General features: G+C 36.5%; 4 protein-coding genes across 6 annotated transcripts; all 4 read right to left on the bottom strand.

Annotated features, from left to right (window-relative positions):
- Window positions 1-26,843: 26,843 nt before the first annotated feature.
- LOC142336199 (large ribosomal subunit protein uL16-like) lies at window positions 26,844-127,744 on the bottom strand. Its single transcript, XM_075384854.1, has 5 exons — window positions 127,735-127,744; window positions 38,291-38,490; window positions 37,637-37,801; window positions 27,373-27,504; window positions 26,844-27,154 (listed from the first exon to the last, which is right to left on the bottom strand). The coding sequence occupies exons 2-5, from the start codon at window positions 38,472-38,474 to the stop codon at window positions 26,976-26,978; spliced, it is 660 nt and encodes a 219-aa protein (XP_075240969.1). The 5' UTR covers window positions 38,475-38,490; window positions 127,735-127,744; the 3' UTR covers window positions 26,844-26,975.
- Window positions 53,238-76,162, bottom strand: LOC142336197 (uncharacterized). The gene is made up of 3 exons (XM_075384850.1): window positions 74,501-76,162; window positions 68,641-69,839; window positions 53,238-53,871 (listed from the first exon to the last, which is right to left on the bottom strand). Exons 1-3 carry the CDS (start codon window positions 76,129-76,131, stop codon window positions 53,375-53,377), a joined length of 3,327 nt encoding a protein of 1,108 aa, XP_075240965.1. The 5' UTR covers window positions 76,132-76,162; the 3' UTR covers window positions 53,238-53,374.
- On the bottom strand, window positions 109,717-116,482 carry LOC142337062 (NADH dehydrogenase [ubiquinone] 1 alpha subcomplex subunit 9, mitochondrial-like). Its single transcript, XM_075386124.1, has 3 exons — window positions 115,834-116,482; window positions 115,311-115,595; window positions 109,717-110,055 (listed from the first exon to the last, which is right to left on the bottom strand). The coding sequence occupies exons 1-3, from the start codon at window positions 116,453-116,455 to the stop codon at window positions 109,778-109,780; spliced, it is 1,185 nt and encodes a 394-aa protein (XP_075242239.1). The 5' UTR covers window positions 116,456-116,482; the 3' UTR covers window positions 109,717-109,777.
- Window positions 121,879-137,328, bottom strand: LOC142336198 (uncharacterized). Of its 3 annotated transcripts, none has more exons than XM_075384853.1 (5): window positions 136,643-137,328; window positions 135,424-136,439; window positions 134,597-135,351; window positions 124,629-124,806; window positions 121,879-122,619 (listed from the first exon to the last, which is right to left on the bottom strand). In XM_075384853.1, exons 1-5 carry the CDS (start codon window positions 137,149-137,151, stop codon window positions 122,198-122,200), a joined length of 2,880 nt encoding a protein of 959 aa, XP_075240968.1. In that variant the 5' UTR covers window positions 137,152-137,328; the 3' UTR covers window positions 121,879-122,197. The 3 variants fall into 3 exon arrangements, with proteins under 3 accessions (XP_075240968.1, XP_075240967.1, XP_075240966.1); XM_075384852.1 differs by having other exon boundaries at window positions 134,597-136,439; window positions 136,643-137,153; window positions 137,230-137,299; XM_075384851.1 differs by having other exon boundaries at window positions 134,597-136,439; window positions 136,643-137,327.
- Between the last annotated feature and the right edge of the window lie 6,851 nt (window positions 137,329-144,179).

Here is a 144,179-nt window from a genome sequence, read left to right as displayed (position 1 = left end):
GATAAGGGAGAGAAGTGTACTTTCTAGCATGTAACGATTGCTTCTCGAAATTCCGCTCTTTGAAACTAGTTACAAATGCAAACGGCCCAGACATAGAAAAGTTCCTAATCAAATACATCGCCCAACGCGGGGTACCTCGAAACATTAGACTAGATCGAGCCCGCTGCTTAAAGGGCAAAAAAGTACAACATCTATGTGCAAGACACAATATTAATCTAATATACGTACCGGCCAAAGATCATCGCCCAATCGGCCTAGTAGAATGACTTATACAAACCGGCAAACGACGACTATGATGCCATAAACTTGACCCTAACCAGAGGCCATTCAATATTAAAAACGCATTATGAAGTATATCACTCGAACAAAAAACATGTAGGAAGAAATATTCTAAACTGTCACCAATCGAAATCTAATATGGTAGAAAACCAAACACTGCTATAACAAACATAACAACACAACCTAATAAGAGTAATCTTTAGACGACAACATCATAGGCGACGAGGGGCTGATAACAGACTAAAAAGGGTACGACGAGGACCAGGACAGCAATGCGGAGGTACGAGAAGCCAAAAAGAAGAAGGTTGAAGACGCCAAGAGCGATAACAGCGAGATAACACGAATAATCAAGCTCCCATCCTCAACCATTGAAAAGCCTCTCACCCGACATAGCCCACGTCTCCAACTCGCCCGTCGAACACTAGCCACCCAAAGAAATAAAAAGCAGCTACAAGGCATATATGAAGCCATACTAGAAGGAGCCGCCCTAGTAAAAACAACTGATTCCACCCTCACCATCGAAGTGCCGGGACAGCAGGATACAGTCTTGAACAAATCGGACGTAGCCAAATTCGGGACAACGGACCAAAGAAAATTCCCCTCATTAATTTCACCGCACGTAAGACTGTCTACAACTCCCACAAGAAATTCATTCAAAGCATGGAAACACACGCAAGAGAACAAAAGCAAAAGATGCTGGACAAAGAAACATCAGAAAGAGGGAAGCTCAGGCTACAAAGGCAGACAGACACATTAAGTCAAACCTATCAAATGTCAATCGGATTAAACATCAACATCGTCAGCACCGATAAAGAAGACATACCAACCCTCACTGCGAAACTGATCTCCCAAGAAAAAGAGGGACTCAACTGTCTCCTCACAGGACTCCGACCAAGAAGATAATGACAACCACGAGACGGATGATAGCCAAGACATAGACAACACCGGAGACGCAGGCCCGACTCAAACAACACCGGACCAAAACATCAACATCGTCAGCACCGACAAACCCATGCAAGAGCCCAGCACAAACAAGGCCAAAAATTGTAAAAGCTTCAGGCCGAAGAAGGAAACAAGACGCTACAGGGACACCACCAACCTCGACTTCCTCGATTCATCCGACGATTAAGAGCCACCCCATAAAAGACACGCAGCAAGCGTCGCATCATATTCCCCGCCGAAAGCATCAATGATTGACACTCCAGCCTCACCTGCACGCAGCACCATACCCGTCGCCTCGACCAGCCCCAGTGCACTACTACCAACATCGCAGAACGAAACTCACATCTTCTATTCCGTTAACAACGAGGCAGGACAAGACGACGAAGACAACGAGCGGTACCTCCAGCCTCACGAGCTCTAATCCCTCAACATAATTACGTCAAAAAAACTAGATTCAAGAACTTTGTATGTCTGAGTCATAAATTCACAGCAATGAGAATCTTTTTGTTCATTTATCATGTTAAACTGTTTAACTAAACACTCCATTACTCATCATAAATGTTAACATGTTTATATTAGTTAACAAAATCCTTTCTTTTAGTCATATTGATTTTTTCTCTCTAAGAGGGGAAATGTGGTACCCGTATCACACTCTACCATTATCTGTGCAGTGAATTAACACTAACTCTAACGCAGTACATATTTATCACCTAATTGTCTTCCTACTCAATCGTCCGACGATTGACTCATTCATTCAGTGACAGGTAGTTGTGACCTTGATCACTACTAATAGGTTAAATGCGAATTGGCTAATCGCAGTTCTGCCTAAGTGTTTAAATTGAATGGTTGTCACTGAATAGCTTTCTATCTTAACACATCTTCAACGATATCTAGATTACATCCAGATACAATACAACAGAATGACAAAAAGGTTATAAAAAATGGCGAAAAAAGTCAAATTTTATCAATTTTATAAAAGCAAGAGAAGGCCAATAATGCCCTTAATTGATAAAACTCAAATTTTACTAATTATGAAAAACAAGAGAATGGCAATACGGCCCGACCATAGCAGCTATTAAAAAGTTTTTCGAATATAACAGTACAAAAAAATCTACAAGAAAAACAATATGCTTACTAATACAACCACCCTTCCCGGAACATACTCATCGGGATCAATAAAAAAAGTTGATTGGTAATAAAGAAGCCAAACTTGCTTTAGAAAATTGAATGTTGGGTCGTTGAAATCTGCGTTTCAAGAGCTTTCATGTGTTTCCAATTTTTTGTTTCTATAGGAGGTGTATAGCGTTTTCCGATTTCGTCTGGAGAAAGGCGACCTCGCATAAATTTTCCCCCATTTCTAAAGAAATGTTGCAAAAATTGTAAAACAAAATTTTGTTTACATGTTTGTCGCACTACTTGGCAGTGACAGGATTTTGTGATCACAATTAGTCATAATAGAGATCTTCTAGTGGAATTAAATGCGCAATATGTGAAAAAGATGCTATCAAAGCTACTTTATTGCCGTTATTTGTTTTATTTCCAAATAGAAACTATTGTAATCTCGGGACTGCAATGAATTTTCGCATTTCATGAAAAGTGGTACTGCAATTCTTAAAACAGTTCTCGTTTTTGAAAAGAAAACGCAAAAAGTTCATGCATTGGTAAAAAATATTTTGGGTAATTAAGTCAGTTTGGGTAAACAAAACTAAGAATATTCTTGAACAAACCCTCGGTAACTTACTGTCAGGAGTTGCATCACGTGCGATCCCTCTTTCCATTAGCAACCCGTATAATTTGTGCTTCTTGTCACGCGCAAATGACATTAATCTAGTTAGTTATTTCTCATATGAAAATGATACCTTTTTTGTTAAAATCAGCGAAGCAGACTGGTAAATAACCGTGCTTGTACTAAAAACTTTGCGCAAAAATGCAGGCATATGTCATAAAGTTTGAAAACATAATTCAATGCACATCGGCTGATGCACGTCGGTTGATGAGCACAAAACTAGTTTAAATTTTAAGATCAAAAACTTTTCAAAAATATATAATATCAACGAAAAAAATTCCGGTGATTTTTCCGGTAATCTAAAAAAACAACAGCAAGTTTGATTAATTTTTTCAAACTTATTGTTTTTAAACTTAGGCAAGCTAAAGATCAAGAGATACCAAAGACTTTTTCGTAAAAACTTAAAACCAAGAATGAACCAATACAGAATAAGATAGAAAAAGAAGGTAGAAGCGCAATGGTAAAAATAACCATCAACGAACTCATTGAAAATTATTAAGACTTATGTCCTCAAACATGAAACTTTATTTAAAAAAAACAAAAAAACGTCTAGCTAAACTTTCGTTGATCACTAACAACCAAGAAGTGACAAAAATTCAAAATAAACCGAAAAGTTTGATTTTTGTACCCGAAAGCTAAGAATAACAAAATTGGCAAGATAACTAACCATCTTCTAGTCCTAAAACCAAATTGACTAAAGAAATGGCATTATTTGTCGGATAAATTTTCACAGATTTTTGTGAAATAATTCCTTGCTTTCTTAACCTTCTCAGCAACTTCAGTGCACATTTTGTCTGAGTTCTTTGAAAAATTAACAGCATAGAAGTAACTGGATTTTTAAACAGTTTTTGTAATTGTTCACGACAAATAGTTATCTGAGCGTATGTAGCACATAGTTAGAATCAGCAGCAGAAGTTTGTTTCTGTCAGCAAAAATTTACTGCAAGTTTTACATCGCAACTAAATTTTTTGCAACTGTCTTCATCATAATAATTTTATTTTATTTTAACCATAATTTTATTAAGTGTTCACTTCGCTCAAAGTGGTTTGTTGACAGAAATCAAAACAAGAGGGGAATTTAAAATTTTCCCTAAAAAGCGGGAAGAATCAAATCTGAAATGACAATGAGAAAATCACCTCAGAAGCCATTTGCCAAAAAACCAAATGAGCATGTCCTTAACAAAAGATAAAATGCAAAGGTGTTTCCTTCACTCCACCCTTACGAATCCATTTGGTTCTGGTGAAAGCAAGTAAAGCACATCCTGGAATGGATGATGCTACAAAAGCATTAATGGGATTGATAGAATGGGCACCTGGTAAACAACGAGACGCCAGATAAGTTGTAGTGGAAAACAAAGAATGTCAGTTCTAATGGGGCAAAAAAACTAGATATAATAAGCCTTAAAGCTTAAAACAGTTCCTTCTTCAAATCAACAAATAAAATTAGTGACAAGGGACGAATAAAGTGTTTTCATCCGGGGAAATGATCTTTAGAAATATTCCAAGAATACAACAGACAACTCTTTGTAATATTAACAGTACCAGAGAACTTTTAACCTGAAAACGGTCCAGAAATTATAAGTGGTGTACTCATATTTATATTAAAAAATGGAAGTATCGGTCTACCAAAAAGGGGGAAACAGACTGGCTGAAAAGTCAATTGGAACAGTGAAGAGGCCACGTCAAACCTGAAGTACCAACCATGCAACTTCATTCGGGCTATTACTCTGCAGAAAACAAGCACATCGCAATGCAAACACAAAGGACAAAAATCAAAGAACGTTAATTAAATACATCCATTTTAAATACATTAATAAATAAATACATCCATAATTAAATACGTCCATTTTACCAGGATGAAAATACTTCTCTACGAAATACGAATCATTAGATAGGTTATGTTACTTTTTCTTAACTCTGTTACGTGGATTGTTTCAACTAGTGGCAAACGACTTGCTCGATGAGCAGCCAGGGTGACAGAATTGCTGCAAAACTTTGAAATGATGGTGATATGAGGCTTTCTGAATTGCACGTGAATCCATTTGAGTCGTGGAACTTGAAGCACTTGAGGTTTTTAAATTGTTCGCCTAATATCTTTTTAAGCCTTATAATTTAAGCCCATGCTTACTTTTTACTTGATATCCCCTCTCCCATAAGATCATGTCGACCTCTTTTATGATTTTAAATGAACATCGTTGTAATCGCTTTTTCAGTACAATTTTTAAGAACAACGCAAATAATTTTAGAAAATGAATACATTGATCATACTATAGTTATAGTTGCTTGCCAGTTAAAGAAACTGTGATCATACACAAAAATATGAACAATAATGTCCAGTAACTTAATCTACTCTAAACCAAAGTTTGCTATGAAGTTCTGTATAGCAAATTCCATCAAAACTGTGATTTTAGTCGCAGTGCTTATGCTACCGATGCGGAACTTTTTGGAAAATGTATCTCGAAAATCTCGAAGGAAATTGGGAAAAAATGAAGCAAATCTGGCTCAACCATGTCTAAATTGTTACGATGCTGGCTTTAGAAGCAGTGGTTTTTTTGTTAAAGCTCAAATATGTTATTTGAGTGTATAAATGGTAATTATTAACACCACCACTTTTCTAATAAGGGCTTGATTAGATGTGCTTTAAAACTTTAATACCAGAAATGTGCTCTAAAACGACTGCCAAACACTCTGCAGGCTGTTTAAGCCTTTTAAGCGGTCAAAGAAGTTTAATGGAACGCTTACTTTAACTTGAATCAATATTTTTGAATAGACTGAGTGGGTGGCTTTCTTTCATTTTTCCCTCATTGCTAAATAATTCTAAATCAGTCCAAAACAAAAAATCTGCCAATTTGCCCTTCACAACCTTTACTCCCTTCGCGTTGTTCAAGTTTGTGCTTGTTTACTTGTGTTTGTTTGCTTGTTTATTTTCCGCTCCCTTCTCATCTGGGCTTCCAGTTCAATATTCAATTGTCTAATGCAAATTCCGCAACCTCATTAGCCTTTGAATTTTTCTTGAGTGAAACGAAAACATTGATTGTTTAAAAATTTTGCTCATTTTGGAATAAATAACTACAAAAATGCAGCAAATATCGTCAATATACACAACAATTATACAACAGTGTGCATACACGCTAGTGAGGCAACGAAATTTACAAACGCGTACTTTTTATGTACAGCCCATTTTGCTGGTTAAAAACAGGAGTAAGTTTCTACTAACTGGGAAAAGTGTAAATAATCAGGGAATACTTTGTCAAACAAAAATCATGGAGGCCTTGCAGTTTGATTTTGGTTTGATGATGTCTTCACAGAATGAAGAGAAAACTAGATATTTTAATTAAACACTCAGCTAAATTGGGGAAATTCAGTATTAACAAGCGAATTGAAAATTTTAGCTAGATCATTATCATCAATTTGAGAAAATCAAATGCCTTTTATCTGGTTTGATTTTGCGGTGAAGATGCGAAACGTTCCACCTCAGGCAAACTGACAATTAACGAGAAAAGTAAACAAATATCGCCAGTTTTGGAGTTAAAAATAAACAATTGAGCACTAAATTGAGTTTTAAGCAATCGTCAAATAGTATCTGTGTTCACGGAGAGAGTTCCCTTGGATGCCAACCAAATTAGTAGTTATAACGATCTGGTTAATTAACAATCCCTCCCAGGGCTGCAAGTTAATTTGATCAGGACATCAATGCTCCTTTAAATTCATAACCAGGCCCTTCCCTGACATGAACTACGATACCTTAGGACTCAGAACTGCATCTTCAATCCTGCCTATTTTCTGGTTAATACTCCCGCAAAGTATAATGTTGGCGCCAGATTCCGGACAATAGTCTATTCTTTCAAATGTCAACAAAAGCTGCAAAAATACTGTTTTTTGCGAATGAAAAAGGTCGACAATGAAATTTGGCTACAGCAACCACCATCCTGCTTATATTTTGGGGGATTCATTAGCATTGAAGTAAAATTGATTGTTGTGAACAGAAATACTTCATTACATCAATTATGAAAAGAAGTTTGATTAAAAATATGGTAAAATCTGCGTGACCTATTCAGCGATTGATTATATAGGAAAAATTTAAATGTTAGGTCCAGACAGAATAATGTTAAGAATTGATTCAAAAAATTTGAGCAAACTTAAATAAGTCTAATTGAGGTTTGCTGTGGCACATCTACTGTCTCAAACCTTGAAACACGAGCAAGTTTTAAAAAGCCAGATATTTGCCTTTTTTTATAGTGCCCGAATTTAAAACTTGCAAAGTTTCTTCACTCTGATCAAGTCAATACAAATATGTGACCTACATCTTGATCCGCTACGCTCTTCAATTTTTCCATCAACCTCATCTGACTCACGTAACCTATAGAGATTTCCACCACAAAAATGTCATCCAGAATCGAAAAGAGCAAGAATTTGAATTCAAACAACCCACTAAGGCCCAAGAGCTGCTCTCAAAAAACTGGCGAGGGGTTGGCTTTGGCATTTGCTGTCTTATACATAGAGAGCTTATCTTCACTGGTGGGGGGTGTTAGAGTATACACTCTAGTAAGTAAGTTGTGATCATAAGATGGAGCTTGAAATGATAGCTCAATATAAGAGAGCATAGTAAGACTCTCGCAATGTGGACCAGTTGGCTCAGTAGAGAGCACAGGATTGCAATCAATTAAGAGATTGTGGGGTCGCAACCCACATAGGTCCCAAACTTTACTCTCACTATAATGGTGTTGACATAGAATCAACATAACGAGCAAAAGAGTTGTTCTAATAGGTTATGGGCCCAGCTTAACGCTCTAACCAGAAGTTGAAAGTGAGGAGTTACGATGCACAACTTAAGGGGGTGTGTTAGAGTATACACTCTAGTAAGTAAGTTGTGATCATAAGATGGAGCTTGAAATGATAGCTCAATATAAGAGAGCATAGTAAGACTCTCGCAATGTGGACCAGTTGGCTCAGTAGAGAGCACAGGATTGCAATCAATTAAGAGATTGTGGGGTCGCAACCCACATAGGTCCCAAACTTTACTCTCACTATAATGGTGTTGACATAGAATCAACATAACGAGCAAAAGAGTTGCTCTGATAGGGGGGTTGTAAAATGACAGGAGTCAATAAAGGGCGGTTCTCCATAACTTCCTCTCCTTTCCTCCCTTTCCAAGGTGAGTATACTCCTAATAGGAAATCTGGGAAACGAGTGTGTGCGTGTGTGCCAGACGGAAAAATCCATCAAACAAAAAGTCGATAGTACACAAAATTGTATTAAAAAGACCAGCAGGACTAAAATAATAGATACAAACTTTTTTGAGAGCACTCGATTGCCAATTTTAGCAATCGTCTACGTGTTGACGTCGCACATAAGCACACACATATAAACACTTGCGCGCTCACAAATATGCGTACGCATGCATGCACACTCCTGAAAACAGGCACAAGCAGATCAACTTATAAATACACAAAAGCCCACACAAAACTAGCAAAGCCAATACACATTTATGTATAAATACGTATAAACATTTTGAAATCGAAGGCTCAATTTTTTTAGTTTTACATAAAACTTGAACTTCAAATAGTGGATTCAACTGGGAAGACGAAATAATTTTATGCAAAAAGTGAGCGCGAGTTGAGTTCAATTACTTTCAAGCAAAAAAAAAAACTTACGTTGGGCGACATTACGTCGCCAAACGCACATTTAATTTCGTTCTTTCCTCACATTCATCCACGTTTTGTCTAAAACATGAAATGTGAAAAAATGTGACGGTGAAGTAAGGACAAGAGTTACAAAATGTTGTCACAAAAATCGGCATTTAACGTAAGCAATGGTCACGGAGGACAAAATTAATCTCAACAATTTTGAGCATGATTTATGCTTCGGTCTAAATAGAATTATTGCTGAAAGACTGTTTGGTAATTATATAATTAAATCAACGCCGCATTGATTCAACTTATCAGTTCTGACAAATTTGGGCTCCTTATCAGTTCTTTGATTCAACTGATCAGTTCTGACAAATTTGGTTCTGACAAATTATGGTCGTAACAAAATTATGGTCGTAACAAAAATTATGGTCGTGACAAATTATGGTCGTGACAAATTATGGTCGTTCTGACAAATTATGGTCGTAACAAAAATTATGGTCTGCTGTTCATGTAGAGTAGATTTACTCTACATGAACAGCAGATCAATTCAACGATGCCAGCCACAACACAAAATCATCTCAAAAAATTGAGAAACAAACAATCAAACAAACTAAACAAATATATAATCCTTGATAAAACTTGGAAGCTTTTACCCCTAAGGCAAAATTTGACCCCTTTAAATATACCTATTTCAAAAATATGTTCAAAACCAAAATTTGTTTCTGAAATTGGTGCAGTATTATATCTGCAAGGCCTGAAAGAATTCATTGGCCCTTGAAGATCGATTTACTCGGAAATTTTCAAAAACTAAAAATATCAATTGAAATTTAATGAAATGTTGCTGAAAATCGTGACATTAATATCTTAAGAATCATTTCTTGAAAAATGATTCTAGTGTCTTAAAAAAATAATTGGTTCAAAGATTGATAGGCAATAATTTTTATAAAAAATTTCATATTTCAAAAAAGAAATTCGTTCTATTAAAATGATAAAATGTTGAAAACCATCCAATTACCCCAGGCAACTATTTAATAGCATACTATCAAACCCTGTATGAGATTATCTGGCTATTCAGGCAAGAAAAACTGAATAAAAGACAAATGTCTTGAAAACTTTAAAAAATTGCAAGTTTTATCAAAAAATTTTCAAAATTCGAAAGGTTAAATTCTTGAAAACGAATCAATTAAAACTAACAACTATGCAGTAACTGTTTTCAGACCTTGGAATAGGTTTCCTGGCACTTGAGAATGGACAAATGTCAAAAATTGACAAAAACTTTAAGAAACCTCAAAAAACTTGCAGATTTTATCGAAAAAATGCTAAAATTCGAGACATTAAAATGTTGAAATCCCCTCCATTGTAACTAAAAACTATACAGTGCCCTATTATCAAACCTTAAAGGAGATTCCCTGGCCCCTGAAGGTGAAAAAACGCAAAAAATGACAAAAATTTTCAAAAAACTTGAAAAAAAAATTGCAAAAACTAGTATCATTTTGTGTGTTTGTGTTTGTAGTACCAGAACATATAGCTCATAAACTGGTAATAACAAGTACTTTTTTTCTCGCAAACGGCCTTCATCAATTTTTAAAAACTTCAACCTAAGACTAATCAAGCAAAAAACTTTTAAAAAAATCACAAAAAAACATGAAAAATTGCACCATTTTGAGCCCAAAAACTAAAAATGACCTTTTAACCTTCAATTGAGGCCATCCCAGCAGCTGCAACACTCTAAACACTTGAAGGACTACTAACGTCCACTTTGGGCCTCTAATGAAACTTAATGCCCGCTGGGCTTTACCTGTTTATCCCGTTTTGAAAGATCAAAGTCATTGAAAAATGTGTGAACACATCTTAAAAAAAAACACAGCGCCCCAATACAATTCAAATTCTTTGAATTGTAAAAAAACCAAGAGAAGGCCAATAATAGCCCCAGCTATTAAAAAGTTCAAACAGACCATGCGGGTCATACGAAATTCAGATCTTTTCAGTTTGTGCCCTGCACCTCATCGCGTGCATATTATTCGAACCCCCAGACGCACGTGCCATATTTTTACATAATGATTTACTATATATTGTTAGGTGCTAGTTCTGTTAGGCCGGGGTGCAAAACGCAATGGGTTCTTACAAACGGAAAACATCCAGAAACTCCACCTATAAAATTGTATTCAAAAAACAACAAATAAAAGCAATTCAACAGAACTTTTTATTCAACAAACATAAAAGAGTAACTAAATTTTAGGGATGAAGCTTCTAAATTGGCACATGTATAATTTCGATAACCTTCATTGGGTAAATTATAGATAAATGGTGCACTTTTCATTATTGTGGGATGTTAAAGAGCATCATCACGGCATTCTAATATCTTTATGCCGTTACATTTTTTAATCCATCTGATTTTATTTCAATTAAAGTCTCTCCGCCGTGGATATGATCAACAAACCTTTTACACAATCGTTTAGCTAACATACTTAGAGGAAGCTTATAATTGGCATGAATGATGACTGAATCGATCTCTTGCCACGAATTCGAAAAGCCACGAATATAGTTCAAAATCAAATGGTATCAGAATCAGGAAATAAGGGATCCAAACGATTGCACTTATTACTTCTAGAATAGATATATCTATCACCTTAGGCTTGATTCGTGGAAAAACCAGATCGTAACGCATGAAAAAGAAAATTCCCATATAGAGCAAAAAATTCAAAATTACGTCTAATTAAAGAAAGTCCAACGAAAAGGGTAATTTCTTCGAAAATTATTCCCCATAATTGAGAATGCTAAGCCAATGAATATGAAAAATGAAGTTTGCATTTGTCCAACAAAAATGTAGAACGCATGTCAATTTGTCAACCCATGAATTAAAAAAGAAAACGTTTGACAAAACTAGAAGTGAAATCGAAAGAATGTTCCACAACAAAACGGTCAAGCACGTTAAAGCACACTCGTTTACAATAATTGCTTCAAACTTTGCTCGAGAGCACTTCAGAACTTGCTAAATTTTAGGGACATTGAAACCATCGGTAGCGAAAGTCAAGGAAGGTCATTTTTACAACCTTTGATATAAGCGACATTTTGATATAAGCGACAGCCAAAATAAAGTTGACGAAGAAATTGAGCCACACTGCGGCGTATTTTAAGGCAAAAATTGCGTCAGATGGGCTTTCAAAATTCAAATTGTAATAATATCAATTTTAATTTGCAGTAAATTCCGAGGCTTCATAATCTAGGCCCAGGTTTTTTATTGTTATTTCTATTCCGAAAACTTTTTCTCAGCATAAGTATCCAGGTCCATCACAATCAACTACCATTGTCCTTGAATAAAGTTGAACAAAATAGACAACAAGGACAATCCGTAATGTGCGTCCGCACAATCTTCCAACCCTTCAAATGTAAAACAATGTACATCATTTAATTAATCAAAGCCTACCCTTGTTCTCGATGGTACTCTCAGTTAAGCGTTATAAATCGATTCCTACATCATGGAGTCGTTGATGAGTAGCGGCACACTAACTTGACGGTCCAGAATGATTATAGTGGCTTGTTTTGAAAAAAGTTAACATCATTCAAATAATTTGCAAAATATCTCGCTTTTTCATTCGATGAGACAAATTTCGCGAAATCTCGTACATTTACTAATTCAACGTGCGTTCAAGTTGCTCTCTTGAATTCAACAAGCAAGACGAAAATAGAAACAAATTTTACACCGAATCTTGAGCACCCTAGATTGATCCCCCACCAACTTTTTTTGGCTGTTATCATATCAGAAGCAAAGTGCACGTGAGCAAATCAATTATGTAGTGGTTCTTCAGCAGCTTTTGTGGACCTCAAACCGGTGAGATCTAACCAAAACGACCCCCGCCCTTGTTTTTTTTATCTGGTGGGATAAAAAAAAACTTGATAGTCAATTGCGCATTCAATGTTAACAGTTATGAAAACTAGAGAAAGCAAGAAGGTTTCGTTAGCTGAGACTAACAATACTACAGAGCTTAGTCAGGGGGCAAAACAATGCAATTTATCTTCGGGACTGACTCAGCAAATGAATAATTTAATAATTGATGACAACACTTCCCGCTTTCAAGTGCCCCCCAAAACAACACTTTTCTACCCCGACAAAAAGGATAAACTGTACCAGATATCTGTTATCGAACATCATCTTGGAAAAACTAAAATTAGATATGACCAGTGGGGACCGAACTTCGATGAGATGGTGTGCTCCAAATCAATATGGGCCTACTCGCAATTTACGCCTTTACTGTCTAAAGTGAAAAAGATACCACGCGATTTAGCGAAGCGCATAGACGAGATTGTGAAATCCGCGAGTTCACCAAATCTAGCTACAACAGATATAAATCTAAATGAACTCCCAGATCTCGAAACCATCAGCAGTAAGCACATCCCTACCCTAAGGTTCATTCCTGTAAAGCTTCGGGTGAGATGGTCAGAATTACTAACATCCGTTATCGATGCTTGCATTTCACACCCGCAATCGATAGAAAATTGGAAAAAACTCTTTGCAATTAGCAAATGTGTTCTACGCGCGTCTAATCGTGGGGGCAAGAAACACAAGCAGCAGCAAGAGAAACAGTTTTTGAGCAGACTTGAGCGATGGAAATCAGGTGATTATGCTGCACTGTGGTACGAGGCGGCCTCAATGAAGCAGTCAAATAAAACTAGCAATGAGTCAATAGACGCCTTAGCAAGCCGCGCGAAATCTTTGTCTGCAGGGGCAGTTTGGGAGGGCAGCGAAAGTTCTGTCTTCTGACGGCGTCGCACCTGACAATGCTGCAACGTTGAATGAACTTAAAAAGCTCCACCCTAAAGAAAAGCAACCTGACCACCAATTTGATCAAGATGCTAACACGAACGCATATCAATTTGACGAGGCATCAGTATTCTTCCAAATCGAGTCGTTCTCCAAATTTACTGCAGCTGGGCCGTCAAAAATGTATCCCGAGCATCTGCTGCATGCAGTAAACTGCGGTGCCCCTGATCAATCAAAGCGAGCAATCACTAGTTTAACAAAATTTGTCAACTTAGCTAGCAGGGGTCAGCTTCCCGAATTTGTTGCTCCTATACTATGTAGTGCAACAATAACTGCATTGAAAAAATTGAAAGGTGGGGTCCGTCCTATCGCTGTTGGGGAAGTCATTCGACGTCTTATTGCTAAATGCATAGCTCGTGAAGCAAATTCAGATGCTGCTGATCTTTTTAACACAAAACAATTGGGGGTAGCAGTCAAGGGTGGTGCTGAGGGCATAGTACATGCAACAAGAGTTTCCTTTGAAAAACTGCAATGGTCAAAAAATTCCGGAATATTGCAGATTGATTTCAAAAATGCCTTCAATTCGGTAAAAAGAAGCAAGGTTTTGGAAGCAGTCGCAAAATTCTTACCTAGTGTTGCCCCTTTTGCGACTTTTTGCTACTCACAACACAGTCATTTGCATTTTAACAATACATACTTAAGTAGCCAATCGGGAGTGCAACAAGGGGATCCTTTGGGGCCGCTTTTGTTTTCACTAGCTCTGTGGCCAATCATTAAAGAAATTGAAACAAAATTACCAAATCTAGTACAGCATAATTGGTATTTGGATGATGGCATCCTTGCTGGTACCCACCAACAACTTTGCACAGCATTGAATTTGTTGACAAATTTGGGTGAAGGATGCGGCTTAGAGCTCAGAATAGAAAAATGTGAGCTTTGGTCACCCGTTGATGTGAACGCTATAGATAACAGAGTAAAAAGAAATAGCAAAGAAGGACTTGAGATCTTGGGCGCTGCCATCGGCAATCCCAGTTTTGTTGCTGCATCTTTGAGAAAAAGAGTCAACAAAATAGAAAAACTGCTCGACAACTTGGCGTACCTAGACGAACCACATTGTGCGCTTGGAATTCTTCGAAGCTGTCTTGGTGCCCCAAAGATGGTATATTCCCTGCGATGTAACACTCCATCTGACGAATCCTCTGTTATTTTGCAGGATTTTGACAAGCTTCAGAGAACAACATTTGAGAATATGTTAGGTACCCTTATAAGTGACAACGCATGGAAGCAGGCTTGTCTACCAATAAGCAAAACTGGCGTTGGAATTAGACAAGCAATTGACCAATTGAAAGCGGCGTTTGTTGGGTCAGTATCGCAGGCAGACGCTTTAGTGGAACAAATAACCGGTGAGAAAATTACAGACAATCAAATTTTCAAAGAAACAGTGGAAGAACTGAAGAATCTAGAAATTAGCCAATATACGCAACACAAGATTCAGGAGGCACTTGACGATGCCGCTTTTTCTGACCTTCTTGGTAATCAGACTTCAAATCGGGAGAAAGCTCGTTTGCTTTCACTAACGTTGCCTCAATCTGGTGCCTGGCTTTCCGCACCTCCAATCCCTAGTCTGGGCCTTCACCTTCAGCCAAATGAATTCAGAGCCGCATTGAAGTATCGGATTGGTGTTCCGTTATACATTGAGGAACGAAAGTGCCCTTACTGTCAAAACGGCAGACTGGACAAGCTGGGTGATCACGCTTTAAGCTGTCATGGTCGGGGGGATATGATATCGAGGCACGATAGAGTGAGGGATAGAATATTTGCTGCTTGCTCGACCGCAAACTTATCACCCGTCTGCGAACAGAAAAATTTGATTCCAGATAATAACTCAAGGCCAGGAGACATATACTTGCCAAGCTGGTCAGCGGGACAACCATCAGCGTTAGACGTAACCATAACTTCCCCACTGCAGCCCAGTCTAATTTCAGATGCGGCGAGGAGGTGTGGTTTTGACAAATGCTGAAGATAGGAAATATGAACAATATGCCCAAAAATGTGCCGAAATAGGTATCCAGTTTGCACCACTCGCGTTTGAATCTTTCGGGGGCTTCTCAGATTTGGTCCGGAAAACTTTGAAACGTATAGCCTTGCTTGCCGATAACCGAAACTTTCAACCAGCTGGTTTATCAGTTGCCTACAATCGATTATCTCAAGGAGTCTCAGTGACTTTAATGAGAGGTTCAGCCACAATGCTGATCGCCAGAGATCCCCTGTTATGAGACTCATTCCTGCGACAACACCTTCAGCCCCACAATAGTTAATTTACAGTATTGACTCACCCAATTTTAGCTGCCCAGTTATTGCTGTGCGCGAACTTGTTTGTCACCCAATGAGCGGGGACAATGCTCATTTCTTCTGTTCAACCCGATTGTGTGGGTTGATTTTGAAGAAATTTTGAAGACCCGATTGTGAGGGTTTGTGGGAACAAATAAAAGGCAAATACTCAATTGCGTGGGCGCCATGGTGATTTGTGGGCACAAGGTTGATCGCAAGAAAACTTGCTGAGAATTGACTGAACTTAGAAATGATTTAAACCATGATTTCCACAACCAAGCACACCTTAAATTTATGATTGGATATAAAAAAAAAACAATGAAAATAGAATTTAAAAAAATAATAAATATTAATTATGGATAAATGAAAGAAACGAGTAAACACGTATGGAACGAAGGAAACATTTTCTGAAAACAAATTTAATCTCAACTTCTATCAAAAAATGGTCCAGTTCTCTATCGCGCACGTGCTCAAACAAACGGAACAGATCCGATAAAACATAAGCGACTAACGTCGGGCGAATCGCCCTCAAACAAGCTAGCGGGGCTTAGGGATGCTTAGGGGTGACCAGATGGGGGGGGGGGGGTTCAAACGGCGGAGGTAGGTTGGTAGGGCTCTGGATGAGAAGGAGATCAAATCAACAAGTGAAGGGGGACAGACTTTTAAGATTAAGAACTTCCCTTCACTCCACCAAACTGTCATCACAAATTAGTTTTGGTCAATCACATTCTTTGAGTCTAGTAAATTTCTAAGAGACCTGAATGCCCTCCGATCAGAACCTGTTTATCCCGTTTTTCATAACAAAAAATCAATTGGGTCAGACAAAAATCGGACAAAAGAAACATCGCACCGGACTAATATAATTGCTAGAATCTTCGTTTGATAGCAATTAATGAAGCTTTTGGAATAGTTAACCAGTTTGAAGCTATTACCAAACCTTTCTCTTGTGAGCTGAATTCAGTACAACAAGAACTTTGAATAATATTTTTATCGGGAAAACCAATTTTTTCTTTTTTAAATTTTTTCGCACTTTTGCGCGGCTCTCACCAAAACTATCTCATGTCCTCTGAACGCCTCGCCTCATTTTAAAAAACCCAAACGCTAACATCAAAAGTTATGTTTTCAGTCGATCAATATTACTAACTAGTACCATGATTCCAGGGAAAAATTGAAAGATGAGTTTTTCTTTACAAAATTGTTTCTGCCTTGGTGTACCGAAAGTTCGTTTTTTCCGCCTCGTACCAAAACGTTACTGAATCTGCTCTTTGGGGAATATCCGTGTCATGATATGAATGATTAATAATTTAAACTAATATTTTGAAACACGCCCGTCAGGTTGCCGGAACATAGCCGACATTGATTTCCGTGACCCGCATTGGGATTGGAACAAGAATATAATATAATTGTTTGTTTAACAAAAAATACAAAAGTATAGTTCGAATTCAGCAGTTAGACACACTCTTGTTACTTAATACGTGGTTACAAGGATTAGTACCATCAGCAATAGGCTTTAGACCTGGTAAGAAAGCCTTATTAAGAATCAGTTGCCGGACGTACAGAACTGGGTTTCATAGGTTTATCCCATTACTAATTGTTTTTTGTTTTCCAAGGTTGACTCTCTTCGACTCCAGTACACAGAAAAAATTGATAATTATGAATGGTGATGTAAATTTTTCACATGCTGACTGGAATACACTTTCTAGTAGTAATGAATAAGAAAAAGCTTTCATAATAGAAATCGATGCTCTGAACCTTTGCTCAATCCTCAACTCCAGTTGTTGTCCCGACATCTCTTTATGCAAGAATCTGGAGCAATGTAATCTAGTGGTGGAGGCTAATTCCTTCTCAGATCACAAATTGTTCATAGCAGAAATTTCTGTCATACTCACAAGAAAAGAACAAAAGCCTCTCTTCCAAAAACTCAACATCAATAAGGCAGATTGGCACTTATTCATCTCTCATTTTGAAATCCCCACTATGTCAAACAGATGTTCCAATGACTTGCTACATTGCTTTTATCAGAGTTTCTACAATGCTTGTGAAAAGTCAATACCTCGTACAGCAAAACGCCGGCTTGACGCACCATCTTATATGTCTTCCCGTAGTGTACACATAGAAAACAAGCTGAAGCTGCTAAGGAAAACAAACAAAAGATCAGAGGAAACTAGAAATTTAGAGGTGGAGTTAAATTTATCCTTGCTTAAGGACAAACAGAATTTTATCGAGGGTTTCTGTATTACAACAAACAACAATGCATACAAATTTTTGCGAAGACTAAACCAAGAACAAACTTTCCCCGAGAAAATGAAATATAGAGGCTAGGATATAATGGGTTCTCAGCGAACAGCGGAAAGTTTCAACGAGCATCTTTTTTCAGTATTTATCGAAGATAATTCTGACATTTTTGTGCCTGAAAAAGCTCAACCAGAGATTTTTCTAGACGATATCACATTCAACGCAAAAGATGTGCTAGACGAAATATCACAAATTAAATCTGGTGCCAACTCTTATGATCAAATAACACCATCACTCCTTAAAGCCTCAGCGCCGTACGTTATAAATAGTTTCTTGTACATATTTAGCTGCATTATTAACGCTGGCCAATTTCCCAAAGTCTGGAAAATCATACAAGTGCGTCCTCATCACAAAAATGGTAGCAAAACGGAAATTAAACACTACAGACCAATCGCAATGCTCTGTGCAATTTCTATAGTTTTCGAAAGAATAGTTTACAAACAAATTAAGAAGACATTCGAAAGGAAGCTTTGCACTGCTCAACATGGTTTTTGGCAAAAACATTCAACAGTAACCCAATTGTTACTATATTGTGATAACTTATATGAAGCTTTAGACGAAAATTCATCCCCGATAACAGTTTACTTGGACATTGCTAAAGCTTTCGACACGATTAATTTTAATATTGTGCTTCAAAAGCTCGCTCGTTTTGGGTTTGATGAAAAGTTTTTGAAATTTTTTGCTTCATATCTGGTTGATCGACAGCAGAGAGTAAAAATTGCAGACAGTTACTCTACTTTCTCAAAAATCTCAAGCGGGGGTCCCCAGGGATCAATATTTGCTGTGTTTTTGTTCTCCGTGTACATAAATGACCTACCTGATCAACTTAATAATAAAACATTCCTTTAAGCCGATGATACGAAAATAAAAGGACAGATTTCAGAACGTGAAGAACTTCAGTTTGATATAAATAGAGCTATCGAATGGTCTGGTTCAAACAAACTAAATTTCAATTTTGACAAATTCAGCATTCTCGAGTTCTCATACAAAAATACATATAAATCGTCTACAGATCATTTATATGAATATCAAAAACAAAAAAAAAAACAAATTAAAGATCTCGGATCACTTTTTACGGCCAGCATGACTTGGAATTGTCACCTCGAAATGGCGGTAAAGAAAGGTTTCCAAAAACTGAATCATTTAAGAAGAGTTATACCCCGCACCACAAATGCACGTTGATGAAAACATATATATTCTCTGCGGTCTTTCATGCGTCAAATGTCTGGAACCCAGGACCACAGTATCTTCAACGCTTGGAAAGACTGCAGAGATCATGTTTAAAATGGATAACTTGCCGTTCTGTTCTGGGTGACAAAGAATACGTTGAGAGCCTAATTCGAAATCGCCTAATGCCAGTCAGTTATTTTCTAGTTCTTAACGACCTAATTCTGCTTAACAAGATTTTAGTGGGCTTAACTTCTATGAATGCGTCAGACCACTGGTCAATAACTTTTGGTTGTCCAAAGACCAGATCAAGTGAAACGTTTTTTATTGAAGCGAGAAAAACGTTTCGGAAACGTTCTGAAGATAATTACTTTAATAGAGTAGCCCGATTCAATAATTCTTTGTCTCAACTTAACGGTTTTGCTAACTATTCACCACACAAAAATCCATGTCAGTTTCGAAGAGAAGTGAAGAACTTTTTGGAAGGGGAGGCATTGAAAAGATATAAAAGTTACCCTTCAGGATGGAAAGTTTTCGAGAAATTTTAATTATTGAAACTTGATTTCTCCCCTAATCTGGGGACTGCCAAGCTGGTTGTAACCATGTTTGGTTGAATTCAATATTATTATTATTATTATATAAATGGCTTTGCTGAGCAACTGCTTTTGAAAATGAGTTTGAGCAGAAGAAAAAAAAATTCCGGGTGTAATGCTAGCATCTTTGTAAGAACTCAAATGAAAGACCAAAAGAGGTCTAATTGACCAATTGAACTCCAAACCTCACAAATGCTTAAAAACATGTTCAAAAAATGAAAAAAAATTATTCTAAGGTAATAATTCTTTGGAAGTAAAGACCTCAAAATTAAATTTGTGCTGTTGAATATTTACAAAAACACTTTTGCATGCCTCAAAACTTTTCATTGGCCTCTAAACGTAAAACACCTGAAGTCGGAAAAACTTAGACAAAACCACGTAAAAAATTATTTAAAAAATTAATTGACTGATTGAACCGAAAAAGTGCCTAAAATTCACTACTTCTTTCTATAAAAAATGGCAAAACTAACACTAAATACATCATAAAGGCCAAGCGGAAACAAAAATTTACCCGGAACAGGACCTTTTCTGACCGAGGTCAAATTAACACTCTTTTAACATAAAACAAAATTTAATAAAATAATAAAGTGCACAATTTTGGGTCCAAAACTTCATTTCACCTTCAATTTAGATCTTACCAGCAACTGCAGCAAGCTAAGCAATTGAAACACTCATCAAGCCAGATTAGGGCCTAATGAAACTTACTCAATAGCCACTGGATCTTATATCTTTATACCGCTATGAAAGCTAAAAGTCATAGAAATAATGAGCATCAAATTCAATTTGAACTCTTTAGACTAAAAAAAAACCAACAGAATTCAAATTCCTTAAATTGAAAGATTTAGGAGCACTGAAAAAAACTATTAACACCTTTATTTTAATAATGTATACAAAATGCTAGTGAAATGTATATACAAAGCAATTAAAAGCAATCTAATTGTGTAAAAGGGAAAAAGTAATATTTTTCATAGATTTTTTCTTTCAAACAAAAATTTTGAACAATCTCTTTAACAATTGTTTCAGTTTTTCAAGAGTTTTGCGATGATACTACATGTGTTAATTCCCTCGAAAAAATATCTGTCCATAAAAAGTTTCTAACTTCATTAGAGATTGGAACTATAACCAAAATCTGACGAATAGTAGAAAAAACCTCTTATTGCCAAAATTTTACTCCATTTTTCCAAATAACACCTTGTCAATAATCATATCTTCCGCGATAGTTTAACAATTATATTAATGTTCCGACACTACTTAGTGGAGGGACGAATCGTAGGCGCAACTGTGTAATTTTAGTGTTCACTCAAATTTGGCGATCGATGTATTTGATGTAAAAAGCTTTGAGTGGTATTGTTAGAAAACCCATCGTGTAAAATTGTCAATTAAAAAGAAAATTTTAATATTCGACTTTTTTGAGGGGCTATGTGGGTTCAAAGTTTTTGTTAACATTCGTCATTTAACCGCAGTTTTTTTCCACTTAAAACGTAGCTTTTGACTGATTTTAATTTTTTTTACCCAAAAATTGTCAATATTATCAATGATTTAGTTTTAAGAACCATGTGACTTAATAGGAAGGCTGTTTTAAGTCAGATCGTTATTTAAAAAAACATAGGGATTCTGCTTATACAGGGGAGTCGTTTTGTTAAGATTCTCCCCAATATTTTGACTTATTAACATCAATGACATTTAGCAGTGATTTCGTTAACACTACAGTAACAAAGGAGTAAAAGAATGAGTTTCGAAGTGTTATCAACTAAAAGAGCCATTAATCATTAATGGCGTGGAGAGCATGGGCGACACAAAATAATGTTCTTTTAACGGCTTATTTTTACTTATCCTTTTGAAATTTCGGTCTCGTGAATTATTGAATTCTGTTTTTTATTGTTTTTGAGGTCTGATCACTACAATTGACTAATGAGAGGACAATTGGGCTCTATAAGTAGGCGTAAATGATCTGCCATAGAAATTTTAGCTGCGTGTTTACAGTTTTGCTACTTTGACCCTGCGTTTTCGTAATTTTTTATTGAATTTTTGTTGCACTTTTTGTTTTCTTATCGTTACATCTCATTAGTGACAGTTTCCTTTGCTCATTCTAAGGAGCCGTCAATTACCTTTTATACTGTCTGAGTTCAATAGATCATGCTTTCTATGGCGCATTAATATGAAATTAGAAAATTATTTGAATTTTGCCATTCTGTTGTTTTCTTTTCGATTTGTAGGTTAGTCTCATTATTGAATGCTCGAAAAAGCATTTTATTGTTTTGGGTTGGTGTGAGTGGACTGATTCACCAAAAGTTTGCTGCTTGGCATAATTAGGTTATAACTAGACCAAATAGTTGTTTGTGCGCGAAAAAGTTTTTTTTTTCGTTTTCCAGCTAAATTTGAAATTTGGCAATCGGTTCAACCCTAGTTCATTTTAGTGAAAAAATGACCTGAGTAGTAATAACCTCAGTTGTATTTACGTCTGTCCCAAACGCACACTACCTTGTATTTCCAATTTTTTCAATTGCACTGAAACCTTTTTTAATCATCAGAAAATCAACGCGCTTTTTATAGTGCATTTGCAATTTCAAAGAATCTGTTTTAAAACTATATAGCAGAGTGGAAGCCAATTTCTGCTGATTAATACAAAGTATACGCATGCAATGAGAGGTGCCATATAATTTGCTCAGCATGATTTTCCCGGTTAATGAATATATTATCATAACGGTGTCAGGACAATTTACCCAATTCCATTATACCCGATGAGAACTTTAATTTATCCTATTACAAAACAACACAACAGCTATTTAGCCGACTATATAACTAAAAGCCCAGTGGGAATTGTTATGAAAGTATTACGAGAGTGGGATTATACTGTCCACTTAATTATGTTAAAGATCGTTGTGACATAGCGACTGCTAATTTGTAATCGGATAATTGATCTAAAAGATCAAAGAGCATTGGGAATAGCAGGTTGGGTATTATGACACTGAATATAACGGTATTGGGAAAAAAGAATTGGGTAAAATTCCAGGTTGGGTAAATCGATTGCACTCGTTTTGGGCTCAAAAGTTTTAGGTCTGTTTATCGCCTTGTGAACAGAGAGAATTTGCCATCTTTACCTTAACGTTAAGATATAGTGTTTTACGACTATAAACCTAACGATTGTGTGTTGTCACCTATATTGTGGTGCCCCGTATAGTGGGAGCGAGAGGCGAAACAAGCGATGAATTGATGTTAATTTAACCAATCTTGCCAAGGAATCGTTTCGAATGTTTCAAATGTGGTACACTAAAAACACGCCACATTTTTGGGCAAAAGACTCGCCCACCTGCGCTAACTGCACACATCAGCAGAGAGCACGTGATAATGCTAAGCAAAACCCAGAAGCCGCAAAAACCGTCCTTGAGAACTTCTGCATGGAAGATTACTTAGATTCAGTGAATAAGTCGAGAGGGCCCTCATTAGGTCGAAGGAATTGGTACATCTTCTCCATCTAGGTGGGTTCAAGTTTACTAAGTTTGTAAGCAATTTGCAAGATTTAGCTGACCGAATTGATGGGTCTCCTCCATTTACTGAGCCGAAAGCCATCGATTCATCCAAGCAGGAATCAAGGCATGTGCTCGGGTTTAAGTGGTGGGATCACAACAACGACACTGTGAGCAGGGGTACTAATTGCACCATCTGAAAAAGCTTAACACAGCGCCTGGTTTTCAGTCTTGTGTCAGAGGTCTACGACCCAATTGGTCTTGTCGATGCACCGTTTACTGTAGGTGCACGTTTACTCTTGAAAGTCATTTGACGTGTCAATGGAAAACGTTGGGATGACGACTTACCCAAAAACACAGTTCACGGATTCCTTGCATGGTGTGTTGAACTGCCGCAAATAGCTAAGATCACTATACCAAGAACTTCCTTTTCAGGATAGTTTCGACATCTTGAACACCACACGTTTGGTGATAGCTCAAGACGTATTCAGTGCTATAAGTTTCCTTAGGACTCAAGTAACTTCAACTTCTGAGGTCATTCAAAAAGAGCTGGCGTTCGTCCTGTGCAACGCCCGCGTTGCACCTATAAAGGTGATGACCGTTCCGCAGTTGGAACTGCAAGCGCCTCTTCTGGCGACACGCCTAAAAAAGGAGATCTGTAGAGCATTGAGCGTTACGGTAGACTGGAGTACAATCGTCTTGCAGTGGAACCACGTCGCCACTTGTGGTAATCCGGTAGATGCTGGCACGCGTGTTATGTCCGTAGAGGTTATTTCTTGAGAACTAAGCAATTTCCTTTCGTGCAAAGTACTGACGTTGTCGATAACATCAAGCTCGGCGTTTCAACAAACGAATAAAGTCTGATCTCATCTGATCTTTAGCCTCATCCGCAAAGAAGCCAGTTAAAGAACAAAGCAATCAATTAATCCTGTTTGATAAGTTCAGTTCTTATCAAAAAAAAACTTTGTATCATCGCATATATGCTCCGTCTTTTGCCATCTCACGAAAGTTACCGTACTGTAGACGGAAGCATAACGGACACTGTTGAGATTGACGATGCCGAGCGACATCTCCAGTACTTTGTACAAGAAGAGTCCCTTAACATCGAAAGAAAGGATCTTCTTGACAACAAACCCGTCACGAAGAGCAGCCGCAATGCTGTTTACACCGTTTACTAGGCCTCAAGGTCACACTTAGCATCCTATCGCGCTGGATGCGCGTCATACATTGGTAAAACAGTTTCTAAGGCATACTCACTTGGAAAGTCTTCATCAAGTCTCGCTTATTTATGATCAAAAGTACAGAAACGTTACGCTATCCTTAAACTACGTTCCTCACTGCGTTCCATCAAATCAAACTGCGTCCTGTGCAGAAAATTATGTGCGGCAACCATTCAACCAATCATTGCGGACATCTCAAAGGAGAGACTCGCGACCAGTATCCTCCCTTCACAAACACCGGGGTTGATTACTTCGGCCCATTTTACATAACCGTTCCTCGGACTACCGAGAAGAGGTGGGGATTTCTCTTTACTTGTCTGACTACTCGTGCTGTCCAGGTTGAAGTCGTTCCTTCTATCCTTCTATTGATACTAGTTCATATGTTACAGGAGTGGAGCAGTTTGTCTCCCGCAGGGCTACGCCAGCTATAATTTGGTCAAATAATATTACAAACTTTATCGCGGCGGAGAAGCTGCGTAAATGTATTCAAAACAGGAACGCGCTCAACATCGCCTCTAAAATTGCGCAAAAGCGCACTAAGTGGAGGTTCAATCAACCCAGTCCACCACAACAAGGTGGAATCTTGGAGAGGTTAGTCCGTAGTTTTAAGAGAGTACTGCATACCATCCTCGGTACACGTCGCCTCACAGATGAGGATTTGAACACTATTTTTTGTCTAGTTGAATAAGCACTGAACACACGTCCGTGAACTCCCGTACGCTCCAACCCATCTGGCTTAGCTGACCCCTCTGACGCAATTTGGTCGCGTTGGCTCAAAGAGTACGCACCGGCTCTGAACCGTAAATCTAAGTGGCAGACGCCTGCCGGGCAACACCTCAAGATCGGTGATTTTAGGTTGGATAGTTGAAGACCCCTAGGGGTTTACTATCCCACTGTACAGATTGAAAAGCTCTGATACAGTTCCGACAGCGTTGCCCGCTTCGCCGTCGTGCGCACGTTGTCCGACTCGGTCTTCCGTCCGCTCATCAAGCTTGTACCAAACCTGCCAACATCTTCCGGTCCGGAGGATGTTAGCGAGTAAATGAGCAATGCAGCGAGAAAATTCAATGTGCTATTATCTGTCCAGCGAGAATGTTTTTACGCATTTTCTTAACCACGTAAACCTTATATCCGTTCTATTTTACGTAGAAAGCTCAGGAAAACTGCAAAACATAGCTGGCAGATTGCCAGAAAAAAGCCGCAATAGATTTGTAGATTGGCAGTCTCAAAAAAACAGTAAAGACAGACCAAAAAAATTTGTCCTGACGTACAATTCAAAGAATTTTCATTGACTAAACAGAAAACCTAGACCTAGAATGGACTATGAGTGAAATCAGAAAACCATTTTTTAAAAAATCAGATAAAAAAATAAGAAAAAAAAACAGAAAATCAATGTCAAACTGCCGCATGTGAACAAAAAAACCACTAGCGAGAAAAAAAATTTAATTCAAACAAAAAAATAGACCTAGAACGAACTATGAATGGATTGGTGAAACCATTCAGAAAAAAATCCGATCGAAAAAATCGAAAAAAACAGTAAAAAATCAGAGTGAAATTGCCGCATGTGAACAAAAAACCACTACCGAGAAACCGAATTTTTGTTCAAACACAGTTTTCTCACTCTACTTTAAAATTAGAGCGAAAAAATTTCACGCCGCAAAACCACTCGCTTTTTCGCTCCACTTCCTGTTTCGGCGTGACCAAAATCACTACTCCAATTTGACTTCAAAAATCATGAAAATGTGTGAACAGATCTTAAAAAAAGACAGCGCCCCAATACAATTCAAATTCTTTGAATTGTAAAAAACCAAGAGAAGGCCAATAATAGCCCCAGCTATCGCTGTGCGGCTATTAATAACAATTTTTGTTGAGCCTACTTGTATACTAAATCGATTGCGCTCGTTTTAGGCTTAATATTTTTATGTTTCAAAAACGTTTTGTTGCCCGACCTTGGTTTAAGACCTGCCAAAAAATGTTGCTAGAGTTGCCGTTTGATGCAGTTTGCTTATTGCCTTTGAGAACGGAGAGAATTTGCTATCTTTACCTTAACGTTATGATATAGTGTTTTACCACTAATAAAGCTTACGACTGTGTTTTCAGCTATAGGTTTAATGGCAGTTTGGGTATAATGACATTGGATATAATGGCACTGGATATAGGCACTGGGTGAAATGGAATTTGCTAAATTGTCATGTTACCCTTGAGAGAGGATAGCAGCTTACTCAGTTGTAGTTGATAGAAAGACTCCGTAAGATGAACGCTTAAAATATTTGGTTGTTGTGCATTCTTTAAACCATTGCTCTAAATTCTAGATTACTACCATGCACATTGAGGTTCCTAAAACTGTGGCTGCTTTATAACTGAAAAGAAAATGCCTTCTCCGATTATTGAATTGATCTCTACAGCAACCAACCATATCAACAACATTCAGTACAATTAAAATGCAGGCTCAGCACTCATCAATTCCTGAAAACGATTTGCATGACATGACACCTCTGGTTTGATTATTCTTGTTCCATTGAAGCCAGTTTGATAGAGTGCTGCTGTGCTCTGAACATCTTACGACTGTACTGCACGCCAGATCCATCTGGTCGGAGGATGCCGTCCTGTCTCAGCTGAGGGTAGTCATCCCTCTCCCACTTAGTGAAGCCCCACTTGGACGACACCAGAATCTTCTGCCGACCTAGTGACCACACTTTACTGACCAGGCATTTTGAAAAATGAACTAGAAGTTCATAGTGTGTTACAAAGATGGTAAACGCTTTTGAACGTGGTTATAATGATAATTTTTCAAAAACTCCACAACAACTTCTCCTTCATCCTGGGATGTTTCAAGTCCCCACAGACTGGGCGCGCGTAAAATCGAAACTATGAGAGCTCTAACGTAAAAATGATCTTTACCTGGGAACTTGAACTTGGCTCTTCTGAGGGCTTCAATGGCATTGTGCTTGTTGTTGTCCTTGATTCGCATTGACAAAATCGGCTGGCCGATCTTCACCCGTGCAACAGTCCCTTGTGGCTTCCCAAAAGCACCTGTTTAAAAAAAAAACAACAAATGAATCCAGAATGTACAGAAATAATACAATGTTTAATAGTGAAATCATTTTAAACTCAATGTTTTGGTTCGTATAGTCAAACAGTTTTCCCTCAGTTGCCGACGAAATGAGCTCGTTTGATCTAACAATTTCGATGACAAATCGATCCTCTTCTAAGTGTTGAAAAGCAAAGATCGCCACACTCCTTTTCCCAACCCACGCGCATCTTCCATATCAAGCGTAAGTTGATGAATTCATATAACCAATCCTCTGGATTCTTGCGGTTCGGGGCTCTGAGTGGTTAGCCAAGAGTAAAAATGGATGGAGGCATTTATTTGGTGTCCCTCAAAGCAATTGTAAAATCTGACATCAGTAATAAGTCACGATGGCTTCAAACAAAAGCATACATGAATCAAAACTTGCCTATAAGGAAAGTTTTTTTGGTTTTAAAGGTTCGCTAAAATGGCCTGATGTGCGTTCACACAATGTTCCAACCTTGAGATCGAGCTAAAATTTCCATTCCACAAAATGCCACCTTAATCATTTCTACGTAATTTTAAAATTTCAGGTCAGTCTTTCTTGTTAAATGTTTATATTTATGTATAAAATGTGAGAAAATAAATAGCAGCAGTATATCCTGTTTAACATTTGAATATATGGGTAAACCAAAGCGAATTGCGACCAAATATGTATAACAATAACTTTCTTAAATGATCTTATTTTGTTATACTAATATTAGTCTAAAAGTCTAAGACTGTGCAACTTTCTTCTTTTAACAATTTATATTTCACTCTGTTCATATATAGCGTCCAATATTACTTCAATTTATTCCTCAGACAAAGCCAATCTGATCCAAAGGAGCCGTGTTCTTCATCTTAAGGAGCGGCGTTCTTCATACTTCCTTTGGAATCCAATAAGACCAGACATCAGAAGCTTCACTTGAGAAACTGCTCACATTGCATCGTAATTTCCGCCCGATGAGAAACGGAAATATCACATTACTTCTACTCATGCTTCTTCTCTGATTCTCATGGAATAGTTTTCTTGCAACAACTGCAGTTTATCGTTCTATAAATGTCATCAACTTATTATTCACAAACGAAACAATCACCAGAATTCAGATGCGGTTTCCTGCGAGGACGTTGACTTCTCTACCTATGGAAACTCTGCCGCTCTTCAAAGTGAACTCAAAACCATTAAACATTTTTTCCTAGACTCAGTGCTTCAAATTGTCTAGAAAGAAAGTGCACATTCAAATTAGACGAACCCAACCACAAAACAATGGTAGAGAAATTGGATTCTGTTTACGACAAGTTACCCAGTTCAACTAAAATAAACATTTCGTTTGGTGTTGTACTTCAGATTGTTGTACACAGTCTTTGGTGTTAATTGTGTTCGATACTGTTACGCTCAGAGAGGAAGACCTTTTATCGAAACTTATTTCCCAAATCAAAGCTCAGACAGGAAGAACTTTTATCAAAACTTATTTCCCAACGTCCAGGCACAAAATGGAAGTTATTGTGCTACAAACGTTACCTTATTGTATTTTCCTGAACAGTGTTCATCTAGGAGGCGCTGAAAAACCTATTCCTCCAAACTTATTCATGAACCACTTAGTGAAAGGTTTTGTGAATTGAAACATTATGTGACCTACATCAAAGGCAATTAAATTGACGCAATGTTCTCTCAATAACAAGGAAAAATGGCAAACACGTTTCAGGACTACACGGAGATAATCTAATTCTTGAAGATCTGACTGGCCAAAACATTCAACTTACACCAATTTCTCGGACGATTAGTCTGAAACCTATGCTGAACTCACTCGTCTATTCCCGGCAAAACTTACAAAGACACATCATTGTTGAGATATGAGAACCAAATCTGTTGGACAGCGGACATCTACAAATTTCTCAAGAAGGTACGCTGTTTAATATTTGATCACTTTTTCGATAGATCAAAAAAAAGATGGGTCATATAAAGAATTGTTCCGAGGCAACTCAGGAGCATATCAACTATCAGAAACAATTTTCGATCGATTAGAAAAGGTCAATATTTCTGTTCCAGTAGAATTGAGGGTTTTTTCACTTAATTGTGTTCGATTTTGAGTCAACAACAGTACCTGTTGCTCTCTACTCATCACTCTCAACAACACTGAATTCGTTTCATGGATTAGAAATATGTTCCAATTAGTGCGTCGACATTTTCCAGTTCAATCATCACTCTCAAGTACACTGAATTCATTTCTTGGATTAGAATGCGTTAAAATGAGTGCGTCGACATTTTCCAGCTTGATTGAAGACATAATTTTTCTTTGCAACCTAAATCCGAACCAATTAATTTGGGACTGTTTGACTAACCTGGAAAAAGTATAGCAGAATAGCGCAATTATTATGAAGGAGAAGTTGCAGAGTTTGGTATCTCGACTTGAAAAAAAGAACTGGCTTGTTCGAGAAGAAGTTCTCATACAATAAAACAAAGGACCTGTCAATGATGCAACAAAAAATTTTGATGACAAATTTCGATTCCATTAAAATCTGAAGCGAGCTCAAAATATTATCGCAAATCAGACAAGACTAAATACTGACAATCACCGTATTATTATTACTGTACTGAGAATTAAAATTGTACAACCTCCGTATTTTTTCAAAGACTTGCAATAAGACCTAAACTTGACTAAAGGATATCTTCTACTGCATTTACTGAAAGAGAGAAATGTTGTTCCAAAAGTGATTCTCATGGAAATTAAGTATATTGGAATAATCGCTCTCGTTTTACTGAAACTCGACATTTTGCGCTTCTTAGTTGGAGCAATTTCTCTGGATAACTATCTCAAAGCGTGAGGAGCCAGTGAAGAGAGGTTTTTTCCTATGAATGATTTGATGACAAATTAAAAGCAGCACATTTCCCACCAATTGATAGTTCACGGAGCCAGTTGAAAAACTAAAACGTCTTATCCGTCGATAACAAAAAATTCATTGAATGTAAAATTAGGAGAAATGAAGAAAAGGAAGCTTTAAAGAAACTGAAATTAAACAGAATTACAAAAAAGCGGTAAGAAAGTACAATGAACTGCAATATATTTAATAAAGGGGGAAAATGCTCACCTTTCAAGACTTTCTTAGGTGGTACAACAACAAAAACGTCGTGAATACACTTGAAGTCAATACAAAAATGCTTACATTCTACCACACAAAACAAATTGATATGTTAAAATTGGGTTATACGCTTCAGTTTGGCAAACCGGTGTCTTCAGCCTTAAATGGAAGCTAACTTCTTTCTACTTTGAGAGAACGATACAGACTACAATAACTACACTACAAAATAGTTGAAAAAATCGAGGACCCTCAATTACCTTCGCGCGATATGCAAAAGTTGACGAAACAAAGAATAGAGAGTCATAAAAAAAGCAAGTAGTCATCAAATGTAGTCATTGATGGAAGACAGCTGTATTCACTTTTGATGACAAAGAAAACGCCCAAGGGGTTGAACACAAAATGGGAGTTCAGCGAGGACACTTCGAGTGAAAAAGGCTTCTATCTGAAAAGGGTGAAGTAGGGCTACCTTTTACGACCTATAAGCAATCTTAATACAAGGGCTGAAATTTTCAATCGTAAATAGCTCCCATACTAATGATTCAAATTTGAGCAAACTTCGCAAAGACTAGCACTAAGCTACAATATAGCACATGGAAAAAAGTGGACTAAATCGGACATGTAGTTTTTGAGATAACGAGATTTAAATTTCAGACCGCAACACAATTTATCTATAGTGAATCACTTAACGAACTGGTGGATACAGAACTCGCAGTACATATCTCATCCACAAGAAGCCGACAACAAAAAAAGAGACTATTAAGCGTGTGAATGTAAAACTGGAAGGCTTTTTATACTGACGCAAAATTCGGTAGAAATTATGGAAATCAATTTCAGAAAGTTCTGATCAAAATTTTAATATTAGTCAACAAAATTCGAGATTTGTCACAACATTGGATATCACAAGAAGTTACACTCTTTCCTTGGTATTGATAATTTCAATGATACAATAATTTTACTAGGTAAAAATTCGCACATACTGCCAAGTAGAGATTTCTCAAAAAAGATAGGTAAAATTTTCCAAACTTTTCTTTAATTCTGATTAATGAAACCAATGATTATTAGTGAAAAACAGGGGGTCAAACCCTCAAGATCAATATCAACCCTTCACACCATGAACAGTTTCGGTGAATCGCATATAGTTTCGGTGAATGGGATAATAATCATTTAATCGTTTAAGAGCAATTAAATATTCTCTATTAAATCTTTCTCTACATTTCTCTTGCGTCCCCCTGAACTTTGTAGAATATGAGGTTTATAGCTAAAAAAGGTCGGAAAAAAATTTTTTCTGCTGAATTCAATAGCAGAGCTCATACTTGAAGACAAGAAAGAGAATAAAAAATCAATTGGAAAATTTTGTTCGCTTGTCTCCAGTGCTATTTAAAAATTTGATCCCTGAATGCCAAGTCAACAAAATTGCAAAACTGATTTGAGTTATTTATTACATTTTAAAATAATCGGTTCTGACAACTATGGCAGCAGTTTTATTACTACTTTTTTGTGCTCCTTTTATTACTCCTTTTATGCTCCTTTTATTACTCCTTTTGATTACTCTTTTTTTGTGCTATCTAGAAAATGGGATCAACCGGAATATAATTTTAAAAAACACAATTTTAGCAATTCTAAGGACATTATCAAGTCTAATAGAGCAATTCAGTCACTCCTATTGTATACAGAGCGCATCAAAATTATCAACTTGTTGCTCTGACATCCGTTTTTAGATTTGCAGATAATAAAAACATACAGATTTTAATAATGTGATTAGTCTACTGCTTTTTCTTCAGCCAAGAAGATTACTAACTATAGTTTCATTCAGAGGATATGAAACTGTAAAAATCTGATAAATTCACTCCAATTGCAAAATTTAGCGTTCTGAAGGAATTAAGATTAAAAGAAATCCTTCGTTTCGCAGAAAAACAATTCTCGGTAAACTTTTCATTCTGAAATCGTTGCTATCATTACTTAAAAATTTTATCTTAAAAGGTTCCTGTGGACTTCCAAAGAGCTGTTTTTCAGCATCTCAACTAAATACGTTCGCTGATGACACAAATGTCTTTCATGAAATCAAAGCTCAGAGAGGAAGAACTTTTAGGGAAACTTATTTCTTTACGTCCAGGCAGAAAATGGAAGTTATTGTTATACAAACGTTTCCTTTGTGTTTTTCCAGATTGGTGTTCACCTTGGATGCACTGAAGAACCTATTCCTCCAAACTTAGTCATGAACCAATAAGTGAAGTGTTTTAAGAACTGAAATATTATGTGAGCTATATCAAATGCAATTAAATTGACGCAATATTCTCTCAGTAACAAGGAAATATGGCAAAGATTTTCAGGAGTACACTGAGATAATCTAATTCTTGAAGATCTGACTGACCAATACATTCAATTTACACCAATTTCTCGGACGATTAGTCTGAAACCTATGCTGAACTCGTCTATTCCCGGCAAAACTTACAAAGACACATCATTGTTGAGATATGAGAACCAAATCTGTTGGACAGCGGACATCTACAAATTCCTCAAGAAGCTATGCAGTTACATATCTGATCACTTTTTAGATAGATCAAAAAATTTGGTGGTCCATATAACGAATTGTTCCGAGGCAACTCGGGAGCTTATCAACTATCAGAAACAATTTTCGATCGATTAGAAGAAGTCAATATTTCTGTTCCAGTAGAATTGAGGGTTTTTTCACTTAATTTTGTTGGATTTTGAGTCAACGACAGTACCTGTCGCTCTCTACTCATCACTCTCAACAACACTGAATTCATTTCATGGATTACCAATATGTTCCAATTATTGCGTCGACATTTTCCAGCTAAATTGAAGACATAATTTTCCTTTGCAACCTAAATCCGAACCAATTAATTCGGGACTGTTTGACTAACCTGGAAATAATACAGCAGAAAAGTGTTATTATTATGAAGAAATTGATATCTCAACTCGAAAAAAGAACTGGCTTGTTCGATAAGAAGTTCCCTTGTAAGAGAACAAAGGACCTGTTAATGATGCAACGGAAAATTTTGATGACAACGATTTCGATTCCATTGAAATCTGAAGCCAGCTCAAAGTATTATCGCAAAAGAGACAATCTCCGTATCATTATTACTGTACCGAGAATTATTACTGTACAATCTCCGTATTTTTTTCAACAGCTTGCTATATGACCTGAACTTGATTAGAGAATATCTTCTTCTGCATTTACTGAAAGAGAGAAATGTTGTTCAAAAAGTGATTCTCATGGAAACTAAGTATATTGGAATGAACGCTCTCGTTTTACTGAAACCGGACATTTGGCACTTCTTAGGTGGAGCAATTTGTCTGCATAACTTTCTCAGAGCGTAGGGAGCCATTGAAGAGAGAGGTTTTTTCCTTATGCAGGATTTGATTGTAGTGACAACTTAAAAGCAGCACATTTCCCACCAATTGATAGTTTACGGAGCTACTTGAAAAACTATAACGTCTTTTCCGTCGATAACAAAAATTCATGGATTGCAAAATTAGGAGAAGTGAAGAAAAGGAAGCTTTTAAGAAGCTGAAATTAAACAGAGTTCCAAAAAATGCGGTGAAAAACTACAGGGAACTGCAATACATTTGGCAAAGGGGGAACTTGAAGAGTTATACTTTGAGTTATAAAAAAAGTGCAAGTCTATCTATTATGGTCATTGATGGAAGTCTGCGCTATCCATTTTTGATGACAAAGCCCTCGGGGTTGTACACAAAATGGGAGTTCAGCGAGGACAATTCGAGTGAAAAAAAGGCTTCTATCTCAAAGGAGTGAAGTAGGGCTACCTTTTACGACCTATAAGCAATCTTAATACAAGGGCTGAAATTTTCAATCGTAAATAGCTCCCATACTAACGATTCAAATTTGAGCAAACTTCGCAGTGACTAGCACTAGGCTACAATATAGCACATGGAAAAAAGTGGACTAAATCGGACATGTAGTTTTTGAGATAACGAGATTTAAATTTCAGACCGCAACACAATTTATCTATAGTGAATCACTTAACGAACTGGTGGATACAGAACTCGCAGTACATATCTCATCCACAAGAAGCCGACAACAAAAAAAGAGACTATTAAGCGTGTGAATGTAAAACTGGAAGGCTTTTTATACTGACGCAAAATTCGGTAGAAATTATGGAAATCAATTTCAGAAAGTTCTGATCAAAATTTTAATATTAGTCAACAAAATTCGAGATTTGTCACAACATTGGATATCACAAGAAGTTACACTCTTTCCTTGGTATTGATAATTTCAATGATACAATAATTTTACTAGGTAAAAATTCGCACATACTGCCAAGTAGAGATTTCTCAAAAAAGATAGGTAAAATTTTCCAAACTTTTCTTTAATTCTGATTAATGAAACCAATGATTATTAGTGAAAAACAGGGGGTCAAACCCTCAAGATCAATATCAACCCTTCACACCATGAACAGTTTCGGTGAATCGCATATAGTTTCGGTGAATGGGATAATAATCATTTAATTGTTTAAGAGCAATTGAATATTCTCTATTAAATCTTTCTTTATATTTCTCTTGCGTCTCCCTGAACTTTGTAGAATATGAAACTTTGTAGAATATTAAAAAATTCGATCCCTGAATTCCGAGTCAACAAAATTGCAAAATTGATTTGAGTTATTTATTACATTTTAAAATAATCAGTTTTGACAACTATGGCAGCAGTTTTATTACTCCTTGTTTGTGCTCCTTTTAATATTTCTTTTGTGCTCCTATTATTACTCCTTTCTATTACTCCTTTCTTGTGCTATCTAGAAAATGGGATCAAACGGAGTTTAAATTTGAAAAAAAAACAATTTTAGCAATTCTAAGGACATTATCAAGTCTAACAGAGCAATTCAGTCACTCCTATTGTATACAGAGCGCAGCAAAATTATCAAGTTGTTGCTCTGACATCCGTTTTTAGATTTGCAGATAATAAAGAGATACAGATTTCAATAATGTGCTAAGTCTCCTGCTTTTTCTTAAGCCGAAAAGATAACTAACTATACTTTCATTCAGAGGATATGAAACTGTATAAATCGGAGAGTTTCAGTCCAATTTCAAAATCTAGCTAGTGTTCTGAAGATATTACGATTAAAAGAAATCCTTCGTTTTGCAGAAAAATCATTCGCGGTAAACTTTTCATTCTGAAATCGTTGCTATCCTTACTTAAAAACTTTATCTGACACGGTTCCTGTGAGCTGCTTTTCAGCATCTTGACCAAATACGTTCATAATTGAAATGAGAATATTTTCCGAGAAGAAAACATAACCGACAAACGTCTAGAGTATTGATCTCAAGCGAGGGGCTAACAGTTGTCGTCACAAGTAGCCAGCCAGCTGGGGCTTAGAGATGCTAGCATTAGGGGGCGATGAGAGGAGTGCGTTCACGCTTTGGGGTGGGGGAGTGGGTACGAGTTGGAGGACATTAAGAGAGGGGTCCAAATCAACAGGTTGAATAGGGTGGACGGTGGGGGGTTGCGGCGAGTGAATGGTGGAGGGGGGATGAGGCGGGGCACGATTTTAAGATTCAGAAGCGCCAAAAACAAAAAAATGGGCCTTCACGACAAAAAAATGGGTACTCAAAACAGTTTCGGTGAATCGCATACTGTGAGGAGAATACTAACGCGTACGGCTCTGAGAGAGCTGCTCAGCCACCTAATGCCCTCCGGGCTTTACTTGTTTATCCTGTTTTGGATGAAGAAAAGTTAAATGGGCAGACAAAAAATCGGTAAAGAAACAAGTAGCATTAAAAAAGACCACCGGACTAATATAAATCTGCCAACTTTGTTTGAGAGCAATTAAAAAGAACAACATAATCAAACCTTTTAAACTTAGTAGTTTTTAATGAGACTAAATTTCATATTTCGCATAATAGAACTATCAACAAGCAGAACAATCAATTTAATATAAGTTTCTTACTTTTGCACAACAGTTGCAAATACAAGTAGAGTAATTGTATAAAGGAAAAACATTACCTGGTAAAAGTTATCAATAATTTAATAACAAATGTCATGTATTTAGGATAGAGGAAACACCAACACGCAAAGACATTGATTGTACATACATTTCTGTTCTCGATGGGTTCCATTTAGAATTCTAACGATAAAACAAAAAACGTCAAGGTTTTCGAAATTATAGTTTTTGGAAATTGAAAAGGCAAGTGAAATATTTCCGCTTTGGAGCCCAAAAAAACGAGCAAATAATTAATTGCTGATTGCATATTGTTAAGGTTTTGCAGATTCAATTAACGAAAAAGTTAACGGCAGAAATTAGTTTTTAAACAAAGTGGACGGGCTGAGGGAGTGGAGGTTGCTGGTGCAGACGACAGTGAGTAGGGGCCGGGGGAACGAGGGTGGCAGTGGGGAAGTATTGAGGTTTGGGGTTAGGAGTCAAACTCCCCCCTTCACACCGTAAATTTTTTCTCAACTGTTTTGGCGTTACCATGCTTAGTGACTTGTAAGGCTCTAAGAGAACTGCTCAAGCTTAATACCCTCCGGGCTTTACCTGTATATCCCTGTTTTGAGGACGAAAAGACAAATGGATGAGACTAACAATCGCATTCAAAAAAGAACAGAAGACTAATAAAATTGCTACAAACTTTTTGAGTTGTTCGTAAGTTGTAGCCATCTCTCAAGGGCCACGCCACGCAAAATTAGGCGGAACATACCAAATTATCGTCCTTTTCTCTTGAGTTGAAAACTTTTCTCTTGAGGAAATTAAAGCCCTCTGGGCTTTACTTGTTTATTCCGTTTCTCCAGAGAAAAATCACAAAAAATAGAAGAAAAATTGGTTATACCACTCACATAATTCTGCATCAGATATATCGATAGGTCAAAATTGGATGAACAAAAAAACAGTTGAACAACAGTGGATGAACAAATCACAAATTGACAACTGCTGAACGGCCATAAACAACAGAATAAGCAATAGCTATAAAGCTAAAATATTGGGTTTGTTATGAAAGATAAAACGGAACTTACTGTGAACTTTTGTGAATAGTGAATTGAAAGGAACTATCATCACTCACCTCTCATCCCAGTCTGGAGTCTATCAGCCCCAGCACAGCTCAACATTTTGTTGATTCTGATCACGTGGAATGGGTGCACTCTCACTCTCATGTGGAACGCATCTTTGCCAACATTCTTGACCATGTACTTATTAGCGCAGATTCTCGCAGCCTCTAACGCCTCACCTGCGACACATTACAAAATTGACTCTTTTCAGAAACTGTGCTCAATGCGTGGAGAAAACATTTCTAGTAAAGTGATTTGAAGTCTCTTTTAGCGGACAGTTACCTATTTACACGCTTTATTTGGACAAAGTCAACTTCCAGTTTTTTGGCGGGAAAAATTTCAAGTTTCATAAAATTGACTTCGGTCATCTTGAATTGATGCATCATCAACAGAAGTTACTTTAGTAGTTTCCCGTAGTTTTCGGCTATCATAGTTAAACTTTTCATACCAAGAAAACATTGTTTGCGTAAAGGTGTGAACTGAAACAAATGTGCCGTGACGCTTATATTGGTTTTAAATCTAGCGGGTTTTTAACTCTTTACATGTTTTTTCTGATCAGATAATGAAAAGGTCTAGCAAAAATAAGGTGCCGATGAGACTCACTGTTTCGCTTGTTATGCTAGAAACAATCAAAGGTAACAATATGCATCCTGTGAATTTTCCGTTACCTGAAAGCTGTTCCAACTCGTCCGAGATCAGGTGAACACAACACGGGAACTCATCAACACCCGCCCTCTTACGACCAATGTCGTATATGCGGATCTTTGGATCAGGCACACCGCGGCAAAAGCGAGATTTCGGATATGGCTTATTCTTACAGTAGCGGTAACAGCGCGCAGGTCTTCGACCCATGATAACACAACTATCTGAAAAACATTCCTTAATTGACAAATATATATTCATTAAATGGAGGATATTTCACTAAGACTAAATGAATGCCACGACTATTTGAAATGAAAATTGGCAGCAACACAACAGTTCCACATAACCCAAGTTCAAATCGTTTCTAGAAAAACAATTCACATATGTTTATACCTCCAAAGATTTTCACATATTATTGAGTGGAGGTCTGGCATTATGTCATAAGACTACAAAAAACAACGAATAAAAGCAGAATTCAGAAATTTCAAATAATTTTACGCAAACATAGCGTTGAAGCCACAAAAACCATGATCATTTATTTCGCTTAAATTATAATATATGTTCATTGGGCCTCGTTTGTAAGTAAATGGAACATCGCAATAACCAGGCCTTGTTTTGCGACCATCCTGGTTAGTAAGTAACAAAAAACGTCAAAAATACTTTTAAGAGAACACTTCAAAACAATCCAAATAAATTTTGGATTATAAAAAAAAGATCGAGAACATTGTGTCAGCAGTTTTTAGGTTTGTAATTTTAGGCAAATTTCAACAAAGTGGGATAAAGAAGAATATTTGGTAACATTTTTGATAAACAGCTGAAATTTGAAAGTTTCAGCAGAAGGAAAAAGTTCGATCAAAGAGTTCAGCAACACTCATTTCTTTTAAAAGTTAAATTAAAGTTAAAACCAATAACACTATCATTAATAACTTCAACATATTTTTGGCAAAATTGACAAAAATTAATAGAGCAAATGCCCTGAATATGTGAATCAAAACAAAGGAGATCAATCAAATGTTCACAAAACTTGACAACTCCTTGGACAAAATGTAATTAATTTTTTAATTATATAGTCTACGTTGGGCGAGCTTTCAAATGATACCTCTCACGACTCGAAAAACAACTCTGACTGGAAAAAACCGGCATACAGTTGCTCCCCAACTAAGATGATTCAAATCGAGAGATGAGAGACTGAAACCAAAACAAAAGAAAGCAAAACAAGGTCTTGCCTTACATGTTTATATCTAATTGCTTTCGATTATCGGCACATTTATCTTAAGATAATGATATAGAGAATAGTTTCCATTTCTGTTCCTGCAATCTTTGTGTAGTCGTTTATATTTAGAACGGATAAAGCAAATAAGCAGCATTCGATTCTAAAATTCTTATCTCAATAAAAATCAAAATATCTTTACCTCAAACATACAATTAACCGCCATTGCCAAACTTATGATGATAACAAAATTTCTATCCCTGTCAAACAATGCCAAATTGGAGAAGGTCAACAGCGATTAATATCAATTCATATATTAATTGCACATAACATTTTCTGTTATCATGTAATTAAATCATAGCTGGCAGAACCCATGACGGACCAATGAAAGGTTTATCCGCAAAATAATTGTTTTTTTAAAAAATAAATCAACCTTAAAACAATTAAGCCCTAAAAATCTAGAAAATTAAATATTTTGCTAACTGTCAAGATACCACGAGGGAATGATTAAAAAATGCTTTCGATGAAATCGATGAAAACCAACTTCCATGCATTGGGCATATCAATTTTCATATTTACGTACAGAGGATAAGAAAATACTTAATTGTTTTGAAAAAGACAAAACACGCTTATGTTTTTCACATCTGTAATAATGTTCGGGAACAACTTTTTAAATGAAACACAATCTGGCCCACCAACCGTTGGTTTAGAGCTATTTGAAAATTGCTAGAACGCCGCAAATTTTGGGTGATTTTTATTGTTGTTGTTGTGGCGGGACCAAAAAAGAGTTAACTATTTGGTGTCAGGAAAGTTGTTTTGATAATGGTCCAGTGTTTTTCTGAATTGCATCAATAAAAAACGAATACTAACAATTTTTAGCACACCAATAATTTCTATTTGTGTTGTGAAAACCTAGCTCCATTTTTCAAAATGAATTTAAATAATATTAGCTACGCTTGCAAAATATTTCAGTTTTCCACGTTTCTCAATTGAAAAAGCGGATTGACCTCACATTTTCATTGTTCTTAAAGTGGTTTTAAAATAACTTCTTGGCCAAGAAAACAATTCGGAGTAAACGAATCGCAAAAAGGCAGAGAACACTGAACAATTATTGAACAATTATTGTGCTTCCTATTCACTTCGCTAAGTAATGACCAAAAAAACTCAATTTGCCCCTCATAGCATTGAAATTCAGCAAACTAGGAAAGATTTTTTGCCAAGTAATGGTGTTACCAACAATGGCTTCTCTTGACTTTACACAACCCTTGAAAAGCAAACATTTCCAAACTTACCAATCGTTGTTAGGAACACCAATTGAAACTACTCAGATCCAAAAATGACTTTAAAAACGTCTTTTTTGAACTTAACGAGTAGGAACAAAAAATTCAAACATAACCGACTAGCGTCGAGCAAATTGCTCTCAAACAACCGGCGAGCGGTTGGGTTCATCAGCTAGCCACGGTTTAGTGAGACTAGCTTTAGCTTCATTTGACTCTGCATCTTTTGATTTTCTAGCTTTGTTAGTAAACAAATAAAAAAAACTAATATTTTAAAAATTTGCAAAATATTGCAAAATTTAAAAGAAAAATTCCGCAGTGAAAATGTGCAAAACTATTTTTTGTCTCTGGAGTTATGTCAAGTAACCTATCTGCAAGACTTGAAAAACTTCGTTGACCAGTAATAATCGTTAAACTCAGAAAGAAAAGGACAAAAAATAATCCAAAATTTTGAAAACAATTGCAAATTTTAACAAAATCTTCCTAAAATTCAAGATATTAAAATCTTCAAAACCGTTTCATAGTCTCAAGAGACTATCCAGTATCACTATTTCAAGCTTTAAATAGTTTCACTGGCTCAAACATCCATAAACTGAGCATTGAATATGATAATAATTTCCGGAAAAATTAAAAAAATAATAAATTTTAAATAAATTAATATAATTAATAATTGATAATAATTTCCGGAAAAATTAAAAAAATAATAAATTTTAAATAAATTAATAAAATTAATAAATAAAAAAAATAAATCAAAAAATTGCAAAGAAACTGGAGTCATTATAATAGTGATAGCAATTCCATTAACTCTAGAAACTATGCGACAGCTTATTATCAAACCTTGGAGGAGGTCCCATGTCCCTGGTGCCGGAAAAAAATCAAAAACATGAAAAGATTGCAAATATTTTTGAATATTGCTTAAATTCGTGAACTTAAAATTTTGAAAAACATTCCCTTACATCTTTAAAATATTAGAAAAAAAGGAAGTTCCGTGGCTCTTGAGGCTAGAAAAACCTCAAAAAAATGACAAAAATTCAAAAAACTTGAAAAAAAAATAGCAAGTTGCATAAAAAACTGCTAAAAATTGTGAAATAAAAGTTGAAAACTAATCCATGGCCAAAAAACAATTTCCAGTAACTTTTTATCAAACCCTAACGAAGATTTTCTGTTAAGCTGAAAAACTGAATAAAAACAATGTTAAAAAATTGAAAAAAAAATTGCAAGTTTTGTAAAAAAAAAATGCTGAAATTCGTGATGTTTAATTCTTGAAAAGCATTCCATTACATTTAGAAACTATACAGTAACCTACTGTCGGACCCTAGAGGAGGTTTCTCGCCTCTTGAGGCTGGAGAAACCTAAAAACCGACAAAAATTTACAAAATAATTAAAAAAAAGGCAAGTTTTATAAAAAAATAAAACTGCTAAAATCTGTCATATTAAAAAATTGAAAGCTATTCCATGGCAAAAAAATTTTTGCAGTAGCTGATTATCAAACCCGTAGGGACAATTTCTGGTCCCTGCTTCTGGAAAGACGTGAATAATGAAAAATATCTCAAAACATTGAAAAAATTTTCATGTCTTTAAGAATTGCTAAAATTCGTGATGTTAAAATGTTGAAACCATTCCTCTACCACTAGAAACTATGCCGTTACCTATAGGAATATAAAAAAATAGAGGAGGTTCCTTGACACCTAGGGCTGAAAGAACTCAAAGAATGACAAAAATTTTCAAATATCTGCATCGGCGGGCTGATGGGGAGGGAGGGGGTATTAGAGTGGGCAACAGTGGGGTGGGGGGCAACAGCGCGGTGGGGGTGGGGGCAATAGTTGGGGGGGGGCGTTCAACAGTGGGTATGTCTTAAACCTCTAAGAACCGCCCTTCACACCATAAGTTTAGCTCTCCAAAACAGTTTGAGCTGAAACAGCTGAAAGGCTCTAAGAGCACTTAATGCCCCCTGGGTGCTACCTGTTTATCCCGTTTTTGAGGACGAAAAGTTAAAAGCGTCAGACAAAATCGGTCAAGCGAAAAATCGCATTAAAAAAGAGAGACAGGACTAAAATAATTGCTACAAACTTTGTTTGAGAGCAATTAATCATAATGAAAACTCATTTTTGACGCCTCGATGAAAAACTAAAAGGCAACATTAGCTTAAAATGACGGATCAATTACCAAACCAAGAAAAGCATACTCAGGCAACTTCCCGCAATTCAAAATTAGGACAAATGTTTTAATCCGTATGTTGCAACTATCAGCGGATTTCAAGAATTTTTACAATCGACGGTGTTAGTAAAACCGGTGTCAATTTTGAAAAAAATGCCTTCAGAGACAATAAAACAAAGTGAGCAACTTCGTATTTTTTGGACAAAATCTACCAATTCCACACAATTTGCATCTTTAATGCTTTATCTAAACGCATATTCGAAAGAGCTGATTCGGCAATTCACTTGCGCTTTTCGCAGTTAACAGCAAATGAATTTCACTAATACTCCGAAAATTCTGAAAAAATTTGAAAGTGATATCATTACCACTAAATGAGAAAAGACCTTAAAAGAAAAATGTTGGTAGTTTTATTAATTCATCGCCCTCGATACATGGAGAAAGCAAAGAACATGAGAGCAGACCTATAAAAAATTGGCTATTACTGTTCTACTGTTCTAATACTTCATGAAACGACCAGGCTCTGTAATGAGCGTTCGGACAATGTTTCGGCCTAGATATAGTAAATTTTCAAAATAAAACATTAATGCATTCTCAAATATGGACAGATGTGCATAATAGTAAAGTTATTTCTTTTTATTTCAACAGCATGGACAAAACTTTGGTTAAAGAAAAGAAATCAAGCTGATACAGTTTCTCAAGCGAAAAAAAGCAAAAATGAGATTTTAAATCCACAAAGAAGAAATGACTATTGACTACAAAACCAAGACTTTTACTGGAATAGCAGCCTTTGATTGTCAACAACGGAAATGACCCTACGTGTGAGAAAACAAACAAAGAAAGCAGAAAACAATCTGAAAAAAAAACTCATTTTTCTACAAAAACTAGTGGTCTTAAAATTAATAGAAACCAATTGAATAATGATGAAAGACACAATACACGATCCTAGAAAACACACGAATATTGCAAAACAAAGGAAAAAATAACCAAAACGATTAAAATAAACAACAGCAAATGAAAAAAAACTTGTGTCGAAGTTAAAAGAACACTTAGTTAGCCGTTTATGAAAAAAATACCTAACCACTTAAAAACTATTCATTAAAAACCGACAAAATAACAAAAACATCAACGTTCATGAAAAACAACAACAGAAGGCAAGATTCGCGAAATCACTAACTTTAGAAACGATCTCTCAATAAATAACATTCGGTACAAACTGAAAAAACTATACAGCCGATGGCAGTTGATTTGTTGTTATTGAGATAGAAAACCTTTTAGTAAGACAACAAAAAACTAACGGTTACGGCCGACCCCATAAATAACACTTTTTCAACAACAAATAGTATCATATTGCAAATAACTGAGAGATGAAAAGTAAAACCAAATTGAAAGATGAAAAGTAAAGTTTAATTTTGTTTCGGAGTAAATAGATGGAGCCACTGACACCAATTATGAAGTCGACAAAAAGTACAACTAGGGGCAAATTTCAAAAAAAAATTTTAAAAAATCAAAAAATAAATCAATTACCGGTTAACTAATGCTTCCTTAGAAGACCACCGAGAATTGTCGACAATAAGACTAAAAAATGGGACTACAGAAAGAGCAGTAAGTACAGCCAAAAAACTAATATGAACAAACATTGCGCCAAAGCCATAAAAAACCAAAAGCCAATGACTCACATTAAATAAGTTGTCTTAGGCGAAGGTAACTTCATTAAAAAGTAAAGATAATCAAAGTGAACCTTCCAATTATGAGTCAATATGATGTGACGGTAAATACAAGAAATACAGTAAAAACTAAAATATTCACAAAGAATTTTTCAAAACTCGTAGTGTCAGTGGTCGAAGAAACCAATAGCAGCCTAGTGATCGATTCTAACAATATCATATGTATGATTAGAACACATTTCAATTAAAGTAAGATTCGCGAGCAAATTAAGAACGGCAGAACAGAATTCAAAGCGCGGCACGAACAAAAAATCATCGAACCAAGAGATTCAAAAATTAATGTCATTGAGCACATTTAAATGTTAGCCAAACAAAATCATGTTAGATCATAAGGTTTCAAAAAAGGCAAACAAAAACAAAGTGAAATCAGCCTGACAAAGGCAAACAAAGACAGTGAAAATCAGCCTGCGTCCACCAAAAATTTAAACTCAACTCCTCGAGAAAGATGGAATTCAATTGAATGTTCCAATTGAATGTTCCACGCTTGACTGGCTTATTAATGATACCACAAACAACTTGAGCATATGATCCCCCCCCCCCCACCTAAGTGAGGTTGGCACAATGGAAAGTTTAGTCAAATAGAATGGCTCACTGAGCTAACACGAATCCCACTAAGTTACCAAAAAAATAAGAACCATTAAAGCTTTAATCAGAGAGTTACACTCTCGTTTACAAATTATAAAACCAGTCTTATATCATATGTCTCAAGACTAGAGAACACCGACAAAATGCCAGCAAAATTAAAATGGAAAAGAAACGAGATTTTTCTGCGGCCATTTTTACCTGCATGCAATGATATGATGAGGATTGACAATAACTAAAAAAGCCTGTTGGTCTCTTGTATACTCGAACACGTGAGGGATGAACATATATGAAGGTTTCGAGAAGCTTTCTCATATTTATCTGCAAACTGAAAAATCACAACATTAAACTGTCTTTCTGTAAACAAAAACAGTCTGTAAACAAACGTATTTGTGGAAAACAAAAGCACCAGTTTAGTTATGTTTTCGTCCAAAAATTTGATTAAAGCTGAGTTTTTATTAATTGATTAGAAGACAAACGGAAATTTCCGTAAATGGGTGAACCCTCATAGCCACGTCGTCTCGCAAAGAAAACAATTTAACTATATTACCTAAAGCATAAACAGACTAACGTCACACTAGTTGCATTCCAGCGGTAGGCAGCGCAATATTTCTTTGTAGCCTGTCGAGTGATCGGGAAAGTGGCCTTTAGCGAGTTGCGTCACAAATGACAATATTAGAGGTTATAAAAGGCCATTACTGAGATATAAACCAAAACCGCTGGATGGACCCAATTAAGTCTCTTTCGGTTTCTCTGAGGTAAAAAATGTATTTTCAATCATTTTAGCAACGAAATTAGATAATATGGCATTTTCCAAGCTGACAGCATCTTTTATATCCACTAGGAACACACAAACAAAAATACAAAACCGGAAATCTGCACTTTTAAACCGATAACTTGCCGTTCTGTTCTGGGTGACAAAGAATACGTTGAGAGCCTAATTCGAAATCGCCTATTGCCAGTCAGGTATTTTCTAGTTCTTAACGACCTAATTCTGCTTAACAAGATTTTAGTGGGCTTAACTTCTATGAATGCGTCAGACCACTGGTCAATAACTTTTGGTTGTCCAAAGACCAGATCAAGTGAAAAGTTTTTTATTGAAGCGCGAAAAACATTTCGGAAACGTTCTGAAGATAATTACTTTAATAGAGTAGCCCGATACAATAATTATTTGTCTCAACTTAACAGTTTTGCTATTTATTCACCACACAAAAATCCATGTCAGTTTCGAAGAGAAGTGAAGAACTTTTTGGAAGGGGAGGCGTTGAAAAGATTCAAATATAAAAGTTACCCTTCAGGATCGAAAGTTTTCGAGAAATATTAATTATTTAAACTTGATTTCTCCCCTAATCTGGGGACTACCAAGCCGGTTGTAACCATGTTTGGTTGAATTCAATATTATTATTATTATTATCAGTGCAAATGATTATTTTATTTTAAAAATCATTTTAAAGCAAAACTTCAATTTTATTGGTTTACTGCCAAAACTTTTTTTGGCTAACCTGAATAACATCGATTGGCTGAAACTGACTGAAAGGAAAAAAACAGTTGAGCATATAGATCCCCAGCTAACCCCCCCCCCCCCCCCGCCAACTAGGGGTTTAAAATTATTGCATCACTTTAATGTTTTTATTATCTTCACTGTAAAATGAAGCAATTAAAGTAGTACTGTATCCCCTCAAAACTCTAGAGCATCTGGCAAATAGAGATAAAACAGCCCGAACTGTTCAGATTCCAGTCCAGTTCAGTTCAGATTCCACAATATCGCCAGGTTTATTATCTTTTGGTTCAAAAATTCGATTATATCGATATTTGATTACTTGCCCAACAGAGAAACGGAAACTTCCATGAATAGGTGAACCTTCGAACGGAAACTTCCATGAATAGGTGAACCTTCGGCGAACAGCAAACTTATTATACAAACAATAAACATAAGCCCACTAACGCTACACTAGTTGCCCTCAAGCGGCAGGCAGGGCTAGACTTCATCGTAGTCTGTCGGGGGTACGGGAGGTGGCTTATAGCGAGATCCATAACAAAAGAAAAAATTCGAGGTTATAAAAGGCCACTATTGAGATATAACCAAAAATAACAGCTGACTGAACCCAATTGAGCCACTGACGGGTCTGACTGAGGTTAAAAATAGTTTGTATTTTTAAACACTTTAGAGCAACGAAATTAGAAATTGTTACATTTTCCAAGCGGAGAGCATCAACTCTATCCGCTAGGAATACACACATACCAATACACAAACAAAAACTCAATACTTAAAAAATTTTATAATAAGGATTCTAAATTATATCAAAAGGCTATGGTAACCTTAAATAATATCGATTGGCCAAAACTGACTAAACAAATAGAGTGCAGTTTCTTTAACCCCTCCCCCCCCACGTAACGGTTCAAGCCTCTTTCACAAAAACTGTTTCCACAAATTCAACAAAAGCGCCCTGTTTAGTCATCTTTTGGTCCAAAAATTCGATTAAAGCTGAACTTTTATTAGTCACTGAGAAGTGAAGCAAAAATTTCTAAAAATGGGTAAACCCTCATAGCCACATTGTCTCGCGAAGAAAATATACTAACAATATTAACTAAAACAAACCCACTAACGCTAAACTGTATTAACTAGGACACAAACTAGTTGCCTTCAAGCGGCAGGCAGGCCTAGACATTATTAGATGTTAGTAAAGGCCACTATCGACATATAAACAAAACGAAATAGCTTGATGCACCCACATCCTCCAATGATGGGTTTCAGACTCTTTCGGGTTTCACTGACAAAAGTATTTTCAAACATTTGAGCCACAAAATTAGATTATGTGGCATTTTTCAAGCTGAGACCATCTCTTGCATCCACTCAGAAAACACAGAGAAACAAAAAAAAACAGAAAACTGTCCTCTTCAATCGATAATCAGTGCAAATGATTACATCTGATTCTTAAAATTAATTTAAAACTCATTTTATGACCAAAACGTTCATTTAATTGGTTAATTGCCAAAAACCTTTTATTTCAGCGGTTTTACGTTATTCATTTCAAGGAACTCTGGCAACCTTGAATAACATCGATTGGCCAAAAATGCCTGAACAAAAAAATAGTTGAGCATATAGTTCCAACCCACTAAAATGGGGTCAGAACAAGGTTTCAAATTTTATTGCAGTAAGATTTCAACTAAGAATACGTTTAAAAAATTTTGCATTCCTTTAAGGTTTATATAATCTTCACTGTAAAAATGAGTGTCTATGATTATTTTATTGCAACAATTATTTTAAAATTTTTCAATAGACCAAAACCTAAAATGTTTGGGGGGATTTGTATCATTTGGATGAGCTCTGGCCACCTCGAACAAAACTTTGACGTGATACTTAGGCAAGATATCAAGAATTGAGGGATAAATTTTCAGTTTCTTTCAGCCTAATTGTTTTGATAAATATTATATGAATTATAATCATTTTAAGCTTAATTGATGTAATAAATTTAAAAAGATCATTTTTCAAAACGTCTGCTGTAGTGAACAGTCGTCTTACCTTGCTGAAAAAGTTTTCTCTTTGAAACGTTTTAGACTGCGCAATTTAGTTTTTTGTGAGAATGATTTATAACTTCTTACTGTTTAATTCCGTTTAAAAGAAGTCTCTGGAAAAAATACTTTCAACTGGATCATCAAGTGTTGAAAGAGCTTGTGAACAAGAGGTAAGACCGCTGACGAATGAAGTTAGGGACCGAACATAAAATTTGGCTAACTGTAAAAAAGATTAACCGCCTACGTGCACAAGAGAGTTTTCTAAGAATTTTGTACAGTTTGTTCCTTGTCAACCCACACAATAATGCAAAGGGGGTCCAGAGCGTTACGAGTGAAACGCGCAAATTTTGCAAAGTTATATCGGAGTGAAAACTCCATTTGATGCTATTAAAGCATGTCATATTAAGCTAGGCAGATAACAAAATGACGACCATAATATGGATATATTGCTTTAATTCGAGGAGAAAATTGCGATCTATAAAAACGGAGGGCATTGAGGAACGTAAAGATCTATGTCAATGACGAAAGCATCTATCTGGACGAGACTTAACGGGAATGCAAGGCAGTTATCAACGCTGAAGCGAAGAGAAGGGACCTGATTATAGGCATATACAACTTTGATACTAACGATGGTGATGATGAGGTATACCCAGCAGCAAACGGCAAAACAAACAATTACAGAAGCATGAACAATTCGGCCTAAATCAGTTTGAAAATTCGAAACTGCATTTAAATCTTTGTTTACCAAAAAATTATTTCCTTCGGGAGCAATATTGTTATTGATGCCAGTAGATGGATGCCATTGAATAATTTTCGAATAGTCAAGATCAAATTCTACATTTTCCCCCATGGTCGTCATTGACATTCTGAGTCCGGGTAAAACGAAACCGTTTATCATGCTTACCAGTATACGTTCAATCAATAGAAAATTTTAATAGCTCACTTTAAACATTATTCATTAGACAAGAAACCACAAGCAATCGGTCCTACTGAGAAATGGTTGAACCCAGTTTTCTTTCCGACATCATGGATATGACAAAACCAGTAAAAGAGACAATAGAGAAGGTGTGGCATTTTTTGTAAGAAATGCAATATACATGGATATCTTTCATAACAAGCTATTAGTATATATTCTAAATAACATACAAGCTATTAGTATTACTTTTGTAATGGCAAGAAAGTCGGTTTTGTGCATATACCGCCAAATGCTACGACCACATCTTTGATTCTCAATTTATATTTAAATCAACGAGCATGCATGTGCTTTGTGGAAATTGTAATGTCAGTTTTTGTCCCAAGGAATCAAAAACTCAAAAAACTATCTAAGGGATCTGGCTAAATCTTTTGATTCATCAATAGTTGAGGAAAACCTTACTACTCGCGAAACCATTAGGTCAAGATCCTATATTGAACTGTTAATGCAAAATTTCTGTTCAAAAAGTGAAAAGACTACAATAACAGTTCATTATTCGATTTATCTTGAAATTAACACAACAAGATCCTGAGGGAGTCATGGAATTGGACCAAATTTGAAAATTTCCGGCAGAAGAAAGTAATTTTTTTTTACTATTTCTTAGTTTGAAAGCAAGGAACAGGACTGGAGATGGCACCAACAACATTTTCTACTTTCTATACACAATTTGAGACTTATATTTACCAAAAAGGTCTATTAAACGAGATCGATAATATTCTATTGACAATAATGACAAAAATGCTGCAGCCAAAAACAAACAACAGAAAAAACAACATCGGCTAAAGAAGCATAAAAAAGACAGTGCAGGATCAGTAACTTTGAGAAAGCAAAAAAAATAAGACAAAATGGAAATAACTGCAGAACAAATAAATCGAAATTTAGTTATATTTTCGATAAAATTACAAGTAAAAAGTCAAAAACGCAACTGAAACAATCCCAATGATAAGTTCAACAATTTTTTTAGTTGGCAATAAATTGGAGTCAGGGTTTTTGCAAAAATCGTCCTTCCATAACAACAATAGGGGCACAAGAGTCAAGGCTTTTCGGAAAAAGGACTGAACAAGAAACCTTTGAATCAATAAGGATTCCAATAAAACTGCGAAGATTGCTACGAGGTATATAATTTTTGCACTAAATGGTTTTCTTACGCTTTGGGACCTTTTTGGACAAATGGTTTAATGAATGACTGCCTTATTTCCACATTGCCATATGATTTTAAAGGTTGTTCCAATAAATAAGTATGGGGAAATGAGTACTCCATCAAATTTCAGACCCATTTCAATACTGCCAGCATTAGCTAAAATTTTTCAAATTAATTCAAAACAACGGTTTCATATTTATTGAAGTTCAATCTACTAAAAACACTCGGTGTGGCTTTAGGGCTGAGAGAAGTACTGTTAATGCTGTATTATTTTCGATTAAAAACTTGCGATAAAAACTAGCCGACAAGCAAACTAGTTGTTACTGCCAAATGAAAGAACCCGAAAACCTGTTGAATTTTTAAGAGTTAGGTTTAACCAATTCTTCATTATTTGGTCTTCATTTAAGGAAATTTTGCATCTTTTGATATTTCGCAATTAGAAGCAAAAACAGCATTGAACAATCTTTCAAAAACGAAAGCTTAACTTAGTGTCTCACTAAAGAGGAAGTATCACACCTTTTCTGCGAGGGCTCCATTTGTATGAATTTGTGAACAGAGTTACAAATGAGAAATCGACAGTCGAAAAGTATTTGCAATAGTTCTGCAAACAACTACATCATTGGCAAACAAGATTTACAAAACCTTTTCTTTTAAGTATTTTTAAATCCCCCTAAAATCAAACAAGAGCTTAAATGCTCTTTTTCAAAAACAAACTGGGATCGAAACTCAAATTGTGCAATGTTTCTCAAATATTTGCCTCGCATTTTCTCCACGCACAGCACTTAGATATTACAATAAAAGCGAGATACCTGAAAATGGATCAACTGATGCTCTAACAGTGTACTCGTTTTCGGTTTCATTTGAATGTACATACAAATGTATGCAACAGATATTTTTGTTGTAATTGTGAAACAGAAAACGAGCAATTTATTAGTATTATTATTTGTTTTTAATTATTAGCTTTTATCTTCTGTACCAACACGGTCCAGTGACCCCATGTCAGTGTAATTTGAAACACATAATGAAAAATAACCCCTCCAAAGTTCGTTTCGTATATAATTTTATTAATAACGGATATGATTAAAATGCGGGAAAATTGGAAAACTTTTACTCATTTTTCTTCTCTCTGACTCGACTAAAAAATGTCCTAGTTTGAGCAGTGCAGTGTCGTTAAATTTTTCAAAAAATTGGTGAAATTTATTAATTTGCATTTCTTAGGCCGCAAATTTATTCAAATTAGTGGCTAAAGTAGTTAACTGGTACTCCTTTTAAAAAATGATTCCAACAACTTTTTGAGGAGCGAAACTCGCAAAATCCGCTTTCCGGGTTTTTCTTCAAGGCGAGTACGATGACCCCCCAAATTATTGGTCTAAAACTGACCTGCTTGTAATTTGGCGGTAAATTGCTCAAAGCCCGGAAAACTTGGGCGCCTTAATATGGCAGGATCGCCAAAAATGAATCAAATTGAAACAGCGGTTTAAGTTAATTAAATCTGAAAATAGTAAAAATAGCTAGCAGATTGTCAGAAAATAAATGCGCTAGCTTCGTACGCCTGTATCTCAAAATACTAATGCACTTAATAAGGCTCAAAAACAAAAGTGATGTTTCAATTTGTACTTAAATCTGAGTTGGAGTGCTCTAAAATAACCCACAATTTAATCTTTCAAGTCATTACAAAATCTTAATATGAGCAAATTAATTTTTAAAAATTTGCGATGATTACTGAGTGTTTACCTACAAATTCTAGAACCCAGTTTAAAAAAATATTACAAAAAATTGGGACAGAATTGCATATTTTTAAACACACGGTAATTTTTTATCAATGAAGTACCTGAAATTTGATTTTAAAACCTGGAACAAATTGCGGAACCTCGAAGATCAATTAGTAAAACATAATTCCAAATCCATTTAATTATGTGAATTTACTTTAATCAAGTTTTTCTGGTTTATACACAATTACAAACTTTGTTCAAATTAATCCATTTCGAAAAGCAACCCGAAATGGCAGGTTTCTACTAAAGTCTCCGACAGCCCAAACCGAAATAAATTAGTAAATCCTGAAAAGGCCAAAAAAGACTGGATAATCTACATGATGCTTGTACAATGATAAGCTATAGCCCAAAAACATGGCCACAAGTGAGTGAATAAAATAGTACCCTTTCTCCAATTAGGGTTCGGAACGATAATCAATCTCATCCTGGAGGCTCTTCAAATGTATTCAGCAAAACAAATTAATAAAGCTATTATAGCAGAAGTTTCTTGCTGCAAAGAGAGCTCTCGACACTTTTTGTTAAAAAATATTCTAACTCAGCTTTGGCTGGCAAAACTGTCAGCTCGAAAACAATATCCGTACTATTAGCTAACGTCCAATACTCATCTATTTCTAAAACACAAAAGTTAAAATGTACAGAATTGTTTGAGCAGCCTTCAGAAAAACAAAGCACGTGAACTGTAAGTACATTATTGGAAACATCTCGCTTAACCTGAACAATCCATCCAGTATGAAATATTGAACACAATATATTGACATTTATTCTGCGTTTGTTTTTCGCAAAACTGAGTAACTTTCCAAAGTGCTCAGAGTTTTTGCACTGTGAAGTTGGCCGATAATTTGTTTAATATGCTGTCTCATATTTGAAGTCTCCGTTGGATCAAACCATTGCGGCCATTCAATTATCGTTTTTTTAACTTGATCTGTGAACGATTCTTGTGGGAATAACACAAAATCTTTGATAAATTGTTCCAAAAACTTGAGTAGATACAATCCACAGTCGAAGGAGTTTGTTTGTTGGGGAACAGGAGGCTGTGCATGCATCAAGGTTGTTTTTGATAGAGAACTCTTAATGTTGAATTTGGTTTCGTGTTCCACTTCCAGATACTCTCGCATCTGCTTGAACAGGTTATTTTTGTTGCCTGTTATCAGAGAGTTCAACACCATGATGAACGGCTGCTTGTCTTGCACAAATTTGTTCACGTTAATAGACGTATTTCCCGCCGAAGCGATGTTTTTCATATTGGCCATTAGTGCTAAAACAAATCTTGCATTAAAATCATTTAAAATTTTGGAAGAATTAACAATAACTTTAGTTCTCCTTCGAGGTAACACAATAGTGTCGATACATCTTTATCCGACACAACTTTCACCAGTTGTCATACACCAATGTCGATCGATTGTTTCTAATTCTGTACTCGTCATCTTTCAGCTGAGTACGTCATTAATAACTATTAACACAATAAAACAGCCAAAGTTAAACAAGGAGACGTAATGTTCGTTTTAACAAAAAGTTTCGACCCCGCTCATCCACGTTTTGACGTAATTGTCTACCAATTAAAGAAGAGATAGGGAACTTTCACAAAATCACTACTGTTCGAAAACAATTGGTGTACCAGTTAAAAAAATCGGCATAAATTCAAAACACTAAATGAGTAAATAAGGTCGCATAAACTAAAAAAATCAACCTGTACTTCACTACAACGCAGATGGGACCTACAATTAATGGGACTCGGTAACAGAGTCAAAAAGAAGAATAAATAGGGGCCGAGTTAAACAATCCATTTAAAATTTTTGAAACCAAAGAAATTCAAAAGTCATAACGACCATCAGCATACAAATAATAAACACCAAGTAGATCCATATGTAAGTCCATGGGAAGCCAATGGGAACTCCCATTAGTGAGACGAAGTCAAGATTTAAAAAAAATAACAAATACAGGCAAGACCACAAAAGCACAAATATTCAGAACACAGTGCTGAAGCCGTTAAAACCATACGCTATTCAGAGCAAATACTATACATGTTCAACTGAGCATCCTTTGAACATCAATAGGGCCTGTTGTTGAAAAGTGATATAAAAAAAATAGAAAAAAGAACAATATTGTATCATAAAAAAGAACCATAAAAGTGACAAACTCAACATTTTTTAAGAAAACTCAGAGTCAAAGTCATACAAGAACCGGTCAAAACACATGAGAGATTAAAGCCTGCTTCGCCAGAGGCGGATGCTAATTGTCATTAAAGCTACTAAGTTACAAGATGACACAAACAAGAACAAAAAGTCAAAGCAAAAAAAATAATTCGATATTTTTGAAAAGAATTGAATACAAAATTAATCAAATCATTAGCTATCAACTGAATCTGTAAAAAAAATACATATATCTTCATAGAAGCCATTGATACTTCTCTGTATTCGTAATATGTCATAAAACAAAACACAAAGAACGCAAAAATTCAAATAAAATTGCTAAAAAGTTTTGAAGACATCAAAACCGTAGGCCTTTCATTTAAAACATGCTATATGTTTTCACTTTTTAAATATGTCCGATAGGACATTCTTTCAACGCAAATGGAAACAGTCGTTGATGTGATAATGCCATAAGAAGCCAGAAAGCACCATAAAATGGAACTTTCCTATAATCAAAAAATGTTCATAAACAAAGTCATAAAACTATTAGTTAAAACAAACAGCCAAGCAGGTTAAAATCTGTTTTATTAAGGGAACTGGATAGAGCAATAATGAAAATAAGCTACAGGTTGCCAGAAATAAGATTTAAAATGCTATCAAGTTTTACAAATAAATCCCTGGTATTGTTTAAAACAAATATATTCAAACTCAAAAGCCATTATTTATTAACTGAAAGGATTAGGTAGTTTATTAATACCTCCTTAGATAACAAATTGCACCCCTGCTTCTCAGAACAATCTGAATTATTTTAATGGTAAAAATCCAAAAAGACCAATACTGGCGTTGCCACAACTGCGCCTCTATTGAAACCATGTCATTGCTCCAAACGTTAGCATAAAAATTTCGGCTCAAGAAAAACCTAACAAATGAAAAAACAAAGGATTCATGTTTGATAAATATTGAATTAAATCAGCGAAAAACCCAATATATTACAGTTCCAGAACACTTTCACAGAAAGCGAAGTTACATTAATCCTCTGAGTAAACAAAGATTTGTGTGTCAGCAGTTATTAGGTCTGTACTTTGGGCGAAATTCGACAAAGTGGCCTAAAGAAGCATATTTGGTGCCATTTTTCACGGAAAAAGGCCGAATTTCAACAATGTGGCCGAACTTATAGACATAAAAGCAGGACCAATTAATTCAACGATCCTCAGCTTTCTCTAAATGGAACACCAATAATACGTTGGTCAAGGTCAACAATATGAAAATTTTAGCAACATTTATGATACTTTGAGCAAAAAGTACCAAAATTGTAAACAAAAACGGAAATCAGCTTAAAAATAACAACATTTAAACCGAGATAAGTATACACAAGTTAAACTGAAACAGTCAATAGTAGCAAGTCAAACTAGTGAAAAACAGAGCTTTTTCAAATATTTAAAGTCAGTCTAATTAAAATCAATCACCAAGATTTTTGGTACTGCGAAAACAACACTATACACATTCTAGATCTTTGACTGGTCGTTTGAGCAGCATAACACGAACGGAAAATGCAGTGAAATCAAAATTAGAAAAAGATTCTTCAAGTATTTCTTTTGAGCTTTCGATACTCAAATATACAGCACAGATATGCAGAGAGCAACAAGACAAGATAACAAAAATCGATGATAATGAACCAAGCTCGTCTTCTCTCAAATTTGCCTGTCTTCATTTCAAACTACGAGGTAGCTTTGAAATTTCTAGCGGACCGATATGAAAACCAGCGCATGATAACGCATACTAACTAGGAAGCCGTATTCGACTTGGAGCCTATCAAACAGGAAGCTGCAGATCAACTCAGAAAGTTGGTGAGCACAGTTGTTGAAAACACAATTGCACTAGAAGGAATGGGACTTGACGTCCAATCAGCTGACTTCATTTCATTAAACATAATGATTCTAACTATCAAAAATATTATCTTCTTTATATGTGTTCGTGGCAGGGATTGAAACTGTTCTCAAGATTATGTAATGCTAGTTATCTTTGTAAATTTTAGTTCACGATAATTTACCATTTTTTTAAGCAACAGAGCACCAAAAATCTTGCAAAAATGGTACCGTTTATTTTTCGCAAATTCTCTAGTAGTTCTCGCCCTATGATTTGTCACTGACTAGAATCATTTTCGCAGAACTTTCAGCATTTTCAATTTGCAGTATTTTCATTTTGAATATGAATGCCAGAATGTAACGAATTTCGAAGACAATCCAAAACCTCAAAAAAAACAAGCCAATTTCAGCAGAATCAGTTCAAATACTGTTTTCTGATTTGTCTCTCTGAGGAAAAGGTCTTCTTAAGGCTTTTCAATTTGTTCGTTGATTATGTTTCAGTAAGAAATTGTGATTAAAGGTCACAAGCACAAAAATGGTCGAAAGATAGCGTTTCAACAAATTTGTGCTCTTTCTCTTGATTTCATTTTAGGGCTCGAAAAGGTTCTCCAGGTTGTCAATTACCATTCATTGTATTAGTTTGCAATAATGGCTAGTGATTTCAAACATTTTCAATGGCATACATGTTCTGCACAAGACATTTGTTGATGATGCGTCAATTCAAGATGGCAAAAGCCAATAATAGAAAAGTTGAAACTCTTCCCGCCAAAAAAGTGGGAACTTGACTTCGTCCAAATAACACGTGTAGTGTAAAACAGTAACTCTCCAATAAAAGAGACTGAACTTAACATTATCTTACTGAATTTACATTACTAGAAACGTGTTCTCTACACATAGAGTACATAGTTTTTTGGTGATTTTGTGTGCGAATTTTTTTGCAATCCTTCTGATAAACATATTTTTCTTGCTCAGAAGCACCCCCTTTTTTTCCGCCCGCTCAATTGAATATAATTTGAGTTTATTGATGACAGTTTGGTGGTGGAATTCTAATTTACACAGTTACTGGAATTCAAAAAGATTTACTTGTTGGCGGAATTCTGTCTTGTTGGTGTTCTACGACAATGGGTATTCTATGACAATGGGTATTCTATGACAACGGATGTTCTTTGACATTTTTTTACTATACCAAAAAAATCAATTTGAACTGTGATACGTTTTTTGGAAAATATAGGTTTCAGTAGTCACCTAGAGAAGGCCATAATATTTGTTTTCGGTTTCAGACGTTACCGCAGATGATCCCCCTACGTCTCAGACGTTACCTAAGAAGTCCCGTTCCCCCGTTAAAAAACATTGATTCAAAACTCGAATTTTTCTTACCATAGCTTGAGCAGAGAAGCAACTGTTAGTTTTCTGAAAGTTCTGGCAATATTTCGAACTTGTGGACAAAAAAATTACTGTTTCTTTTGCAACTTTTCAAAAAAAAGAGTTGATGATAGTTAAAACTCAGGCGCATCAAAACAAAAATAGAGTGTCGTTTTTATCCTGTTACAAAAGGACACGCTTGCTAATAAAAAAAGCTGCGAAAAGGTTTTGATAGAAAAGTTTTACCTTTTCAGAATCAGATCTTAAAGTTTGTTGGAATCTTTTTCAACCTTTCGCTTTTTCTTTCTAGATGAATGGCTGCACATTTATTGGAAAGAAAAGCCCTCTGCTAGTTTAAAACCTTAGCAGCAATAAATTCATTAAGCAAAACAAAAGTTTTTGCTGCTTTTGCTAAGTCATTGAAAAGTGAAAACTACATGAGCCAGAATATTTAAAACTAATTGATCAAAAAACTAGCTGATAAAGCAAGATCATTTTGTACGCTTCATGCAATTTTCCAACTCAGATAGCAAAATCTTGATCAATACTTATGGCAACATAGCTTCTACAAAGCTCAGATTTTTCTTTTAATTTGTCCTCTGTCTCAGCAGTTACAGTTGAAGTCCCTTTTTCCCTGGTTAGAGACGTTACCAATTTGATGAAGAAAGTTTTTTTCTCCAAAGGTCACAGTAGTCACCAACTGTCACAGTACAAAAACTGGTTTCAGACGTCACCTTAAAAGATGATGAAGATTGATGCTTAAAGACTAGTTTCATATGTTACCTTCACATAAAAGATTCTTCAGTTTGGTGTTCAAAACAGCAAAAAGAACTTGTTCAACAGAAAAGATCTCACTACATTAAAGTTTCTTTGCAAGCTATCTAATTTGTGTTCAGTAGCTCGTGTTGCCTAAACGCATCGCCTTTTTCCAAATTACGAATTAAGTGAAGCTTTTTTTCTATTCCTTGCCTCAGACACAATTGGTTAGGGTATCATTCACTTGAAGGAAAAATCTGGAATTTAATTGCGAGTAACTACCAAAAGCAAAAGTCCTTGGTCTAATATAACAATTATTTAGTCAACCTAATTTTGTTGGTCAAAAGTTCATAAACAAAACTAGCAATTATTTGAATCTGTTGAGAAAAAAACGGTCTACGTTCACACGTTTTCCGTTTTTCTCAAACGAAAAATCATAAAGCTAGATTTAGCTTCAATTATAGTAATATAGCTGGCAGATTGCCAGAAAATAGCCGCAATAGATTCGTAGATCGGCCGTCTAAACAAACAGTAAAAAAGACAGACCAAAAAAAATTCGTCTTTTGATTGAAGGCTGATCTGTTATATTTTGATTAAAATCTGTATAAGTTATTGCTGCCTCTATTAGCTGATCTCAAATAACCTTCATTTAGAGTGACACGCACCCATTTGACCTTATCTCTTTGAACTAAGGTAAATAAAAGTCAATTTCAAAGTGAGGAAGTCATTTTTGAGAGTGAGGTAAGTCAAGTGTGACCAAAAATTTAATCACGCGCATGAACAAAAAAACTCGCTCCACTAAGAGCGAAAAATGACGTCACACATGCAATTCAGTTGAAATTGCATGAACGAATGAACAAAGTGGCTGTGACGTCATATGGTCGTAACAAAAATCATGACGACGAAATAAAAAAAAACCAAGAGAAGGCCAATAATAGCCCCAGCTATCGCTGTGCGGCTATTAATAACTGTTTTTGGAGGGATTTCCTTTGGGTAAAACTATCAAACCAAAAACACATTATTAGGTCTAATTGTTGAACTGGTGTTGGGAATCTCAACCCCCTTACTTCATAAAAGTTGCGCCGCGAAGAAATATTCTAGCCGTTTTTACCTATCTCTAATAAGGAAAGAACTCGGAAAAGACAAAGAGATCAAAACAACAAGATGACAAAGAAAAACACTCAGAGCTGTCAAATCGCACTGAACATTTTCAAGATGTCAGAATTGAACTTCAAGAATCAGCTCGATCTTCTGCAAACCGCAATTTTGCAGAGAAAAAGTTTTAGAACGCTGACTCTTCTAATCAACAACATCAAAGAAACAAAGAAAAACTGAGAAAAGCCGCTGAAAAAGTTAACCTCGAAAACCCTCATCCAAGCACAGTTTCATCAATAACAGAAAGAGAGTCAAACCTTCTCTCGAAATTGCAGATCTTTGAACATGAAGTCAATAGCCTGGATGACGACGGACAACTTAGCCAGTCGTCCACACGATTACGAGATGACATTAGCGTCAGCTCGAAGTGCAGCTCACGCCTTCTTGAATCCAACAGATCATCGCCAACAAGAAACGAGAAGTCAACACAGGTGGTTCAGAACAACAATAATGAAGTTAAAGCTCTACTTCAACCTCCACCAATACATCCCAGGACAAAACCTTCCGTCTTTTTGCCAACAAACAGCAATACACAACCACTGTTATCAAAATTTCTGAGAACTAGTCAAACCTTCTCAGCAAAAAAGGCCAAAGCGAACCAAAAACTGGATGCATCCACAAATCCACTTGCCTTTGAAACAACTCAAACTGACGAACTGAATCCCAACGCATCAGGAGACATCACATTACTTCCAACAAAGCAACCAACAGACGTTTTGTTCGAGGTTGATGTAACCTCCAGCAAAAAGTTTGTTGATTTGCCAACTGTCAACAGCCACAAGCACAACCTTTGACACCAAACAGCATAACACCAACATTCAAAATACTAAACAAAACGCTGAAATTATTTCAGGATATAGTAAAAACAACGTTGAGCCCAACATAGCCAAACATCAGAAAACACCCGCTGAGGATAATTACCTGGAGACGTATCAATTCGGTAATGAAATTAGTATTCAGAACAAACCTTACAATCCGTTTCCCATACCTAACAATATTGACAACATGTCAACTTTTACAACTATCTCCACTAGTGCCATTCAACAGGTAAAACGGCCATATGAACAACCCCAGGACCCCTTTTTAGAAATTCCAGCTCAACAAACTGATCAAGTACTTTTGAAAAACCGCGAAACACAGATCGGTTTAGAAAGTTCTACTACACAGAACCAATCGGAATCGCAAGTTCTTTCCGCTACAAGAGATAATATAAGTGGCAAACAAACGATCCCAGCAGTTGTCAGACCAAAAACGAAAATTCATGAACCGCGAGTTGAATCTGGAGAATTTGACATTTATGTACAAAGTCTCAAAGAGCAAGTGTGTCAAATTCAAACTCAGAATGTACAGCAAACCGAAAGGAGTACAGAAAAGATTCACAACTATCAGTTTCCTCCTGGTAGTACGATTTCTTCAAAAGTAAGGAACAGTTGTCGAATAGTACCGGTGTCCAATTTTCAAATGAATACTCGAATAAAGCCTGGTACTCTGCAAAACACAATGACGTCAAACGAAAAGGGGAATAATATATATGACGCAAATGGAGAGTCGTTAAACCATCCTTTTGACATCGTGAACTCAGTCGCAACGAGGAATATTGCGCACAATACAGAAGATCACATAGCTGGAAGTTCACAGTCATGGCAAAATTTTCACCAGCAACAGCTCCTCGGCAACCACTTAGTTCGTCATGAGATTGCGAATAACATCGAGCCAAATCTTTTTGTACAACAATACAGCACAAAAACAATTAATGATTGTCATTCTGCATCGGTGAACCAGTTGCTAGGTCAGACAAAAAGTACAAAGCTGATCATTTACAATTGAACCACAGCCCCCTGCCAAAACAATTTATAACTACAGCAACAACTACCAAAATGAATTTTTCCAATTGCCTGGTCCAACAGTTTCAATGTTTAAAGATAACAGTAACCAAAATCCTTCTCATTTTCCTCAATTACCGCAATGTTTGTCACAACCAGTTCCAGAAAATCTAGGCAAAAACTACATTGCCAACAACGTGGTAAGTAGCAAGCAAGCCATCAAACTATCACCACTGTCACTACCGCACTTCAATGGCAACCCTCTGCGATACTATGAATGGATAAACAAATTTTTTATGGTTCATAATAATACTGGTATAACTGACACACATCGGATCACGTATCTCCAAAACTCAGTCTCTGGAAAAGCAAAACAAATCACTGAGTCGTACTCCTGTAACCCAGCGTATTATGAAACAGCTCTAAATGAACTGATGATCCATTTTGGAGATCCAATGTTGTAGTGAGCGCCTTTATAAATCAACTCGAGTCATGGCACACCACTGATTCAAAAAATAAGAAATCATTTGTCGCATTCTCAAATTTTTTAAAGCGCTTAGTTCAAACATTTGAATATCTTGGCTTCCAGGCAGACCTTCAGAGTTCCACATTGCTCAAAAAAGCAAAAGAAAAAGTGCCCTACAATATTTTGTTGAAATTGACTGAACATAGGCTCACAACAACAGCTGAACCAGCGTCACTTCGTTCCTTTCAACAATTCTTAGAACTTCATGCTCAAATTTACGATACCATCAATCGCGAGCAAACCCTTACGTCATTTAGACAACAAAACAACACAGACTACGTCAAAGACTTTAGTGTTCCGATGGCTCACTATAAACCGTCATCACAAATAAATAACCAAAACTTATTTGGCAAAGACAATTCTAACGCTGTTTCGCAGCCTGCAATTAAACCACAAGTAACCACTTCTAATAGGGAGTGGTCATCCTCCGTAACTATCTCAAACAACACAAAAACTAACAGAAAACAGCAAAACAACCGACGTTGCTCCCATTGCAATAATAACCACTTTTTGGCAACTTGTCCCGAGTACCAAAAGCAATCACCGCAAGATCGATATAAAATCGTTATCAAAAACAAATTGTGCACGACGAATTGTTTGAGCAATAATCACCTCAGACAAAATTCTTCTTCACAAGAGAACATCGACGGCCGACATCATTCTACTCTACACGACCCTTCAAAACAAGTGAAACGACCGCCAGCAGCATTCTCCACAGGATCTGCTCCATTTGGTCCCACACAGCATTCATCAAATGAAATGTCACCAGGCCAAAACAAACAACAACACTGTCGCTATGGACAACTTTTGGTAAAACGAAAGAGTCAAATACTCAGAGAAGTACCCTCGATTCTCCTTCAATTAATAAAAGCTTCTGCGTAAATAAAAGCTCTTTCCTCCGAGAGACTGGCTTTAACAACTACAGCTGATGCCGGTGTCTATTGTCAATGGCAACAAGGCCTTTGATACGCATGCACTCATAGATCATGGCAGCCAGTTCACCTTCTTGCTTGACACCATAACAAACTTTCTAGCACTTCCTTGCGAACCGCAAACATCAACTACACTCCAAAACGTGAATGCCCAGAACGAAATGCCACTCTCAAAGATAACAGCGCCACACTCCATACAAATCATTGAGACAAAGCTTTGAGATATCTCGTGCATACAGCACGCCAGCAATGAACGTCACAACAGCCAACATATTTGAGTTGAATCAAATATGTGACACGTTTAATAATCTCCGCCACATCCATTTCTCTCAGGTTGCTGGTGGCAAAATTGGAGCCATCTTAGAAGTAAACACTTTCGCTTACACTCATCCAATCGAAGTAATACCCGGAAACATAAATCAACCGTTTGGTGTAAACACAAAACTCGGATGGACATTAGCTGTGGAGTATGAAACTTCTCTCAATCCTTCCGAATCTACATTTAGACATCATTCAACAACAACCAAACCATTTATTTATCATGTTCCAAGACAGCAGACGGAAGAACCACATTTAAGCGAATTAGTTGAGCAATTCTGGAAAATTGAAAGTGAAGGAACCCAAGAACACAGTTCTGTTCTTTCAGATGAAGACAATGATGCCTTAAAGGTTTTTCGGAAAACTATCCGACATAACTCTCAGAGATATGAATATGGTTTTTCCTGGAAAACGCCTTGCCTTTTGTAGAACAATTATTACTGTGCTCTTAATCAGCTGCGATGCTTGGAGAAAAGACTAGGTAATAATCCAACGCTGAAAGAAAAATACGATCAAACGCTTTCAACAAACTTAATCAAAAATTACATAAAACCAGTCGAAATGACAGAACCTGAAACTGAAAAAATATGGCACCTGCCTCATCATCCTGTTCAAAATCCAAACAAACCGGAAAAAATTCGACGGGTGGCAAATGCCGCTTCAAAGTATCGAGGACAGTCATTGAACAGCAACCTCCTAACAGGACCAGATCTCTTGAACAGCTTACTTGGCATACCGCTAAGCTTTCGTGAGCACCCAGTTGCAATCCTTGCAGATATTGAAAGTATGTTCATGCAAATTGCTGTCAAACAGGAAGATCAATCAGCACTTCGCTTTCTCTGGTCGAAAAACAACTTTATAATGCAATATCAATTCACTCGCTTGATTTTTGGGGCAACTTGTTCGCCTTCAATGGCCATCTTTGTCGTAAATCAATGTGCTAAAGACAATGCAGAAAATATTCCCAAAGCTTTTTCAGCAATAACGAAACAATTTTACATGGACGACTACGTTCATTCGCTGCCCACTATCACTGAAGCCAAAGAAAGAGTAATGCAAGTCAAAGAGTGCCTCCAACGAGGGGGTTTCAAATTGACCAAGTTCTTATTTAATTGTCCTGAAATGCTGGAACGAATTCCAAGTGAAGACTTAGACGAGTCAAAAGATTTCACTCGCGTATTAGGACAAAGATGGAATTTCGTTGATGACAAATTTTTCATAAAACCATTGGAAGAATTTCCCTAGAATTCAGCGATGTATACCCAAAGAAAACTTGTCTTGTGGCGTCAATTTTCGACCCCATCGGTATTGCGTCAACGGTGAATATACGCTTCAAGGTTGTAATGCAACAAATTTGGCAACTGAGTTTGAAATGGGACACACCGCTACCTGAGAAATTACATAAACCACTGCAAAAAATACTAAACAGCTATTTCGAATCACCCTCCATTGAACACTCGCGAGCACTCAATTTTCGTGCAAGTTCACAGGAAATTGAACATCAATTGCACGTCTTTGTTGATGCGTCTACTTGTGCTATTGCAGCAGTAATTTATCTACGGAGTTATGACAATAAAACCAAACAAACAGAAACCAGCTTCATAATCAGTAAAGGCAAAGTAGCTCCTCTAAAATCGTTGAGCGTTCCACAACTTGAGCTTGAGGCTGCAACAATCGGGGTACGACTACTCAAAACAGTTCAAAAAGAGACAACACTCAAGATACACGATACACATTTTTGGACAGACAGCCGAGTTTTTCTTGATTGGATTGTTTCTAAGAAGAAACAGAAACTGTTTGTTGCCAACAGAATCCAAGAAATACACGAATCTTCAAAATCAAATCAATGGCATTATTTACCAACAACTCAAAATCCTGCAGACCATGGAACACGCGGCCTAGAACCAGAAAAATTATGTTCTAAATGGTTACAGGCTCCTGATTGCCTAAAGAAACATTACTCCGACTGGCACTCTGCACACAAAATAGTTTCTGTTCACACAACGAGTACATCAAAACCGAATGAACCTGTCATTGACCCAACCCGTTTTCGATCTTGGACAAAACTGCTGTTAACACTCGCAACTATTTACAACCTTCTCTTCAGAATTAAAAAAGAACGAAATAACAAAGAGCAGTACACTACAGACGACATCAACCAAGCACACAGTCACTTAAATCGAATTTCACAGGAAAAAGTTTTCCATTGAGCTATTCACTCGCTAAGAAGAGGACGTAAACTAGACTCTAAATGCAAGATTCGATCCCTAAATCCGTACTTAGACAAAAACGGAATACATAGATCACAAGGCCGACTACAATTTGCTCCTGAAGAAATACAATTAGCTAAATTACCAATAATTCTTTATGCCAGACTCAATAACACGCCTGTATCTTGAGCATGCGCATCGAATTTGTATACACCAAGGTACCGAAGCGGTCAAAGCTTTTTTTCAACAGCGATACGTCGTTATCGGCCTCAGGAAAACATTGTTAAGCATCCGATTTCGATGTTTTTGTGCCACCGTTTTGATGCTTAAAATATCCAGCCGTTATTGGCTCCACTACCAGTGTGCAGGTTTCCTGATACTTTCTTGCAATCCCCTTTCGCTAATACAGGAATTGATTTTTTCTGACCTTTCTATATTGAAGACACCAAAGACAAGCTCACCAAGTACTACGGCCACATTTTCACATGCATGGTCACACGTGCCGCACATCTTGAGTCACGCCCTGATTTAAACACGGACACTTTTCTCAACGCCCTCCGACGTTTTGTGCATCACGAAGGTGTCAAACAAAACTTATTCTAAGTGACAACGGCAAAACATTTGTCGGGGCAAACGAAGAATGGAAGCGATGCGTCCGTAGTCTCGACAATCAACGCATTGCCTCTGAACTTTTATAAAGAACACAGTTTGGAAAATTAACCCACCATACGGACCACATTTTGGTGGTGCGTGGGAACGGTTGATCCAAAATGCTAAACGGATCATTTTGATCATTCTAGGGAGCAAGAGGCTTACATCAGATGTATTCCACACCATCTGGTTGAGACCAAAAGCATGCTGAACTCTCGACCACTTAAAACTGTGGCTGACGTACCAGACAATGAAGAACCCATCACCCCAAATCATTTTCTGGTGCAGAGACCTTACAATTCACTGCCACCAGGAGACTTTACATCAATCATGCCAGCATCCTTCAAGTCATGGAAAAACGTGCAGCAGCTTATGAACCACGGCTGGAGACGCCTACTTAAAGAGTATCTTCCCACTTTAACGAAGCGAAGCAAACGGTCCGAACAGGGTGATTCGTTGAAAGTCAATGACCTGGTGTGGATCCTCAAAGACCTCACTCCGCGTGGGATATGGCCTCTGGGACCAATTGTGGAAACGTCGCCGGGAAGAGATGGATCTGTACGCGTTGTCAAGGTAAAAACGGCTTACGGTACGTTAGTCCGCCCGGTTGCCGGTCTCTTGAGTCACGCCGTGATTTAAACACGGACACTTTTCTCAACGCCCTCCGACGTTTTTTGCATCACGAAGGTGTCAAACAAAACTTATTCTAAGTGACAACGGCAAAACATTTGTCGGGGCAAGCGAAGAATTGAAGCGATGCGTCCGTAGTCTCGACAATCAACGCATTGCCTCTGAACTTTTTATAAAGAACACAGTTTGGAAAATTAACCCACCATACGGACCACATTTTGGTGTTGCGTGGGAACGGTTGATCCAAAATGCTAAACGGATCATTTTGATCATTCTAGGGAGCAAGAGGCTTACATCAGATGTATTCCACACCCTCATGGTTGAGACCAAAAGCATGCTGAACTCTCGACCACTTACACATGTGGCTGACGTACCAGACAATAAAGAACCCATCACCCCAAATCATTTTCTGGTGCAGAGACCTTACAATTCACTGCCACCAGGAGACTTTACATCAACCATGCCAGCATCCTTCAAGTCGTGGAAAAACTGGAAAAACGTGCAGCAGCCTATGAACCACGGCTGGAGACGCCTACTTAAGGAGTATCTTCCCACTTTAACGAAGCGAAGCAAACGGTCCGAACAGGGTGATTCGTTGAAAGTCAATGACCTGGTGTGGATCCTCAAAGACCTCACTCCGCGTGGGATATGGCCTCTGGGACCAATTGTGGAAACGTCGCCTGGAAGAGATTGATCTGTACGAGTTGTCAAGGTAAAAACGGCTTACGGTACGTTAGTCCGCCCGGTTGCCGGTCTCGCACGTGTTTTGGCTGATTAGCCGTTTTTTTGCTCCCTTTTTTTCTCGGAACGTATATCTCGGCAACGCGAGCTACCCTCTGGTCTCTTAGTTACATCATTCGCTCCTTCTTCGGTTTAATTTATGGGTTTCCTCTCTCCGGAGCCTGTTGATGATGCATCAATTCAAGATTGCAAAAGCCAATAATAGAAAAGTTGAAAACTCTTCCCGCCAAAAAAGTGGGAACTTGACTTCGTCCAAATAACACGTGTAAAACAGTAACTCTCCGATAAAAGAGACTGAACTTAACATTATCTTACTGAATTTACATTACTAGAAACGTGTTCTCTACACATAGAGTACAACACTGTTTTCTTTGTCTCAGATGGGTTCTTAGAGAATAAGACTCAGTTTTAGCTCATTGAGCGGGACTAAATAGGAAAAACTTAAATGTTCCAAAAGGGATTGATGCTTAAAGACTTGCTCTCGTATTCTTCAGCCTCAATTTATCTTTTATAGGCCACAATTAGCACAAAATTCAACGTCAAATAAGTGCTAAAAAATCTGGACATTCGAACAGGTAGATAAGCATAATTTTTGTAACACAAACTAAAGAGAGCGCGTGATAAAAACGGGAACACGACCAAATTTCCCAATTTCGTCTGAAACTGGTACCCAAGTTTTAAAATTTTAACTCCGATAACTTTTCGAAAAAGTCAAAAACTACTATCAGAATAACATGCTAATCTGCAGTTGAGATTTTCTTATGATTACACTGATAGCTTTAAGCGACATATTGCTCGGAGAAAACTGACTGAACAATAAACACACGATAAAATCTACCCCCATCCCCTCAATAGAAAAAAAACGTCGGAACAAACATATATAATAGCTAGTGCTAACAATTTTGTGATCTCTGAAAGTATCTTACCATTTTGAACGTTGACATTGACAGCGTTTTTAGGGAAACAAATGACTACCAGAAACCAATGCCATTCCTCGTTAACTGGGATGAAAATGAAGTCCTTGTCAAACAAATTCACATTTTTCGTCCATTTCTTAACACGCTCGTGTCTTTTATTCTTCATAGACAATGTTGCATTGCTGTTAACGTTCAAACTACCCATACTATCGAGCGAACTTCGTCCTTGTTGGTGTTGCTGCCTCGAACTTCTCGCATCATGAGGTCTGACTTGGGAGTAGGTTTTGTAGAAAAAGGAGTTAAAGAGGTAGACACGTTGCTTTTGCTCTTCTGTAGTCAGGTACTGATGAAGAATGTAATTACAATAGAAATCAATGATCGTATCGTTCAGGAACTCATCAGGAGCTAAACACTTTATATCCGCTTTCGTTACTGGGATGCTAGTTTTATCACGTGTAAACGTACATAAAGTAACCGTATCGTCGACCTGATCTCGAGTTCTCGAACTAGCCGGACTAGTAGTTGTAAAACTTGAGTTGGCAGCTTTGACAATGGGCGAAGCACCCACACTGCTGCTACATCGGGCAACTTTAGCCTTGTCAGTCTCCGACTGCTGGTAATGGTCAAAAACAGCTTTGTGGTCTTCACAGATGTAATTGACATTCTTTTCGGCGAAATTGAGCATTTCGAACAAAATTTTCAAATGAGTAACTTTTTCAGCTTTCATTGGTGACTTGAGAATGATCAAAAGTGACTGCTCTTCACATAATTTTGTATCAGAATCTTCAGACATTAGTTTCCTGGGTGTTACTTGACTTTGGCTACTTGAGTTATTAGATAGATAAAACAAAAGAGCATTAAATGAAGACGTTAACATAAAATGCCCACTTCTCAAATTTTTCAAATCCACATTATTGGGTTTCTCAGCGTGATGAACGAAAGTTCCAGCATCTGGCATAACTAGGAGTGAGTTCGTGAACCTACAGCTAAACTCAGTTCTGGTTGGTAGAAGTAGTTTTCTATTATGATAAATGACGTTTATATCTACGCTAAAAGGTACAATTTCTACCGAAGAAGGGTCCTTTTTCTGTCTAACGCACACCGGGTAATGCCTATGATCTGTTGGGTCCAGTGGCTCTGTATCTTCGCTGGGATCATCCATGCTCTTGGCACCCGTTTCCATGCTTGGCGAATCAGCACTGTATAACCTAAATTCAACTATTTGTGAGGCACTCACATAAAAAGATACAAATGCCGATTTACAACACTTAATTTTGCCCCTTTTTGCCATTTTTGGCTTCCTTTTTTCAAATACTAAAAATGACATTGATAGTACCGTTGTCTTATACTACAATTAAAGATACTACAAATAAAGTCCCTGTCAACCGACCTCGGTGCCAAAAACACAGTTGACAACATCAATTTGTCAAGTGTTCCCAACAATTACTTTCATAAGAAAAAAGATCACAAAACTACAAAAATCGATCACAAAGACACGAAAACCATAACAGTGAAAAAACGTGAGCTTGAAAAAAAGCAACAAACATTGGGGAGATTGGTTTCAACTAAAATAATGCGAAGCAAGAAACAGTATTTGCAAGAAAAAGTAGTTAACATAAAATCAGTTAAAATGAAGAAGTTAACCTAAAGTACTTCAAATAAAAAGTAGTTTCACATCCGGGACAATACCGGAGTTCTGCAAATTGACTTCAAGAATGCTTTTAATTCCGTTAAGAGACTCAGTGTTCTGGAAGCGACAAAAGAAATAAAACCTGCTCTGAGTACTTTCACAATTTTTGTCAGCACAGAAAAGAGAAAATTTTACTTCACCAACAAGTATTCTTAGTAAATCAGCAGTTCAGCAAAACGATCCGTTGGGCCCACTTTGATTTTAGTTGAATCTATGGCCCATTGTCAAACGAACCGATCTCAAGTTGCCAAATCTAACGCAACATTATTGGTACCTTGATGATGGTGTTATCGCTGTAAAAAAAGAGCTTTGTGAGGCATTGGAAATTCTGAATCTCTTCGTGGAAAACTGCAGTCTTGAACTTTGAAAAGAGAAATGTGAACCCTGGTCTTCCGACTCAATGCATGAAGTTGACAGAAAAATCCAAAGGAAGAGGTATTCGGTCTAAGAAATCTCGGGTGCTGCGACTAGATCGCCCGAAATTGTAGCATCAAGCATTAGAAATCGCGGAATGCAGTTGAATAATCTTGCTTATATGGATGACACAGCGTGCTCTTGCGATTTTGCGTTGCTGTCTCGAAAAATTGCATACTCTGAGATGTAATGTACCATCAGAAGGAACTACTAAAACTCTCACCATTTAATTTTCTGCAAAGATCAATGTTTGAAAATATCTTCGGATGTAAAGTGTCGAACGAATCATGGGAACAGGCATGTCTGAGAAATAGTAAAATAGCACGGGAAACAGGAGGGTAGTAGACCAGGTAAAGGCGGCCTATAATGGCTCAATAAATCAGTCAGCAAAATTTGTTGAAAAACTACCGGAGTCAGCTCTACAGAAGATAACTTCATAATAAAGGCCGAAGAGTTGAGCGAACTAGGTGTCGCAAAAACAAGAAGATTGATGTATTGACCTAAAACACCCTTCTCGACAATAAAACATCCACAAGTGAGAGAGCTCGTCTACTCTCGTTATAATTTCCTCATTCAAAAGCATGGTTGAGAGGTGCACCAATCCCAGCTTTTAGTCTCCATCTTTCGCCCAATGAGTTTGCACCGGCCTTAAAACACCGCTGAAAATTTCTCTGTTAACGGAAATTCTTTTTCATCAGGTAAAGTATTTTATATATTCATGTTGATCATAATGTTTCGGGTCATGGCCAGGTCGAAATGATTGTGCGCTAAAACTGCCTCAGAGACCAGATAATGGCAACCAGCACTTCTGCAAATCTGTCTCTTGTTCAAGCAGCGAAATATTTAACCCAAAATCACCTCACCACCTGGAATATTTACTTGCCCCGTTCCATTGCATTTCATCCATTAGCCCTCGATGTTGACGTAAAGTCCCCAATGCAAACAAATGTGGTTTCTAACAGAACTCCAAACAATTCAACGGGCATACAAATAATACCTCTGCGTTTAGAAACTTAAGTTGGTTTCGCCAAGTTACTTCGGTGAACCCTAAAGAGTGTTGCTGTACTCAGACAACAGAAGCTTCAAACCAGCAGGCCTTTCAAAACCCGTCCATTTAAGCTATGCGGGAATGCTAATACTGGCATAATAGCAAGATATGCCAGTGTTTGATTGCCCAAACTTCTGTTCTCGTGACCTACTCATTCTTGTTCTTAACTGATGAAGTGTTAACTCGAAAAAAGTATCACGAAAAGAGTAGAGGGGAGTTTTTCATGACGTATCGATCATTGAGCGGGGACAATCGACCAATAGCGATGAGATTGTTGATGTCTCACCTAATGAGCAGGCAGATCAAAGATCAAGTCTGATTTTTTTGGATCCTTGCTGTAAATCGCCGGTGGTTAAAGTGCGGAGCGTAACAGCGAGAAAAACAGGGGAAAGATTTTCAATCGAAGCGATAACAGTGTTGATTCGAACTGATCCCATAAACATATCTGGCACAATGCTTGCAAAACTACAAATCCGCGACAGCTTCCTAGATAAGCTGTCTCAAAAAGGTAATTTAAAATAGACCGAAAACAGAAAATTCTCTTCATTTCATCAAATGCTGAGATACAACATTTTGACAAAAAATCTGTATAACTTATTACTGCTTTCATTAAATCATCTCAAATCACCCAAAATAAACGCGACGCACACTGTTGATTTTATTATCTACTTCAGTCATTTTGAAAAAAGGGGCAATTTTGGAGGAAAGATCACGAGTGGCCAAAAATTGATCACAAAAATCAACAACATTAGCTCCACTAAGAATGAACATGACACCAAGCACGCAATTCAGTCAAAATTGCATGAAGTGATCGAATTACAGAATTGGGTTGATCGTGACGTCAAACGTTCATGCCAGAAATCTTGCCAGGGAAATAAAACGTAGACTGAAAAATCCGGAGGCGACTCGAAGCGTCTGTAAGCAACACGACAATAGCATCCCAAACAATATCCTTTCATCTGAAAACGATTTATATTAATCGAGTTGAATAAAAAAAATTGGCAAAAATCCCTGGCGTATCGAGAAAAAATGCGGCATTGACCTCTTTGAAGCAGGAAAACGCCCAAAAAAATCGAAACAAAAAAACTTCAAGAAACATTAGCCCCACATATTTGAATCTTCGTTAAGAATATAAAAAATTTGAGCGAGAAAACTCATTGTGAAATCTTGAAACCGCAAACTTTTGTATTATCAGAAAAATATAAAGATATACCGTAACGTTCAAAAATGTCCAGATTTCCAGACGGATAGAAACTGGCAAGCTCAAAAACTGGCCAATTGTGACAAGAGTTTGGTCACAAGTTTTTGCAATCAACATATTGACGTAAATACAAGTCTTTCTCGGAAAGAGTAAGGAAGAAAACATTCTTAGGAATAACAAAATTTAAAAAACGAAAACTAAATATAGGTCTCTCAAGACCACAATACTCTTTTTGTTTTGCCGTAAATATTTTATAAAATTTAAACATTGTTCTTCCTTTTGTTGAATATGTTTTTGAGAAAAAATCATATTGCAAGATTTAAATTCATCAGGACAAAAAAGAAAATGTTTTACAAAAACAGCCTCAAGAACTTTCGCACACAGTATCAGTGAAAACTGTCAATAAAAAAGGGAGTAAAAAAATTCTCAGAGCTGCATTATGTTAAATGAACTCAACTGCAAACCAGAAAGTCAGAAGTTGAGATCACGGATACATTGAAGAAAATATTAAAAATCAAAAATTATTTCTGCAAATACTACGAGCAAAAAATTGAGTCAATGCCCCGTTCTCTCAAATGCACTTTTTGAAGTCGAACAGTCATTCACTCAACGCAGCGCACTCACTTTCGCTTTTAGGCCAAACCGTCTAAAGAATTGTTTGTCAATTTTCATTAAAAAATTGTCTTGTTCCAATATACACTTCAATTCGTAATGTAGAATGCCTACGTGCCATATTCTTCAACTCCGGTAGCAACAACTGCAATAGAGATACAATTAGTCGAAAATCGCCTTAAAAATACTTTTTAAACATTGAAATTAGCTCAAAACTTCCTTTTATAACCATAAATATGAATAAATTTTATCAAAACAACCTGAATAGTACTAATTTGGTCTACAGTTACCTTTTAGACAACATAAACAGTTTGAAGCCAAACATAAACAGCCAAAAATTCGCTCTTAGCGAAAATTTTTTCACACCTTCCTTCACTTCTCGCTCTGTTTCAAAAGAAGGTATGAAGAAAATAACTGCTTTCTTATCTCCGCTCTTCAAAATTATTCACCGAACGTTTTCAAACTTTATTCACTCCCTTAACTCACTCATAAAAAAAACAAACGATAACGCCTCTTCGAGCCTCAAGAAAACCAATAATAGTCTTCAAGTCGTAAGAAAAATCCAGAGAAAAGCCAAGAATAGCCCCAGCTATTACTTTACGGCTATTAATAACAACCATCATCGGCTAAGAACCAGGCATTAATTTGTAGTGATTGAATTTTGGATACTCTTAATAAAAATCAAACATAACGCAACGTTAACTTTTGGTTGTATATAATCTCTAATCTTTTTTTGTTATATAATCTCTTACGACGGTAAATGTTAGGAACACTTTCTCCTATTGGCTTAAAAAATTGCTTTTGCCAAATCGAGCCTTAGCATAATATCCCATCCCCCGGAAAAATACGAATGACTACAATAATGGCTTTCAACTTCGGTCTAGAACAATTAAATACTACTCGCTTGCTCAATTTAATCAAGGAGGATTCATTGTCATCCATCGTAGTGTCCATTTCCCCAATTGAACTGGAAGTCCCGTTCAGAGCTGATTGGTCAAACCCATTGACCTCTTCAACTCTCAAGAGCACATCGTGATCACGCTGCTCATCATCTTCATCACTTGATAAACACACAATCTCCTCCCCACCCAAATTATTGCTACTGTTGCCCTTCGGTTGCTGCTGTTTTGTGTGTTGTTGGTAGAATGGACTTACAGGTTTTGTAGCACTTTCTTTAAATTCTCTGGCAGTTTTCTCTTTTTTAGCTCTTTCTATCGCACGATGTGAAGAAACCGGGACAATTCTGCGAAGAGTCTTCTGAGCAGAGCCAAGAGTTCCGTTCGAAGAGCTAGCACCAGAAATTGAAGGTGGTGAATTGTTGGTCGAAGTGGAAGTGGATGCAGAAGGGGTTTCATTCTTGCGTTTGCGATCTATCTGATCTCGAACTGCTGCCATGGCAACTGATGGCGAATGACCACTGAAGCAAACATCTTGCACCTTTGGTTGACCTTGAACTAATTGTTGGTTGGTTGCCTGCTTCACATACACCATTCGGGTGCTCGTTCCAAAAGGAATACTAGCTCTGTTCAACACGTTCTGTGGCGTCAAAGTGACTACCGGAGTTGCTCCATTGCTGACAACTCGAGCACTCGTATCGTTGCCTATTGTAGGGTAGGGCGAGCGTTTCAACGGAGGAGGTCCTGAGGGTATTTTAGGTTTATGCGTCACAATATGCGGTTCCATAAACAACGATGACTTAATGGGTTTATTTGAGGGCATGGGCGACGCCTGAGAGTTAGCACCTTTTGAGGCAGGCATAGGAATCGTAGTTTGAACATTGCGGCGCACAAGCGCAGCATTGGTGGGAGGGTAGAAATTCTGAGCGTCTATTGGCATCACGTTGCAGCTAGCAACTGGCTCCGTGCGAAGCTGCGGTGGTCCTGGGTGCCGCAACAATGGAGTGTTATGTCTGACTGGAACTGCTCCAGTCGGAACGAAAACTGGATTAGGATTGGTCGAGTAGTGTAGAGTCGGATGTGCACTACTAGGTGTACTTTGAGCAGAACTCTGGGGTGCAAAAAGGTACTCGAGGGGATACACTGGTGCTGCAATGATACCGTTAGACCCCAATAGAGGAGGCGAGTGCCGCGGAACAGTTTGATAACCTAAAATGGGCGAAAAATGTTCTCTCGGTTCTTGTGGTTGATGGTGCCCAACAGATTTAACAGGGCTCAAGTTTTGAGAACAAGGTCGCACAACGGAATTCGGATGAGAAGGCGGGCCTGCGTTTATAAAACTTGCTACGCTTGGGGTTTGAATTGGATCAGCTGTCTGATTTGTCTGGCTCTGTGAATTTTTGTCTACACTTTCCTCTCTGCATTCAGAACTCCGATTCAAAACTACAAGTTGTTCAACCTTTCGAGCTTTGTGAGTTTGATGTACAGACGATAAAAGGGAGTCGACAGCGGCGTTGTAGCTATCGTTGCTAAGAGTACAACTATCGGGGTTACTGTCGTTGATATGGGTATTACTAGTAGTTGCTAGAGGCTCTGCTGCATAGTACTGGCCATGGCTCAATGGAAAACTGCTGTTCATATATTGATCTGAAAATCGACAACTTGTACCAATCTTATTCAAAATGTGATTACATACAATTCTTACAGACTACTCCCGAATTTCATTAACCCATGCGGCTTCAAAAGAGTTTTCACAAAAAATTTGATTACTATACAATAAGATGAAAAAGAAACAATTGACCTCATGAAAACTGGAAACGATCCAGTGAACATAAACCGCAGATTGCCGGAAAACAGCCTCTAAGTGTCAAAAAAGTGTTCTAATTTGATGTGCAGTTTGTTAGATTTCACAACATTGCTTAATTAAGCCTCTAAACTGAAGGCTATCAAGCTTAATATTAATGCCAGCTAGCAATCGCTCTATGAACTCTCATTTCTGTGAACTCCAGAACACAAAGCCTTTCATTGCCCACAAAAGACATCAAAATTACTTATGATGAATTCATGAAAACCATTTGGAAAGTCGAATTGCCACATGTGGACAGAACACTCGAGAAATAAAGTATTTCTTCAAACACTTTAAAAACGCTAGATTGATAAATTTCACGACTCACTTCCTGTTTCAGCGTGATAAAATGGCCATTCCAATTTGAGTTCAAAAGTGTGTAAAGGGGTCCCAAAAGACAACCGTAAAATGACTGAATCACTCCTTTATAATTCCAAAACAACCCAATCATCCTCTGAGCTGTCTGAAAAAAAAGGCAAAAACGAAACAAAATCTTATGAAGCGGTTAAACGAATTTGACAAAAATTCATTGATGGAAGAACTTTTAAAATATGTTATAAGATATTTTTCATATACTCACTCAACTCTCAAAACAAATCTAAAACTCAAACCGATTATCTAAATCTAAAAATCAAAGCACAAAATAAACAGCTGGCAGCTAACCAGAAAAAAGCTACGACATTTTTGTAGACCTGTAGTCTCAAATTACGTATGAAAACAAAAAGACCTAAGCAAAAACTGAGCAAGAAATGACTTTGTTGTGTATTGAGGACTTCCCACAAATAAAAAATCTCAATTGGAGTGAGTTATCCTTATTTAACTTTGACTTCTCCCATTAAAGTAAAATTCAATTGAACACAACTAGACAGTAATTTTGAGACTGATGCAATTCAACAAATATAAACACGAATGAACGCAAAACTGGCTCAAATCTATGCAAGAAAGACGCCAGCAACTCAACTCAGCCGAAGAATTGCATGTCCAAATAATATACAGAATACGATTTGAAATGAGCGTAACGACAGAGGTCGAAACAAACTACTCACAAAAAATCAAAAGAAAGCCAATACAATCTCCGTTCAGCTATCTCAGCTATTAATCTGAATCTTTCCGTGTTAAACAAGTCTGAAAAAATTTTTCGCAAAATTAATGCAACATTGTCCTCATTACAAAAGTGTTGCTTTTTAGATCACTTCAACTTGATCCAGACCACAATAACTAGGCATACGGAATTAGAGAAAGAATTATTGCTAACAACATATTTCTATTGGATACAATGAATGCTCAAAGATTAGAAAATGCACATTGGTAAAGTGAAAAATGAAAAAGAAACAATTGACCTCATGAAAACTGGAAACGATCCAGTGAACATAAACCGCAGATTGCCGGAAAACAGCCTCTAAGTGTCAAAAAAGTGTTCTAATTTGATGTGCAGTTTGTTAGATTTCACAACATTGCTTAATTAAGCCTCTAAACTGAAGGCTATCAAGCTTAATATTAATGCCAGCTAGCAATCGCTCTATGAACTCTCATTTCTGTGAACTCCAGAACACAAAGTCTTTCATTGCCCACAAAAGACATCAAAATTACTTATGATGAATTCATGAAAACCATTTGGAAAGTCGAATTGCCACATGTGGACAGAACACTCGAGAAATAAAGTATTTCTTCAAACACTTTAAAAACGCTAGATTGATAAATTTCACGACTCACTTCCTGTTTCAGCGTGATAAAATGGCCATTCCAATTTGAGTTCAAAAGTGTGTAAAGGGGTCCCAAAAGACAACCGTAAAATGACTGAATCACTCCTTATAATTCCAAAACAACCCAATCATCCTCTGAGCTGTCTGAAAAAAAAGGCAAAAACGAAACAAAATCTTATGAAGCGGTTAAACGAATTTGACAAAAATTCATTGATGGAAGAACTTTTAAAATATGTTATAAGATATTTTTCATATACTCACTCAACTCTCAAAACAAATCTAAAACTCAAACCGATTATCTAAATCTAAAAATCAAAGCACAAAATAAACAGCTGGCAGCTAACCAGAAAAAAGCTACGACATTTTTGTAGACCTGTAGTCTCAAATTACGTATGAAAACAAAAAGACCTAAGCAAAAACTGAGCAAGAAATGACTTTGTTGTGTATTGAGGACTTCCCACAAATAAAAAATCTCAATTGGAGTGAGTTATCCTTATTTAACTTTGACTTCTCCCATTAAAGTAAAATTCAATTGAACACAACTAGACAGTAATTTTGAGACTGATGCAATTCAACAAATATAAACACGAATGAACGCAAAACTGGCTCAAATCTATGCAAGAAAGACGCCAGCAACTAAACTCAGCCGAAGAATTGCATGTCCAAATAATATACAGAATACGATTTGAAATGAGCGTAATGACAGAGGTCGAAACAAACTACTCACAAAAAATCAAAAGAAAGCCAATACAATCTCCGTTCAGCTATCTCAGCTATTAATCTGAATCTTTCCGTGTTAAACAAGTCTGAAAAAATTTTTCGCAAAATTAATGCAACATTGTCCTCATTACAAAAGGGTTGCTTTTTAGATCACTTCAACTTGATCCAGACCACAATAACTAGGCATACGGAATTAGAGAAAGAATTATTGCTAACAACATATTTCTATTGGATACAATGAATGCTCAAAGATTAGAAAATGCACATTGGTAATACACGCAAATTAAGGGAAAAACCAAAGCTTATCAAAAACAAGTCCATAAGAAAAAATATCAGCGAACTCCAAAGCAAGCAAACAAACGTATATAATTGTTCCGACCCCTCTTGAGGGGGGAGGAACTATATACTCAAATGGATTTTTTTTGTTCAGACAATTGTGGCCGATCGATACAATAATTGTAAAGAGTTGTGAGTGGTATCATAAGAAAGCCCGTCCAACGTAGAACATGGAATTAAATTGATTTTTTCAACTTTCGCTTTTTATAGGGACCTATCGAGGTTTGAAGTGTTGAGAACATTAGACGTAATTCAGCTGTTATGTTCACGGTCTTGACCAAATTTTCGTCAATTTTGAGCAAATTTTTGTCAATTTTGGTTTAAAAAAAATGTTAAAATTGTTAATTGTAATGTTATTGATAATATTTCTAAAGATAGATGAGGGTTGCTGAATTGTTCGATCTGAGTTTTTTTGGTAGAATTTCTGCTAAATTTTTCAAAATTCAGACTTTTTTCGATGACATTTTTAGCACACTTGCTTTATATTTGCTGGAAGAAGACACCCTAAAACTGCGGCCATATTATTCTTCAGCTCAAAAAAGATCTAGCTGTACTCCCGCTGTAGTCTTCTGGAATAATAATTTTGCCAATTTTTTGCAAATTTAAACTCGATAATTATACAAAATGCATTATATATTTTCGACAAACTGAAAAATTTTGTAAAGAATTGATATATTTCGCAACCATTTCAACAATTGAGTGTTTTGTTAGACGCGCAGAAATATCTGGGCTGATCTTGACCTCACCATGGATCCATATGATAACACGTCTTTAGATATTAATGGCGCGTGACCTCTTTTTTCAAAATATTTCCGCTATAGAAATGTTTTTTATGTCAATTACCGACGAGATTTTCAAATCAGGGCTCAATTAATGACAGATATTTACAATAAACGAGACTCAACGAGATTATATCATGGTTTCAGAAATCAGCTCATGCTCTTTATGGCTCTGACCAATTGTTTTCGTAAAAATTTTGTGCATTTCTTGCGTTTTGCTTTCATTTCTTATACTTTTTGTAGCCCAAAGAATTATTGTCCCCAATCAAAGATCCAGTTAGTTTTCACAAGGTATAAAAGAACCTAGACAGTTTTTCAGTTGTTATCTAATGTCTGTTGTGACTTTGAATACATTTATTTTGAGAAAATACCGGTGAATTTTTAACTTTGCCAAAATTTTATTTTATTTCTCTCAACTTCGGCCGCAGTCTCAGTAAAAACAGGCAGAAACTTCATGTGAGTAACAAATTCATGTCAGTAACGGTTTTATATTCAACTAATGGTTCCTTTATTTTGGTACTACGCGTCTTCAATTTTTCCTTTATTTTTGATCAGAATTGCATATTTCAGTTTAATTCTTTACCGAATTATCACATTATTGACAAGTCAAATCAAAGGAAGGCATTGTAGGGAAAATGCACAACGTTGGAAAAAAGCGTATTTTGATAATGTTGCGGCTGCTCAAGAATCTAAGCGGAACCGATATATCACAGCCTGGTTCTCGAGTTTTACGCCGGCCTGGTTCTTCACTGGGTTCGATTGACTAACGATCTCGCAGAAATAATTAGTCGCTCAGACGTATTAAAGGACTGTAACTTTAATTTTGTTGATTGAAGTTAAGAAAATCCCTAGTGATAATCTATGTTCAATCTTGTGCTGAAGTTTGTAAGGCTTCAACCAGTAGCTAGTAATGTTGCTAACTTCTCGTTAAGTAAGCTCAACTAACTTATAACCCGCAAGATCTTAAGATCTAGCAAAACTTAACAAAAAGACGAAAGTTGATAAAGAATCAAATTTTAGTCAATATGAGAGCCAACTGCTCTTGGTAACAGTTTCTAATGGTTCTAAATACAATACGGTTTCACTAATCAAACAATTGGGTAAAAGTAAATAATCAAATATTTATCATTTATAACATCATTGGTACTTGTCTCTGATTGGTTAATCAAGAAAATGATTTAGGTCATTGTTTACATAGTAAATGTCAAATTACTGCAATATTTACTTTTGTTGACATAAGCACGGATGGTTATTACGCAGCACTAAATGACTCGAATGTACGGTATTTGACCTTTAATGGTCATCTAAAGTATCATAAAATAAACAACTTAAGAAATTTAACAATAAATAACAAAATATTAAAAAATTCCAATTTTGCACCATATAAGTGCTAATAGCCACACTTGTGGGTCTGATGCAATAACTTTCGTTAGGTCCATGAGTAGCTCAGAGGTAACCTTCACCGTCTGCCATAACGTCGGGTTGCTCGGGTTTTGCCTTCCCAAAATCGGGGGGAGGGGTGGACAAATTTTCGGTCCCAACTTGTAAAAATTTTCAGTTTTGACCATTTTTGAGTTTTGACAAATTTCAAGTTTTTTTCGTTTCAAAAGTTATGTCTTGCTATCTGATGGCTTTTCTAGCTCATTTGAAGTGGCGCCAACATCGCTGGCCCTGTTTTCGATCTCGGAAACACCATCGTAGAATACTGGCGCTAACTTCACGACTGGCCGGTTTAGCTCTCCATGTGCCATTTTGACTCTCGCTGATCTCACAACTCCGTCGTTGCCAGTGAAGATCTCAATGATTCGTCCAAGCTTCTATTCACAGCGTTTCACAGAGTCATCTACTAGCCACACTAACTCGCCTTCTTTCAGGTTTCGCACATGTTCTTTTGACCACTTCGATCTCTGGTTCCATTGTGGAAGATATTCGCGAGTCCATCTTTTCCAGATCATCTCGGCATATGCTTGAGCCATTTTGAATGATTTTCTCAGGCCATGGTAGCGTTCACTGGATGGCATGAATGGTGCACTCGCGTTCTCTCGTCCTAGCAAGAAATGATTAGGTGTGAGTGCTGTCAAATCTTCAGGGTCGTCACTTACTGCCGTCAGGGGTCTTGCGTTGAGAGTCTGCTCTACAAGACACATTGTTGTACTGAGTACCTCGTCGGTGAGGCTTCTGTTGTCCAAGATTGCAATCATGACCTTCTTGCAACTTTGAACCAGTCTTTCCCAGATTCCACCAAAGTGAGGAGCTCCGGGAGGGTTGAATTTCCAAACAATCTTTTTCTGTGCTAAGTCACTCTCAATCTTAGCTTTGTCCCACTCGTTCATGAATGCTTTCAGCTCATTGACTGCTCCAACAAATTTTGTTCCGTTGTCACTAATGATGGTATTTGGGTAGCCACGTCTTGCAATGAATCTTGTCACTGCAGCTAGACATGACTCGGTGTCCAATGACTGAGCAACTTCAATGTGTACTGCTCTCGTTGTCAGGCAAGTGAAGAGGCAGCACCATCTCTTCAAGGTACGTCGTAGGAACTTGACTTCGAAGGGTCCGAAGTAGTCGACTCCAGTATGAGTGAATGGGAACACATGTTCATCAAGTCGTTCTCGGGGTAGATCTGCCATCGGTGGGTGAATTGGGTTGGCGTTCCTGTGTCTGCATCTGATGCATCTCGACATGATTTTCCTTAATGCATTTCTCAGCCCGATGATCCAGTATTCTTGTTGGAGCATGTTTCTCACATATTCTGTGCCCTCATGTAGGTTGTCTTGATGTGCTTTCTCCAACAGAAGTTGTACAACTGGATGTTTTGCTGTTAACAATATTGGGTGTTTTGCATTGTAGTCAAGGTTTGAATGCTTCAGTCGGCCTTTTACTCTAATTGTTCCATCTTCCTCTATGAAGGGTGACAATTTGGCAATGTTTAAAGTTTTGGAGATTTCTTTGCTGTTTGCTATAGACTTCGAAACATTCGGGAAGCTTTCGTTTTGAACAAATCGAAACAGTATTTGCTCTGCTTGATGAATTTCGTCTGCTTTGAGGGGACTCATCTGCTTTGTCTTGAACCTCATGCAGTAGGCAATGAAGTTTCTAATTCGGTTGAAGGAACTGTATCGTCTCCAGTCAAATTGTTTCCGTTGCTACAGTACTCATAACCTGCTCAGGCTCGAGTTCATTCACTTGGCACCACAGCTTTGGCCACTTTTCTTCATCTGCCTGGAGCCATGCCGGCCCGTTTAGCCATACGGACTCCTTGAGGCCTTCGATGGACATTCCTCTGGTTCCGATGTCGGCAGGGTTTTCGACACCTTTGACGTGTCTCCATTGATCCATCGATGAGTTTTCCAATATTTCCGCTGCTCTGTTCGCAACGAATACTTGTTGTTTCTTGTGCGCTGTCTGTAGCCACTGTAGCACTGTTGATGAGTCGGTCCAATGATAGATTTTGTCAATTTTGACATCATGTTCATTGAGTATCTGCTTTCTGAGACGAACTCCATAGACTGCGGCTTGAAGTTCTAATTTCGGTACCGTCATATGTCTGATGGGTGCCACACGACATTTCAATATTACATATGTCAGTTTTAGCGTTGCTTCAACTTGCAGATATGCCACAATGCACATTGCTTCCTCTGATGCATCTGTAAAGATGTGTAGTCTCAAGTTTGTGCATCCGTTTTCAAAATAAAGTCGATTTATTGACATTGTCCTTATTTGTCTCAACTCAGAGCACCAATCACTGAACAGTTTTGAGTGTTCTGCTGACAACTCTTTGTCCCATGCTTGTCCCATTGCTGCCCAGATGATTTTGAGTAGAAACCGCATTCGTATGGTGAATGGTGAACATATCCCAAGTGGGTCGAACACTGCTGAGACAAAGGATAGGACAATTCTCTGAGTTATTTTTGCTGGAACTTCTTGCTCAGTTCCACGACAGACTATGAGACTGTCTGTGTCCACATTCCAGTTGAGTCTTAGGATTGAGGATGATTGTGGTTCTGCTTCGAAAGTTTTCACAACTTTCTTTGATCTGTCTGTCTCTGGAATGTGTGACTTGACTTCTTCGTCACTTGTTATCCATTTCGTCAACTTGAATCCACCTTTGATGAGGATGTCTCTGACTTTCTGATAAATTTCAATCGCTTCTTGAGGTGTTCTGACTGACTTGAGGAAGTCGTCCATGTAGAAGTTTCGCTGGACAGCTTTGACAAGATTTTCGTCGTTGACTGCATTATCTTTCGCCACTTGGTGCAAGGCGTAATTTGCACAATTCGGCGAGCTTTTCGTCCCAAAAACGTGTCGTGTGTACTCGTAGATTTCTATTCTCCGCTCTGGATCTTCTCTCCAGAGGAATCGTAAACATCGGCTGTCATCCTTTGGGACAGCTACTTGAAGAAACATTGCTTCTATATCGGCTGATAAGGCTATTTGTTCTCGGAAGCGAAATATGATTCCGATCAAACTCTGCAGCAGGTCTGGCCCAGGTAGAAGTTTTTCGTTTAGGGCTACACCTTGATACTTTGCTGCTGCGTTGCACACTCTTCTGACTTTTTCGGGTTTGTTCGGGTTTATGACGGGATGATGTGGTAAATACCATTGCAGTTTTTCTTTGGTTTCATTCATTTCAACTTGATCTACTTTCCGAACGTATCCGGCGTTGACATCTGTGTCGATGGTTTCTTGGTAGCGCTTCTTTAGCGCTTCGTCTTTCTGTAGGCGTCGTTCTAAGGACTTGAGTTGCCCCATTGCAGAGTAGAAGTTGTTTGGTAACTTCACTTCGTCCTCTCGCCACAGAAGTCCAACTTCGTATCTTTCACCATTGAATCGCGTTGTTTGCTCCAACGTCTTGATTGCTTTTTGTTCCTCTTTCGAATGACCGGTGACATCGCAGTTTGAAGCGTAGGACTCGATATCCCACCACTTACTCAACTGGTTTGCTAATTTGTCATCTGCAATTGATGTTGCTGTGGTCGCAAGAGTTGCTGCTTGCTTCGCTGGTAGGGGTCCACTTAAAGCCCAACCAATCTTTGATTTCACTGCCCATGGTGCAGCTTTGTCTTCTGACTTCTTGAATTCAAAAGGGTGATGAATGTCGTAGCAATCTTGTCCAAGAATCACTTGAACATCGTTTAGATTGTAGCTCTGATCTGGCAAACTCCTCAAATGTGGGTAACGGTCTTTCAACTCTTGCAGTTCCACAACCTGGTCACCCAATTTCAGTTTTTCGTGTACGTAGAACTGCACTGTTGTCAATGGTCGAGACTTCTCATGTGCTGAAACAGCTATCGGCACAATTTCAGTCTTTACATCCTGTGATCCATGGATCCCTGCTACTGATAGAGACGCTTTTCGGCCTTGGAGTTGGAGTTTTGACACCACTGATTTGTCCACAAAGGAGATTGAGGATCCTGAATCACACATCGCTAGTACATTTAGGCTTAAGTCTCTGTTTCTCAGCTTGATTCGTACCACAGGGAGTCCTCCTTGGGTGATGTTAGTTGCTACTGCCGTTGTAGCATCTGAGACATTCCTTTTAGTTTCCTTCTTCGATAGTTCGCTGTGCAAAAGCCTGTTGTACCGCCTTCCACAGCTGGGTACGCTGCAGGGCCTGCTTCTGCAGTCCTTCGACATGTGACCTGGTTTCAAACAATTGAAACACAGTCTGAAATTCTGGACATGCTCTCGTCGTTCATTTACTTTCAATGATTTAAACTTTTCACACATCCAAATCGGATGTTGTCCGTCTTTGAAGGGACATTCGAAATTCTTGGGTTTGCTTGACTCTTCAGCGTTTGAAGCAAAGGTACAAGTCTTCGGTTTATCACGGCTTTGAAATTTATTTCTGTGAAACGACGAGTTTGTCTGTGCTAACAAGTTCTCATGAATTGCAGCTTTGGAGGCAAGCCACTCCTTGAAAATAATCAGGTTACCTCTCAGTTGTCGACGATCTTGCATATACTGCAACCACTGTTCTCTCAGTTGCGGAGAAAGTTTTCTCGTTGTTGAACTAAGCCCTGCTTCTGCTTCTAGATCTGATGTGTATCCAAGTTGAGTCAAGGTGTTCACCACATTTGTAATCACATTTGCAAACTTGACGATGCTCGTAGAATCGTCATGCCGAACGGGAGGATGAGTATGTATTTTCTTGAATTGCGCGTTGACTATGAAATCTGATCTGCCGTACTTCTCACAGAGTATATCCCAAGCGTGATAGTATGATTGCGAGCTGAATCCCATTCCCGATATTGCTGCCTTTGCTTGACCCGTGAGACTGGCCTTGAGGTATTGCATCTTTTCTGTATCGCTGATTGGCTTTTGATGAACAACAACATCAAAAAGACCTGACCACTCTCGCCACTCCAGTGGGTCTCCTGAAAACTCAGTCAGTTTTAGTTTTGGCAAGCCACTGGCACCACTGCTTGGTACTGGTTGGTAGATTACTTGGGGAGTGGTGTGATTCATTGTGCTCCTGTTTCTGCTCTCGGCAGACCTGTTCCGAAAGTTGTTAATGGGACTCTGACTCCTGTTTCTGTCTCGAACTGCTGACGTTCGCTGCTGCTGAAACATCTTCCTTGTCAACGGTGGTGCTGGTGGGTCCGTTACTCTAATTGGTTTACGAACTTCTGGTTTCTTGAGAATGCTCGGTTCAGCCAGTTGCATTGAGAAAAGCCTTTCGCCTGGTTGGAACAGCGGGGTAGTTTTCGGGTAGGTGCTGAAACGTTTATCAGCTCTGTCCTTGGTGACATTCGTTGGAGGGTCGATAACAACATTTGGAGATAGTGGCCGTTGAGGGACAGACTGTTGAGCCCCTGCTTCTGCCCACCTTGCTGTCCTTTCTTGATTTCGTTTTGATCCAACACTTTCTATCTCATCTGCCACTGATCCGGATGCTCTTGAGCTTCCTTTGGTCAGCTCAAGTTTCATACGTCTTTGTTCTTCTTCTTCCTCTGCTTTCTTTCTTTCGTTTTCGAGGGCTCGCTCATGCTGTCGAAAACGCAGTTCGTCTTCTTGCTGTTGCATCCTCAGACGTAACTCTTGCTCTTGTTGCTGTTGTTGTAACTCTTGTTCTCGCCGCTGTTGTTGTTGTTGCTGTTGCAAACGTAACTCTTCTTGCTGGCGACGAAGTTCTATTTCTTCACGCTCTTGCTCTAACTCCAACTGGCGCTCTCGCAGTCGTTGCTCTGTTTCTTTCTTTGCTTTTAGGTGTTCGAGCTCCATTTCTTCGATCTGTCGCCTTTTTGATGATCGTGAGTTGGCGATACTGGGTTGTTTTCTGCTTCCATGTGTGGCAGAATGCTTGGAAGAGACCTCGTTGTTCTCCTCGGCGTTTTCTATTGCTCCATTACCTGTATCAATTACAGTTTCGTCGTTTGGGTCTTTGTCACCAGCCGATGTAGTTGACACTAACATGTTTGGTTTCCACAATCCTTGCTGAGCCTGTACTGTTTGATCAGGTCTTGGTAGTGACTCCTAGCATTACTGAAATTCGTAAACCCATGGTGACAAGCTTCTGTCTTCGCTATTCGAAGAACTTCTGCACAAATTTCATCTAGCTTTTCTAATAACCGTTCCGCCTGATCACACAGTATCTGTTTTTTGGATTCGCTTAAATTTTCTGCTTTCAATTTCTCTTCGAGTTCTAACAATTCGTTCGCGATTGGAACATAATCTCCCAATAATTTGTACTCTCTCAGTGTATCTTTCCGGTAGTCGACGACTATTGCGCGACAATCTTCAATGCCTCGGAGATCTGGTACTTTGTCAACTACCCATCGCAAGACCTTCCTCTTTTCTTCTAACATACGCTTGGTGTCATTGTCAAAGCTTTCAAAATACTTTGGTTTTAACAGTAACCTCTGCTGTTGTCGGTTGTCTTCCAAGTTGTCGTATGTCTCGAAGAAACATCGATAAGCACCTTCGGCCGTCATTGTTTTGTTTTGTGTCAGGAAGCCTTCTAGCTCGTTGAGGTATCTGGAGAAGGACTTGAGTACATCAACTTGCTCTTTCTCTAACGTCTTGAGTTGACCACTCGCCTTCCAATCAGCTGTCTTCCAGTGTCTGTTGGGACTTTTGCTGGCCATCGTTGCTGGTTGTGTTTTGGTCCACCAGGTTGAATCGAAGATTCGTTGTTGTTCGTGCTACTGCTGTTGTCCGGGTCGGCGGACCAAATGTTGCGGCTGCTCAAGAATCTCAGCGGAACCGATATATCACAGCCTGGTTCTCGAGTTTTACGCCGGCCTGGTTCTTCACTGGGTTCGATTGACTAACGATCTCGCAGAAATAATTAGTCGCTCGGACGTATTAAAGGACTGTAACTTTAATTTTGTTGATTGAAGTTAAGAAAATCCTTAGTGATAATCTATGTTCAATCGCGTGCTGAAGTTTGTAAGGCTTCAACCAGTAGCTAGTAATGTTGCTAACTTCTCGTTAAGTAAGCTCAACTAACTTATAACCCGCAAGATCTTAAGATCTAGCAAAACTTAACAAAAAGACTAAAGTTGTTAAAGAATCAAATTTTAGTCAATATGAGAGCCAACTGCTCTTGGTAACAGTTTCTAATGGTTCTAAATACAATACGCTTTCACAAATCAAACAATTGGGTAAAAGTAAATAATCAAATATTTATCATTTATAACATCATTGGTACTTGTCTCTGATTGGTTAATCAAGAAAATGATTTAGGTCATTATTTACATAGTAAATGTCAAATTACTGCAATATTTACTTTTGTTGACATAAGCACGGATGGTTATTACGCAGCACTAAATGACTCGAATGTACGGTATTTGACCTTTAATGGTCATCTAAAGTATCATAAAATAAACAACTTAAGAAATTTAACAAAAAATAAAATATCAAAAAATTCCAATTTTGCACCATATAAGTGCTAATAGCCACACTTGTGGGTCTGATGCAATAACTTTCGTTAGGTCCATGAGTAGCTTAGAGGTAACCTTAACCGTCTGCCATAACGTCGGGTTGCTCGGGTTTTGCCTTCCCAAAATCGGGGGGGGGGGTGGACAAATTTTCGGTCCCAACTTGTAAAAATTTTCAGTTTTGACCATTTTTGAGTTTTGACAAATTTCAAGTTTTTTCAGTTTCAAAAGTTATGTCTTGCTATCTGATGGCTTTTCTAGCTCATTTGAAGTGGCGCCAACAGATACGTTAATTGTTTTTATTGAAAAGTTTATGCTTTTTGGGCTGAGACACACTATCTCGCAAAACTTTGTGAGATTTTTTATTTTGCCGATGTTCGTCTTTCTTTTCGTTGTTGTACACCATATAACCGATAACAAAAAATCTCAACTGCTTTTCCAAGACGTAAAACTCAACCTGATTAAAGATTTAAGTTTATAGCTGTTTGTACTAATGACTTTTAAATCAAATTTAAAAAAAAAAAGATTTTTTTCTGTCTCATTTTGCTTTTATTTTTGTTACCATGTAACTCAATCTCACTCAATAAAAGTCTCTACTGCTTTTGTTGATTCAAAAATTTTTTGCGCAATTGTTTATATGTGACTGATTGCTTCGATCATTCAGTTTCATAAAAAGTTGTCGAAATCTCTATACCGCTCAATTTTTGGGTTTCTCTTTGCTGCCATGTCTGAGTAGTCCTTCCATATGGAAGACTCGTTAAAGTTAAAATAAAGAGAAAATGACGATTTACAGTTCTTTCAGGTAACATCTTATAATTATAGTGCCTTGAAGAGTCATGTCAATGTTTTATGTATGTTTTTTTGTGGCTCGTGATTATCTTCGTATCACTATCAACAGGCCCGCAATTGGCTTTCTGAGGTTTTAAATTCTAATCAATTGCTTTTTGTTGAAATCCTAATTCTGTTATAACTTTTGAAAATATTTGTTTTCAAAAACAAATTTGGTTTTTTGGGCATCGCCTTTTAAAATTTTTCCGGTTGATTTGTAGCTCAGTCTCTGTAAACACAGATCACAACCTGTTTTCAGTGAGCTATAAATTAATCCTTATAACGGTTTTAGCTTCGAACATGTTTCTCGGCTTTGTTACTACTGTTACGAGATTTCATAAAATGTTAGACTTTTCGAAGGATTTTTTATTTGTTTTTAAGTTATAACAATAACCGTTGATCCTATTTGCTTTGAGATTTTGGCGCAATCGAACAATGGATGATGACATATCTCAATTGCTTCCTATGTAAAGATAAATGAACATTTTAGTGATTTCAGTTGATATCTAATGACATTAATAACTGTGAAATTAATTGTTTTCAAAAAAGGAAAAGTGTTTTTGAGCTTTGCACCTATTTGCTCTTTTTTCGACCTGTTAACCAGTCGCATCGGGGACAGGTCCCGTGTATTTTCTAATGAAGTATGGGTTAAATTGTTTTGTTTTGGTTTTTATCTGATGCTAGATTGATTTTGTTATTATTTTTTTTATTAGAGACATCGAGTTTTGGTCGTAAATAACATTTGTTGTTTGATTTTTATTATTGTCCTTTCTAGTAGTCCTATTATCAACAACTTTCATCGGCCCTCTAGCGTGACATTATTGTATTCCATTGTTTGTTTATTAAACGATGTGTATGTTTTTGAAAGTTTTTCTATCTCTTCATCATTTGTTAGCCAATTAAGTCAAGAATGTGGATGAGCGGGGTCGGAACATTATGTGCGTACACACATTACCGAGCCTCCTTGTCTGTTATATGCTTTAATGATCAGTTGTAGACAAACAACCTCCATTGAGACGGTAAATCTGAAGAGAGTCAAACGCTAGAGAAGAGTTCTACTATTGGTATGTTTCGTCTTCCCACAGAAAGCTAACAAAATCCACACAAATTCAATTGAGTTAGTCCACTGAAACAAGTAAAAGAACAATTTTCGACAACCGAACACGACTAATAATTACTCAAAAATTTAAATTTGAAAATAATATACAGGATGAAAATTTAGAAACAGATTAACAAAAAGTGTCAGTAACATTCGTTTAACTGCACTATAACCGACAAAGATCACTAAACGATGCCATTAAAAAAACGGCAAGAGAGCAGAAACAAGGAGGCTCGCACATAATGTTCCGACCCCGCTTAAACGCATTATTTTCTTTAATGGTCTACCAAACGACGAAGAGATAGAAATCTTTCAAAAAATCACATAGCGGTCAACAAACAACTATATGAATAAAATAATGCCACATCAGAGAGCCAAAAGAACCTGCAATTAATGAGACTACACAAACGTAGAAATCAAATACAAACAAACAGACATTGATTGCAATCAAACCTCGATGTTCATATTTACAAGAAAAACAATAACAAAATCAAAATGACATCAGATAACAGCTCAACTAAACAAATTAACCTATGTATTACTAAAAAAGAAATGAGACCTGTCCTTAATGAGACTCCGTAACAATTCGAAACAAGACAACAGAACGGGCAAAGTTTCCATCAGATTAAAACCTTGAGGTATCGACAGCAATCATTAAAAAAATTAATTATACATTTCGATTATAAGTGAGGAACCAATTGAAACCTGTTAATTTATACTTCTTAGGGAAGCAACCCAGCCCTGTCAATATCCAGATTGTGATATGACAACAAAAGAACGAAAGGAACAGTCAAAAATTTCTTAAAAAAATTAATTTAGCAAGAAAACGGTGTCGCAGCAGTTAAAACGATAATCTATTCACTGAGAACATTAAAAAGGTTCAATTACTCTATCAATCAACGCCAATGTGACCTCACCATTAGTGTCATATTGTGGCGAGAAAACAAAAAAAAACCCAAAAATTCGCAAATATCAAAAATCGCGATTTTTAAATGAAAATACGTAGTACCAAAGCCAAGAAACCATTAGTTGAAAACAGAACAGTTATAAAGATTGAATTTCGTTGTGTGTGATACGTCTTTACATTGATTAGGCTTCCTATTAACAGAAACGATAAAAAGTGACAAAGCTCAAAAGTCCACTTTCAAAATTCAATTGGGCATGTTATTAGTGACACTAAGTCATAGGACAAACGAATAAATAAGGAAAACACTTCAAATTTAACAAACCATTTTACGAAACCAGTATTGAAGCCGTTAGAACAGATTTTAAAAGCCATTTAAAACTATGGTAAACTGAAAGTAATCTTAAAATTTCAATAATATTTTGGCCTCATTTTGTTATCAATGGCTCTTCTTTGTAAAACGGTCTATGTGTAAAAAATGAAACACTGACCAGTATAGAAAGGAGATATAACCAACGCACCACTAACGTTTGGTTAAGCAAAAAAAATGATGATAGCTATCAATAATGGCACTAAGTTAGATGATGATAAGAACGAAAAAGGCGAAGGTTCAAAAATCGTTTCAAATTTAAAAATATTTCGTAGGAAATTGAGTCACATCCAAAGGAAGCCTTTGAAATCTTTCATAATGTAGAATATTTTGAACGACTACAAAATGAACACGCGTAAAAATTTAAAATTCTATTAAATTCTATTACAATCAATGATCTCATACTCAAAAACCAAAAATGTTATGTTAATTGGAGCTCATTTTCATTTAAATGGTACTTGTGTTAATTTAACCTGGTTTTGAAATCATTTTCGTCAGTAATTATAAACATACCGAAAAAGCAGATCGCGGCCCAATACGAAACCATTTTTCATTCTAAGAGTCCAAGAGTCCGCAAATTGTTCAAAACATTTGCGAAATAGAAAACTTGGAAAAAGAAATAATTCAAAATAACCGAAATGATGCATTATGGATACATTAACAAAAATTAACTCCTTTTGGAGTTCAAAAATATTGTTTCAGCATCTTTTAAGTCTCCATTTCTGGCAAACAAAGGGGCCGAAAAGAATATTTGGCACTTTTTTTGAAATTCAAAAAATTTATCAAAAACTTAGCATGAAACACTCACATCAAACCATTCAGCAACCCTCCTCTATCTTCAGAAGTAAAACCAATAACACTATTATTGACAATTTTAACAAATTTTAGTGAAATTTATGAAAATAAGGTCTAAAATTCCGAGAAATTTTAACAAAACGACGGAAATTAGTCTTCTTCATTTTCCGGGTCCGTGAGTCCAGACATTGGCTGCCACACGCGAACACAAAAGCCATCCTTTTCTGTTATCTGTTCTTCTGATTAGATCAATGGCGTTATTGGTGAACTGTTTGAGGTAATTCACTCTGTCTCTTCCTCTAGCCTTCTTCACGGGTATCTTTCCTGTTAAAGCTAAGTGTTCCACCTCTCTCTTCCTCGTGACATGCCCAAAAAACTTCAATCTTATCTCTTTAAAGAGGGACCCTTTTTGCCCTGACATCTTGACAACTCTTTCGTTTGAGTTTTTTGGTCCAACAGATCCTTATCGTCCTGCGCAAGCACCACATTTCGAAAGCTCCTAGCTTGTTCCCTTTTCATTTTCGTCCATGTCTCACAGTTATAGCAGGCAATCGGAAGGATATATGTTCTGAGTACGTCACTTCGAGTTTTCATCCTTATGTTCTTGTTACACAATGTCATTAAAAGAAGCTTTGGCAGTAACAATCTTTTGTTTCACGTCTCTGTGGTCTTCTCCATCGCAGCAGATCATTGTTCCCAAATACTTGAAACTTCGTACTAATGTTAGTCTTTCTTCAGTGACAGTTATTTCCGGTTCTGTTGTCATTTTCATTTTTCTTAGAAACAACCATCACTTGTGTCTTTTTAGCGTTCAGTGCAATGTGGTACTTTTCACTCTGCAAGTTAACTGTATCCACAAGTGCTTGGAGATCGCTTCCCGTTTGAGCTATAAACACGGTGTCATCTGCATTCCTGAGGTTGTTGATGATTATGCCACAGACGGAGATGCCCGGTATATTTTTGATAGCTGCAAGTATCCTTTCGCTGTACAGGGAGAAATGATCGGGTGAGCAAACGCAACCTTGTCGCACTCCCTGATCAACTTCGAACTTTTTCGATAGATCCTGTCTATTACTCACGAAACTTTAAACCGCTAAATCCCCCCAAAAAAAGTTTTTTTTTAATATAATATACTCTGGCTCGCCTCATTAATGACACCATTCACAACTCTCTACGACGATTATACGGATCGGCTAAATAAAACAGTTAAGTATATAGTTCCTCCCTCCCAATAAATTGGGCGTGGAACAAATTGAAGAACGTTTGCGGAAAAGTAGTAAAAGAGAATACCTTTGAATTTTCTTATATGCTAATGGTAACGACCTTAATCTGTCGCCAGTCAATTGAGGTGGCACACTAAAACTACGCAACTATATTTGATGATAAAAACTGTAAGAGGCCGTAAAAATGAAAAAAAACGTCAAGGAAGTCCACAACTCTGCATCCTTTTATTTAACTATCTCAAAAACTCCATCTAAATTTTCTGCAATCCACTGTCTGCAATGGTTTAATAAAAACACAGTGAATAAAATTATTACAAAAATCTGACAGGAGACTAGAATTCAAAAGGACGACTAAAAATGACAATGACGGGACAATCTGATTAAGATAGCCGGCAGATTCAGATGAAAAAACCATGACCGACATCCTTCAACTCCATTGAAACTGAAAAAAAAATAAAGATAGATAAATTGACGGCCGGTTAATTTCTGGAGTACTAAGGGCTAGATTCGAGGTCTGATGATTATATGACACATGGAGGAAAAAACTCTTATCAGAATAGAACTCAGTTAAAAATTAGATGTTCAAGATAATAATTTTAAAAACACTAATCCTGAAGACTTAAAGCCCCCGTTTTTGGCACCGTTAAGCACTCTTTGATCCACAACCGAAAAAAAATCTAAAATATGAACTTCATTAAGCGAGAGCAGACGTCATTTTTAGTGAGGAAGGTCGAAAACTTGATACAAAATAGAGCCAATTGTAACCAAAACATGGAAAAAAACAACTTGTAGCCTAAAAACCCCCTGTACTCCGTATATATCCATGAACTCAAAAACTGGAGGACTACTAAAAGGGCAAAACGACAAAAGTGACCTTAAAAAGCATCTTTAATTCTATTAAATGAATTAACTGCTCTACAACGCAGTGCTTGTTAGCAAGTGTACAAAATCCCTATTGTCTAAGAAATGAGTTAAAAACTAAAAAGCCTGCTTTCATAATGCCACGCATGTATATGTCGAAAACGTTTGCTGTAACATGAACGGTTGTTTTCACACGCGGCATTGACCATCAGATCATGTTCCGCTGAAACTTCACCAATTAAAAAAAAACAAGCAGTCGATCACCATTAATACCATTCGGTTCGTAATGTTGCCTTAGTTCTGAAAGACAGCTCCAAATACAATGGAAATTCCTTGAATTATAAGAAAGAATTATAAGAATTTATAAGCATCCAAATAGCCTCTGGGATAGTTAAAATGGACTCAGGTAATCCCAAACACCCACTGAAACAAAGCCAACAAATCACAACAACCAAAAATGTGACAAAACAACAAAGTTAGACAAAAAAGATTTAATTTGATATGAAACAAGAGGAAAAAACAGAACAAATGGGTTCAAACAAACAAATTTCACTAAAACATAAGAACGAAAGATCATGACAGAAAACTAACTGCTAGCAAACTTTTGAAAGCGAACTACAGGCCTTTACCTTCAAATCTAGAGGCCAGAGAAAACAGTTTCCTCAACTAAATGGCAAAAAAAACAAGTAAAAAATTATTCGGATTAGGAAAAAAACTAAATTCTGAAGTCAGGAAATTCTCTGCTCACTAAATTAAGCTATGGAAAGCTATCTCAGGTAAAAATGTTGGATAAAAATCAAGAAAAACGTGCAACATGAGAAATTTTGTAGGTATTAAAATATAACTGCTCTTGTCAACAAGAACCAAAGAATGACTGTCTATTCTTATTGCTCATTCCTCAGAAAAAATTCATTGTCAAACACAGAACAAAAAGCAAATAGCAAGATCAATTGTAATTAATATCAATAAAGTCAATCTAAGAAAAATCGACTCTTAACGCTCGGAGCTCTCAATGGAGGAGAAACAGACCAACAGGCAGACAACCGGAAACAACTCCAAAACTCAGGCCAATTGAACAAAAAAAATAACACTAAACCGATCAAAAAGAAAATCGAGAAAAATAAAAAAGCGAGCACATTCACCAAAATTAATACATAGCTCGTTAAAATGAAGTCAAAATACTTTTTAATTCAAGAACTATATTTAATGACAAGGTATGAGGTAGAGAGGAGGGTGTCCAGTTGGGAGAAGGGTATATGTAATTCAGGTAGAAAGGGCAAGTTAGGGCGTAGAGCCCTGGGTCGGTGCGTATAAGGCAGTTGGGGAAGTGCATTTGGGTAGAGGTGGGGGGGGGGGGGTAAAATACAAGGCCATGTGCGGAGGGTTCCGATTGCAGAACGGTTCCGATGGGGACAATCAAGGCGTCAAAAACACATTTTAACCTTGAAAAATACCAACCGTTACTAACAGCAGTACATTAGAAGCTAACTCAGCGGCTTCTAATTTTAATTACTCTTGAATCAAAAGCAGAAGTCAATGCTTGGGAACCAACTTTTTTTCACAGGCGACATTGACTATTAGAATCTGTGTCGCAGATATTTCACCAATATCAAAACAATCAGATCACCATTACAAACGATTCGGTTCGTAATGTTACCTTAGTTCGTATAACACAACTCCAAATACAATTGCAATTCTGTGAATTATAAGAAAAAGGGGAAGCATCTAGATAAGTCTCAAATCCCAAAAACCAACTAAAACAAAGCCAACAGATCAGAACCAAAACTGTGACAAAAACAACAACGTCAGCCAAAACAGATTAATTTAATCTGAAACAAGAAAAACAAGACAAAGAATTTAATTGAACGAGAACATCAAATCGAAAGATCATGACACAAAACTAACTGCAAACAAACCTGTAAAAGCCAGCTGCAGACCTTTACCTTGAAATCGAGGGTCAGGAGCAAAAAAGTTTCCTCAACTACACGGTAAAGAACAAAAAATCTTTGCATCGGAAAAAATCGCATTCCGGAAGTCAGAAGTAATGCTTTGAGAAAAAACTAATCTATGAAAAGCTATCACAGGTAAACATGTCGGAAAAAAGCAAGAAAAAAGTTCGACATGAAAAGTTGTAGATATTATAAGTATCATGTGTTTCTTGTCATCAGCACCCAAAGAATGACTGGCTCTTCTTATTTCTCTTTCCACGGAAACAATTCATTGCCAAACAAAAATCGGAATAGAAGGACAACAAAAAGTAAATAGCAAGAGCACATGTAAATCATATTAGTAAGTCAATCTAAGAAAAACCGGATTTTGAAAGATCACAGCTCATAATAGAGAAACAGACAACAGGCAGAAAACCGGTAACAATCCCAAGATTCAGGTCAATGGAACAAATAAAAATAGACAAAATAAACCGATCAGAAAAAAAACAAACATACAAAAACAGCGCACTTTTCCCAATATTATTACAGAGATGGTTAAAAAGAAGTGAAAATAATTCTTACTTCAAGAATTATCATTAATGATAAGGGAGGAGGTAGATAGGAGGGTGTCTGGTTGGGTGAAGGATGTATGTAATTGAGGGAGAAAGGGCAAGCTAGGTAGAATCGGAATGGATAGGTGCGGATATGGTGGTTGGGGAAGTGCACGAAGTGGTAAATCAGGCCATGTGCGGAGTGTTCCGATTGCGGAACGGGTGCGAAGGGGACTGTCAAGGGCTCAAAACCTCTCATATTTTAACCTTAAAAAATACCAATGGTTAGCAACAACAATACATTAGAAGCGTACTCAACGGTTGCTAAGTTTAATTACCCCACGATCAAAAGTAGAAGTCAATGATCGGGAACAAACAATTCAATTTTCGATTTGAGAACAAATGTGCGCCGGCAAAAAATCTAAGGAGAAAGCATAAAATAATCAAAATTGTCACATATCACTTTCACGAAGTAAAGACAAGGGTTCTAGGTAGCCAATTTGGCTTCCAGAAAGGCCAAAAACTTCAACACATTGAACATAAGCGGGCTAAAATTTGATCTCACCTCTCTACAAGATACTACTAAAACTAAAACAACTAAAACGAATTGGTTAGCTAAGAAATGAAAAATAGCAGCCGCGAGGATTACAATCGCCTAAGAAATTCAAAACATGCTTGGAAACCAAGCTTCAATTGTTTCGAAAGATAACCGATTTCGCAGCTCAAATTAAACATAGCCGGCAAATTAAGAGAAAGAAAAGGACAGAATTTTTTTAAATGTCAAAGTATTCTTATTTGGTGTGAAAATTCTGCATATTCGGTTAGATTCTAAAGTTACACTTCATTCAGCTTCTAAACTGAACGCTATTAAGCATATAATTAATTAAACCTCTAAACTGAACGCTATTCAGATTAATATGAAGGTCAGCTAGCAATCGCTCTAATGAACTTTGCAAACCTAATGCACTATGACTTAATGACCGGGCTTTATCGGTTTATCAGAATTCTCATGATTTTGCTCTTTTGACATTGACCGTATTCAGTACATTGCATAATTCAAAAAGTCAACGAATTTAAAACTCGGTCAGTTGGAACAGCGAGTGAGGTAAGTTAGAAGTAAAACGTGAAAATCGTGACTCATGTAAAACGAAAAACGCTCAAAAAGTAAAGCGAATTAAAAAACATAGCAGGACAAGTCCTGAACTACAGTCCAAAAAATTGAACAACTTTCAACAAACCGACAATTAAAATTTTTACGGCACTATTAAACTAAAACAGGCAAGAACCCATGACCCTATAAGCACAAACTTAAACAAAAAATCTAGAAACAATTAGAAAATGTTGTTTTCCTAGATCTAGTGTTTTGCGAAACAAATAATTTTAACGATTTATCAACAAATGAATCTACACATCCTCCTATTGAGTACATAATACAACAATTTAGAGGGAATTAATGGCAGACAACACAAAATTGAGGCTAAAATAAGAAGTTCGAAGAAATTAGAAAATTCACAACAAATTCACGTCAAACAATTCGAAAACAAACAGTATCTCAGTCAATAAAAAAGGTAACTAGAACTTCAGGCAAATAAATTGACCAAAATTACGCCACACTAAAACGCCAATGAGATTTGTAATTTTTATGAAGGTCAGCGACAGGACCACAAGAAAAACAACAAAAAAGGCAAGACTAAAAATGAATTTTCAACGTTTATAAATGTCAGAATCAAAAACAGATTCTTATGAACTCATGCATTTACTTAGATACACTTTTACCTCATTAGGAACCAATGAAACCTTTCATAAATGAAACCAAATAATAAGACAACACAAATATGACCAATTTTCGCAAATTCCGAAGAACTGGCTGCTACCTTTCGATCATTAACAGTAAAAAAGTCAACAAAAGCATTAGCTACATACCGAAAGATTTTTTTCCATTGAAATAAACCTCTATTAGCAATGAACGAAACCTTTCACAGTTGAGAAAAAATGACTAGACAGCAACCAGTAGAACAAATACATGCGAAACTCAAGAATTCAACCTCATATATTGTTGAAAACGAACAGCGTATAATTCATAGAGCAAAATATATTACCTCTAACAATTAAGTCAATTCCTCTGAAGTGAGACATCTTTATGAAACTGATGAGACCTGCCATTAATGAAACTAAGAGATAAGACAACAGTGACGATAAAGAAACTCGTCAAATAAAAAAATATCGACAATATTTATTGAAAAAAAATAGTGTCAAAGTCAGAGCAATCAATAGCTTTAAAAGGAAACAATCTAAATGGATAATAAATATATATATATATATATATATATATATATATATATATATATATATACTAGGAAACTAGGGACATGTCCCTAATGCGATTAAATGAAAAGACAACAAAAAGTTCAATAAAGACACGAAAAACTCAAAAATCACTAAAAATTTTGAGAACAAATAGTGGCTAAGTCATGATAACCGCTAGCTATAAACTGGCACCATTCATTAGTTTCTTTCATGTCTCATTAGCAACCAACAAGATCTCTCATTAAAAACACCAGGTGATAGGACAAGAGAAAATTTTTAAAGGGGCAAAATTCAAATAGAAGGAGAGCGCCTAAATAATAGCGGTTGAGAGGCTGACGGCGGCCATTAATAAGGCTAAGTAAAGTAATTTAAAACCACTTCTAATGTGAACAAAACCGTTATTAACTCGGCAACAAATCTTGCTCACCTACCTTGTTTGCTCTTTCAAATAACCGTATGAACAAAAATCTATTCCTCATAACAAAATTTTTAAGGAAGACATCCAGTTTTTTCTCATGCACCATCGTGTTTTCACAACTGCTCAACCAAATAAAAAACAACATCACCTGTTCGTAAAACGTCCTTCGTAAAAGTACCCAACAGCTAGGCTGTAGCTGAGCAACAAATAGCCAAAAAATAAATATTTTCAAGATTTGACAAATAGTTAAGCATAATCAAAACCTGATTGTAAGTCTCCATTATCGTAGAAAGAATGGTTATTTGTCCTCCACGTTATTTATGAATTCAAGTCTTCCATGAATTTATGCTTTTCATCAAATGTGCCATAAAGGTAACACAGTCCTTCCAGTCTAAAGTAATGCTATGTAAGTTCAACTTTGCATCAACAATTTCATTGGCAATTTCCGCTTTTTAACCTATAATGTAACAAGGAGGCTCGTTAATGTGCGCTCGCACATGATGTTTCGACCCGCGCTCATGTACATTTCAGACATAACTGTCAACCAAATGAACAAAAAATCTAAAATAGACCTTATAGTTTAAAAAAAAGTTACATAAACTACTAAAAGAAATAAATAATGCCATTCCTCATTAAAGCACTCACGAGATCTGCCACCCTTAATAAGACTACGGGAGAAAAAAATAAACAACAAAATAAGCAAAATGAAAAAAAAACATATTTTACGACAAAACTAAAACATCTAAATTTAAAAGCACCTAGTAGCAATGTCAAAATACAATCGGAAGAAAACTTAACTACACAAGCTTTTTTTCGTAACTACAAAGCATATTGGACTTAATAATAATGAGACTAAGTAACAAGTTGACCAAAAAAGCAATAATCAGGTGAAATTCAAAAATCAACCAAAATTTTTTAAACCAAACATTTACAAACGTCCTAGAAACCATTAGGTTTCAACAAAAATATTAATAAATTTACTAAAAAGTCATTACAAGGCTAATAGAATCCTCTGTTGGTTAAAATAAGCAACAGAAACGGACTAAAGATGAAAAAAACTGAAAATATTTCAAACAAATCGCGAAAACAAATTATTGAAGCCATTAAAACCTTTCGCTGTTATCTGAATATTATGATTTTATTTCAATTGTTAATTAAACTATTTGAGTTAAAGCTATACTGAAAGAATAAGCATGTTACTTGGGCCTCATTTGAATTGGGATCTGTTATTACGCGAATGAGCTTAAAGAAGAGAAAAAGGAAGACAGATATTCACCACTAACAAAACTTTTATAAAAAAACATATTGTACAACCAAAAAACATCAGTTACGATGTCAATATAACATCAATATAAATAGCAACTTCACTATTCGAACTACGGGGAAGTGGATGGGGCGTCTCGATGATGAGAATTAAACACAAGTTGACAAATATAACAGCAAAATCTAAGTTAAAAAAACGATTGAAAATTATTAATAACATAGCTGGCAGATTGCCAGAAAATAGCCGCAATAGCTTCGTAGATCTGCAGACTCAAAAAAACAGCAAAAGAGGCAGACCAAAAAAATTCGTCTTTTCATTGAAGGCTGATATGTTATATTTTGATTGAAAATCTGTATAAGTTTTTGCTGCCTCTATTAGCTGATCTCAAATAACCTTCATTTAGAGTGAAACACACCCATTTGACCTTATCTCTTTGAATTAAAGTAAATAAAAGTCAATTTCAAAGTGAGGAAGTCATTTTTGAGAGTGAGGTAAGTCAAGTGTGACCAAAAATTTAATCACGCGCATGAACAAAAAACTCGCTCCACTAAGAGCGAAAAATGACGTCACACATGCAATTCAGTTGAATTTGCATGAACGAATGAACAAAAAGTGGCTGTGACGTCATATGGTCGTAACAAAAATCATGACGACGAAATAAAAAAAAACCAAGAGAAGGCCAATAATAGCCCCAGCTATCGCTGTGCGGCTATTAATCATAAAATTTAAGGCTATTTGCTGTAAATCTACTGCATTGAGTAACTTCATTCATTCAACACTCAAGCAGCGTCTTATGAGACCTCTAAGCTCTTTATGACTACAAAGAACATAAAACAGGCAAAAACCGGAAATGTCGAAGCCATTAAAAAATGAACTTTCATTAAAAACTTTTATAGGTTCAAATAATTTTTCAACAAAAATAGTATTGGTTTTTGTAACAATATGACTTCAAAAACCAACAATATTATACAACAATATACCTACAACCAAAAATAAAAACCACAATATTAAAACCACGAAATTTTTGAGAAAATCCGTAATATCAAAGCCATTAAATTCAATAGCTTTCAACGGAAAATGATAAACAATAAGTTAGAATAAGTTACGCTTCTATGAGAAGGCAATAATTTTTGTCATTCTTAAATCAAAAATAATTCATCGCAATAAGTCGTAAGAATATGAAAACAAATGCAGGCAAAAACCAAAAAACAAGTAGAAAAAAAAAGAGAAGACAGTGTCGAAGCCATTCAAACCTAACCGTTTTCTCTGAAAACTTGATCTATGATCTATGGCAAGTCTTCTCTATTCCAATGGGAACTGTAAATAATAGGACAATATGGTAAGATTTCAATAGAATCCAAAACTATGAAAAAAAAACCAAAAATTAAAAAAAAAATTATGAAAAGTCGTGCCATCCAAGTTTTGAAGTCAATAGTTAGAAGATAAAACCGCTAACCAGATTAATTTTGGTTGCAAAAAAGGAAGAGGTCCTGTCAATAGTGAGACTGACTTAGAGTTCAAGAAAATAAATTAAATATCGTTTAATGTACAAAAAAAATTTGAAATTATATTTGAAGTCTCAACAGCCCTTAAATTCAATTGCTTTCAACAGAAATCAATAAATATTCTAAATTATGCCTCAAAGCTCAATGGGAAGACAGCAATGACAACTTTAATTCATCAAGACGACAACATCGCAAAAAGTCCGATGACTATGAAAACAACAACAAATACAGGCAAAAACAAAAAAAATCAGTAAAGTGCGAGAAGAAATTGTCGAAGCCATTTAAACTATGAGCTTTCTTTGAAAACTTTCTTTATAATCCAATGAAAGGCTTCTCTTAGCCAATGTTAAAAATCAATATTAGGATAATGTGATAAGATTTCAAAAGGAAACAAATTTACGAAAAAATTAGCGAAAATTTTTTTTCTAAATTTTGAAAACTTGTGGCATCGAAGTCATGGAGCCAAAAGACATTTAACCGCAAAAATGTAGATGTAGTAAAATGGAGGGGGGTTTGTCTTTACTGAGACTGACCTACCATTCACAAAAACAAATTTATCGATTATTAGCCAAAAAAAAAATTTTCAAATTTTTTTTTAATTCTTCGCTCCAAAAACATGTTGGGCTTCATGGCAGCTTTTTTTTGCAACGAGGCTGAGGGAGTGTTGGACTAAAATTCGGCAGTTAAAGAAATTTGTTATTCAGGTTTCAATTTGAGACCTTGCTTTTCACGCTATTGTGATCTTGCAAGCTTTTTTGAGATTTTAGAGATCAGTTAGCCGAAGGCTCTCGTTTGTCTCAGATAGCAATTGGGACACTGCAAATCCAGTATGTTTTGAAAAGGAATCAAATTGAAGGTATGATGAGTTACTGCTTATTAGGCTTTTTTGCTGCTAGAGAATTTAACCTTTTTAGTTGTTCCGACCCCTTTTTGGGGGAGGAACTATATATTCAAATGGGTTTTTTGTTCAGTCAATTTTGGCCGATCGATATATTCATAGTAGAGAATTGTGAGTAGTATCATTAAAAAGCTCGTCCCGCGTAGAGTTCGGACTCTTTTCAATTTCGTGTTTTTTGAGGAGTTATCGAGGTTTAAAGTTTTGCGTGAACACGTGATGTTTGGCATGATTTTGTTCCCTTTTTTTTTAATAAAAAATATCAATTCAAAATTACATTTTCTGCTACAAATGAAACAGTCTTGTGATTCTAACGGACGAGAGGCCATAAAAAGGGTAGTTTTCGTCTCATAGGGACGTTTACTATGAAAAAAATTCGATTTCTATTTGAGAGCTGATTTTTTAAAAACCATTTCATGTTTTTTATTGTTTTTTTTTCCAATTCACTTGGAGACTAGTCACTTTTAAAATCCAGTTTGTGTTCAAGACAAACCTCATTTACAGTCAAATAATGCCCAATGAACAAATAATTCGTTTTTCAGGAATCGACCATTTTTTATGGCTCCGATTCTGAGTTTTAGTTTTGTTTTAAATTTTGATTTTCTTTGAGATTTTATTAAGATTTTGTAGCCCAGACATAGATTCGTTGACTAGAATTGCAATAGGCTTCCTGAAGAGCATTAAGCGAACCTATATAGTATTTTGAGGGGACAGCTAATGGCTGTTAAGACTTAAGAATTTTTCGAAAGAAAATTTTTTAACGAAATTTTGATTTACTTTTTGAAAGTTTACTAAATTTTCGGAGTCCTATTGCATAGACTTGTTGGCTGAAAAAGCAAGAGGCTTCTTAGAGAGCAGTAAGCGAACGACGTAGTAACTTGAAAGGACAGCTAATGTAATTTTTTTTAATTCTTAACAGCCATTAGCTGTCCACTCAAGTTACTACGTCGTTCGCTTACTGCACTCTAAGCAGCCTCTTGCTTTTTCAGCCAACAAATCTATGCCATAGGACTCCGAAAATTTAGTAAACTTTCAAAAAGTAAATCAAAGTTTCGTTAAAAAATTTTCTTTCGAAAAAATATTTTTTAAGTCTTAACAGCCATTAGCTGTCCCCTCAAATTACTACATAGGTTCGCTTAGTGCTCTTCAGGAAGCCTAATGCAATTCTAGTCAACGAATCTATGTCATAGGGCCACAAAATCTTAATAAATTCTCAAAAAGAAAATCAAAGTTAAAAAAAAATACTAAAACTCAGAATCGGAGCCACAAAAAAATGGTCGATTCCTTAAAAACGATAGAAGATAAAACCGCTAACCAGATTAATTTTGGTTGCAAAAAAAGGAAGAGGTCCTGTCAATAGTGAGACTGACTTAGAGTTCAAAATAAGTTTAATATCGTTTAATGTACAAAAAAATTTGAAATTATATTTGAAGTCTCAACAGCCCTTAAATTCAATTGCTTTCAACAGAAATCAATAAATATTCTAAATTATGCCTCAAAGCTCAATGGGAAGACAGCAATGACAACTTTAATTCATCAAGACGACAACATCGCAAAAAGTCCGATGACTATGAAAACAACAACAAATACAGGCAAAAACAAAAAAAATCAGTAGAAAAGTGCGAGAAGAAATTGTCGAAGCCATTTAAACTATGAGCTTTCTTTGAAAACTTTCTTTATAATCCAATGAATGGCTTCTCTTAGCCAATGTTAAAAATCAATATTAGGATAATGTGATAAGATTTCAAAAGGAAACAAATTTACGAAAAAATTAGCGAAAATTTTTTTTCTAAATTTTGAAAACTTGTGGCATCGAAGTCATGGAGCCAAAAGACATTTAACCGCAAAAATGTAGATGTAGTAAAATGGAGGGGGGTTTGTCTTTACTGAGACTGACCTACCATTCACAAAAACAAATTTATCGATTATTAGCCAAAAAAAAAATTTTCAAATTTTTTTTTAATTCTTCGCTCCAAAAACATGTTGGGCTTCATGGCAGCTTTTTTTTGCAACGAGGCTGAGGGAGTGTTGGACTAAAATTCGGCAGTTAAAGAAATTTGTTATTCAGGTTTCAATTTGAGACCTTGCTTTTCACGCTATTGTGATCTTGCAAGCTTTTTTGAGATTTTAGAGATCAGTTAACCGAAGGCTCTCGTTTGTCTCAGAGAGCAATTGCAACACTGCACATCCAGTATGTTTTGAATTGAATCAAATTGAAGGTATGATGAGTTACTGCTTTTTTGGCTTTTTTGCTGCTAGAGAATTTAACCTTTTTAATATTTCGGACCCTTTTTGGGGGAGGAACTATATATTCAAATGGGTTTTTTTGTTCAGTCAATTTTGGCCGATCGATATATTCATAGTAGAGAACTGTGAGTGGTATCATTAAAAAGCTCGTCCCACGTAGAGTTCGGACTCTTTTGAATTTCGTGTTTTTTGAGGAGTTATCGAGGTTTAAAGTTTTGCGTGAACACGTGATGTTTGGCATGATTGTGTTCCCTTTTTTTCTATAAAAAATATCAATTCAAAATTACATTTTCTGCTACAAATGAAACAGTCTTGTGATTCTAACGGACGAAAGGCCATAAAAGGGGTAGTTTTCGTCTCAAAGGGACGTTTACTATGAAAAAAACTCGATTTCTATTTGAGAGCTGATTTTTTAAAAACCATTTCATGTTTTTTTATTGTTTTTTTTTTCAATTCACTTGGAGACTAGTCACTTTTAAAATCCAGTTTGTGTTCAAGACAAACCTCATTTACAGTCAAATAATGCCCATTGAACAAACAATTCGTTTTTCAGGAATCGACCATTTTTTATGGCTCCGATTCTGAGTTTTAATATTTTTTTTAAATTTTGATTTTCTTTTTGAGATTTTATTAAGATTTTGTAGCCCAGACATAAATTCGTTGACTAGAATTGCAATAGGCTTCCTGAAGAGCATTAAGCGAACCTATATAGTATTTTGAGGGGACAGCTAATGGCTGTTAAGACTTAAGAATTTTTCGAAAGAAAATTTTTTAACGAAATTTTGATTTACTTTTTGAAAGTTTACTAAATTTTCGGAGTCCTATGGCATAGACTTGTTGGCTGAAAAAGCAAGAGGCTTCTTAGAGAGCAGTAAGCGAACGACGTAGTAACTTGAAAGGACAGCTAATGTAATTTTTTTTAATTCTTAACAGCCATTAGCTGTCCACTCAAAGCACAATATAGGTTCACTTAATATTCATCAGGTAGATTTTTGAACGTTTGGTCACCGAGTTTATGCTATAGGACTCCAAAAATTTAGTAAAATTTCAAAAAGTAAATCAAAATTTCATTAAAAACTATTCCTTCGAAAAACTATAAAAGTTTTTCGAAGGAATAGTTCTTAATGAAATTTTGATTTACTTTTTGAAATTTTGATTTACTTTTTGAATTTTTCATAACTCCTCAAAAAACACGAAATTCAAAAGATTCCGAACTCTACGCGGGACGAGCTTTATAATGATACCACTCACATTTATCTACTATGAATATATCGATCGGCCAAAATTGACATAACAAAAAAACCCATTTGAGTATATAGTTCCTCCCCCCAAAAAGGCACCGAACAATTAAAAAGGTTAAATTCTCTAGCAGCAAAAAAGCCAAATATGCAGTAACTCATCATACCTTCAATTTGATTCAATTCAAAACATACTGGATGTGCAGTGTCGCAATTGCTCTCTGAGACAAACGAGAACCTTCGGCTAACTGATCTCTAAAGTCTCAAAAACGCTTGCAAGATCACAATAGCGTGAAAAGCAAGGTCTCAAATTGAAACCTGAATAACAAATTCCTTTAACTGCCGAATTGTAGTCCAACACTCTCAGCCTCGTTGCAAAAAAAGCTGCCATGAAGCCCAACATGTTTGTGGAGCAAAGATATCTCTTGAAAATCTTCTTAAACTTTGTCCGCCAAGCAAACACGTTTTGTGCACTCATTTTGCAGCTTCATCTATCAGGTCTAGAAGACAAAACAATTTTCCAATCACTGCAATAGTCTTCCTATCATGGGGTCTCGAATTCTCTTAGAATTCAGTAGCGCTTCAATACAATTCAGAGCAAACAAATTTTAACAAGTACTTGGAGCTGCAATTAAAATGATCTTAATGGCAATTTACCAATCTCTAAAATCTTCAGGCAAACAACACAAAATTGGCTGATTTCAGATATCAGTATTTTTAGACTTTTCTGGCTGATTTAAAATGGTAATAATTGTGCTTCAAAACCAACACTTTATCGTTGATTTCTGCACAGTCGAGATAAATACTCTAAAATCTACCCTTTAAAATCTACGACTTTAAAATCTATCCAAAACAATTTCATCGGAATATCTATTAGAGTCTACTCAAGAATTTAAATAGATTGTTTTTGTTCAGTGTTAAACCAGACTTTTATCCAGATCTCCAAATATCCGACTGCGAAATTCAACACGAAATTCAAAAGATTCCGAACTCTACGCGGGACGAGCTTTTTAATGATACCACTCATATTTCTCTACTATGAATATATCGATCGGCCAAAATTGACTGAACAAAAAAACCCATTTGAGTATATAGTTCCTCCCCCAAAAAGGGGTCGGAACAATTAAAAAGGTTAAATTCTCTAGCAGCAAAAAAGCCTAATAAGCAGTAACTCATCATACCTTCAATTTGATTCTTTTCAAAACATACTGGATGTGCAGTGTCCCAATTGCTATCTGAGACAAACGAGAACCTTCGGCTAACTGATCTCTAAAGTCTCAAAAACGCTTGCAAGATCACAATAGCGTGAAAAGCAAGGTCTCAAATTGAAACCTGAATAACAAATTCCTTTAACTGCCGAATTGTAGTCCAACACTCTCAGCCTCGTTGCAAAAAAAGCTGCCATGAAGCCCAACATGTTTGTGGAGCAAAGACATCTCTTGAAAATCTTCTTAAACTTTGTCCGCCAAGCAAACACGTTTTGTGCACTCATTTTGCAGCTTCATCTATCAGGTCTAGAAGACAAAACAATTTTCCAATCACTGCAATAGTCTTCCTATCATGGGGTCTCGAATTCTCTTAGAATTCAGTAGCGCTTCAATACAATTCAGAGCAAACAAATTTTAACAAGTACTTGGAGCTGCAATTAAAATGATCTTAATGGCAATTTACCAATCTCTAAAATCTTCAGGCAAACAACACAAAATTGGCTGATTTCAGATATCAGTATTTTTAGACTTTTCTGGCTGATTCAAAATGGTAATAATTGTGCTTCAAAACCAACACTTTATCGTTGATTTCTGCACAGTCGAGATAAATACTCTAAAATCTACCCTTTAAAATCTACGACTTTAAAATCTATCCAAAACAATTTCATCGGAATATCTATTAGAGTCTACTCAAGAATTTAAATAGATTGTTTTTGTTCAGTGTTAAACCAGACTTTTATCCAGATCTCCAAATATCCGACTGCGAAATTCAACACGAAATTCAAAAGATTCCGAACTCTACGCGGGACGAGCTTTTTAATGATACCACTCATATTTCTCTACTATGAATATATCGATCGGCCAAAATTGACTGAACAAAAAAACCCATTTGAGTATATAGTTCCTCCCCCAAAAAGGGGTCGGAACAATTAAAAAGGTTAAATTCTCTAGCAGCAAAAAAGCCTAATAAGCAGTAACTCATCATACCTTCAATTTGATTCTTTTCAAAACATACTGGATGTGCAGTGTCCCAATTGCTATCTGAGACAAACGAGAACCTTCGGCTAACTGATCTCTAAAGTCTCAAAAACGCTTGCAAGATCACAATAGCGTGAAAAACAAGGTCTCAAATTGAAACCTGAATAACAAATTCCTTTAACTGCCGAATTGTAGTCCAACACTCTCAGCCTCGTTGCAAAAAAAGACTTTTCTCGCTGATTCAAAATGGTATTAATTGTGCTTCAAAACCAACACCTTTCTCGTTGATTTCTGCATAGTCGAGACAAATACTCTGACTTTAAAATCTATCCAAAACAGTTTCATCGGAACATCTATTAGAGCCTACTCAAGAATTTAAATCGATTGTTTTTGTTCAGTGTTAAACCAGACTTTTATCCAGATCTCCAACTATCCGACTGCGTATTCTGTCCACGGGTTTCAGGTACTCATCAACATTGACTGCTTCAGGTAGTTTGATCTCATCCATTGTATCGTAATAGTTCTTGTGTGGTCTATACGGTCTCAGACACTCAAGGACAATTTCGCTCAACTTCCCGTGATGGTGCTCGATGCCTAAATCTTTCATCCCCGGCATCCCAGTAGGAAATTCGCTTTGATGATTCAGCTCAATCAACACCCGATCAAGAGGCGGCTTGCCTAGAAAATAACACAACATAACCGACTCAAAGAAAGAAACGCAATCAAAGGTAGAAATCCCTCCTAATTTTTGTAAAGGTTAGAACTAAATGTGCATAACTCAAAAAACATAACTGGCAAATGCCAGGAAAAAAAATGCCAGGAAATTCCAATTATAAATAAGACCTACATAAACTAAGAGGAAAAAAGCGGTTTTTCTACCAATTTCTATTATATTTTCGTTACTGGCTTCAATTATTAAAATTAGAAGAAATTATCTTTGCCTTCAACTCAACCAATTAAAGTAAGCAAAGCAAATTTGATTATAGCTGTAAACAGAGTATATCTGCGGTTTATTTCAATAACCATAGCAAACGTGTCCACAGTTCATCAAAGTATTATCAAGCCAAAAGCAACTGATAAAAAGGCAAATCTAGCTATTTTTGGACAGGTCTTAGTCTACGATCAGCCACCGATTACGTTTTCAAAGCCTAGAAAAATTAAAATAAAAAAGAGTGCAATCGATTACATTTAATAGTAGGTGTTAAAATTATTTTATTTGAACGTTTTCGGAGTTTTGCACGCCTTTCCGAAGATTTAGATGCATTTTATAAAAATCGGTTCTGATTGGCAAATCTTTTTCACAAAGCTTGCATGGTTCATAAGGCTCTTCTCGTTAGTCTGTAGAATGGCAACGTAAAATGGGCGAAAGTAATAAACCGCCATGTTTCCAAAGGAATAGATTGGTAAGCGAGTCTCATTTGGTAGGTCTGCCATGATCGGCTGAACGGTTGTCTCAGCGAATTTTCTGCACAATTTGACTTGATGGAACGAAGTGAGAAACATTGACATTGTTCAAGGAATGCGTAGCGTTCCTGTACTTTTACCCGTAGGTAACCGATGCCATGATGGTTTTCAAGTGGGTTTACAGCAGAAACAGTTTTAAATAAATGTGATGTGCGTCTAGCACAATTGGGCGTTTAACTTCAAACCTGACTTGAAGCGATGCGTCTACTTCGCTTGACGGAACAGTTGAGGAGATGCTCTCTTTCAATGTTAAAGGACTCTCCCTGCAAAACATACATTATGCTGCCGTCAACGGTGCGGTAAATTTCGATAGACGATATTAGACGGAGCATTAGGCGGTGACACAAAGCAACATTTGGTAAGAAATGAACTTATGAAACGAGATTAATAAAAAACTTCGTTCCTTAACTGACTTGGTAGCAGAAGCGGCTGACGAGAGGGTGGAGTTCTTGTTCCTTGGTCACCTCACAGAACTCGAAGTTATAGACAAAGTTGCCATCTGCCACGAAATAGAATTGCTTAGTTCAAGAAATCAGGACCCCAAACCCAGCTACTAGAATGTAAAACTTCAGCGAACACATTACGCGTGCCATCATTTGCCGGATTATTACAAGTGGCGACGAGGTTATATTGGTGAACGCTTGTGTACGCTAGGATTTCATTTACACGAATTGAAAAAGATATGGGGCGCTTATTAGTTGAATTTCTCCACTGCAAAACATATTAGTTGAGTTTATCCACCGCTATACGAAGAACCTACTATCTGTCCTCATTAACATTTCATCCATTGTTTGCGTTCAACGCTCGACAGATATCCCAAATTAATCGTCCAGCGAGGAGAGCGCCTTGCAGTTCCAACTTAGGAACGGTTATTATGTTCATAGGTGCGACGCAGGCCTTGCCCAGGACGAACACCAGATCTGGTTTAATGTAACCGGAAGGAGAAGCTACGTAAGCCCTATGAAATGCGAAAGCACGAAATATGACCTTAGAACTATCAACAAAAATATGTAATTCGAGATATTCGAACGGTCCTGAGATGTACCGACTTGGTATTTCGATCGGGACCAGCAGTGGCAGTTCAACGCAACAAGCACAAAAAATAACAACTATGTCTTTTAGCATCTCGTCATCCCAGTGCTGTTCACTGGCACACCAAATGTCTGAGTATCAAATGTGCACCTACGGAGGAAGTTGCTATAATACCAGTAGGGATGAAGATCTCCAACGCAAGACTAGGCGTTCGGTTAAGCTATTTGTTATGGTTCTGCAGGAACCACAGCTCACAGCAAGAGTGTCTTTGTTGTGATTCCACTTAATAGAGCACATGGGAGCACTCTTCCGTTCTTTCTTAGATGAATTTATCGTTATCACTTTCAAATTAGTTGATTGAGAAGACTCGTAAAATTAGCCAGTCAAATTAGCTTGTCATGAGCCCACCTAGATGAAGAGGTAGCACCAATTCCTTCGAAATAATGAGGGCATTCTCTGAGGCACTCCACTGAGTCTAAGTAATCATCCATGTAGAAGTTCAGGGACGTTTTTGGGTGATTTCGAGAACCCGTTAGCGTTACTGCGTGCCGTGCGTTGCAGCGCGTAGTTCGTGAGCGAGTCTTTAGCCTTGATATGGCACGTATATTTATGCAACTCATCCGATGTTGGGTCCTCCCGGCTCAAAAGTTGCTGAGATGGCTGATCGCATGACGGAGGATTAACCGTGAAAAGCATATCCTCAACATTGGCCGCGACTACATATGGATCTTGTCTCAATCTTATCAGTAAATAAATGAATTTCTGTATTTAATCTGGACCAGTAAAAGAAGCTTTCTTCAAAGATGCACAGTGGAAACTAACTGCCCTCATTGAGCACCCTACGGACCTTTCCTGGCCTATTCGGATTGATAACTGAGTAGTGCGGTAGGTACCACTCATGATCCGAGCGACATTCGAACTTGAGGGCATCGAGAATCGTGACATAGCCCTCATTTAAATCATTTTTTGGTGGTATTAGTGTACATTTCGCTAAACTTTTGAACTTTGATGAGTCTCTTTTCAACGAGTTCAATTGCAAGTGACGAGAAGTAATTGTTGGAAAGTGGCGTGTTATCTCCAAACAACAGCACTCCTACATATCCTGTTCTATTATACACTGTGGCCTTTTCAATGGTTTGATGAGCACGCGCGTTCGCAGCGATCGTGCGTACACTCGCTTAAGTGCGATTTCGTACGATTCGACGTCCTGACTAGCCAATTCAAAATCCGCCCCCATATTAGCTTTGAAACATGTCGATGCGCAGGTGGATGGCGTGAAACAAATCATGTTCAAGTACAATCTCAATGTTTCATGACAATATGTTATAGTCTAGGCGATGGTAAGTGCTTTGACGTGAAAGATGTCTGTATCTACATCAAGGTTTCCCTCACATAGGGACTCACTTTGAACGTCTCGAACACATACTTCTTTTAGCGGTTACAGTTAGTCCAACAACCCTTGGATCTACTACCTCCTCGTTATTTATACCCTTGCCTGTTAGCCTTAGAGCTTCACCTTGCTACCCGCGAGACTGCTCACTACCCAAGAATTACTTGCGGTATCGCACAAAAAAAAGCCTTGGTATCTGTACAAGCAGACTTAACCAACTTCGATTCAGTCACCTGAACGCGGCCTTTCACATTACAAACCTAACCGGCAGATTGACGGGAAAAGCCGCCGCGGATTCCCATAACCAAGACTGGGATTGAAAAATGAGATAAAACAATAAAAATGGATTTTTTGTACAAACAAAATTCACATGCAAACAATTCTGATGTCAATTTAGAGCTGAACATACCCCTGTCTAGTAGTGAGACAACACAAGGGCTAGTATCAATACCAATAACCATTAGAAATGATAACTAATAACAAAGTTCGAGTAATCGGCATGTAAAATTGGGCTTTATGGGTTTATCCCGTTTCTACTTGTGATTTTTTTAAACTGACTCAGTTCATTTTAGATTGCTGAGCAACTGCAGTCTAAAAACACTTTTAGCAGAATGAGAGAAGAGTGAAACTAGCCTAGAGATGTCAAAAGCTTTCACACCAAATGTTGAACAGGCTGTGAACTAAGGCACAGCAAAAAAAATGTTATTAAAAGAGGTGAAAAAAATAGGAGCCTTATAATAGCCGGCTGAGAAGCTGCGGGAGGCTATTAAAAAGATGACATAGTATTTGTCTTACTTGATTACTGCCCAGTCGATGGTTTAATTTTACGTATACCGGCTGCATTGCTGTTGCTAGTTGTTGAGGGTTTATGTGGAACAACCCTTTCAGCTACATGTAGAAGTGTGTTCTGTGAGCTGTTGTGACCATCCTTCTGGTATATTCTATAATCGAGGCACTGCCTGAACATGTGTTATCCGTTAGACATGAAATAAACAGCTTTGCTTTGGCAACAATTTTAGCTCGCTGAGTGTGAGTTTTTTCCCTAATGTAGCGAGACACTCCTAAATGTTATTACCTCTGCACACAATGCTTGCCGCAGGTCTCTGGGTGCCCTTTGTGTGCACCAAACGTTTTCTGAGGCAATTGTGGTCTCTACTACTAAGTGGTTATCCTCAGCTTTTGCCCTTGATCATCCTTTATTCGTCAAGACGTGTCTCGGCCTTTTGCTTCAACCAGTCATTGAACTTAGGGAGTGAAAGCTTTAGGACAGTCAGGAGCTGCCAAGCCTTTTTCATATTGTACGGCAATTGTTGCAAAGTCGAGTTAAGGATTTAGAATGAAAGTGACAAAGCCTCCTAAAAGACTTGAAATGGGGTAGCAGAATAGTCTATTATGTTATACTATTGTGCAACTTAAATGGAGGCAAAGAGCTGCCTTTGTGTGCGTGTGCACTTACAAATGCCTCTTGTTGGTCAAATTTACGTTCCAGTGTCTTAAGTGGCTCTTTGTATATTACACCACGGCAAGTACACTCTGCGCTGTCGGTCGTTGCTTCGCAGTAACAAGAGTTTTGAAGTATGTCAACTTGACGTTATCTGTCAAGGACTGTGAGTCTATGGCGCTTTTAAATTGCCCATACCGTTCATGCCACTGCACGTGGTCACAATTGTACTGTGACAAATTGAACTCAAGCAATAGCTTGTACTTCTAACTAGTGATTGCGTCTGCCAACTGCTCGATCAAATCCGCGGAGTCCAAAGAAGGGACCGAAGGTGTGGGGTGCTGTGGGCCAACTCAACACGATTAAAAAGGAGCACTACGCCCGTACACTGGAGATATAATGGGTGTATGGTATGGAGAAGCTACATAAATTGCAGTACTGAAAGGGTTAAAGAAAGGTACATCTATCGCAGCCTAACAACTAATCTGCATTATTGGAATAGGTAATGCTGATTGAGGGGATGCAATGCTATTTACTGAGGGAACGCTTACGTTATGAGAAGCATGAGTCTGAGGTGACGTATGAGTCTAACCCATTTCAACTAACCCATGAACCACGCCAACTCTTGCATCTTTGCGTATGCCTTGAGCATTCCAATGGGAACATGTCTAATCTGCGTCTGATACTCCCCATTATCATCTGAGGAATCACCGCTCATAGTTCCATGGACAAACTGGTGCAGATCATTCAGGTAATAGGCCTCGGACCCGAGCAACTCGAAAGTTTTGCCTTCGATTTTGGGCATCCGACAGGCATTCAGAAGTGCTTGTCCAACGTCGCCAACATGAATTGGCATCTTCAGAATTGCTTTTTTGTCGGACCAACGCTTGCCTGAAAAAGCTCCCTCGAAAAACTCCCTAATTCAATTTGTTGTGGGTCTTTGACAAAATTTTAACAAATAAGGCATTTGGGTACATATGCTAGAATAAAACTTCAAAACTATGACCAAAATCTACCATCACCGGGCTCTCGTGTAATACCATTCATTCTTGGACAACATAGCCAATTTAAAACCTATACAAAACGTGTCAACTCTTTCAAATAATTGAAAAGTTTTTGTGGTACGTACCTACAAGAATATTTCCAGCGACGTGGGGTAAAAATCGCATCAACGTCAAATAGTCATCAGCTCTTCCGAACACACGCGCCGGTCTCAAGATAACACTTTCTGGAAAATTCCGTCTCATCACTTTCTCGCCAGCAGCCTTTAACCTGAGAAAACTGCTGTCAGCTTTCGAGTTAGCTCCATAAGCCGACATGTGAACAAGTCTATCTTTATTATGCTTTTTGCACATTTTTGAGAGTTTATCTGGCCAGTGAACGTGGACTTCATCTAGTGCGAAATTCCGAGTTGGATAAGTTCGTCCAATACAGTTCACTACAACGTCTGAATACTTTACAATCTGCTCAGTTGCTTCGTCATTTCTGATGTCATAGAACTGAATGAAATTGAACTGACCAAGATCCGCCATGGGCTTGAAGTGAATTACTTTCTTATCAGTTAGTCTATGAGGCACTACCGCCTGTACACCCTCGCGACCCATTCGAGTCAAGAGGTTCCTGCCAATCTGTCCGGTTCCTCCAAATACTGCTATAGTAAACCCGGCATCAGAATGTCGTCCTCCAATTCCTTTTTCTACTACTTGTGATATACTCTTGTTACGAGCGAACGATAGATAGTATTTTGACATGCTAACCTGAAATGGACAAAAATATCAATCATATTGAACAATAACCAATTATCTATTGTTAAATTAAAAAACTAACGTCGGATGAATTGCTCTCGAAAGAGAGGCGAGGCAATATAATTTATAGGGGCAGTAGCTTAGAAATGTTTTATGGGAGCAAAAACACCATAAGGGTTCCAGCCCTGAAACTAAAGGATGTCAGTCCAGCATCTTAACCACTAAGCTACACTGGCGTTGCATCCCTTTCTCTCAGCCAGTTTTATATTAGCAACCGGCTTTCTTTCAGGATGGAAGCAACTTAGATCACTCAAAAATGAAAATTGTGAAAAAGTCACCTCTGAAATTCTAGAATGTTCTAGAAAAGCACAAAAACGGTCAAGCAAAAACACGTTTACAATAATTGCTTCCAACTTCGTTCCAATGCAATTCATTATTTGGATATATTCAGGATTATGCTGAAAACGAAGCAGACTGAGATTTGATTATACACAATGATCTGCAGAGCCACTAAATAGCAAAATAAACTAGGCTAGATATGGGGAACCAGAACGGACAGCCAAAAATTTGCTAATGAATTAATTCTGCTGATTTTGTCTAAATTATAAACCCAAACGATTAAAAATCAGAAAAATCAAAACTTGGCAGTCCATAATCATTTCAGCTACTCACTGCGTGCAGAGATTACGCGTATGTTGTAGATTAGCATTTTTGCTCGAAATGAGAGCCTCATTTTGTAACGTTAGTAGAACAGTTTCAAGTTACATAGAAAGCGTCACAAAATTTCAATTTTATAAAAAATAAAAATGATACAGAACAGTTTGTAGTGCCTCACAGCCGCCAGTTTCTTTATTTCATTACACAATAGATTGATTTTCATTACACAATAGAAAATCAATTGAACAATTGGTCCTCTAGGTGTATAAGTGCAATCACATTTTATCACTTTTGTCAAAACTTCGTTAAAAAGAAGACCAATAAAATTTATGTCGTCAATGCACTTAGGGGAGATTATTATAGACCACAAAAAGAACTTAGAGACAAGTTTTTGATTGTCTTTGATCAGTGAAAAACAACAATCGAGGTTCCCTGACTCATCAGCTACGCGTAGGAAGGACTGGCATATGAAAACTGTCACTAACGGATCATTCTGGAAAATCCCATGTCTCTTTCGAGGAAAGATCAACTCCCTAAAGCGAAGGATAGCATAAACAAGACAAGCATGAACACCTATTCTGAAAATCAAAGCAATGGAAAAGCTTTAGACGTAACAATTCAATTAGTAAGGAATTCCGCTATCATTCTGCAAGATTGTTACACCAATTGCTCATTCATCAGATATTCCCTTTTTGGATCAGTTAGTATGAACGTTCTATTTGAAGAAACCCCCTCTGGTTGGACGACAACTAAGTACGCATCTGCTAATATCCGCTGATATTAAATTGAACTACAAGTTCATACTCTGGTAGAGAAAGATGGACTGAAATTGCCGTTTGTATCCATTTTCAAAAAAACGGTCGATTGCGGGAAGGATTGCAAAAAAACCCGTTATCATCCAAATGATCACAGCAGCACATCCGATTTTAAAGCCAACCAATTGACCAGTCCTCCGAGAAAATTTCTAATTTCTATGGCCGTCATGCCGACTTTTGAATACAGACTTTTGGAATTAATGAGATATGTTTCCGCCGGCAATCCTCCAAATCTATTTTCCTCCGCGCAGATCTCCAGCACTTGTTTCGGTGGCAAAAAGTGGGCTTCGGTTTCGTTGGCAGGAATATCGCGCATGTAGTATCTTGTGAGCTCATTGCTCCCCTGATCTCTAAGTTCTGGCTAGCTTTCCGAGTTTCACCTTATTGCGGAATTTTTCTGATTGGAAGGCCAATCACGGCTACATGATCCTACAAATAAGTCTCGTACTTACGGATTAAATGCTATATGTTTTCCTGACAACCTTCCAGATATTTTTCGCTATCTTACGCGAGCTCTCCATCTCAATAAGAGGGGACTTCACAGTGTCACTGCCGCGCAAATTGAGCAATGAAGTGTCCTGTGAGTTCCAAACTCCTCTGATCTCGAGATCTCAAAGTGAGGGTCACTGATGGTCACCTTATTACGGCATTTTCTGACTGGAGAGCCGAGCAGCCTGCAAACAACTCTCTTACTTATGAAACGAATCGAATCGCGTCATTAGAATTTCTTTTCAATTCAGACATTATTCATGTCTCATTAATAGGTTAGTCAACCAAAAATGATTTCCAGTTCTAAAATCTCGTTTCATTCTTTATTGATTCGGCTTTTTGACTTCGACACATGGACGAACGATATTTATCTTGATCTGTTTGCAGAACAAAATCTTTCAATGCCTTCAAAATGTGTATAGGAGCCTCGACCCTCAATCATTTCTATTCAAAATAGAATCTGTTATCAGATTAGATAATTTCAACATTTGAAACCGTTACATTGTCTTGAGTTGCTTCCAGTAAAGACATACATTTTTCAAAGATACAAAAGTCACACTGTATGTTGATGTTTTGCGTAATGTTTCTGTAATATCTGACAAAAAATCTGATACGACTCTTATTAGAAACTTTCAATCGGCTTGTGGTTAAGTGAAGTTAGAAAAAGGATCATGCCATCAGGACAGCAATCTGATGCATTGCTCAGGGAATCAATTTTCGGTTGCCAGCTTTTATACTTCTGCCAAAAATTTCATAAACTGGTGGTATCAGCAATCACGCCAAAGAAATATCACTTTCTTATCACGCCCTTAACATCAAAACTATTTCCATAATCTCAACAAGACGTCTCGTGCGAGTAAGTGCGTAGCACAAAATGTTCCAACATACCTCTCAAGTTTGTGAAAACAACAATCAAATTCTGTCAGAGAAACAATTGAGATAGCCCAAAAGCAATTTATATGTATTGGAGAAAAATACTTGTACTGTTTAAAATATATATTTGTTATTGACAATTTGAGAAAACTAAAGGATTTTCACAGTTCATTTAGGTCTACATTTCTCTTCTAAAAAAACTAGACTTGAATTTTTTTCGTAACGGCAACAATAATTTGCACACTAAACTTTGAAATGTAACTTTTTGAAGTTTTTAGAATTTTTTTCAATTTTCATATTTCATGAGCGTAATGAGAAATTTTTCAAAATCTCGCAGATGTGCCATAAGCCACACATCACGCAGTTTTGGTTCTGCACTAATTTAAAGCCGCAATTTATATCATAATTCATTTTTTCTTAATTTTAAGATTTCTGGCAGTTTTTGCGCTCTGCCTCTATTTCTGTTTAACATTTAAAGGAACTAGCTAATTCTATCGGTAATCGTAAAGTTGAGACAAAATCAGAATTGAATTTTTCGAAACATTTCGTCACTTTTGATGTCTTATGAGCATAAACAGCCTACTCTTTTTGAAGATCTCGCTGGTGTTTTAACAGCTAGATTTATTTAACACAATTTTGGTATTGAATATATATAAAACCGCACATTTTAATCAAAAAAGTAAAAGTAGCTTTTTAATATTTCGGAGTTTTTGCACTATACCTCTAGTTTCTAGTACCATGTAAATGATCGGGAAAAATTGTCCTTAAAGACTCTCATTTATTAGCGCTGGGGAACACTAGTTATCAGTGTATTCGACGTTGTGGCCCTCTCACTCGTTTAAGCAACATTTTTTTCAAAGAAAGTTTTTAAAAGTTTAAAAATTTTATGAGAACTGGAAAAGAATTTCATTTTTTTTTCAAATCTTTCTTTTCAAACGAGGAGTTTTTCAAATATAGGAAATATTTTTATTTTTTCAGTTTACAGAAACATCCAAAGACTGGAAAACATCAGTTCGGAGAGTAACTTCAAAATACTGAAGTAAAATATTTTTAAAAGATATATTAAAAAAATTTTCAACCTTGCAATGCATAAACCCTCTCACTCTCAAATTTATCTGTATTCCATTATATATTAGAGGAGAATATTCGAGTAATATACTCTGACAAAAAAGAATAAAAGCAAAAAAGCAAAGAAAAGATTGATTTGCTGTTCATTTCACGGAACCGATTTTCTTTACGTCCTCAAGGTTTTGAAAATACTAAAATGGTTAGTTCTGAAAAATGGGAATTGTTTGTAATAAAACTTAAATAAAATTAAATAAAACTTTAATAACTAAATTAAAACTTAAAATAAAAAAAAATTAGAAAAAAAAATACATTTTTCCGCTTTTGATTTTACATTTCCAAAGTTAAATTTTGCTATTTTGAGAGCTTAAAATTGACTGAAGTCTTCGATTTTCCAAAAATTTGTTCGATACAAAAAAAATTGTTCGTACAATAACTTTTCACCAGCAGAAAATGGGAGAAAAACATTTTGAAAAAAATAATTCTTTTTGAAATCTTTGGTCAAATATTTTAAATTGTTAACTTTTAGGCTCGAAACTGTAAGGAATTAATGCTGACAAATCCATTTTACCTGACTAAATTTACTACATTTTTTGTTTGTTTTATCTTAAATTTCAACGCCATCTGTCACCACACACCTCCACTCCGAGCGATGTTTTTTTCTTTCGAAATTATAAAGTTCTTTTTTTCAAATTTCTGATAATTTTTATAGAAATCAAAAATAGATCCCGAGGGCTACAAAAGGGTGTTTTTCATTTTCATCTACGATGCACAGACAAAACGTGAAAATTTGACTGACGAAAAAAGGCATCCTCGCATATTTATTCCCCCATTTTAAAATGCTGGAACGACTGGTCAGTCTATAAGCACTAGCCAAATGTACTGCAAAAAAATCTCGCATGAATTTTTTTTTTGGGGGGGGGGGGGTGGGAGCCTAAATGGGACTAAGAAGTTCTATAGTGGGCTTCAAATAACCAAATTAGAGGTTAACATATACCACTATTAAGATTTAAATTAAAAATGACACCAGTTTCGGTGCACTTTTCATTTGACTTTTAGTATTAAATTGCCGCCAATTTAGTTCAGCTGCTTGAAATTATGATTGAGAGAGAATTTTAGATCACGCGAAATGCAAAAAGTCAAAATTGTCAAGCGAAAATTTTGCATAAAAAAGACACACAGGTTTACAATAATTGCTATGAACTACGTTCAAGAGCAATTAATCACCTCGCCGTACCTTTTGACTCTTTATTGATGCATGCCTGTCTTCAAGCACTATCTGCAGTGTGCCTTCACAATTTTTTTTAGAAACGTAGAAGCTATCAAAAAAAACTTGTTTCGAAATGCAAACTTCCTGGTCATGCAGTTCAAAACGCTACTGGCGTCACGCACATGAAATCCTCCATGAATCTCATCTTCACTATCTTCTGATTCTATACCTCTTGGAACACCACCAGTCAAATGTTCTGTTCCAAATAATTCGCTTATATTTGCTCTTTCAGTAAAGCTTATTCTATTTCAGTAAAGCTCTGAGAAAACAGAAAAATCCATTAGTTATTATAAAATGAGGACAGCAAATAAAGGAATAATTGTATGAAGTCAATCGACATTCACTGGCTAGAGACTTCAATTTCTACTGCAATAGGAATCTTCAACTTCAGTAGTAGCAACAGCAAATTAAATAATTGCCTATATCATCAAAGACGGATAATAACAAGAGCTTCTTCCATTTTGGGAATTATTGGAAGAAAACACAAATTTCTCAAAAGAAAAGTGAAAAGAAAGAGCCAACCAGTTAATCATTTTATATTAACAACATTAACTTTAGTAGCTTCATTGTTGATACCAATTACTGGCTTGGCGCTTTTCTACAATCTAGAGTTTGATTTTCCAAGGTATAACCTTGGCCAACTAAAAAAGCAACACATGCATCGTAATCATCAAATGCTAACACTTCGGCCAAATATGTGATCTCAATCGTAGGTCTGTACACTTTGCAAACTATCTTCAAAGCCTTCTTTCGTTCTCTCTCAATCACCAAATCCATCATATAGCCGCTCATCAAGGGCGCATTTTTGTATAGTTTGAAAAATCCAACATAGTTCCCGTGTGACCAAGACTTGAACACATCCACTGCGTGTTTCACCACTTCGTAAGCTTTTCCCTCGTCAGTGAGTGTCCGCATGTAGTGAATGCAGTCGTTAGGGGCATTTGTGAAGATGTAATAGTGGAGACGGTATGCTGTGAACTCCCAACAAGCCCCAGCAAGTCCTAAAACAGAACCATATTTTCACTCCGTTGTTGCGCACGGCAAACTTGTACGCTCACAAAACCAATAGTTAATATATTCTTCTGCAAATATCAAACCGAAAAACAATTATGGGGCTCTAGGAAAAGAAACACCTTACTGAATCTTAGCATACGCTTCACAGCGACAGTGATATACCGCAGTTAGTTAACAAAATTTCCCGAATAAAATTAACAACAAACATCAAAACATAGCTGGCAGATTGCCAGAAAATAGCCGCAATAGCTTTGTAGATCTGCAGTCTAAAAAACAGTAAAAAAGACAGACCAAAAAAAACTCGTCTTTTCATTGAAGGCTTATATGTTATATTTTGATTGAAAATCTGTATAAGTTTTTGCTGCCTCTATTAATTGCTCTCAAATAACCTTCATCTAGAGTGACACATACCCATTTGACCTTATCTCTTTGAACTAAGGTAAATAAAAGTCAATTTCAAAGTGAGGAAGTCATTTTTGAGAGTGAGGTAAGTCAAATGTGACCAAAAACTTAATCACGCGAATGAACAAAAAACTCGCTCCACTAAAAAATGACGTCACGCACGCAATTCAGTTGAAATTGCATGAATGAATGAACAAAAAGCAGATTTAAAAGTGGTTGTGACGTCATATGGTCGTAACAAAAATCGCGACGACGAAAAAAAAACATAGCAGGACAAGTCCTGACGTACAATTCAAAGAATTTCCATTGACTAAACAAAACACTAGACCTAAAACAGACTATGAGTTAATTGGGAAAACCATTTAGAAAAAATCCGATCCAGTAAATAGAAAAAACAGTAAAAACCAAAGTGAAATTGCCGCATGTGAACAAAAAACCACTAGCGAGAAAGCGCATTTTTGTTCAAACACCGTTTTCTCACTCTGATTCAAAATTACAGCAAAAAAACATCACGCAGCAAAACCACTCGCTTTTTCGATCCACTTCCTGTTTCGGCGTGACCAAAATCACTACTCCAATTTGACTTCAAAAATCATGAAAATGTGTGAACAGATCTTAAAAAAAACATAGCCGGAAGAATTCCGGAAACGACTCGGAGAAAATTGCCCATAATTATGACTAAACAACTAGAACAACTATTGCGAAGCCTAAACCTTCACAAATGCCATAAAAATAAGGAAGAATAGAAACGGCATTCAAAAACAAATTGAACAAAAAAACCTAGACAAACTTAATAATGAGTTTTTTTAATAGTAAAGTTCCTTTGCAATTAGAGCAATGAAAATCTCGCAAAGCAATGGGTAAGTCATAATGGGCTTAAAAAAACTTGATTACAAACAATAACTGCAAAAAAAAAGAAAAATGGTTTGAAATTTCTCAAATTTTATGTCATTTTTACTTAGAAAAAAATATTTTATACCAACAAAACTTTAATCAATTGGTATCTGAAAGAAAATTCCTTAGGTAACAAGCTTCTATTCAAATCCCACTTAAAGCAGTAAAACAAAAAAAAAACAGGCAAAAAATTATTAAATATCGTCTAAAAATCATCAAAACTGATCCAAAACCTCGAAATTAGTATTAATCTCAAATTAACTACTGGAAACCTTCAATTCCTATCACAGCAAGCCTAAAACTAATACAATATCATAATCAAACCTCAGAACCATCAAACGTTTCAAAAATACTGCTTTTAAAAGCCGCACGTGAACAAAAAAATTTCGCTCGCTTAGAGAAAATTTTTTCACACATTCTCTTTTCGCACCACTCTCTTTTCGCTCCACTCTTCACTTTTGTTCAGCACAAAAATCACTCCAAATTTTTTCACGCTTTTCAATTTCCCGCTTCAAAAATCACTCCTAAAATTGATTTAAAAAATGACTTCTCCAATACTCCGAGTCGTAAAAAGACAGCGCCCCAATACAATTCAAATTCTTTGAATTGTAAAAAAAAACCAAGAGAAGGCCAATAATAGCCCAGCTATCGCTGTGCGGCTATTAAAAATAATATTAATCCGCGAAGGAGGCAGGCATACCTTCATTGTAGAGCGCCTTGAGCTGAGTCTGGCACTGGTTGAATTCCTGGTAGTCGCCCTGCTCTATGGCCACTCGGGCGTGTGTTTCGTACACTGTGACTGTGAAGTCATCCCTAATGCACTGCACTGTCAGGTCTTGCCTCACAGACCTCAGCTGGTCACATACGTACATGTAGTCCTATATAAAAAAGATTTCACTTTTTTTCACATCTATTCATTGCCACGCTTTACGATTTATTCATTCAAACATTCCAAAAACAGCTGAGTATCAAATAGTTTAAACGCAACTTTACAATTTGCTCAAAGAAAGGTATATTTTAAATACTATTGTTGCTAATAAATTTAAACTAAGCAAAGAAGCACCTTCAGAATAACTTCTTACCTTGCAGTGCTAAGAAACGGATACCCAAACAATACTGATAACAAACAACACAAACATAACCGTCAGATTGCCAGAAAATAGCCGCAATAGCTTCCTAGATCTGCAGTCTCAAAAAGATAGTAAAAGAAGCCGAGCAAAAGAAATTTTTATTAAACGCTGATATGTAATATTTTGATTGAGAATCTGTATAATTAAGGCTGCTTCTATTAGATGACCTCAAATAACCTTCAATTAGAGTGACACACACATTCACTTAACCTTATCTCTTTCAATTAAAGTGAAGAACAGTCAAATTCTTGGACAGAACACAAATTATTGAGTGAGGAAGTCATTTTCGAGAGTGAGGTAAGTCACGTGTGACCAAAAATTAATTACGCAAATGAAAAAAACATAGCAGGACAAGTCTTGACGTACAATTCAAATAATTTTGATTGACTAAACAGAAAAACTAGACCTAGAATGGACTATGAGTGAATTGATAAAACCATTTTAAAAAAAAATCAGATAAAATATAAGAAAAAAAACAGAAAATCAATATCAAAATGCCGCATGTGAACAAAAAACCACTAGCGAGAAATGAAAATTTAATTCAAACAAAAAACTAGGCCTAGAATGAGCTTTGAATGGTTTGGGAAAACCATCTAGAAAAAATCCGCTCCAAAAAAATCGAAAAAACAGTAAATTACCGCATGTGAACAAAAAACCACTACCGAGAAACCGAATTTTTGTTCAAACACCGTTTTCTCACTATACTTTAAAATTAGAGCGAAAAAAAATCACGCCGCAAAATCACTCGCTTTTTCGCTCCATTTCCTATTTCGGCGTGACCAAAATCACTACTCCAATTTGACTTCAAAAATCATGAAAATGTGTGAACAGATCTTTAAAAAAAGACAGCGCCCCAATACAATTCAAATTCTTTAAATTGTAAAAAAACTCGCTCTACTAAGAGTGGAATATGAGGTCACACACGCAATTCAGTTGAAATTGCACGAACGAATAAACAAAAAGCATATTTGAAGTGATAGTAACGTCATATGGTCGTAACAAAAATTTTAAAGACGAAATAAAACAAAAAACATAGCCGGAAAAAATCCGGAAGCGCCAGAACTTCATCAACAAAACCGTTACTAAAGCCGAATACATTATCTTTTGTCTTAAAAGTCATTCTTAACCTTACCAGATTCGGTGAAAATATTTGGTAAAAAATTTATACTTCATTACGACAGATTTCAGCAAAAATAAAATCTTTTTCTCTTTTTCACAAGTTCGACATCATTGAAACTAGTTAACATGAAAACAAATACAACATCAGTAAAAGATCATAAGAAAGACTCCAAAATCTAAATCTAAAGACATAATTATGACAGCGGACACTAATTTTGATATCTTGATACCATAAACTTTCATATCACTTAAAACATATCTGGTAACATTGAAAATTGGCCAAAATCCTTACTATCAAATAATTTTCATGGGCTGAAAAGATAGACCGGCATAAAAATTGTCACAAAGTAACTAAATAATTTTTGAAAATTAGTTCCGCAACTGCGACCCAAAAGCAGCATAAGGCAGGTATCACCACTAAAAACCAAACTGCCTTCCGAATAAAAGAAAACTAAAATTAAGGGGACTCAAGAAAACACTAAACATTTTCTCTGGCGCTCCACTTAATTTTTCTCTTGTTGGGAGATAGAAAATGAAATGAATTCAAATCATTGAATAACAGAAAAATCCTCAAAAGCAAAATTTTGTTTATTAAAAACCTAGCCCAAAAACCACAAAACTTAACATTTCAAAATTGAACAAACTCTAAGTGCTGCATTATTTACGGAATCAATTGCAAACCAACAAAAAATTATAAAAAATCTAACAAAAAATAATTAAAACTTCTTAACGAATAAAAAATCAGAGACAATAAAAATGTAGGTCTGAGGAGAATGCTAGAACGATACATGCTAGAGTATTCAAAATTCAAAAACATTGAGAAAACAAGAACAAACGAATAAAAAGATTGTTTCGAGGTAAACTTCCAAGCCAAAAAAAGCAAACAGGAAAACGAAGTAGAAAATATATAATTTTAATTAGTATTCAAGTCCCAGAAGATTAAATTCCTAAACTGTTGACTCAATCAAAAAATTGAATCAGTGCAAAGATTTGATGCAAAATACTTTGCAAACAAAAATGTGGAAATATTGTTAAAACTGGGCTTTTGAAACAAATTTTTCACTGAATTTCCATGAAACTCCAAAAAATAAACTAACTGTTCATAACACAAAAGTAAAATTTGTGCCTGTGCACAGAAAGACTTTCCAGAAATTAAAACCCCAAAAACACAAACGGAAAAGCTGAGAAAAATGTACAAAAGCCAAAATCGGATTAGTATAAGAAAAATTCTATGAAACATATATGACTAAGTTAAAGAGATGTGTCTAAGGTAAAAATTGTCAAAAGGACGTTGCCAAAGGACCTCCTTTCCATAATAAAAATCAGTGAAAATATCCAATTTAACAAAAAATAAAGAAATATGCCTAATTTGCACTTAAAACGCATTTTTAGGATCACAAAAACTTTGTAGCATCAATTTATATATTCATACAGCTTTGAAAAACTAGTTGAACAGAAAACCAAATTACAGGGAAAACTGAACCAAATGGACAAAACACGGCCAGAAATGGTTATCTAGATGCGCCATTCTATCAAAGCACTTTTCAAAAAAAAGTCATTTAATAAGGCAGCGCATGATCAAAATACTTCTCGCGGAGAAAAAATTAGTTCATACGACAATTTTACTAACTTTCGCATTTAGATCAAAAAACCGTTCGAGCAAATAGTACTTCTGGTTTAAAAACATGACCAGAAGAACTCCGGAAGCAACTCGAAGTCTAGGAACTTCACCAGCAAAACCCTTAGTACAGTCGAAACCATTATCTTTGTCTGGAAACAGTTATTCTTTACCTCGTCAGAATTGAAAATATTTCATAAAATATACCTTAAAAAGAAAAATTTGAGCATTGACATCATCGAGCTAGCTCACATACAAACAAATACTACATCAATTGGACATCATAAGAACCTATTCAAAACAAAGCCGGCGAATTGCCGAAAAATAACTGACCCAGTTCTTTTTCAGTGTCAAAAAAGTGCAGTTTCAGTTAAATTCTAAAACTATAACTAATTCAGCTTCGAAACCAAGCTATTAAGCTTAATTAATGTCAGCTAGCAATCACTCAAACGAACTTTGATAACCCAATGCTCTATGACTTAACGACCGGGCATTATCAGTTTATCCAGTTTCCGTTGACTGTATTCACTACATTGCGTAATTCAATCCATGAAATAACGTAAAAGACATTCAGCTGAAACGGTCAGTGAGTTAATTCAGAAGTAAAAATTGTGACTCATGTAAAACGAAAAACGTGATGAAAAGGTAAACCGAATTCAAAAAAGAGCGCCTAAATAATGGCTGCCAGCAGCTATTAAAAAAAATCTCAACAACTAATTTTGACAGACACTGTGTGATATTTTGATACCACAAACTTTCATATTACTAAAAGCATCTGGAAACGTTAAAAATTGGCCCAAATTCTTAGGATCGAAAATAATTCAGCGGGTCAAAAAAACTGACCGGGCTAAATATTGTCACGAGAACTAACTCTGCGGCCGAGTCGGAAAAGATATTCCAGGTATTAATAATGGAAACCAAATTGCCTTAAAAAAATAAGAGGAATCGAGAAAATCGAGTCACAGCAAAGAAAAATTAGGGCAAAAAAAGATATATTTCTCTCTTGCGAGATAGCAGACTAACTCCGGAAAAGTCTAAGTGCTGCATTATATGAAATCAATTCCAAATCAATAAAAACTTAAGCTGAAAAATCTAACAAAAAAGGACAAGTTTTTAACGAATAAAATACCGCTAATAAATTCTAGGTCTGAAAAGAATTCTAGAACAAGGAGAATGCTAGAGTAATGATAACACAAAAACATTCCAAAAAATAAAAAACGAAACTACTTCCAAAATTTTTGAAAGTAAAAAATCAAATAGGAAAATGAAGTAGAAAAACAGAAAACTTTACTTGGCGATCGTGGTTCAGAAAAATACATACCCAATCTCTTGTCTAAATAAAAGGTGAAGTAGTTCGGCGATTCGAAACACTGAAGTATTTTGCAAAAAAAATTGTCAAAATATTGTTAAAGTGCGTTAAGGAAACAAATTTTTCACAATATTGCAAAAACAACGCGAAAAACTAAACGAATTATTCATAGCACAACATTGAAATCCGTGCCGGAGCATTAAAAAATATTTTCTAGAAATTAAATCTAAAAAACTAAAAACACAAAAATTGGAAAAAAACTGCTAAAGTGGATTAGTATATGTACAATTTTATAAAACACAAAAAAATAAACCAATTTAAAGAGATATGCCAAATGCATGAATTGTCAAGAGGATGTTGCAAAGGTACTTATTTTTTTAGCAAAAGAAACCAATAAAAAATTCCAAAAATAGAGAAACAGGTGCCTATTTTGCACTTGAAACGCATTATTATGCTCTCAAAAACTTTGTGCTCTCAAAAACTTTGTGGGATCGAAAATAATTCAGCGGGTCAAAAAAACTGACCGGGCTAAATATTGTCACGAGAACTAACTCTGCGGCCGAGTCGGAAAAGATATTCCAGGTATTAATAATGGAAACCAAATTGCCTTAAAAAAATAAGAGGAATCGAGAAAATCGAGTCACAGCAAAGAAAAATTAGGGCAAAAAAGATATATTTCTCTCTTGCGAGATAGCAGACTAACTCCGGAAAAGTCTAAGTGCTGCATTATATGAAATCAATTCCAAATCAATAAAAACTTAAGCTGAAAAATCTAACAAAAAAGGACAAGTTTTTAACGAATAAAATACCGCTAATAAATTCTAGGTCTGAAAAGAATTCTAGAACAAGGAGAATGCTAGAGTAATGATAACACAAAAACATTCCAAAAAATAAAAAACGAAACTACTTCCAAAATTTTTGAAAGTAAAAAATCAAATAGGAAAATGAAGTAGAAAAACAGAAAACTTTACTTGGCGATCGTGGTTCAGAAAAATACATACCCAATCTCTTGTCTAAATAAAAGGTGAAGTAGTTCGGCGATTCGAAACACTGAAGTATTTTGCAAAAAAATTGTCAAAATATTGTTAAAGTGCGTTAAGGAAACAAATTTTTCACAATATTGCAAAAACAACGCGAAAAACTAAACGAATTATTCATAGCACAACATTGAAATCCGTGCCGGAGCATTAAAAAATATTTTCTAGAAATTAAATCTAAAAAACTAAAAACACAAAAATTGGAAAAAAACTGCTAAAGTGGATTAGTATATGTACAATTTTATAAAACACAAAAAAATAAACCAATTTAAAGAGATATGCCAAATGCATGAATTGTCAAGAGGATGTTGCAAAGGTACTTATTTTTTTAGCAAAAGAAACCAAATAAAAAATTCCAAAAATAGAGAAACAGGTGCCTATTTTGCACTTGAAACGCATTATTATGCTCTCAAAAACTTTGTGGTATCAATTTCAAAGAGCTACATATTAAGGCAGCTTTGGTCAAAACTATTTTTTACAAAAAACCAAATTACAAGGAAAGAAATTGAGCCAAAAGGATGAAAACGGGTTATCTATATGCACCATTCTCTCACAAACACTTTTCAAAGTCGAAAAGGCATTCACTGAAGGCCGCGCATGATCAAAAAACTTCTTTGGCTGAGAAAAAAATAGTTCATTCAAAAATTTACTTCCGCTTTTAGGTCGTTTGAACAAACGATACTTCCAGTTTTAGAAAATCTCAAGAAAATCAATACCCTGCTCCTCCGAAAACCAATACTCCTCTTCGTAAAAACCAAGAGAGGGCCAAAAATAGCCTCAGCTATCGCGTTGCGGCTATTAAAAGAATTTTCGGAGAATTTTTATCCTCCACTGACCGTGACTGAAAAATAAACAAGATGGATCGTGCGAGCCTGTGCTTGGCACAGCAACTAGCCTGACAGAGACACTGAATGGAAAAACATACCCGGCAGATTGCCGGAAAATAGCCGCCGTTGATTCAAATAAGCATGATTGGGATTGAAATAACAGAAGATATTGAAAAAAAAAGATTTTTGTACAAAAATATTTTTTAAGTCCGATTTATTTTTATGGCATTTCGTAGTTGAACATACTTCTGTTTCTTAGAGAGAGAGAGAGACTACAGGGGCTACTATCAACACCAATAAGCATTAGAGGTGGTAACTAAGACTTATAGGAACGACGTTCAAATAGCGGGCATCTAGAATTGGGCTTTATGGGTTTATCCCGTTTCTATTTCTGACTTCAATTTTTCATACCGACTCTGTTCATTTTGAATTGCTTTGCTTAGCAACTGATGTTCAAATTCACTTTTAGCAGAATGAGAGAAGAGAGAAACTAGCCTAGAGGAGTCAAAAAGATTTCACGCAAAATGTCGAAAAAGCGGCAAAATGGTAAAGCGAAAAAAAGTTTGACGAAGTAAAAAAAAATACGAGCGCAATAATAGCCGGCTGAGAAGATGAGGGCGGCTATTAAAAATGAAAAGACCTTGTGAAAAGACACACCAAGACAAGTAATGTAAATTATATTCATTCCTCAGTTTGCCTCACCGATCACCAAAAATGGATTTTAATTTAAATTGCATTTATAAAGTAGGTCGCATTTGTCCCGTTAGTTGGGACTTTTTCAATCAATACTTGATATGCAATTTAGAGCAGCAATTGGAACTCACAGACTAGTTACCACCTTCGCGCAAATTGAATTCGCACAAACTATGGCAGAAACAAATCTTGAAAACACGCCAGAAAGCTCAAAAATTCAGAACATAACCGACAACCGTCGGCCGAATTGCTCTCAAACCACTGGCGAGTGGTTGGCTTCGACAGTCGCTACATACGGTTTAGGGAGGCTAGCATCACTAGCTTTAACTTAATTGCCGAGAGGATGAAGGGGGGTCAAATTATAATATCCTCCCTTCTCATCATGAAAATGTCTCTAAAACAATTTATTTCAATTGCACACTTAGAGTATAGTAAGAAGAGAGGCTCTAAGAGCCCATAATTTCCTCCGGGCGCAACCTGTACATCCCATTTTTGAGGACGAAAGTTAAAAGGTTCAGACGAGAAATCACAAAAACATAGCCTGAAGAATACCGGAAACGACCCGAAGAGTAGTGCAATAAAATCACTAACCTAAATTAAACATACCCGGCAGATTGCCGGAAAATAGCCGCCGTTGATTCAAATAAGCATGATTGGGATTGAAATAACAGAAGATATTGAAAAAAAAAGATTTTTGTACAAAAACATTTTTTTAAGTCCGATTTATTTTGATGGCATTTCGTAGTTGAACATACTTCTGTTTCTTAGAGAGAGGCTACAGGGGCTCCTATCAATAACAATAAGCATTAGAGATGGTAAATAAGACTTATAGGAACGACGTTCAAATAGCGGGCATCTAAAATTGGGCTTTATGGGTTTATCCCGTTTCTATTTCTGACATCCATTTTTGTACTAACTCTGTTCATTTTGAATTGCTTTGCTGAGCAACTGATGTTCAAAATCACTTTTAGCAGAATGAGAGAAGAGAGAAACTAGCCTAGAGAAGTCAAAAAGATTTCACGCAAAATGTTGAAAAGGCGGCAAAATGAGGTTAAGCGAAACATTTTTTTATTCGACGAAGTAAAAAAAACATAGCAGGACAAGTCCTGACGTACAATTCAAAACATTTTCATTGACTAAACAGAAAACTAGACCTAGAAAGGACTATGAATGGATTGGGAAAACCATTTAGAAAAAAATCCGATCCAAAAATTCGAAAAAACAGAAAAAATCAAAGAGAAATTGCCGCATGTGAACAAAAAACCACTACCGATAAAGCGAATTTTTGTTCAAACACCGTATTCTCACTCTACTTTAAAATTAGAGCGAAAAAATTTCACGCCGCAAAACCACTCGCTTTTTCGCTCCACTTCCTGTTTCGGCGTGACCAAAATCACTACTCCAATTTGACTTCAAAAATCATGAAAATGTGTGAACAGATCTTAAAAAAAAAAAAAGACAGCGCCCCAATACAATTCAAATTCTTTGAATTGTAAAAAAAAATAGGAGCGCTATAATAGCCGGCTGAGAAGATGAGGGCGGCTATTAATAACCTAAGGTAAGTGGGAAAGGGGTGGGGGTAAGTGGGGGATGGGTGGAGGATTTAGGTAGGTGGAAGAAACGCCTCGAGTTCAGTGATAGAAAAAAGAAGTCAACAATCAAAAACTGTTGTTGACTGAGGTAAATGTTCGAAACAAAAGAAGTCAAAATTTAAAAGGAAACCTGTAGAATCTCAACACTCCTCTGCGAGTCGTAAAAAGACCACAGGATTAATATAATTGTTACAAAATTCGTTTGAGAGCAACTCAAACTGTATTCAAGAAATAAAAAATGAAAACCAAACAAAAGTTCGACGATATGAAATGCGAGAAATTTCTTAGTTGCTGTGGATTTCATCTCAATGTGAAAATCTATTTCCTTTCTTAAAATCAGAAAATCAACGCAAATCAAATTGCAATGCAAGCTTTACAATAATCCAATACCCCGTGTATCCTTTCGCATATTTTTGCATAGCCTTTTTTATTTTCAGCTGAGCAAGTTTTTTCAGCAAAAAATGAGTACTCTTAAACGAAGCGGGCATCAATTATTTGAGCCATATTAGTTTTCTTACTTGCGCTTATTTCTCAATAATTCAAGGATAACCAATAACCCCTCCCCCCGTACGAATTGCTCTCAAACTAGGGGGCAAACCAAAATTGCCCATGAAATTCTTCTTCCATGACAGATCAGTTGAACCCTTCACTTAGAGCCCTACTAAGGCTCAGGAGCCTAATACCAAAGGAAAAACAATTTTCCACTCTACAATTAAGACCTCATAGCAGTCCAAAAAATCTATCATCTCTCACCAGTTTATTTAGCTTGAAAATAGATCACTACCTTGCAGGTAGTGATCACAAATGTGACTTTCTTCTTTCTATTATGACTACTTTTAATTACTACTTTTAATTTAAAAAGTTCAAAACGATTTTTGAAGAAAAACACTAGCTCACACATAGTTCTCTTCTTGCCTCGTCTTTCAAATAAAGTAAACGAAGATCATTTTGAGAGTGAGCTTTTACACCGAGAAAAACTTTCGACAAGAAAATGAAGGAAAAACAGCTTCAGCTAAATTAAAGACGTCTACAATTCCTTCATCTGAATCATTCAGGCTCTTCCCAATTGAGAACAGAAATAGTGCGATAAACTGGTCACACTGAACTGAACTGAAGCGTACGCAACATTTGCGTCAGATGTCACGATACTATTATTCGTTAATGAAGGCAAGGCAAGGCCAGTTAAACCTATCAGAAATACATATACAAAACATCAACTCGATACTTTCCGCAAAAAATATGTCCTTAAAACGTATGAGTTGCTTTTCTACATATCTACGTTGGAAAATAATTCCTGGGCGGGTTTTTTTTCTAATTCAGTAGCAACAACAGCATTATATTACCTTATTTTTCTTCCAATGATCTTTAATGTACTCTAAAGACTTCCGAAGCACATGTGGAGGTCTGACTGAGCTGGGATCAGGCGCCTCGGTTAATCTCAGGTAGTTTTTCGTGATACTTTGGCTAGTTCCAACAATTGCTGCGCCTGACGCAAGTTCGAAATCAGCACCTGCATCGAAATCCGCCATTTTCATTGGCGTTGCTGAATTAGTAGCAGATCCACCAAATGATGACCCAGGTCCCGTTACGGGCACCGGGCCAACGGTAGCGCTGGAATTATTGGATGGTTCGCCACCGAGTTGGAATCGTGCAGCTCTTGCTTTGAGTCGGGGATCATTCTCGTCCAATTCCATGTTCTGAGCTATCGAGGCGTCTGGTTTAAAATTTCTGGGACCACCACCCCGACCACGACCGCGATTCCCAGATCCAAATTGTTTTGGCAAATCATTTTCAGCGTCTTTATCATCGTCGGCAAAACGAGAATCCTGCTGTCGGTTCTGTCCTCGTCCACGACCTCTGCCTCTTCCTCGCCCTCTCTGTCCAAATTGCACATCATTTGGTACTTCTCCATTGTAAGAATCCTTATTATTGTTGTTGTTGTTGAAGCTTCCACCACGACCTCGCCCACCTCTGGCGCTGAGCCGCGATCTGACGTCACTTTCTGTGTTGGGTGTTGTAGGTTCCTCCTGCATTGCATCTGGATCGTCTCTATCTGTGTACTTGCCTCCCTTGCGCTTGTTGCCTCCAGCACCACGACCTTCAAAATCATTTCGATTTCTTTTATCATAGTCTTCACGAGAAGTGGAAGATGGATCATAACGTCTTTTACTTCTATTTCCAGCTTTCATTACTTCCTCGTCTGAGCTTTGACGAGAGCCCTCCTCAGATTCACTGCCACTTCTGTTGTGGCGTTTGCTCCCACTATTGTACCTCCTAGAGTCCCCACTGCCACGATCACGTGACTTTCTACGTGGGCGATCTCGATCCCGGTCGCGATCATGCCGTCTATGCGAGGACCTGCCGTCACTGTGAGGAGAACGACGAGATTTCTCACCCCGTCTCTTAGATCTATCATCTCTCCTGTCATCTGGAGTTCTGCTTCGACTTCTGGAAGAGCTCCTACCTCTTACTGGTGAGGAGAGACGGACGCAGTCCATTAGTGCGTGCTTCTCCCAGTTAATAGTGTGGACACTGCCATCATCAAAAACTTTAGGTATGAACACTTTCAACTGTTTCTCAGTTTCATCTTTAGCTCTTTCAGAAACACACGCTTTAAAAGAGCGCTGCACATAAGCTTGTAAGCCTGCAGGCCACTCAGATGGCGGTGGCGTTTTCTTTGCTGAGTTCGCACCTCCTTTAGACTTTGAGGGCGATGACTGAGAAGCTTTGGCATTGTATGGCTGACTATTTCCTGGCCCAGACACACTTTTGTTTGGACCAGAATCATGCGGTGCCATCTTATTCTGATTGTAGTTATTATTTTGGGCGTTATAATTGTTTTGATTAAAACCTTGCTGGTTTTGAGGATACCGCAGTGGTCGGTATTGCGACCCATACTGCTGTTGTGGTCTGAAGTTTGAGTTGCTGTTGTTGTACCCACCACCACCACCACCACCACCACCACCAGTCTGACCTGTTGGGGATATCTGAGGTCCTCTAGGTGGTTGCATTAGAGGGTTTCCACCCTCACTGTTGGGAGGCGGATAGTTACCTGCTTGCTGATAGGCAGTACCTGGTTGTTGATGTTGATTGCCATACGAAGTACTGTGGGAAGGATATCGAGGTCCAGAGAAGTTTTGGTGTTGCCCATACGGTCTGTAACCACCCTGTGCATCATAGGGTCCCCTAAACAAAAGATGATTTTCACAATCATTATACTGATCAATATGATGCAAAAAAACGATCGAATTAGTAATCAAAAATGTCGACATCTAGTTGCATTCAACTTCGATAAATGGCAAGTCCCAAAAATTTTTTGATTCAGTTGTTCCAACTACGGCATATATTAGATCTGTGATTCCATTTGAGGACTATACCCTGGAGCTAACCTTGGAGCTGGACTATACCCAGCATAAGGCTGAGCCCCACCCGCCATTGCAGCATAAGAGGGAGTCTGTTGCTCAGAGGGGTGACCTTGGTATCCCATGTACCCAGTAGAACCTGCAGTACCCGAATGAGATGCTCCTGATTGGGCAGGTGCATGTTGGGAGTATCCAGGCGCCCCTCCCTGGCCCCAGTAAGACTGCTGTTGCGGAGGTGCCGGGTGCTGCTGGTAGGGACCATGGGACCCGTAGAACATACCACCAGGAAACGCTGCGGCGTTAGGATCGTAATATTGATTGGGAGCTTGGGGTGCTCCTGTTGAAGGGGGAGGGGGTGGTTGTATTACTGCACCTTGCGATTCGACTCCAGGAGGCGGGGGAGCAACAGCCGTCCCGTTATCAACAGGTGGCGGTGGTGGGGTGGCCATCGCCGCGTAGGCTGCCAAAGCAGGGGATATTTTAGCAGCCACTGAGATTGAATCTTCACCCGGAGGTGCTAGATCAGATTGATCCATTACTACAGAAAAAGACTGTTCAGCTAAAACTGTTCAACAACTTGGTGATGAATTCGATTTAATTCAGATCCAACAAACCAATACGATCTTCGATGCTGCAAATCCTCGCAAGCTCAGACGATAAATGAAGATCTGAAAATATTCTACAAAGTTACATTACGTTTGAAAAATCTGGATTTCCGGAAATGAAAATCCCATGTATCTTTTTAACTCCATTGATACAAACCGTGAAGGCGCATTTAATTTTGATGACCCGGATTTACAACAGCACCACAATGGTACCAAAAAAACTAATCAGAAAATTGAAAATTTATGAAGTACTCCCGTTGAAAAACATTAACAAGCCAACCGCACCAAACGAATTTCTTCGTACAAAAACTGAAAAATACAAACTTTCATGAAAATGGGGGAACGAGTATGTAAGGCCGGCTTAATCAGTTGAAGAATTCAATTTAACAAAAAGTGCGCGTTTTCTCACATGGTTATTATACACTATACCTGCACAACTAAAAAAAGATGTACGTGCGCAAATAAGTTAGCAAATTTCGTTTTTAATCATACATTTAAAACTCCTTTTTCCGATATTTTTCCAAAAAACTTCAAACTAGCTCTACACAGTTTCACTGCCATTAATTCTGTATAAAGAAACAGAAATATTGAAAATCAGTTTTCAAAAAAACAGGGACTGTCAAATGTCAGAAGTAAACTAGACAATTGCAAGAAAAATAGAATAAAATTTCTGTATTTGTTACAAATTCTCAGAAAAAAATTGCAACTTTATTTCCTTTTCTGCGAAATCTGAAATCCTTTCAATTCTACACCCATGCGCGTGGCCACTTAATATTGTTTCAGCTAGTCACACTTTTTCGTTTTTTAATTCCATCACAAAACGCATAATTCATGGTTCATAGCAGCCTTGAGATGAAACCAGTATGTGCTTATTATCTTGACCAGCAGTAAATTCTCGATCCAGAGTTTCGATCGCTAATTATTACTCTCGTTTTTGTTCCGACCCACTTGTGGGGGGAGGAACTATATACTCAAATGGGCATTTTTTGTTTAGTCAATTTTGATCGATCGATATATTCATCGTAGAGTTGAGACTGGTATCATTAGAAATCCCGTCCAGCATAGAATGTGGAAATAAAAAGATTTTTTGATTTTCGTTCTTCACAGGGATTTATCGAGGTTTAAAGTTTTGTGAATAGTAGACGAAACTCCGTTGTTATTATTCACATTTTCCGTAATTTTGCCCAAATTTTTGCCAATTTTGCTAAAATTTATTGAAAAAGCTATTGGTTTTACTTTTAAGGGTAGGGGAGGATTGCCGCTTGGTTTTATCCGAGTCTTTTGATTGACATTTTTACTTTTCTTTTCTAATTCTGCAGATTTTTTTTGGAAAAAATTAACTCAATATTTATACAAAATGCATTATTTTTGGTCTATTGAAATCTTTCTTTTTCTAATTGATCCATTTTGCAAACATATGGAATAGTTATGTGTTTTTGTTGGACGCTATGTCTTCCTTTGTCATTCTTTTTGCAGCCTCATGACTTCTTCTTAATAACCAAAGATTCAATTTGTTACCTTATGAGCTACAGATGAACCTATACAAAGCTTTCAATTGTCATCTAATGCCTGATATGACTTCGAATGTATTTTTTTAGGAAATTGTCAGTAAAAATTTGATGTTGGCCATTTTTATCTTATTTCTGTCTACATGTAGCTTACTCTCAATATAAACAGGGCTAAATTTATTTTGGCTTAGTTTCAGGGCTAAGTGGCTTAGTTTATAATCTTTGTAGTGATTTTATTTAACTAATGTTTTCTTGGCTTTCTTAATACGAAATTTTAGTGATTTACGCATTTTTGCTTATATTTCAGGTTGTTATTTGCTCTGTTTTCGAAAAATCACAATGACTAATCATTCATTGGCATTGCATGAATGCGCAAATGACAATTTAAGATCTCAGTGAATAGGCTATAGTTTAAACGTCTGCGAAACCGTTCTCTCCAAAAGTTTAGATTTTTTGTTTTTGACTCTAGTTGTTGGTAATTTTGTTGTCGTACGGCGATTATCCTTACATGCTTCTACGGATGTTTAAATAATTCTATTTGTTTCAATTTGCCGCTAACGGTTTTAATGACTTTCATTTAATTTTTCAAAGAACATATTTTGGTATTTCCGAATTTCTCTTCTCATTGTCGTCAACAAGTAACTTAGTCTCATTAGTGATAGACCTTATCAATTTTCAGTTGCTCCAAACAATATTTTTACTGTCCGCTATGCTTCAAATTATGTTTTTAGAGCTTAGAAATGTGTTTTTCAAGGGAACATTTTGCGTTTTCAATACTTGTCAACATTTGTGGTTTTTTTGTCTTTTTCACAAAGAATAATTACAAAAAATATATTTAATATTGGAGAACCAAGCCAAAAAAATTAAACCCGTATTTGTTAAATTGAAGTTTCTAATGGTTTTCAGTGTCTTATATTTTTAATGGCTTCAACACTGTGGTTTCAAAAAATTGTTGAAATTTTGAGTTCTGTGCGTATTTGTTGCTTTTCTTGTCGTCTTATGAGTCGGTCTCACAAAAAAAGGCATAAATGGCTTCCTCAGGAGTTGAAAATTGTCTCTTTTGTTCCAAGTTGAAATCTCAGGGTTTCTTTGAATTTTTTAAACCATTTTTTATGAAAATCATCGGACTTTCAAGCTTTGTCACTTTTGTACTATTTCCAACAATTTTCTTTAGCTTGGTGAACACGTTCCTCTTTCTAGTGAACATGTTCCAATCTTTACAATTTTTTTATATTCAACTAAAGGTTTCTTGGCTTCGGCACTACGCATTTTCATAAAAGTGTGATTTCCGGAAATTTTCCCATTGCTATTTTTTAGTTTCCTTGCCACATTATGACCTTAATATAATGACAAAATTGGTGTTGAAAACAATGCAAATGAAGGCACTTAATGTTCTTCAAGAATAGCTTGTCGTTTTAACGGTTGCACCGATGCGTGCTTGTTACAGTTAATTGTTTTTCGTTTTTGCCATTCTTTTTGTAGTCGTCTGACATATTACGGATACTTACAGGTCTCGAATGTATCCTATGAGGAATAAACAAGCTTCTTAACGAGACTAGTTGATATGTACTGGTTTCATTCAATTTGTAACTGGTTGTTTTCAAAATTTGAAACGCATTTTTGAACTTGGCCCCTTTTGCTAGTCTTTGTCGACCTGTTACCGAGTCTCTTATCATATCTAATGAAGTACACGCTAATTTGTATAGTTCACGATTTATCTGATTACATTTTCATTTTAGAGATTTTTTTTAAATATGGACATCGAGTTTCATCGTAACAGATAATTGCAATTACTGCAATTTTTGTTGTCTTGTCCCGTACTCTCATTAATTGTCCAGTAGTCTCATCGGCCATCTAAACCAGCGTTTTTTGCCACTGACATGTTTGTTGAACGATGTTTGAATTTTTGAAAGTTTTCTATCTCTTTCTAATCGGGTAGAAAAATAAAACAGAGCGTGGAAGAGCGAGGTCGGAACATTATTTGCGCACGCACATTACCGAGCTTCCTTGTTGGACTATTGATTAATTTTTAACGTTCAAATACGGTCTTCTTCAGAGCACCGTCTCCAAAAGCAAAATAACCGACGATTCTTGCATCATATCATAATTTATCGATTTGGATATGGTTTTCAAGAATAACAATAACAAAATTAATAAGAAAATTAATAAAAACTAATAAGAACAATAATAATTATAATAAGAATAATAATAATAATAATAATAATAATAATAATAATAATAATATAAATAATAATAATAATAATAATAATCATAATAATAATAATAATAAGAAAAACAATATTTTATTATTACTACTATTAAAAAATAACAACAACAACAATACCAACAATAATAATAAAAAATACTAATAATAATAATAATAATAATAATAATAATAATAATAATAATAATAATAATATTAATAATAATAATAATAATAGTAATAAAAATACTAATAACAATAATATAATGACAATGACAATAATAATAATAATAAAAATAGTAATAATAATACGAATAATGAAAAAATAATAAAAAAGTCATGTTCCCATCTCGTTCTGGTTGGCACTGAGGACATTCTCCTGCAGTGTGTTCATTGCTGACACGCTACAAAGTTTCAAATGGCAAGTTCCAAATGGCGTAGGCGATCTTTGTTACTGCTAAAATGTCTTGGTTCGTTCCCGTCATAAAAATCTTAGATTCTTTACAAACGTCCTCGGTTTTGTCCAATGTATTCTCATCGTCCAAGGCCTCTTTGGTAATGTTACTGTTCACTCTTTTGCAGTTTTCAAAGTTATATTGTTAAGGTCTGCACTGTCCATTGAGCGTGCTTTCTATCCCGTATTTGCTTTGATTAGGCTGGCTTGAATTACCGAAATTTTTAAAATTTTTGTTTTGTGGTTGAGATATTTTCATTGGTAAGTTATTGCAGTCATAACAAGCTCTAAAAATGGTTGAGTGTTGGATGGCTTGATGCAGTTAGTGGGTGCTTTGAGGTTGTACGCGATGGCTTAGGGTACAATTGGTCGATTCGAATTCTTCTTTTGATTATTACTAACAATTCGTTCACTGCAATGTGGTCATTTTCCTTCAGAAGTCCTTTCCTGAATTTTAAGTGAATTTCTTGGAGAAAACGCTCCCAAGTTCAGCGTTGTCTTTTGTCTGAGCTATTCATAATTGCTCCCGCTTGTCTACTATAGCAAGATTTGCAAGGCCTTGTGGGTCTGAGAAAATAATCCGGCTTTTTCATCAAGTCAAAATTTCGGGACTGCATGCCGAACTCGAAATTTCCTCTCAAATAATCTCCGCATAACGATTGCGTAGCTCTTCCAGTGGGTTACAGACGTAGTCTCCGGAAACCGTAGATAAAAGTTGAGTGCAACTCCAAGATGTAAGTGGATGGATCGTGCTCGTTGGTGACAAGCTTTGGATATTCCTGATTAAGCAATTCATGCAGGAAGCGGGCCTTCGAATTGGTCCCAGTCTTGATATTGTAATTCAGAAACGCCGCAGGGAAACACAGGAACGGCTTAGGGTTACCGTCGAGTTTTGAATTTTTTTCGTCAAGAGTCAAACTGCCTCACGTAATGAGGAAATGTTTGGTCTGGACTGTCCTCAGAAATCAATGGTTGGTTTCATTGGATACTTGAAGAAACTTACTGTTGTTTGGTTAAGTTTCTGGGGGATGGTGTTGTGGAAGCCAGTTGAATTTCACGTAAAGCTTACAAAGTTGTACAGTGGTTTTTTTCCGGAATGAATGAATCTAGTTTCAACTCTTGCAATGTAACTGTTGATAATTATTAGCATTTTGAAATGAGTTTATGTCGGAAAGAACTCCACCATTTTATATGGGCTTTGCAAGCTGTTTGAGGGTAGTGAGGGTAGTATCAGGAGTTGAAAATTGTCTGTTTTGTTCCAAGTTGAAATCTCAGGGTTTCTTTGAATTTTTTAAACCATTTTTTATGAAAATCATCGGACTTTCAAGCTTTGTCACTTTTGTACTATTTCCAACAATTTTCTTTAGCTTGGTGAACACGTTCCTCTTTCTAGTGAACATGTTCCAATCTTTACAATTTTTTTATATTCAACTAAAGGTTTCTTGGCTTCGGCACTACGCATTTTCATAAAAGTGTGATTTCCGGAAATTTTCCCATTGCTATTTTTTAGTTTCCTTGCCACATTATGACCTTAATATAATGACAAAATTGGTGTTGAAAACAATGCAAATGAAGGCACTTAATGTTCTTCAAGAATAGCTTGTCGTTTTAACGGTTGCACCGATGCGTGCTTGTTACAGTTAATTGTTTTTCGTTTTTGCCATTCTTTTTGTAGTCGTCTGACATATTACGGATACTTACAGGTCTCGAATGTATCCTATGAGGAATAAACAAGCTTCTTAACGAGACTAGTTGATATGTACTGGTTTCATTCAATTTGTAACTGGTTGTTTTCAAAATTTGAAACGCATTTTTGAACTTGGCCCCTTTTGCTAGTCTTTGTCGACCTGTTACCGAGTCTCTTATCATATCTAATGAAGTACACGCTAATTTGTATAGTTCACGATTTATCTGATTACATTTTCATTTTAGAGATTTTTTTTAAATATGGACATCGAGTTTCATCGTAACAGATAATTGCAATTACTGCAATTTTTGTTGTCTTGTCCCGTACTCTCATTAATTGTCCAGTAGTCTCATCGGCCATCTAAACCAGCGTTTTTTGCCACTGACATGTTTGTTGAACGATGTTTGAATTTTTGAAAGTTTTCTATCTCTTTCTAATCGGGTAGAAAAATAAAACAGAGCGTGGAAGAGCGAGGTCGGAACATTATTTGCGCACGCACATTACCGAGCTTCCTTGTTGGACTATTGATTAATTTTTAACGTTCAAATACGGTCTTCTTCAGAGCACCGTCTCCAAAAGCAAAATAACCGACGATTCTTGCATCATATCATAATTTATCGATTTGGATATGGTTTTCAAGAATAACAATAACAAAATTAATAAGAAAATTAATAAAAACTAATAAGAACAATAATAATTATAATAAGAATAATAATAATAATAATAATAATAATAATAATAATATTAATAATAATAATAATAATAATAATAATCATAATAATAATAATAATAAGAAAAACAATATTTTATTATTACTACTATTAAAAAATAACAACAACAACAATACCAACAATAATAATAAAAAATACTAATAATAATAATAATAATAATAATAATAATAATAATAATAATAATAATAATAATAATAATAATATTAATAATAATAATAATAATAATAATAGTAATAAAAATACTAATAACAATAATATAATGACAATGACAATAATAATAATAATAAAAATAGTAATAATAATACGAATAATGAAAAAAAAAATAATAAAAAAGTCATGTTCCCATCTCGTTCTGGTTGGCACTGAGGACATTCTC

This window comes from Convolutriloba macropyga, chromosome 3 (assembly GCF_964194025.1).
Source record: "Convolutriloba macropyga chromosome 3, txConMacr16.3, whole genome shotgun sequence".
NCBI classification, from domain to species: domain Eukaryota; kingdom Metazoa; phylum Xenacoelomorpha; order Acoela; family Convolutidae; genus Convolutriloba; species Convolutriloba macropyga.
This window is presented reverse-complemented; position numbering and strand designations above follow the sequence as displayed.

Bases quoted from the DNA above. Each gene is read 5' to 3' on its own strand.
- LOC142336198 (XM_075384851.1), bottom strand. From the start codon at position 137,151: ATGGATCAATCTGATCTAGCACCTCCGGGTGAAGATTCAATCTCAGTG. The intron at 124,807-134,596 runs GTAATATAATGC...TTTTTTATATAG, and splicing joins ATCATTGGAAGAAAAATAAG to GACTACATGTACGTATGTGA. The intron at 122,620-124,628 runs GTATGCCTGCCT...GTTCTGTTTTAG, and splicing joins CAAGGCGCTCTACAATGAAG to GACTTGCTGGGGCTTGTTGG.
- LOC142336199 (XM_075384854.1), bottom strand. From the start codon at position 38,474: ATGGGTCGAAGACCTGCGCGCTGTTACCGCTACTGTAAGAATAAGCCA. The intron at 37,802-38,290 runs GTAACGGAAAAT...AATGTGTCGCAG, and splicing joins CGAGTTGGAACAGCTTTCAG to GTGAGGCGTTAGAGGCTGCG. The intron at 27,505-37,636 runs GTGAGTGATGAT...TTTTTTAAACAG, and splicing joins ACTCCAGACTGGGATGAGAG to GTGCTTTTGGGAAGCCACAA.
- LOC142337062 (XM_075386124.1), bottom strand. From the start codon at position 116,455: ATGTCAAAATACTATCTATCGTTCGCTCGTAACAAGAGTATATCACAA. The intron at 115,596-115,833 runs GTACGTACCACA...GAGCTTTTTCAG, and splicing joins CGCTGGAAATATTCTTGTAG to GCAAGCGTTGGTCCGACAAA. The intron at 110,056-115,310 runs GTTAGTTGAAAT...GTTATTTTCTAG, and splicing joins AGAGTTGGCGTGGTTCATGG to GCAAGCCGCCTCTTGATCGG.
- LOC142336197 (XM_075384850.1), bottom strand. From the start codon at position 76,131: ATGAACAGCAGTTTTCCATTGAGCCATGGCCAGTACTATGCAGCAGAG. The intron at 69,840-74,500 runs GCGAGTAGTATT...AGTTGAATTTAG, and splicing joins TCCTTGATTAAATTGAGCAA to GTTATACAGTGCTGATTCGC. The intron at 53,872-68,640 runs GTAAGATACTTT...GATTTGTTTTAG, and splicing joins CAATGTCAACGTTCAAAATG to CACTAATGGCCAATATGAAA.